The following is a 140,712-nucleotide window of genomic DNA, read 5'->3' on the forward strand; positions in this document are numbered from 1 at the left end:
GAACACACGCAATACACTTAGGTTGACTTGACGAGCCTAGCATGTACAGACATGGCCTCGGAACACGGAGAACCGAAAGGTCGAGCATGAGTCGTATAGAAGATACGATCAACATGGAGATGTTCACCGATCTTGACTAGTCCGTCTCACGTGATGATCGGACACGGCCTAGTTAACTCGGATCATGTTTCACTTAGATGACTAGAGGGATGTCTATCTGAGTGGGAGTTCATTGAATAATTTGATTATATGAACTTAATTATCATGAACTTAGTCTAAAATCTTTACAATATGTCTTGTAGATCAAATGGCCCACGTTGTCCTCAACTTCAACGCGTTCCTAGAGAAAACCAAGCTGAAAGATGATGGCAGCAACTATACGGACTGGGTCCGGAACCTGAGGATCATCCTCATAGCTGCCAAGAAAGATTATGTCCTAGAAGCACCGCTAGGTGAAGCACCAATCCCAGAGAACCAAGACGTTATGAACGCTTGGCAATCACGTGCTGATGATTACTCCCTCGTTCAGTGCGTCATCCTTTACAGCTTAGAACCGGGTCTCCAAAAGCGTTTTGAGAAACATGGAGCATATGAGATGTTCAAAGAGCTGAAAATGGTTTTCCAAGCTCATGCCCGGGTCGAGAGATATGAAGTCTCCGACAAGTTCTTCAGCTGTAAAATGGAGGAAAATAGTTCTGTTAGTGAGCACATACTCAAAATGTCTGGGTTACACAACCGCTTGTCTCAGCTGGGAGTTAATCTCCCGGATGACGCGGTCATTGACAGAATCCTTCGGTCGCTCCCACCGAGCTACAAGAGCTTTGTGATGAACTTCAATATGCAGGGGATGGAAAAGACCATTCCTGAGGTATATTCGATGCTGAAATCGGCGGAGGTGGAGATCAGAAAGGAACATCAAGTGTTGATGGTGAATAAAACCACTAAGTTCAAGAAAGGCAAGGGCAAGAAGAACTTCAAGAAGGACGGCAAGGGAGTTGCCACGCCCGGTAAGCCAGTTACTGGGAAGAAGTCGAAGAATGGACCCAAGCCTGAGACTGAGTGCTTTTATTGCAAGGGAAGTGGTCACTGGAAGCGGAACTGCCCCAAATACTTAGCGGACAAGAAGGCCGGCAACGCCAAAGGTATATGTGATATACATGTAATTGATGTGTACCTTACCAGTACTCGTAGTAGCTCCTGGGTATTTGATACCGGTGCGGTTGCTCATATTTGTAACTCAAAACAGGAACTGCGGAATAAACGGAGACTGGCGAAGGACGAGGTGATGATGCGCGTCGGGAATGGTTCCAAGGTCGATGTCATCGCCGTCGGCACGCTACCTCTGCATTTACCTACGGGATTAGTTTTAAACCTCGATAATTGTTATTTAGTGCCAGCTTTGAGCATGAACATTGTATCTGGATCTCGTTTAATTCGAGATGGCTACTCATTTAAATCCGAGAATAATGGTTGTTCTATTTATATGAGAGATATGTTTTATGGTCATGCCCCGCTGGTCAATGGTTTATTCTTGATGAATCTCGAACGTGATGTTACACATATTCATAGTGTGAATACCAAAAGATGTAAAGTTGATAACGATAGTCCCACATACTTGTGGCACTGCCGCCTTGGTCACATTGGTGTCAAGCGCATGAAGAAGCTCCATGCAGATGGACTTTTGGAGTCTCTTTATTACGAATCATTTGACACGTGCGAACCATGCCTCATGGGTAAGATGACCAAGACTCCGTTCTCCGGAACAATGGAGCGAGCAACCAACTTATTGGAAATCATACATACCGATGTGTGCGGTCCAATGAGTGTTGAGGCTCGTGGAGGATATCGTTATGTTCTCACTCTCACTGATGACTTAAGTAGATATGGGTATGTCTACCTAATGAAACACAAGTCTGAAACCTTTGAAAAGTTCAAGAAATTTCAGAGTGAGGTTGAGAATCAACGTGACAGGAAAATAAAATTCTTACGATCAGATCGTGGTGGAGAATATTTAAGTCACGAATTTGGTACGCACTTAAAGAAATGTGGAATCGTTTCACAACTCACACCGCCTGGAACACCTCAGCGAAATGGTGTGTCCGAACGTCGTAATCGCACTCTATTGGATATGGTGCGATCTATGATGTCTCTTACCGATCTACCGCTCTCATTTTGGGGCTATGCTTTAGAGACTGCCACATTCACTTTAAATAGGGCTCCGTCAAAATCCGTTGAGACGACACCGTATGAATTATGGTTTGGGAAGAAACCTAAGCTGTCGTTTCTAAAAGTTTGGGGATGCGATGCTTATGTCAAGAAACTTCAACCTGAAAAGCTCGAACCCAAGTCGGAAAAATGCGTCTTCATAGGATACCCTAAGGAAACCATTGGGTATACCTTCTACCTCAGATCCGAAGGCAAGATCTTTGTTGCCAAGAATGGGTCCTTTCTGGAGAAAGAGTTTCTCTCGAAAGAATTGAGTGGGAGGAAAGTGGAACTTGATGAGGTGATAGTCACCCCTTCCGAACCGGAAAGTAGCGCAGCGCGGGAAGATGTTCATGTGGTGCCTACACCGACTGGGGAGGAAGTTAATGATGATAATCATGAAGCTTCAGATCAAGTTACTGCTGAACTTCGTAGGTCCACAAGGACACGTTCCGCACCAGAGTGGTACGGCAACCCTGTCCTCGAAATCATGTTGTTAGACAACGGTGAACCTTCGAACTATGAAGAAGTGATGGCGGGCCCGGATTCCGACAAATGGCTAGAAGCCATGAAATCCGAGATAGGATCCATGTATGAAAACGAAGTATGGACTTTGACTGACTTGCCCGATGAGCGGCGAGCCATAGAAAATAAATGGATCTTTAAGAAGAAGACAGACGCGGATGGTAATGTGACCATCTATAAGGCTCGACTTGTCGCTAAGGGTTATCGACAAGTTCAAGGAGTTGACTACGATGAGACTTTCTCACCCGTAGCGAAGCTGAAGTCCGTCCGAATCATGTTAGCAATTGCCGCATACTATGATTATGAGATATGGCAGATGGACGTCAAAACGGCATTCCTTAACGGCTTCCTTAAGGAAGAATTGTATATGATGCAGCCGGAAGGTTTTGTCGATCCTAAGAATGCTGACAAAGTATGCAAGCTCCAGCGCTCAATCTATGGGCTGGTGCAAGCATCTCGGAGTTGGAACATTTGTTTTGATGAGATGATCAAAGCGTTTGGGTTTACACAGACTTATGGAGAAGCCTGTGTTTACAAGAAAGTGAGTGGGAGCTCTGTAGCATTTCTCTTATTATATGTGGATGACATACTATTGATGGGAAATGATATAGAATTCTTGGAAAATATAAAGGCCTATTTGAATAAGTGTTTTTCAATGAAGGACCTTGGAGAAGCTGCTTATATATTAGGCATCAAGATCTATAGAGATAGATCAAGACGCCTCATTGGTCTTTCACAGAGTATGTACCTTGACAAGATATTGAAGAAGTTCAATATGGATCAGTCCAAGAAGGGGTTCTTGCCTGTATTGCAAGGTGTGCAATTGAGCACGGCTCAATGCCCGACCACGGCAGAAGATAGAGAAAAGATGAGTGTCATCCCCTATGCCTCGGCCATAGGGTCTATTATGTATGCCATGCTGTGTACCAGACCTGATGTAAACCTTGCCGTAAGTTTGGTAGGAAGGTACCAAAGTAATCCCGGCATGGAACACTGGACAGCGGTCAAGAATATCCTGAAGTACCTGAAGAGGACTAAGGATATGTTTCTCGTTTATGGAGGTGACGAAGAGCTTGTCGTAAAGGGTTACGTCGACGCTAGCTTCGACACAGATCTGGATGACTCGAAGTCACAAACCGGATATGTGTATATTTTGAATGGAGGAGCAGTAAGCTGGTGCAGTTGCAAGCAAAGCGTCGTGGCGGGATCTACATGTGAAGCGGAGTACATGGCAGCCTCAGAGGCAGCGCAGGAAGCAGTCTGGATGAAGGAGTTCATTACCGACCTAGGGGTGATTCCCAATGCGTCGGGCCCGATGACTCTCTTCTGTGACAACACTGGAGCTATTGCCCTTGCCAAAGAGCCCAGGTTTCACAGGAAGACCAGGCAAATCAAGCATCGCTTCAACTCCATTCGTGAAAGTGTTCAAAATGGAGACATAGATATTTGTAAAGTACATACGGACCTGAATATAGCAGATCCGTTGACTAAACATCTCCCTAGAGCAAAACATGATCAACACCAGGACGCTATGGGTGTTCGATTCATCACAATGTAACTAGATTATTGACTCTAGTGCAAGTGGGAGACTGTTGGAAATATGCCCTAGAGGCAATAATAAATGGTTATTATTATATTTCTTTGTTCATGATAATTGTCTATTGTTCATGCTATAATTGTGTTATCCGGAAATCGTAATACATGTGTGAATATATAGACCACAACGTGTCCCTAGTAAGCCTCTAGTTGACTAGCTCGTTGATCAACAGATAGTCATGGTTTCCTGACTATGGACATTGGATGTCATTGATAACGGGATCACATCATTAGGAGAATGATGTGATGGAGAAGACCCAATCCTAAGCATAGCTCAAAGATCGTGTAGTTCGTTTGCTAGAGCTTTTCCAATGTCAAGTATCTTTTCCTTAGACCATGAGATCGTGCAACTCCCGGATACCGTAGGAGTGCTTTGGGTGTGCCAAACGTCACAACGTAACTGGGTGACTATAAAGGTACACTACGGGTATCTCCGAAACAGTCTATTGAGTTGGCACGGATCGAGACTGGGATTTGTCACTCCGTGTGACGGAGAGGTATCTCTGGGCCCACTCGGTAATGCATCATCATAATGAGCTCAATGTGACTAAGGAGTTAGCCACGGGATCACGCATTACGGTACGAGTAAAGAGACTTGCCGGTAACGAGATTGAACAAGGTATTGGGATACCGACGATCGAATCTCGGGCAAGTAGCATACCGATTGACAAAGGGAATTGTATACGGGATTGATTGAATCCTCGACATCGTGGTTCATCCGATGAGATCATCGTGGAACATGTGGGAGCCAACATGGGTATCTAGATCCCGCTGTTGGTTATTGACCGGAGAGGCGTCTCGGTCATGTCTGCATGTCTCCCGAACCCGTAGGGTCTACACACTTAAGGTTCGGTGACGCTAGGGTTGTAGAGATATTAGTATGCGGAAACCCGAAAGTTGTTCGGAGTCCCGGATGAGATCCCGGACGTCACGAGGAGTTCCGGAATGGTCCGGAGGTGAAGAATTATATATAGGAAGTCCAGTTTCGGCCACCGGGAAAGTTTCGGGGGTTATCGGTATTGTACCAGGACCACCGGAAGGGTCCCGGGGGTCCACCGGGTGGGGCCACCTATCCCGGAGGGCCCCATGGGCTGAAGTGGGAAGGGAACCAGCCCTTAGTGGGCTGGGGCTCCCCCCCTTGGGCCTCCCCTGCGCCTAGGGTTGGAAACCCTAGGGGTGGGGGCGCCCCACTTGGCTTGGGGGGAAGCCACCCCCCTTCCCCCTTGGCCGCCCCCCCCCATGTAGATGGGTTCCAGGGCCGGCGCCCCCCCCCCTCCAGGGGGCCTATAAATAGTGGGGGGAGGGAGGGCAGCAGCATCACAGCCCCTGGCGCCTCCCTCTCCCCTACAACACCTCTCCTTCTCGCAGAAGCTTGGCGAAGCCCTGCCGAGATCCCGCTACTTCCACCACCACGCTGTCGTGCTGCTAGATCTCCATCAACCTCTCCTTCCCCCTTGCTGGATCAAGAAGGAGGAGACGTCACTGCTCCGTACGTGTGTTGAACGCGGAGGTGCCGTCCATTCGGCACTCGGTCATCGGTGATTTGGATCACGGCGAGTACGACTCCATCAACCTCGTTCATTGGAACGCTTCCGCTCGCGATCTACAAGGGTATGTAGATGCACTCCTTTCCCCTCGTTGCTAGTATACTCCATAGATGGATCTTGGTGATGCGTAGGAAATTTTAAAATTCTGCTACGATCCCCAACAGTATTTTCTTTCGTCGTTAGATATATCGTAACGTAAAGGAGTGACGATAACAAGTAGGGAATCAACTTCAAGACTCAGGCAAGTTGCAAATTGATCATGCTTTGATCTATGTTTTCATATTATGCATATTCCTTTATATGTTAATACTATGCATGTTTTATAAAAGTTTTACAAGTATTATTACTAGCTAGAGCCATAGGTTCAAGACTTGCAACCATGCTTGGCCACGCTTGCACAAAATGGGTGGGATGAAAACCAAAATTGTTTTAAACCTTTAAACTTGCCTCTTTTGGGGCAACGTTTTGTGAAAACTTTTGGAAAACAAAACTATATACTATTTTACTTCTACTCCCTGGGCGGAATGGTATTGACGGGAGCGTCTACAAGTGATTGCGCCCATCGGGGTCTTGCAATGAATGCGCCCGACTGGGGTCTTGCACACAGGTTTTTTTGGTGGGGATTGCCGTCCAGGGGACTGAGATCTTCCAAGTACAGTTTGATATAGCTTCCAGTACAGCCGCATGCTACTATGGGATCTGGCTTAGCTTAGTACTAATGGGAAACCCTACCCCAGGACCGCCATCGGAGAGAGGCCTTCATGCCGAAGTTGCGGGCGGCTTGGTGGTATAGGGGGCTGTTACAGAAAGGCTTCGTCACAACCTCCTCCTAGTCGTACACCCAAGTGTGTAACGATAAACGGGGTTGGTTGTGTCATGTGGGGAACATGTACGACCTCTGCAGAGGGTTTAACCTAATCGATTAGCCGTGCCCCCGGTTACGGGCAATTTTGAGCAATTGAAGACTTGGACTGAAGAAGAATCTCCCCTCTCTTTTCTAAAAATCTGTTTTAAGGGTTAAAGTTGAGGAATGAGCACAGTGAATGTGTTTCACTTCAACCTTATGTATGTTTTAAACTATTTTTGGAGAATGAGCACTGGTGCGTATATCCAAGTGTCTCACTCCTACCTTTTATACTAAAAACTATTTCTATTTCAAAAGAAGTTTACAAAATTTATTATAGGAGAAAATTGGTTTTATGCAAAGGAAACCTCCACCAATACTTATCCTGCATATATAATCTGTTATACTTTCCTTTGCAACTTGCGAGTACATTCCACGTACTCATCTGCACCTGTCATGTGCAGATCTCGACAGATTAAGAGACGATAGGGTTATGGTCTACACTCAACGAGCCCAGTGGCGTTGATGGAGCCTAACTTAGTGACTACGTATAATTCCGCTGTATTATCTGCCAACTTGAGCTGTGCCTAAGGTATGATTTATATATATCTGGATCTACCGTTGTAGTAGAATGATGTATGTCTTACTGATATTCATTTTTGTTACTGTGTGTGCTAGCTATGATCCAGGGACAGCGCAGTAAGCACAGAGACTTGGATTCTACCAAATCCGGGTTGTTACAACGGCGTTCCGTTATGGTGGATGCCACGTGTCGGTCACCCTTGACGAAAGCACTTCTGTGACGCGTGATTTATCGTCATGGAAGTGGACACTTCCATGATAATTTTGGTAATGTCATGGAACACTTCTACGACAGCACAGGTATGACTGTTAAGTTCAGTTTCGATAGTTAAGTTCAGAGATGAGCGGCTGATGTATTTTACATCTAGCACATTGTGGTTATGTATTTTACGTCATGTATTGGAGATGCTATTAGAATTCCACTCAGGTTAACGTTGTTCGTTGTCTCTCTTGTCCTGCTTCAGCCTCGGCGTCGTACAACTCACCGGAGCTGCTCCAACGACGAAACCCTCCATCACAGCGGAGCAGTACCTCGGGCTCCATCTCCAGACGCCTAAGATCTTCTTCCCCTCCTCCAACAGCAAAGTCAGCCGGAGCATCCTCACCGGCCAACCCAATCACGCTGAGATCGACATGGCTTCGCCAAAGAGGTTGTACACTTGTTGCATCTCTTTTTTACTCTACATGTTATATATATTGTCCACTGAGCACACAGATTTGTTCCTTTAGTGTCTCCTTGAAAGAAAAAACGTAGGAATTTTAATTTTCACTTGTCCTCCTTTTCAAATTCCTATTCATGAAGCACAAGATTAAGAGATAGTGGCATAATAGCATTATAACCATACATTTTCTTGTGGTTTGACTTAATCTCACCATGCTTCTTTGCATCCTGTGATCTTCCAATTGTTGTGAATCAAACACCCAGATTGGCAGAAATCCTGTGTTTTTTAATTCTCTGTTTTGCACGTGCATTCCTATCCTATTCCTGTCTATTTCCTATCCCTGCATTGTTGGAATCCTCCAATTCAAACGAGCCCTTACAGAATTACTTCTCTTACAGATAGTTGTCAAAGAAAACCTTGTGTGGTTTGTCCCGCTCCTGCTGCGCCGTCGTCCACCCCAGCTCAGCTGCTCCAACGACAGAAGGGTCCAGCACAGCAGGGATCCGGCCTCCAGACTGTCTTTCGCCACCTCAGATCTTCTTCCCCGCCGCTGGCAGCCATGTAAACTGCATTACCATCATCAACCGAGCAGATGACCTCGAGGACTACACGGGTTCGCAAGAGAGGTCGCACTCTTTCGTGTCTGCTTACGTTATGCATCGCTTAATATTACATGCTACTTTATCGTCCTGTTCACCGATTAGACTCTGAGTCAGCTCCAAACTAATGGTCAAACTTGAGTTTTTAAATGGTTGTGGGGTACATATCGGGGCCGCTATCAATAGTATCTATCTACTATCTGGTTAATCTCCGGTGTCTACTATGAGTTTCATGTTGGGTGGGAAACAAACAGTAAAGAAGCCATTATCTGTATTTTTTAACTGAAGCCATTATCTGCCTGCTATTATTGGTTTTGGGTCTATCCACGGGTTGCTACCATCACTCTGGATTTCTGCATGCACTCCTTACATAATCTCACTATGTTTTATTCCTATGCATGACAGTTATTGTAAACAATGGAACTGAACATGTAGAGCAAAAGAGACGAGCCTTGCGTGGCAATAAAATTTCATGCAGACGTCGCTCCATGGTAGGCGCAAAGGCAGCCCCCCTTCCACGCATTTCGGATTGTAATCGAGAGGAAGATATCTGTTCTGAGGGGGATTCAGAAGGAGAAGACAACTCCTATTTACCCCCTGAGGTCTTCGCTCTAACTTGGCATGCTGATGTTGGTTATATCATGCATATGGTGTCTTGCATTGCTTACTTTATACATCAAATATGTCATCTGCTTAGTTTAGACATCCTTTGTGCGAATGCCATCTGTTTAGTTTATTCATTGTTTATGTGAATTATGCAACGCCATCTTGTTTAGCCAGGCATCATATATGTGAATTTTGCAATGCCATCCTGCTTAGCCAGTCATCTTATATGTAAATTATATCAGGCCATCCTTTTTTTTCGTTACATATTACATTTGTCAACAATGTTAGTACATTCAACTGCTCTTCGTGTGCATCAGCCATTTGACACGGTGATGGCAAATTCTGGAGTGAAAACAAGGTCTTCAAAGCAGACTATGCTATCTGACGAAGCGCATATCTCGCTGGTTACGGATAGCTCCTCAGAGGAGGATTTAGAGACAGATGACCAGTCCTATTCCCCCGAGGTGTATGCCTCTAACTTGGCAGGGTTATGTTGCTCATATCGTGCGTATGGTGTCTCGCATTGCTATGTCATTTGATTAGTTTAGACATGCTTTGTGTGAATGCCACCTGTTCAGTGTCTAATTACCATATATGTGAATTATGCATTGCCATCTTGTTGCAAGACATTATATATGTGAATTATACAATGCTATCTTGTTGCAAAGGCATTATATATGTGAATTATGCAATGCCATGCTGTTTAGCCAATCATCATGTATGTGAATTATATCATGCTATCATTTTTTTGTATTATGTGTTCCATTTGTCGACAACGTTTGCATATTCAACTACTCTTCCTGTGCATCAACCATTTGAAGCGGTGATGGAAGTATTGTTGGGTAACGTAGTAATTTCAAAAAAAAATCTACGCACACGCAAGATCATAGTGATGCATAGCAACGAGAGGGGAGAGTGTTGTCCACGTACCCTCGTAGACCGAAAGCGGAAGCGTTAACACAACGCGGTTGATGTAGTCGTACGTCTTCACGATCCAACCGATCAAGTACCGAACGCGCGGCACCTCCGAGTTCAGCACACGTTCAGCTCGATGACGTCCCTCGAACTCCGATCCAACCGAGTGTTGAGGGAGAGTTTCGTCAGCACGACGGCGTGGTGACGATGATGATGTTCTACCGACGCAGGGCTTCGCCTAAGCACCGCTACGATATTATCGAGGTGTAATATGGTGGAGGGGGGCACCGCACACGGCTAAGAGATCAATGATCAATTGTTGTGTCTTTGGGGTGCCCCCCTGCCCCCGTATATAAAGGAGCAAGGGGGAGGCTGCCGGCCAAGGAGGAGGGCGCGCCAAGGGGGGAGTCCTACTCCCACCGGGAGTAGGACTCCTCCTTTCCTTGTTGGAATAGGAGAAGGGAAGGGAGAAGGAGAAAGAAGGAAGGGGGCGCCCCCCCCCCCCCCTCCCTAGTCTAATTCGGACTAGTCCATGGGGAGGGGTGCGGCCACCCTTTGGGGTCTTTCTCTCCTTTCCCGTATAGCCCATTAAGGCCCAATACGAATTCCCGTAACTCTCCGGTACTCCGAAAAATACCCGAATCACTCGGAACCTCTCCGAAGTCCGAATATAGTCGTCCAATATATCGATCTTTACGTCTCGGCCATTTCGAGACTCCTCGTCATGTCCCCGATCTCATCCGGGACTCCGAACTCCTTCGGTACATCAAAACACATAAACTCATAATATAACCGTCATCGTAATGTTAAGCGTGCGGACCCTACGGGTTCGAGAACTATGTAGACATGACCGAGACACCTCTCCGGTCAATAACCAATAGCGGAACCTGGATGCTCATATTGGCTCCCACATATTCTACGAAGATCTTTATCGGTCAGACCGCATAACAACATACGTTGTTCCCTTTGTCATCGGTATGTTACTTGCCCGAGATTCGATCGTCGGTATCTCAATACCTAGTTCAATCTCGTTACCGGCAAGTCTCTTTACTCGTTCCGTAATACATCATCCCGCAACTAGCTCATTAGTTGCAATGCTTGCAAGGCTTATAGTGATGTGCATTACCGAGTGGGCCCAGACATACCTCTCCGACAATCGGAGTGACAAATCCTAATCTCAAAATACGCCAACCCAACAAGTAACTTTGGAAGCACCTGTAGAGCACCTTTATAATCACCCAGTTACGTTGTGACGTTTGGTAGCACACAAAGTGTTCCTCCGGTAAACGGGAGTTGCATAATCTCATAGTCATAGGAACATGTATAAGTCATGAAGAAAGCAATAGCAACATACTAAACGATCGAGTGCTAAGCTACGGAATGAGTCAAGTCAATCACATCATTCTCCTAATGATGTGATCCCATTAATCAAATGACAACTCATGTCAATGGCTAGGAAACATAACCATCTTTGATCAACGAGCTAGTCAAGTAGAGGCATACTAGTGACACTCTGTTTGTCTATGTATTCACACATGTATCAAGTTTCCGGTTAATACAATTCTAGCATGAATAATAAACATTTATCATGATATAAGGAAATAAATAATAACTTTATTATTGCCTCTAGGGCATATTTCCTTCAAGTATCTGGAGTGAAAACAAGGTATTCAGAGCAGACAATGCTACCTGCTGAAGCAGACATCTTGTTGGTTACAGAGAGCTCCTCAGAGGAGGATTCAGAGACTGATGACCAGTCCTATTTCCCCCCTGAGGTCTATGCTCAAACTTGGTAGGGTTATATTACCCATGTCATGCATGTTGTCTTGCATTGCTTAGTTTTTACATCATATATGGATTGCCATCTGCTTACTTGCTTACTATATAAATCATATATTTGAATTATATCATGCCATCATGTTTACATAGTACATACACGTCATCTATCTGAATTATGGCATGGCAACCCATTTAATAAAGACATCATATAGTTATATCATCTCATCCTGTTTAGTGTTTACAGTCATCATATTTTGAATTCTGGCATTCTATCCGTGAATGTATGTGAATTATGGCATGCCAACCTATTTAATAAACACATTATATAGTTATGTCATGTCATCCTGTTTACATAGTCTCATATTTTGAACTATGTCTTTCCATCTTTTTTAGTTAGCCATCATAATGTGAAATTGTGTCATGCTATCCTGTTTAGTTAGCCATCATATATGTGAAATTGTGTCATGCTATCCTGTTTGGTTAGACAACATAAATATGAATTATTTCATGCCCTTTTTTATTCCCCACTATCCATTGCACCTGTCTATCATACAATGTCTATACTTTCAATTACTTTTCTTGTTTATCAGCCATTTGAATTGGAGAGCGTGATGGCAGTATCTAAGGGAGTAACAACACGGTCTTCAGAAAAGATAGTGCTACCAGTTGATGCAGATAGAACCACGGTTGTACTTGCCCAATGACCAGATCCACCACACATAACCCAGACTCTCGCAGATTGTACCCCTACCCTGTTGGCCAGAGAAGCAGCTACACCCCTTCTAACCCCAACCCCGGCAGATAGTAACCCAGTTCCAGTTGACACAGCACCGTCTCCACCACAGAGCACCCAAACACGAGCAGTTAGTAAGGGAACTGCAATGCCCAAAGCACGAGGACCACCACTCCGAATCCCAACTCAACGCTTATAGGAGAAGAAGATTTGTTCTCAGGTCAGGTTCTGTAGCTATGGTTCATACTCCTTTGCTCTTGCATTACTGTATTTACTCATACCAACTATTTTCAAATTCAAAGGATGGAATTGAAACTCCAATGGCGCAACAGGTATGTTTTAAACCTGTTTCTTTAACTGGTTTGCTGTTGTAACCTGCTCTATGTTGATTTCAATTTCAATTGAATAAACAGTTATGTTCTCATGTCATGCACATTACAAGTGTTGTTATTGCTCTATAGTTACCCACACTTATATTTTGTCTATTCTGCTTTGTCTTGAACAAATATTATTTTAACTGTGTCTCTATCTTGATTTGGCAACAAAAACTAGAATGATATAGACCATAAAGTGACCGTGGTACATAGATATATGTTTGTTTCATGTTGTTGTCCTGTCCACTTTACTACTGAACTCATTTACCAAAATGAGTTTCATATACAACATGGTAAACATGTGATGTGTCTGCTTGTTTCTCTTTTAGAATGCGGACAAAATATTGGAGAACAGTACCGCGTTATCCAATGGTAAAGGAAGTAATGCAGATAAGGTTCAAGATAGTGAGACATCCCTGTTGCTCTCCAAGAAAGCTGATAAAAACTATCTTGATGACAGTGAGGGAACCCAAAAGTCATGTCTTGATGTAGTGTTCGAGTTACTAGCCACTACTGCTGGCACAAGCTCTTCGAACTCGCTGCCAGAATCAGTTCGTCTTCTTGAGTCTCAACTTCAAGTTGAAAGACATCGATCAAATGTGCTGCGACAGGAAGCTGAAGGACTAAGGAAGTCCCTGCAGAATTCAGATGCATATTTTCTGGTGCAACAGCAAGCGCTGGAGGATTTAAGCGCCAAACAAGAGAAAGTTAATAAGCTTGCTAAGCATCTTGCCAGCACTATGGGTACCCAGGATATTGTTTCTTGAGATCTTCTGAAGTGGTTTCAGTTCTGGATTTGTTTTGCTGCGGCGTTTATTTGCGCTGGTCGCCAACTTTGACAACCAGTGTATATGATATGCTGCTTTGTTCCCTATATTTGCAATGGTGGCGAACTTTGATGCCCAGTGGATGTAATATGTGTAATAGCCGTGATAGCCTAGCATTAGTTGCTTGCTTATTTATTTCCATGTTGTCTTGTTTATTTGTTTGCTTGTAGTCATTGCACTTCTTTTTCCACGGTTAGCTAGTGGCTGCAATAACCTATTTTTTAAAACTAGGCCACAATAACCATGGGCTAATATTTACTGTAGTGACACTGGGCCTCCTACTGGCCGTAGAAACAGTGGGCCTTCTATGGGCCGTAGAAACAATGGGCCTTCTACGGGCCGTAGAAACAATGGGCCTTTTGCGGGCCGTATCATCAATGGGCCTTATACGGGTCGTATGATCGATTGGCCAAACATACCGCATTATGGCCGTAAACGGGCTATAGTTGGAATCGTCCGTTCATGGGCCGACCATAATGGGCCATCGTTAATAGGCCGTATTTGGTGATGCTATGAAAATGGCCCAACAGACTAACGGTCCACAAACGGGCCGACTGTAACGACGGGCTGAATTTGGCCCACAAGCAGAAAATGATAGTAACGGGCCGTAAGTAACCGAATGCTGCAAATGAGCCCAAGAATAAATGGGACCTCAGAAGGCCGAAAGTTAACTTGGGCTGGAAACGGCCCAACGGAATAATGGGCTGTTAATGTGTATAAAGTGATACACTGTTCATTACGGGCCAGTTTCACCACGGGCCGTTAATGGGTGTAAAGTAATACACTGTTCATTACAGGTCAGTTTCAGCATGGGCCGCTAATGGGCCAAGAGTTACAAAGGGCCTCATATGGGCCGAAAGATGTCATGGGCTATACATGGGCGAGAAGTGAAAACGGGATGGAATCATATTGGATGGCCCAGATGACGCTACTGGGCCTAATTCGGATAGGGCGTAACGGGCCTTGGGTTAGCAGGCTGTAAATGGGCTATATGCGAACAGGCCGTTAACAGGCTTTCCATGGGCCGGCCCACCAGCTTTTGACCAAGTCAAATGGGCCGGCCTTTTCACAGGAATGGGCCACTGTTGGGCCGTGCCACGTGTCGACGTATCATAGGCGCCTTCTGTCCAGTGAGTGGATGACATCTGTCCCAACGGTGAGCCGACACGTGTTTCCTCTAGCCAATGATGATTTTACACGTGGAAAATCCCCATTGGTCGGGGCTGTTAACGGGTTATCGGATCCAAAACCTGACCCGATAGCTTAACGGCGTTCCGTTACGGTGGATGACACGTGTCGGTCACCCTTGACGAAAGCACTTCTGTGACGCGTGATTTATCATCATGGAAGTGGACACTTCCGTGATGATAATTTTGGTAATGTCATGGAACACTTCTACGACAGCACAGGTATGACTATCTTGATTCTGTCATAAATTTGTCATGGATGTACATGCATGACAAAAAACGCGACCTACTGTGACAAACACGTATCATCACGGAAGTGTATTTTTTTGTAGTGATACACCCCCACCGTATGGGTGTGGCAGGATACTACGGCGTGAAACTGATATGGGACCAGGAGGACAAAGAAGCAGTAGCGGCGGGTGGGAATCCGACCTTTAGTGAAATCAGGGGCCAACGCGCCAGAGACTACTTGCGGGCACGTGCAAAGTGTTGGGGAACGTAGCAATAATTCAAAATTTTCTACGCATCACCAAGATAAATCTATGGAGTCATCTAGCAACGAGAGAGAGGATTGCATCTACATACCCTTGTAGATCGCGAGCGGAAGCGTTCAAGAGAACGGGGTTGATGGAGTCGTACTCGTCGTGATCCAAATCACCGATGATCCTAGCGCCGAACGGACGGCACCTCCGCGTTCAACACACGTACGGAGCAGTGACGTCTCCTCCTTCTTGATCCAGCAAGGGGGAAGGAGAGGTTGATGGAGATCCAGCAGCACGACGGCGTGGTGGTGGAAGTAGCGGGATTCCAACAGGGCTTCGCCAAGCGCTGCGGGAGGAGGGAGATGTGTCACGGGAGGGAGAGGGAGGCGCCAGGGCTTGGGTTTGCTGCCCTCCCTTCCCCCCACTATATATAGGGCCAAGGGAGAGGGGGGGCGCAGCCTTGGCCCTTCCTCCAAGGAAGGGTGCGGCCAGGGAGGAGTCCATCCTCCCCAAGGCACCTAGGAGGTGCCTTCCCCCTTTAGGACTCCCCATTTACCTTATCTCTTGGTGCATGGGCCTCTTCGGGCTGGTTCCCTTGGCCCATATAGGCCAAGGCGCACACCCCACAGCCCATGTCGTCCCCCCGGGGCAGGTGGACCCCCGGACCCCTTTCGGCACTCCTGGTACAATACCGATAATGCGCGAAACTTTTCCGGCGACCAAAACAAGACTTCCCATATATAAATCTTTACCTCCGGACCATTCCAGAACTCCTCGTGACGTCCGGGATCTCATCCGGGACTCCGAACAACTTTCGGGTTACCGCATACTAATATCTCTACAACCCTAGCGTCACCGAACCTTAAGTGTGTAGACCCTAGGGGTTCGGGAGACACGCAGACATGACCGAGACGACTCTCCGGTCAATAACCAACAGCGGGATCTGGATACCCATGTTGGCTCCCACATGCTCCTCGATGATCTCATCGGATGAACCACGATGTCGAGGATTCAATCAATCTCGTATACAATTCCCTTTGTCTACCGGTATAGTACTTGCCCGAGATTCGATCGTCGGTATCCCGATACCTTGTTCAATCTCGTTACCGGCAAGTCTCTTTACTCGTTCCGTAACACATCATCCCGTGATCAAATCCTTGGTCACATTGTGCACATTATGATGATGTCCTATCGAGTGGGCCCAGAGATACCTCTCCGTTTACACGGAGTGACAAATCCCAGTCTCGATTCGTGCCAACCCAACAGACACTTTCGGAGATACTGTAGTGCACCTTTATAGCCACCCAGTTACGTTGTGACGTTTGGTACACCCAAAGCATTCCTACGGTATCCGGGAGTTGCACAATCCCATGGTCTAAGGAAATGATACTTGACATTAGAAAAGCTCTTAGCAAACGAACTACACGATCTTGTGCTAGGCTTAGGATTGGGTCTTGTCCATCACATCATTCTCCTAATGATGTGATCCCGTTATCAACGACATCCAATGTCCATGGTCAGGAAACCGTAACCATCTATTGATCAACGAGCTAGTCAACTAGAGGCTTACTAGGGACATGGTGTTGTCTATGTATCCACACATGTATCTGAGTTTCCTATCAATACAATTCTAGCATGGATAATAAACGATTATCATGAACAAGGAAATATAATAATAACCAATTTATTATTGCCTCTAGGGCATATTTCCAACAATCTCCCACTTGGACTAGAGTCAATAATCTAGTTCACATCACCATGTGATTAACACTCACAGGTCACATCACCATGTGACCAACATCCAAAGAGTTTACTAGAGTCAACAATCTAGTTCACATCACTATGTGATTAACACTCAATGAGTTCTGGTTTGATCATGTTATGCTTGTGAGAGAGGTTATTAGTCAACGGGTCTGAACCTTTCAGATCCGTGTGTGCTTTACGAATATCTATGTCATCTTGTGGATGCTACCACGAGCTACTTGGAGCCATTTCAAATAACTGCTCTACTATACGAATCCGGTTTACTACTCAGAGTCATCCGGATTAGTGTCAAAGTTCGCATCGACGTAACCCTTTACGACGAACTCCTTTTCACCTCCATAATCGAGAAAATTCCTTAGTCCACTAGATACTGAGGATAAGTTCGACCGCTGTCATGTGATCCATTCCCGGATCACTATTGTACCCCTTGACCAACTCATGGCAAGGCACACTTCATGTGTGGTACACAGCATAGCATACTGTAGACCCTACGTCTAAAGCATAGGGGACGACCTTCGTCCTTTCTCTCTCTTCTGCTGTGGTCAGGTCTTGAGTCTTACTCAATACTCACACCTTGTAACACAACCAAGAACTCCTTCTTTGCTGATCTATTTTGAACTCTTTCAAAATCATGTCAAGGTGTGCGTTCTTTGAAAGTATCATCAGGCGTCTTGATCTATCTCTATAGATCTTGATGCCCAATATGTAAGCAGCTTTATCCAGGTCTTCCTTTGAAAAACTCCTTTCAAACAACCCTTTATGCTTTCCAGAAATTCTACATCATTTCGGATCAACAATATGTTATTCACATATACTTATCAGAAATGTTGTAGCGCTCCCACTCACTTTATTGTAAATACAAGTTTCTAAGAAACTTTGTATAAACCCAAAAACTTTGATCACTCCATCAAAGCGTATATTCTGACTCCGAGATGCTTGCTCTAATCCATGGAAGGATCGCTGGAGCTAGCATACCTTTTAGCATCCTTAGGATGGACAAAACCTTTCTGATTGTATCACATACAACCTTTCCTTACGAAAACTGGTAAGGAAACTTGTTTTGACATCCATCTGCCAGATTTCATAAATGCAGCTAATGCTAACATGATTCCGACGGACTTAAGCATCGCTACGGATGAGAAAATCTCATCGTAGTCAACTCCTTGAACTTGTGAAAATACTCTTTGCCACAAGTCGAGCTTCATAGACGGTAACATTCCCGTCCATGTCCGTGTTCTTCTTAAAGATCCATTTATCTCAATGGCTTGCCGATCATCGGGCAAGTTCACCAAAGTCCATGCTTTGTTCTGATACATGGATCCTATCTCGGATTTCATGGCTTCTAACCATTTGTCGGAATATGGGCCCACCTTTGCTTCTCCATAGCTCGTAGGTTCAGTATTGTCTAACAACATGATATCTAAGACAGGATTACCGTACCACTCAGGAGTAGTACATATCCTTGTCGACCTACGAGGTTTGGTAGTGACTTGATCCGAAGTTTCATGATCACTATCATAAGCTTCCAGTTCAATTGGTGTAGGTGCCACAGGAACAACTTCCTGTGCCCTGCTACACACTAGTTGAAGTGACGGTTCAATAACCTTATCAAGTCTCCACCATCCTCCCACTCAATTCTTTCGAGAGAAACTTTTCCTCGAGAAAGGAACCGTTTCTAGAAGCAATTACTTTTGCTTCCAGATCTGAAATAGGAGGTATACCCAACTATTTTGGGTATTCTTATGAAGATGCATTTATCCACTTTGGGTTCGAGCTTATCGGCCTGAAACTTTTTCACATAAGTGTCGCAGCCCCAAACTTTTAAGAAACGACAACTTAGGTTTCTCTAAACGGTGTCGTCTCAACGGAATTGCGTGGTGCCCTATTTAAAGTGAATGCGGTTGTCTCTAATGCCTAACCCATAAACGATAGTGGTAATTCGATAAGAGACATCATGGTATGCACCATATTCAATAGGGTGCAGTTATGATGTTCGGACACACCATCACACTATAGTGTTCCAAGCGGTATTAGTCGTGAAACAATTTCCACAATTTCTTAATTGTGTGCCAAACTCGTAACTCAGATATTCATCTCTATGATCATATCACAAACATTTTATCCTCTTGTCACGACGATCTTCAACTTCACTCTGAAATTACTTGAACCTTTCAATAATTCAGACTTGTGTTTCATCAAGTAAACATACTTAGCATCTACTCAAATCATCTGTGAAGTAAGAGCATAATGATATTCACTGCATGCCTCAGCACTCATTGGACTGCACACATCAAAACGTATTACTTCCAACAAGTTGCTTTCTTGTTCCATCTTACTGAAAACGAGGCCTTTCAGTCATCTTGCCCATGTGGTATGATTTGCATGTCTCAAGTGATTCAAAATCAAGTGAGTCCAAACGATCCATCTGCATGGAGTTTCTTCATGCATATATACCAATAGACATGGTTTGCATGTCTCAATCTTTCAAAAATGAGTGAGTCCAAAGATCCATCTACATGGAGCTTCTTCATGCGTTCTATACCAATATGACTCAAATGGCAGTGCCACAAGTATGTGGTACTATCATTACTATTTTATATCTTTTGGCACGAACATGTGTATCACTACGATTGAGATTCATTTTAGGTGCAAGACCATTGAAGGTATTATTCAAATAAACAGAGTAAACATTATTCTCCTTAAATGAATAACCGTATTGCGATAAACATAATCCAATCATGTTTATGCTCAACGCAAACACCAAATAACAATTATTTAGGTTTGACACCAATCTCGATGGTAGAGGGAGCATGCGATGCTTGATCGCATCAACCTTGGAAACACTTCCAACACATATCGTCATCTCACCTTTAGCTAGTCTCCGTTTATTCCGCAGCTTTTATTTCGAGTTACTAACACTTAGCAACCGCACCGGTATCTAATACCCTGGTGCTGCTAGGAGTACTAGTAAAGTACACATTCATATAATGTATATCCAATATACTTCTGTCGACCTTGCCTGCCTTCTCATCTACCAAGTATCTAGGGTAGTTCTGCTTCAGTGACCGTTCCCCTCATTACAGAAGCACTTAGTCTCGGGTTTGGGTTCAACCTTGGGATTCTCCACTAGAGCAGCAAATGATTTGCTGTTTCATGAAGTATCCCTTTTGCCCTTGTGTCGTGGAATTAACACGTCAGATGTCCTAGGTGTAAGGACTTAGTCGTGAGGCCAACGCATCTATGTAGTAGCTTGAGAGGGGTTGATTGGGATGAGATACGCAGGGCGGATCAACGCACAAGACGAGGGTTTAGACAGCTTCGGGCCCCGGGAAACATCATCCGGTAACAACCCTACATGTTGTTTGTGGCTAGGTCTCATTATGCTTATGAGAGATTCGCCGGTAAGCCGGCTCTTTGTGTCTAGCCCTAGAGATTGTTTCTTGTTGCTCATCCCTCTTTGGGGAGCCCTGCCCCTCCTTATATAAGTTAGAGGGGCGGGTTACATGTGGAGTCCTAGTAGGACTAGGACTAGTCTATCTTCTCTTACAAGTTAATTACAAGTCCGGGTCTTGCTTCCTCGTAAAGGAAATATTCGTCATCCCTTTCTTCTTAAGCCGGCCCATCATCACATGAGCCAGCCTTCTGGGCCTTGGGCCTAGTCTTCTATCTGACCCGTCGTCGGGGCCATCCGTGAGTCGTCCGGCTCGTGAGTCATCTGACAGTGAGCCGCCAGACCCGTGAGTCGCCAGTCCTCCGGCGGGTCACGGTGAAGCGCCAAGTCCGGCCGGGTCATACTTTCGGCCGGGTCATACCACGGGGTATATCCCCGACATTAGCCCCCAGTTTAATTTGGATTTATCCATGTTAAACTAATCTGCAATATAAACACAAGAACAAATTTGACAGGTTGTGTTCCGGGTTAAATATTATTTGTAAGCCGGCACATGATCATCCTTATTTCCTTGTCATCTTCCTTCTTGATATGTATCCATAATCTCATAGCAAATCTCTTTAGCAGATATGTTCAAATTTTGCCAATGCAAAAAATCCAGATACTTCCTTTGAAAAATCCGGGTCAACAGGCCAGCTTCAGAGTCAATTTGCTGACATTGGTCTCTTGTTGAGAAATATTGTAAGAGATAATCCACTTGAGTCGGCTTTCAATGCTCTGACTTGACAAAAATATTGGTCTTCACATATTCAACTTATATTCAGTCGGCTTAAAGATATAAAACTTGCCGGTTTATGAGTACCAAAATTGCCGGGTTATAAATAGATGATGCCAAGTCATAATTGTCACCGACGCCGGTTTATGATTTTTGCAGACACCAGGTCAATCTGATTTACTCAAAACTGAGAATTTGAAGATATTTCTCCCTTATATCCATATTACCTGTAGCCCCCAAGGGCCGGTTTAATCAGCATGAATAAGCCGGGACTTATCACCATGGCTTTAAATAAAATCCAGTTGTGTAGCCCCCATGAGTCGGCTATAGTCATAGTAGTGCAGCCGGGTCATCCTAGAATTGTCTTCAGCAGAGAGCAATATACATTAGCCCCCAAGTGTCGGGTCATTATGTAATAATGAGCAGGGACTTTGTAAATATGATGATGTAAATTTGAGCAGTAACGTGTAGCCCCCAAGGGCCGGGTCATTATGCAATAATGAGCAGGGACTTTGTAAATATGATTCATTGATAATAACATCATATGATGTAATCTCCACCATGGGGCTTGAACCCACGTCCACAAGGTTAAGAGCTTTGTACTCTACCAACTGAATAGTGGATCTTTCAATATAATGGATTAAGGCTTGTGTACCTTGAATTTTCGACAGGAGCAATTGGTAGCCCCTAAGGGCCGGCTCATTTAGAATGTGATGAGTCGGGTCTTCAATAAGTTGAGCAAAAAATGACTTTGCATTAGCCCCCAAGTGCCATGGTGCATGCTGGCAGTGACATGGGACTTGCATATTTGATGTAATATCAATTTGAATAATGTAGCCCCCAAGTGCCGGGTCGTAAGCCTGCAGCGACTCGGGACTATTCCTTCCATTGTAGAATAAATCATATCCATTGATAAAATAATAGCCATTGCGCCAAAGCGACTTTGAATACCTCATCTGTTGATAAGTAAATCAGGAGTTTAAATACCCGGCGGCTCTTGGCCGATGGCGATTTAATACGCCTCCATTGTAAGCCGGAATTTTTAGAACCCGGTGGCTTATATCCTTGGAGAAAATCCAGAACGGATAATCATTTTGAAGCATCAATTTTAATGATGAGCTTGAACTTAAGCATTTGTATAAGTCACAGTTCTGCAAATCCTGCACAGAGTTTTAAACAACATACGCCCTGGCGACTTAATATCAAAAGCCAGGGCGGGTAACCACCCAAATGTAGTCTTATCCTGCACACAAGTATATCGCAAGATCCCTTGGCGGTTTACCGCAAGGCAGGTCATAATATCTCACATATAACCACTATGATATTGAATTTGTACTGCCGGTTTACATGACCTGTGTAGTAAGGGCGATAACCCAATCCTCAGAAGCCAATGCTTCCACATAGATGATGATTGTCATAAGCTGGCGATTTACCATTGAAAATCAAGCCGGGTTAAATAACAACCACTCATATACACTTTAGATATGAAAAAGAGCTTCAAATAAAATCCAAAAATTGTTTGCAAAAAGAGACTTCAAAATTTTTTAGGCTTCTGATTCGAATACGATCAGAAAACCGTCCCAAAGGGGTTAAGCTAAGATTCGAATACGATCATATAGCCCCCAGTGGCTTTGGCGTTGCCGATCAAGAGGGTACCGACAGCTATGTTCTCTTTGGTTCGAATACGACCTATGTTTGAACAGGAAGCCCCCAAATGACCTTGAGAGTTGTTTAACGACGCTGATTCGAATACGATCCACGTCGGTTCCCAAGGGGGTTGAGCTATGGTTCAAATATGACCAAGAAACTCCCCAATGAGCTCGGCAGTGTGCCAGTCAAGTGGGCATCGACAGCTATGTTCTCTTTGGTTCGAATACGACCTATGTTTGAACAGGAAGCCCCCAAGTGATCATGAGAATATTTATCGACTCTGATTCAAATACGATCAGGGTCACACCAAAAGGGTTAAGCTAAATTCGAATACGATCAGCTCCCAATGGACATTTACCTATGTTTGAGTTGTGCTTTGTAACAGACTCTTTAGTCCCTTTAATTTTTCCTTGAACCGGATTTTGAACCGGATTGGGAGCTTCAAAGCTTTGTGGCAGATAAATTTCTCTTGAACCGGATTTTAAACCGGAATCTTTATTTTGAACCGGCAATTTTCTGACAGCCTTTAAATTTTCATCAATATGGTAGCAACCTCCGGAACCGGGTTATCATTCCCTCCAACGACCCCGGGTTCCCGAGTCATGTCAGTCATGTCACTGTAGCCCCCGAGTCTCAAGATGACTCGAGGAGTTGGCTTGAGATTCTCCATATTTAACCGTGATATAAACCGGCATAACTTGTATATCATTGGTGTTGATAGCACGATGTGTATCCATAGAAGGTTGAGGTGACTGCGGCGGGTTATAAATGATCCTGTATGAGCCGTGTCAGCAACTCGGCCAATGGTTCCTTCCAACTGGTTGTTTGAAGTTCAACCAAACTGTAATGACGGCGACTTGTGCGCATGTCCATTGAGCCATCCGGTGCAGACGACGGTTGATAGTATATGATAATTACCTCCATTTTGTTGAAAGAAAACCGGGCTTCCCAAGTAGTGACTTACTCATACTCAATAATCAGCTCACGCAGACGGGTGTGGCCCGGTATGTTGATATAGACCAGGCCGCGAGAGGCGGACGGAAAAGACGACCTCAGCATCGGCTCAGACAGATGAACCGGCCGCGGTGTTGTAAACCGGTGCGGTCGGGCGAGTTAACCACGTCATTTTGATGTAGTGAACAATTGTCCTGCATCAACAATATTGCAGACCAAGACAAAGATAAACTGCTTTTTGACAAAATAATATGTACCAATAAAATATATTTTAGATGGATATCACCTGATGTGCCAGGCCGGAAATAATCCGCCATGAAATTGATGATCGCTAGGTGAAGTGGAAGTTGCTCACGGGTGAACCGACCGCGGCGTGGTAAACCGGTGTGGACGGGTGAGTCGGACGTGACCTTTATAAGCCGGCGCGGACAGTGAGTCGGCCACGGCGTTGTAAGCTGGCGCAGACACGTGAACCGGCCACGAGGGCGGACGGGTGAGTCGTCCGTGGCGCTGTAAGGCAGCGCGGACTGGCGAGTCGGCCGGCGCGTTCATGAAAACCGGACCGCGACACGCCTGTCCGTGAAGCCGCGCGACATAACACCACCCCTTTTTCTTTTAATAGTCGCCCTGCGTAAGAATATTACAGGGCAGAGTAATTGTTCTCAGAAGAATTAATATGTGCTAAAAATACTGGGAACAGATAGCACCTGATTTATTTTCCGGATAAACGCAGATGCAGGCATTAGATAATGCTGGTTAAACGTCAGACAAAAATCCACAGCCTGTCTCACTTTGACTGTTCTGATGTAGTACTTCCCCACACTCCTTTTCTTCATACATCAATTAGCAAAGGACAGCACGCAGGGGCATGGGTTAGACTGAGTGAGGCCGTGGTAGCGCCGGCTGGCTAGATAGATTAATTAATCGCCTGTCCTGGTCACTAATTAGGACCAGTAGTGCTAGCGTATATTTTCTTCCTTGATGGATGGTCTAGCAGTAGGATGATTCAAGGACTGGACAGATTGCTTGGCATAGCGACGGAGGCGGTGGCTCAGAGGCACACAGGGCGGCTCATAACAGGTAGAGGAGGCTTGTGGCACGGCTTACTCGAAGCGATTCAGGTCAGCAGTGGTTTCAGCAGGAGGCAGTGATGGCGCAACTCAGCGCGAGACTGGCGGTTTAAGCACGCGCGGGCGTGGCCACAGCGGGACGAGATGACCCGGCGGGGCAAACCACGGCAGTGGGCTGGTCCGCAGGTCAGCAGAACAGGGGCCAGCCCTCGAGACGACGTAAGTGGCTTGCAGGCTCGGTCAGTCACCACCCCATCCCGAGGCGGGCAGCGGTTCTGAGCATACGCGGCTCACGGCGACGGCCCCGTTAATGAGGCTTTGGAAGCGGGCCAGCCATAGTAGAGGCACAACAGAGGAACGGCGCGGAGAACCGTGGCGGCGGCTCAACACAGCCATAGGCGGCGACTCAGAGGCCGAAGCGAGGCGGAAGTAAACCGGCGGAGTCGAATCACGACCCAGGCGGCTCAGGGCCGACCGGGCGGTGGCGGTGACCCGAGGTGAGGCCGGTGTTGCGCAAACGGCGGGTCAACACACACGGAATCGGTGGTAGGCGACTTGGCGGGCCAGGCAGCGGTGACGGTTCTGGCGGAGGCGACAGCTCGAGTTGGGCGGAGTCGCGGGCCCGACTTAGTCCCGCCGGCGAGGGGTCCCGGGCGGCTCAGAAGCAGTACGACAGCGCAGAAGATGGCCTGGGCGGCGGCGGCTCAGGGCGCGGTTGGAGGCGGGTCGCCCAGAGAAGCGACGTGCCAGGCAGCAAGGCGGAGTCGGCCCACGGGCGCTGCGAGCCCGGAGGTGATTGGAGACCGGAGCGGCTCAGCAGAGGCGGGCGCCTCAAGGCGTTGACGCGGGCGGGGACGACGGTCGAGTCCGGGTCATGGCCGGCTTTGAAGTAGTGGCTCGGCGACGCTGCGTATGGCAGCTCAAGCAGAGCTGCAGAGGTGGCGGCAACTCGAGGCCTTGGGTCACAACGGCGAAGAGCGAACGGCACCGCGGTGGCTCAGCAAGGGTTGCTCGAGGCGGCTGAAGACGGCGGGTTGGAACCTCCAAGGCGCCTCAGCTAGCCGCAGCCAGAACAGAGACGACCGTCGGCGGCGACTGACGGAGGCGCAGAGTCCGAGTCCAATCCCCCCGTCCGTGTCCTCGTTTGGGTCGTTGGATATAGTGGCTCCAGGCCAAGCGAAGCGAGGTCGTGGCGCTCCAGGTCAGTGGTAGAGGTATTGACCATGGCTCGGCGGGTCAAAATTGTGCCACGCTTGAGGTGATTGCGACAGAGCCGTGATTGTGGTCAGCAAGAGGCGCTGGCGTTAGACAAGGGTGAGTTAGACTCGGCGTGATGCCGCTTCAGACTCGGTCAACAGAACAATCTCCTTCCCTGTAGCTAGCAATCAATTCCTTATCAATCTTCCCAAACGGTGTCCGATCCATAGTCTGATTATAACTTGATTGGGACTCGACGGCGGCTCATCGCGTCTGCTGATCTGCACTTCTGATCTGGTAAACCAGCACCGAACAAATGGAGCTCCGACCACATGATTACAGATGAAGATTTACCCAGCCGACGAAAACAGGTTGTAGTGAAAAACGATTGTGTTGGCAACTCTTGATCTGACTGTTTATTTGGACCAGCGAAGGCTGGTTTTTCTTGAACTCAATTTCGTGCTGCTAGCTCCAAAATTGACCAGCGAACTTTAACCATCAACTAGATGGCGAACATATTGATCCCTAAAGGTTTCCCTCCAAGAACTCATCACCACCGTGCGCGGGCCCCACGGTGGGCGCCAACTGTCGTGGAATTAACACGTCAGATGTCCTAGGTGTAAGGACTTAGTCGTGAGGCCAACGCATCTATGTAGTAGCTTGAGAGGGGTTGATTGGGATGAGAGACGCAGGGCGGATCAACGCACAAGACGAGGGTTTAGACAGCTTCGGGCCCCGGGAAACATCATCCGGTAACAGCCCTACATGCTGTTTGTGGCTAGGTCTCATTGTGCTTATGAGAGAGTCGCCGGTAAGCCGGCTCTTTGTGTCTAGCCCTAGAGATTGTTTCTTGTTGCTCGTCCCTCTTTGGGGAGCCCTGCCCCTCCTTATATAAGTTAGAGGGGCGGGTTACATGTGGAGTCCTAGTAGGACTAGGACTAGTCTATCTTCTCTTACAAGTTAATTACAAGTCCGGGTCTTGCTTCCTCGTAAAGGAAATATTCGTCATCCCTTTCTTCTTAAGCCGGCCCATCATCACATGAGCCAGCCTTCTGGGCCTTGGGCCTAGTCTTCTATCTGACCCGTCGTCGGGGCCATCCGTGAGTCGTCCGGCTCGTGAGTCATCTGACAGTGAGCCGCCAGACCCGTGAGTCGCCAGTCCTCCGGCGGGTCACGGTGAAGCGCCAAGTCCGGCCGGGTCATACTTCCGGCCGGGTCATACCGCGGGGTATATCCCCGACACCTTGCCCTTCTAGAAACTAGTGGTTTTACTAACCATCAACAATTGATGCTCCTTCTTGATTTCTACTTTCGTGGTGTCAAACATCACGAGTTGCTCAAGGATCATCATGTCTATCCCTGATATGTTATAGTTCACCACGAAGCTCTAATAGCTTGGTGGCAGTGACTATGGAGAACCATCACTATCTCATCTGGAAGATTAACTCCCACTCGATTCAAGCGATTGTGGTATTCAGACAATCTGAGCACATGCTCAACGATTGAGCTTTTCTCCCTTAGTCTGCAGGCTTAAGAAACTTGTCAGAGGTCTCATACCTCTTGACGTGGGCACTAGTCTGAAATCCCAATTTCAATCTTCGGAACATCTCATATGTTCTGTGACGTTTCAAAATGTCTTTGGTGCCACAATTCTAAACCGTTAGCATTATGCACTGAACTATCACGTAGTCATCAAAACGTGTATGTCAGATGTTTCGCAACATCTACAGACGACGCTGAGGTTCAGCACACCGAGCGGTGCATTAAGGACATAAGCCTTCTGTGCAGCAATGAGGACAATCCTCAGTTTACGGACCTAGTCCACATAATTGCTACTATCAACTTTCAACTAAATTTTCTCTAGGAACATATCTTAAACAGTAGAACTAAAGCGTAAGCTATGACATAATTTGCAAAGACCTTTTGACTATGTTCATGATAATTAAGTTCATCTGATTATTTTATGAACTCCCACTCAGATAGACATCCCTCTAGTCATCTAAGTGATACATGATCCGAGTCAAACTAGCCCGTGTCCGATCATCACGTGAGACGGACTAGTCATCATCGGTGAACATCTCCATGTTGATCATATCTACTATACGACTCATGTTCGACCTTTCGGTCTCTTGTGTTCCGAGGCCATGTATGTACATGCTAGGCTCGTCAAGTCAACCTAAGTGTTTCGCATGTGTTCCGAGGCCATGTCTGTACATGCTAGGCTCGTCAACACCCGTTGTATTCGAACGTTAGAATCTATCACACCCGATCATCACGTGGTGCTTCGAAACAACGAACCTTCGCAACGGTGCACAGTTAGGGGGAACACGTCTCTTGAAATTTTAGTGAGGGATCATCCTTTTTATGCTACCGTCGTTCTAAGCAAATAAGATGTAAACATGATAAACATCACATGCAAATCATAAAGTGACATGATATGGCCAATATCATCTTGCGCCTTTTGATCTCCATCTTCGAGGCGCGGCATGATCACCTTCGTCACCGGCATGACACCATGATCTCCATCATCATGATCTCCATCATCGTGTCTTTATGAAGTTGTCTCGCCAACTATTACTTCTACTACTATGGCTAACGGTTAGCAATAAAGTAAAGTAATTACATAGCGTTTTTCAGTGACACGCAGGTCATACAATAAATTAAGACAACTCCTATGGCTCCTGCCGGTTGTCATACTCATCGACATGCAAGTCGTGATTCCTATTACAAGAACATGATCAATCTCATACATCACATATATCATTCATCACATCCTTTTGGCCATATCACATCACATAGCATACCCTGCAAAAACAAGTTAGACGTCCTCTAATTGTTGTTGCATGTTTTACGTGGCTGCTATGGGATTCTAGCAAGAACGTTTCTTACCTATGCAAAAGCCACAACGTGATATGCCAATTTCTATTTACCCTTCATAAGGACCCCTTTCATCGAATCCGATCCGACTAAAGTGGGAGAGACAGACACCCGCTAGCCACCTTATGCAACTAGTGCATGTCAGTCGGTGGAACCTGTCTCACGTAAGAGTACGTGTAAGGTTGGTCTGAGCCGCTTCATCCCACGATGCCGCCGAATCAAGATAAGACTAGTAACGGCAAGTAAATTGACAAAATCGACGCCCACAACTACTTTGTGTTCTACTCGTGCATAGAAACTACGCATAGACCTAGCTCTGATACCACTGTTGGGGAACGTAGTAATAATTCAAAATTTTCTACGCATCACCAAGATCAATCTATGGAGTCATCTAGCAACGAGAGAGAGGAGTGCATCTACATACCCTTGTAGATCGCGAGCGGAAGCGTTCAAGAGAACGGGGTTGATGGAGTCGTGATCCAAATCACCGATGATCCTAGCGCCAAACGGACGGCACCTCAGCGTTCAACACACGTACGAAGCAGCGATGTCTCCTCCTTCTTGATCCAGCAAGGGGGAAGGAGAGGTTGATGGAGATCCAGCAGCACGACGGCGTGGTGGTGGAAGTAGCGGGATTCCAACAGGGCTTCGCCAAGCGCTGCGGGAGGAGGGAGATGTGTCACGGGAGGGAGAGGGAGGCGCCAGGGCTTGGGTTTGCTGCCCTCCCTTCCCCCCACTATATATAGGGCCAAGGGAGAGGGGGGGCGCAGCCTTGGCCCTTCCTCCAAGGAAGGGTGCGGCCAGGGAGGAGTCCATCCTCCCCAAGGCACCTAGGAGGTGCCTTCCCCCTTTAGGACTCTCCCTTTACCTTATATCTTGGCGCATGGGCCTCTTGGGGCTGGTTCCCTTGGCCCATATAGGACAAGGCGCACACCCCACAGCCCATGTGCCCCCCCCCCGGGGCAGGTGGACCCCTTGGTGGACCCCCGGACCCCTTTCGGCACTCCCGGTACAATACCGATAATGCGCGAAACTTTTTCGGCGACCAAAACAAGACTTCCCATATATAAATCTTTACCTCCGGACCATTCCGGAACTCCTCGTGACGTCCGGGATCTCATCCGGGACTCCGAACAACTTTCGGGTTACCACATACTAATATCTCTACAACCCTAGCGTCACCGAACCTTAAGTGTGTAGACCCTACGGGTTCGGGAGACATGCAGACATGACCGAGACGACTCTCCGGTCAATAACCAACAGCGGGATCTGGATACCCATGTTGGCTCCCACATGCTCCTCGATGATCTCATCGGATGAACCACGATGTCGAGGATTCAATCAATCCCGTATACAATTCCCTTTGTCTACCGGTATAGTACTTGCCCGAGATTCGATCGTCGGTATCCCGATACCTTGTTCAATCTCGTTACCGGCAAGTCTCTTTACTCGTTCCGTAACACATCATCCCGTGATCAACTCCTTGGTCACATTGTGCACATTATGATGATGTCCTACCGAGTGGGCCCAAAGATACCTCTCCGTTTACACGGAGTGACAAATCCCAGTCTCGATTCGTGCCAACCCAACAGACACTTTCGGAGATACCTGTAGTGCACCTTTATAGCCACCCAGTTACGTTGTGACGTTTGGTACACCCAAAGCATTCCTACGGTATCCGGGAGTTGCACAATCTCATGGTCTAAGGAAATGATACTTGACATTAGAAAAGCTCTTAGCAAACGAACTACAGGATCTTGTGCTAGGCTTAGGATTGGGTCTTGTCCATCACATCATTCTCCTAATGATGTGACCCCGTTATCAACGACATCCAATGTCCATGGTCAGGAAACCGTAACCATCTATTGATCAACGAGCTAGTCAACTAGAGGCTTACTAGGGACATGGTGTTGTCTATGTATCCACACATGTATCTGAGTTTCCTATCAATACAATTCTAGCATGGATAATAAACGATTATCATGAACATGGAAATATAATAATAACCAATTTATTATTGCCTCTAGGGCATATTTCTAACACAAAGAGGCGTGATGACGGAACTTATTACTTTGAAAACTCACGTGATGCCGAACTGTATCAAGTGATGTTACAGGCTTCCAAGATCTCTGGAAGGTTCTACAAGAACTCAAGGCCATGTGACATTCTGTCTGTTGCTCTGGAAACAAAAGAGCCCCCTGGCCGTGCAAGGGGTATAGGTGTTAATGTCCCGCACAAGAGGGCTTTCACACTCAACAAAGAAGGGAGGCTCAGCATGAAAAAAGCGAGGAGTGAATTGAAGCAGAATGCATTGTATGAAAGGTTGAGGAAGGAGATTTATCCGGCTGTTCGAAAGTATGTTGGGGAGTCAATGATGATACAGAAGACTCTAACACTGACAGATAGCCAGCAGATGGGAGGGGAGGCGAGCATGGAGGATGCTGCTTATTGCGCGACAACACTGCACAAGAGTAGCTGTGCATCAGCTGACCCCAGCGACACTGAGACTGCAGCTGCTCGTGATGATGCTATATCTGATCTATCTGGAATGAAAGACAGACTGAGGGGCGTGCTTACACATTATGAAGGTACATTAAAATATGCAACAGCTTGGGTTTGCCCACCCTTCTTGGAAGATGGCCTCTTGTTGGACAATATGCCATTGAAGCCGAGCTGTGTGAAGTGCTACGTGACTGAAGTAAAGCCTGGATTCAATGAATTTGCCCTGAAGAATGTCTAGGAGACTTCGATGAGCAAAGGACCTTGGGAGAAACATTGTTACATCACATCCAGTGGCCACGAAAGGAAATAGAGTTCATCGATGAGATCCCTGAAGCCCCGCCAAGAGCAACCACTGTCGCCCCTCAACCGGTGACGCTCTCCTTGCCACAGCAGCTCTCACGGGTTGATGCATCAACATGTGATCAGCCGGCCCGACTTTGTGGCGTACATGCCATGTCATCCTCTGCCCCAAAGCAGCCAGTGGCAAGGCTTACAACTGCTGAAGATGCACCACCGATTCAGATGCCGGCCGTTGAAGCAGCGGGGGGAGACCCAGCTGCAGCACATGCTCAGCAGACCAACCTGGTGGAACGGACTGCTAAGCAGTCTGATGCTTCGGAACCGCCTGCTAAGCATTTTGTAGGTCCAGAACCGATTGCTCATCAGTCCGTCGGTCCGCAGTCGCATGATCAGCATACCAATGCGTCAGCACTTCCTGCTCAGCAAACCAACGCGTTGGCACGGCCTCCTCAGCACACCGACAAGTTGGCACCACCTGCGCAGAAATCCGACATAGCTTCAATGCATGGTCAGCAGTCCGATACCTCTGCTCCTTCAGCCCAGCAGTCCGTCACAGCAGCACCGCCATCTCAGCGGCCCGACATAGATAAACCGTCTGCTAAGCAGTCCGTCCAAGCTTCACCATCTGCTCGGCAGTCTACCTTGCAGGCAACCAGACGTTCTGCCAGAAATGCTTCAAGTACCAAGAAGGAAGTGGCCAAAAAGGATACACCCCCGAGGAAGCGCAGCGGGAAAGTGAAGAGGAAAGAGAACGATTGCCTCTTACTTAAAGCACTCATCGCCCAGAACCAAATTAACAGCAGCTTGTTCGAATCGGGGAGTAATATTATTTCTGACGACATGGATGATGAAGAAGTACGTTTGTTGCTTGCTAAAAGTAAAGCAGACGTACTTCAAGCACGCTATTACGTCCATGGCCAGCCATTTCTTGTTGGCGAATACTTTGATGAGTGCAGCTCTAGTTGTCGCGAGTTACATGAATATTGCATGGATCTAATGTCAGAAGGTCATCATGGTTTGCTAGTCCACTACAATAGAGATCATTTCCGACACGATGTTGGTTTCATCAATGTGAGTTTCGAGGATTTACATCTCTTCTTCAACTTCAACGAGCTCGATGCCACTCTTGTTAGATGCCTGATGTTGTAAGTACTTAACAAACTCTGATCAACTTCTCCATACAAGGTTGTAAATGATAAACAGCTAACTGCATTTTATTCCTCTCAGGGGATTGAACGCCCAGAGAAGAAAAAGGGAGAGTGTGTATTTCATAGATCTTGAATTAGCAAATGGCACAACAATACATGGTAAGGACCTATGGATTGGGCCGTTAACACGGTCGTCCGTTTCTTCAAAAACACGTCCCATGCAGAATCATTTCTCTGGCCATATCATGAATGGTAAGTCAAGTAAACAACCACACATACACTGATTGTCTTTTAGATTTTGACATAATTCGTAAGTTCATGGCTTTCTTAATATGTAGCAATCACTGGATATTGGTATTCATTGTTCCAAACAAGAACATAGTTTACTACATCGATTCTCTCAGAGAGTCAACAAACGCTCATGATCTGAGCATCTTCAGCAATTCATGGATAGGTACTGAATTATGTGATGTTGAAATTAATTTGCATTCATATCTGGTTCAATAATTGATGTTGTCAAAATTCATCTTCATTTGTAGTGTGCTCGCATTGTGAAAAACTAAACTAGGAACATGTTCAAGAGGGAACTGCCTCTGCAGCACGAGATCGTTTCTCCGGTAACACATCGAAATCCGTTATTTTCGGAAAATTTATCCAACAGTCTGCAAATACCTTTTCTTACGCTAGTCAAATGTTCAAGCTTCTAAATAAACCTCTTTCTATTTTGTCCAGAGAAAAAATAATACATCTAACACCGGTTAGGTTGTTCCTAACAGGACAAATACATGACTAATTCTGTACAAAAAAATTCAGTGTCCTCCGCAAGAAGCAGGGACCAACCTTTGTGGATACTATGTTTGCAGACACATGATCTCCATCTGCAAATCTCTTGATAGTCGTGACGATCCTTGCGAATTAGTACCAGTAAGTCTATCTTAATTAATATCTTCTACTCCACTCATATGGCACATTCTGATCTTAAAAATACTGCAGCTCATCTTAAAATTGAGGACCCCTGAACCGCTTCCGGCTAGTGAATTGCTGATGATTCGGAGATTTATCAGCGACTTCTTCCTGAATCACTACATCAAATGCACTGGTGATAATGAAGATTTCAGCATGCCTTCTCCTGCAACATTGAGTAAGAGTTAGCCGCTAAACATATATTGTTTTCCATCTGATGAGGTCTTCGTATTTCGTACACTATGATTAATTATGTAATGCATATATGTGTGGACAAATCATTGAAATTTAGCTACCATATGTTCAATTGCAATTGTTGCGAAATCTGATGAATGTTCTTCCCGTGGATACTATTTGTTCAATTAAATATTATGGTGAATTTGCTTTTTGCGTACTGATTCAAAATGGGATATTTTTGTTTATTTGTTCAATTGAATATTGTTGCGAATTTGCTTTTTGCGTGTTGATTCAAAATGGGATATTTTTGTTTTTTTGTTCAATAGAATATTATGGCGAATTTGCTTTTTGCAGGCCGATTCAAAATGGGATATTTTTGTTTTAACCTGGCAATAGCTCCGCACACGGTTCAACTAACTGAGTGTGTGCGATTCACATCGGAAAACATACGTCAATCATAGCGGAACCGTCGGTGATACACAGCAGATCACAAACGATTTGCAGCACTACTACGTGTGCGTAGGGTCTCCGGAACCGTTTGTGATATCGCGTTATCGCACACGAGAACTCGGAGTAAACCGCGCCCAATGTAAAATACGATCCCAATCGTAATTTTTTCAGGAAACGTGTGGGATCCCAAACGAAAAGCACACGTCACTTTTGCGGCAACCGTCGATGATACCCAACAAATCACAAACGGTCTACAACACTTGTATGTGTGCGAAGGGGCTCTTGAACCGTTTGTGATAGGACATTATCGCAGACGGTAATTGTTGGGAAACGTGTGCGATGGAGTCTTGCATGGCAGACGGGTTACCAGAAAACTCGTGTGCGATGGGGCACAAATCGCACACAGTTCATATGTTGGCCCGTGTGTCTTACATATTGTTTCCCAAATGGTTCATTACGACAGACCGTATGGTTTCACTACGTCATTAGAAACGTTTAATCACCGATACCACACGTGCGAAAGAATTTATTGTGTGTCGCATCACACACAATTACATTTTGGAAGGCCTCTGGATCATTGCTCCATATCCCCGACGGTTTATGGGTCGTGTGGGAAGCACACCCTATCGCCCGCACTCACTTGGCGACGGTCCCAAATGCCGTCGCGGAAAGGGGTTAAAACCTGTTTGTATAGCACCGGCGCGTACCAGTGTTAGTATTTTTGCCCCAACACCAACAAAAAAATATTAAAAAATACATATCATATATGTGAAAATATCACAAAGTTGGACTAACAAGCAAAAATTCTACACGATACTAATATCTAATGACTTGGTGCTATATGAAGTAGCGCATAAGCTAAGCAATGATGCAAATAAGAAAAATACAAATAGATATTGTGAATATCAGCTAAGTGCTAATATATTTTCAAAAGTGGGGTTGATTAAAATATGTGTTTATTAATTAGACATACCCACATCTAGTATCAAGCGCAACCCTAAACTCGTAATGGTGCCATCAACAAGTGGAATGGTTGATGCAACACTACAGGAAACTGGTCGTTTGACGAGCATCTACCTCTTCGCAGACAACTTCTATAAAATTTTAGGAGAAGGTTCTGAATGTCAAGAGTTTATTCTTGCACATTGTTCATATCATGTAAAATCATTGTTTGTACTTTGTGCGGAGAAGAAATGCAACTAGTCAGCAAGATCATGGTACTTTGAAGAAGGTTTCAATGGTGGTGCGCATGCTTGCATATGGCTATCCAACCAATTCTATTGATGGTTAGATTGGAACGGTAGAGATCACTTGAACTAAGAGTTTGAACAAAATTGTGAAGTCTATCATTGAGGTATTCAGAGATGTATATCTTCGAGCTTCAAATGAAGAGGACACTGCAAGACTTCGTTAGATGGGTGCACCAAAGGGCTTCCGTGGTATGTTTGGAAGCATTGCTTGCATGCATTGGAAGTGGATGAAATGTCCTGCAACATCACATGGACAATTAAAAAAAATTAAAGATACAACCATAATTCTAGAAATTGTGAACCTTTGGATGTGGCATTCATATTGGATCGGCAGGATCTCACAATGACCTAAATGTTTTGCAAATATATCCTCAATTTCCAAGGCTTTATGTTGGAGAGACACCACCGATGAATTTCAAAGTCAATGGATGTCAATACAACATGGGCTACTATCTTGTTGATGGCATATATCCTACGTGAACTACCTTTGTGAAGACAATATCAAACCCTCAAGTTAACAAGAATATTCACTTTGTGAGGTGTCAATAAACATGTATAAAGATGTCGAGCAGGCATTTGAGGTTGTACAGGCCCGCTTTTGCCATTGTGAGTGATCCTGCACGATTTTGACACCAAAATGATTCTTGGTGCATCATGACCGTGTGTGCGCTCTTGCATAATACGATCATAGAGAACGAGTGGAAAACTATGAGAATGAGAGGAACAAACTTATATACCACATGCTTAGCCGCAGAGGGATGAAGGACGACTCCAGAAATTTCTTGAAATGCATCGGCGGATGGAAACCCGTGCAAGTCATGAACAACTCTGTGATGATATAGTTAAGCATATGTGGTCGCTTCACGGTCAATAAACTTGTCCGTAGTATGTTCTACTCCAAACTGATTTGGACCATTTGTCCTGTTTCAATTTGAATTTGAATTTCGAATCAAAATTTCATATACTATGGTTTTGAAATGATTATCAAGCATGTGTGTCTGTAATAACATTGTTTCAATTATTACATTGATACCATTTGCATACTTGTTTGATGGGAAACAGAAAGAAAAATATATTCTGGGAAAGACGTGTAGTGTAAACTGAAAAAGAAAACTCACCGAGCCATAGGGCGGGGTGCATTGAAAAAAAAAACTGACCCGAGAACTTCTCGTGCCTGTGTAAAACTACTTTTATGAGAAGTTTTGTAGAGAGGGCGAGTTTATACTCGTGTAGGTGAGCGACTTTGATTATACTGTGTTAAAAAAAATTATAGAGAGGCACGCGACAAATTTTTTTAACGGAAGGGGGCACGTAGCATCTTTATCTGCAAAATCAGGCAGACAAGTCAACGGACCGTGCCGGAATCTCTAACAGGCACCCCGTGTTCCTACACGGTCACTGCCGCGCGGGCCCGCCCGGCGCAACGTGCCGCGAGGTAGCCGGAGCCGTGCTCGCGACCCCCTGACACGTGGGCCCCGGAAAAGGAAGCGTCACGCGCACGAGGCATCAACAGACAGGGAGCGCGCCTTAAACAAGCGGGGGTTAATAACGACGGCATTAATCACATTTGATTTCCTTCCCTCTCCCCGAAAATCTTCCACCTCCCCCCTCGATCGAGCCAGCCAGCGACCTCGTCGTCGCCACCACCACCAACCAGTTCCCCCTCGCCGACGCAACCATCCCCCCGTGCGCCGAGAGCCCCGGATCAGATCCCCACCGCCCAGCCCAGCCCAGCGCTTCGCCCATTCTCGGATCCCGTCCCGGGCCGCGCGGAGCCGGCTTGACGGGGTCCAGGTGACGGCGGTGCCCCCCCCGCTCCCGCGGGCCATTGCCGCTCCGCATTGGGGCGCGCGCGCAGAGATCTGAGGCCGGCTGGGAGGCGGCGGGGATGGGGCGCCGGTGGGCCCCGGGGATCTGCGCGGTGGCGCTGCTCTGGCTCGCCGCGGCCGCAGCCGGAGATCCCGATCCCGACGAGCTCGAGCGCGCGTGAGTCCCGCCCCTCCGCCCTGTTTTTTCCCTGCCTGCTTGCTCGCTCTGTCTGTCGGTGCTGCCGATTGCGCTGCCTGTGCTGCGCTCAGGGGTGTCGAAACGGATTTGGCATGCTATTTATTTTTGTTCTTTGGATTGCGCAATGTGGCGTCGCGTCTGCTGCCAGCTCTCTCATTCTGTATATGCACGCGCGGTGTTTGCTGGAACCGTGAATGATTTTGCTGATACACGCAACGGGATGTTACGGTGTCCTGTCCGGGAGTAAGAATGGGAAAGCGCTCCGCGGTTCCTGCAATGCTAATTCTGGCTGTCCCTTCCTTCTTCAGTCCCACCTTGTTTCAGGTCATTTGCTTCTCATGTCTCCATTCATTAGATACAAAGTTAGGTGAGATGTCGAGGAATAATATGTGGTTGGTACTCCTACATCGTGACTTGTACATGGACGAGGTCATGCTAATATGTGGTTGGTACATACACTACCTGGGCAAGGTCATTTTGTTACTGATACTTGTGAATAAATAGTTGCAACCTCGGAGCAGCGCTGAAAGTTGAGCTTTGGTTTGACACTGGCTGATTTGATGAATTATGCTTGCTTCAGAGCTGATGATTGAGGAATATTTCTCCTTGTTTCGTTTACTTCTCTGCTTCCATTTTAGTGATGTGAAGCATTAGGTCCTGATATCTTGTAGTCTCCATCGGACATTGCCAGATTAGTAAAAAGGTCATTACTTTTTTCTTTTATGTGAATGACGATTCTTCTTAGATGATGATACGCTGAACACCCAGTCACCCACAATGTGTATGGTATTTAGTGAGGCACCACATCAAAGGGCTCATCGAGAGCACTGGATTGGCTACTTTCTTAGTAATTAAACCCTGAAGCAGACTACTTCATTTACGAATATGCTTGTGAACATTCAGTTGAAAATGATGAAAGACATAGCCGTGCTCATTATGTCCTAGACTTTTATCGAATGTTGAGCTTTGGTTTGACACTGGCTGATTTAATGAATTATGCTTGCTTCAGAGCTGATTAATGAATATTTCTCCTTGTTTTGTTTACTTCTCTGCTTTCAATTTAGTGATGCGAAGCATTATATCCTGATATCTTGTAGTCTCCATCGGGCATTGCTAGATTAGTAAGGTTATCATCTTTTTTCTTTTGTGTGAATGATCCTTCTTAGATGATGATACACTGAACACCCAGTCACCCACAATGTGTATGATATTGAGTGAGAAACCACACTGAAGGGTTCATTGAGAGCACTGGATAGGCTTCTTTCTTAGTAATTGAACCCTGAAGCAGACAACTTCATTTACGAATATGCTTGTGAACATTCTGTTAAAATGATGAAAGACATAGCTGTGCTCAGTATGTGCTAGGCTTCTGTCAAATTGGATACCTGTTGAGTATTAACCAGGTATGCCTGTGCAGGTTTCCGATTGTGGAGCCAGATTATGGCCACACTAAGCTCCGTCTGTCAGAACAAGGTCTTGAGGCCATTCGGAGGATCGAAAATCCTATCGCTATTGTTGGTGTAAGTTTGGATTATTATTTGGAAGATCTTATATCCTTTCTCAATTTTCATTTTTGAAAAAAGCCAAAGCACCATCTTATGTCTGCTGATTGTTTGGCCAACACAGGTCATTGGTCCATATCGATCTGGAAAGTCTTTTCTTCTGAACCAACTTCTCTCCTTATCATGTGATAAAGGTAGATGCTGCTTGGCTCCTCCTAGTATTAGCCATGGATTCAATGAAATGCATTCCAGGACTAACAATAAATAAATTAATAAACTTGATGAGGCAGGTTTTGGAGTTGGTCATATGCGGGATACTAAAACTAAAGGTGACTTTTTTGTTGCGAGATCATGTTCTTGTAGCTGTATTCTCTATTTGCTGAGGGAAGTTTATAAATTTATGACCATACCTGTTCTCTTATTGCAGGTATATGGATTTGGGGTAAACCTGTTGAGATGGATGTTGATGGCACCAAAGTATCTGTCCTTTATCTTGACACAGAAGGATTTGAGAGTGTTGGGAAGTCCAATGTATACGATGATAGGTTTGTGCTCAGATATGTGCTGTGTGCCTTTTTGTGATCTTTTTCTAGGACTGAAAATCATACTGTGTTGGAATGTTTTTCTTTGGGCAGGATATTTGCTTTGGCGACAGTCTTAAGTTCTGTGCTTATCTATAACCTTCCTGAGACGGTTCTCTCTCTCTCTCTCTCTCTCTCTCTCTCAATGTGCACATATAATTTTATTTTATCGTGACTCTGCACATTGCAGGTGCGTGAAGCTGATATATCTAGGCTCTCATTTGCTGTTGAAATAGCTGAAGAATTCTATGGAAGGTTTGTTTCCTCTTTCTGTTCTCATTTGCAATTTAATCTTTTCTAACACTGACATTTTCCCTTGAAATTTCGTTTGCTACTTGTGGCGAGCAGAGTGAAGGTAATATTCAGTTTTCTTGAATCTATATCAGTATAATAGGAATATGTATAACTATTAACAGAGCTTCTTGTTCTGAATTGCATCAGGGAGAAGAGATTGCTTTTGAGCCAGCAAAGCTTCTCTGGCTTATCCAGAGGGATTTCCTGCGTAAGTTACTTATTAAACAGTTGTTCTGTGAGTATGACGAGAAAAATAGAGCTAGTGTCTGAACCTAACAAGTATATGACTAATGGCCATTATTCTGTACAGCATGTGATAAACCCCATACAAGTATATGTCCATTTTAGCAACGTGTTAATAGGGTTCAACAAGCATAGCTTACACCAGTTTGATAGACAGAATTGACAGAACAGCAAACTATGGGCTGTTATTCATGCAACATCAGTTATTGCACCACTATGAGTAATCACATATCATTCATTTCCTTCCTGTATCCCAATACTTTGCCTGTTTATGAGATTGTGTATGTTTAATTTGGACAAACAATACATTGTACTTGACTTATTGTGAAACAGTACAATCTAAGTAGAGCTGATCAGTTGAGCCTTTTGAAATGTCCACTAAAATTTTGCGACAACATAATGACATGTTATTTAGGGTTATTTACCACTGTGGTGGTATCAATGTTTTTTATTGAAGCTGTTAGTTGTTAACATTTTGCTGCGTATTAGATGATGTTTTCGCTAGTGTTAGTCAGAATGATCACTTGAGTTATGCACTTTCCTTACCATCTGTCTCAACTATCTGATATTTTGCTTACTACTCTTGTATTATCACATAGAAATGTCCTCTGACAGTATTTAATTTTTTGAGCAGAAGGAAAATCAGTTCAGCAAATGGTCAATGAAGCCCTCCAACGGGTGCCTAATGATAATGGTTAGTCCAATTAATGATGTTTTAGCAGAGAAAATTATTACGTATAGTACAACTGACATGCTTTTTTGCTGTATCTATTTCTTCAGGGAACAAATATATTGACGAGGTACAGTTATCTGTGAGTCTACAGTGTCTTACAAAAGAAATCGAAATCCGAACTCTCATACAATTTCTTTTTCATAATGTGTTTTTAGGTCAATCAAATCAGGGATTCGTTGGCAGTTATGGGAAACAACAGCACTGCTTTTAGCTTGCCCCAGGTACATATATGCTAAATTTGACCTAGGTTCAAACTTTAGTTAAGATAGCCATTAGCTACCTTAAAGATCTTCTATTCTTGTTTATGAAGCTTATTTTCTCATATAAAACCTCCCATCAGAAAATACAAGTGAGAGCACAAATTCTTTGAATGATTGCTTGCAAAGTTTCTCTTCTGAAATGTAGTTGTAAAAAATATGCTAAAACCGTATTCCTGAACTACCTCTAAAAAAATTTTAGCTTCAACTTTTTTATAGAAGTCATTCTAAACACATCTAGAGACTTAATATTTTTCTAGAACCATTTTGTTAACTTGCCTTTATAAATGCGTAACTGGAGGGAAAATCTCATAAATTATTTCAGAACTTAACTTTTTTAATGAGTATTCATATAAGCTTGTTTTCAAATTTTTATTTTGAACATCTGTTTTCAAATTTGTCATGTAGAAGGTTATTTCAGAAGCTTAGGTCCGAAACATTTATTTAAAGTGATACTTATCAACATACTCCAACGATAGAATATTGTTCTTTTTGAACCATATGTTTAAGGCAAAGTCAATCTTGAAAATAATTTATCATGGCTTGTTTAAAAAACAAAACCGTTTCCAAGAGGGTTTCGGCAAAGCTTGCTTGGGAAAATTCAGTTTTGAGCTTTTGGTACAACTTCTAAAAACCTAGTACATTGGAAACTTGATTTTAGCAACTCTTTCTGAAATTTGTTTTTGATATCCTAGTTTTAAATCAATGGCGCTGGTTGTTATTTACAGCCTCATCTACAAAGAACAAAGCTATGCGACATGGATGACAAAGAGCTTGAGCCGTTATACGTTACAAGGCGAGAGCAATTGAAGCAGGTTGTTGGATCCATCATTAAACCTAAATTTGTGCAGGGAAAAACTCTGAATGGAAAGGAATTTGTGTCCTTTCTGCAGCAGGTAAAGATACTTGATGTGGTTGATGTTGACCTATAGCTGATAAATTAGTTTCTTAGAATAATTGTTCCTCTTATGCTTCAGATACTTGAAGCTTTGAATAAAGGAGAGATTCCATCAACCGGATCTCTTGTTGAAATTTTCAACAAGGCTATTCTTGAACGCTGTCTGAAGGTATATAAGGAAAAACTGGAGGGCTTACGTCTACCTGTACCAGTAGAGAAACTGCAGCAAATTCATGAGGTGGCGAATGGCGAAGCCAAATTGCTGTTTGATAAACAGCACTTTGGTAAGCATCATGCTGTACAGTCAATCCTCAAGCTTGAAGATGAGATTACAAAGGTTCGTTAATAGTTCTATGTTGTTCTAATGTAACGGATATTTAAATGCACGTAGTCTCCAATTGGTACTAATTGTTTTGATGCACTTCAAAATGAATTATAAAATGCTCCTTTGATATGTACTATGGTGATACAGATCTTCATGTGGATTCTCGAATCTTTTTGTTGTTTTGCATTGCTTTTTGTGCCATTTCTTACATGCCTTGTAATAAACTTCCACTCAAGATAATATATTTACATACTTACAGGGTGTACCTTGTAGGTGTACAAAAACTTCCTTCTAGCTAATGAGTATCAATCGTCCAAGCTTTGCGAAGCACGTTTTTCGGAATGTGAAGATCAAATGGATCACCTTCAAGTCTTGAAACTTCCTTCCATGGCAAAGTTCAATGCAGGCTTTTTTTACTGCAATCGGACTTTTGTAATGGAATGTGTGGGGCCTGCGAAGGAAAGATATGATCATAGGATGTCAAAGGTCTGTCTTTTATTCCAAACATACTTTGCATGACAAGTGGATACAGCAGCACCTATGCACATTTATGGTCAATTATTGAACTCTTTCTACCACTCATTCATTGCCCAGTATCATATTTCATCTCATCTAGCTATTGTGCTAGAGATTCAGGCATTTCCATATTGGTAACATTTTCTCCCATGGGTAAGGCTAATATTTGTGACCTTATATCATCACTACTGGTTCCTTGAATAGCAAAAGAACCATGCAGGCTAATGAACTAGATACATGACATTAAGTCTTGAGAAACATCCCAAAATAAAACTTATGCTTCAGCTCTTTGCATCCGTCATTTAAACTCTGACAACTGACATGTTGAATCAGCTTTTCGATATGCCATGCTTCAAAATCATGGCGCATGTTAGAGATACGACATGCAATCGAATACGATGAAGACGAAATCAAACACAGGGACACAAGGATTTAACATGGAAAACCCCTCCAACACGAAGGGGAAAAAACCACGGGTGCCAACCAACAAATCTTCTTCACTATATCGGGGGAAGCTACAAACGCCGGGGATTTACAACTGATCAACTTATCCCATGCGGCAGCTTACAATGGATACACATACTTCCAGGAAAATAACTACTTGAGTACACCTTTTTTTGCGGGAAACTACTTAAGTACACCAAGCTAGTAAGAAGCGTGTGAAGTACTTGAAAGTCTAATTTACCTTAAGAATGATTTCTCCATTTTCCCTTGGGAGCTCCTCAGGTTTTTAGGTGCATCAAATGGAGAACCATAGTTTCTATTACCGTGTCTTCTGAAGTCAAACAAGCTTAAACTATTGAAACACAGCAAATCAATGATGTTAAGTGTTGCAGAGGCTCAACAAAGATAGATGGTCAGAACATAAATTCAGAAGAAACTTCAGCAACTGACCTGCCTACATCTCCCACACCGTCTACATAAATTGTGAAGTCCGAGATGAAGTGCAGAATGTCATCACACGCTGTAAATTTATAAGAATTCACAGTTGTTACAAAACTGTAGAGGAACACATTCATTGAGCTAGTTCAGACCATTACCTTTGGTACCTCAAAAATGAGCAAGTAAGGAGTGATGAAAATGGAGACCATCTCTTCTAATAGCATTACTATGGTATACTGCATTCACAATTTAACAAGACACTTCTCAGAGCTATATAGAAAATACAAACCACATAGCCAATACAGATATATCCTGGATCTCAACCAACGATGAAAATCTAATGCCGGTGGCAGATGATATCTAGGAAGCTAACCACTTTGCTGAGTCCTGTTAATCGAAACACCAAAACTAACCTGTTTTTTTAGATATATCACTCTTTAGCTGAAAGAGATGGAAAAAGAACTTGAAAGCTCAACATTGTCATATCTATATCAGGGGAAAATGTCACTTATATGTTCACCTATTAACTAATTTAATTGTCCCATGCTAGAAAAAGAACTTTAACTATTGTTATTATTATCAAAAGCCAAAATGCTACAGAAGAGTATTGTCTTAATCACAACAGCACTATAGCTGAATTCAGGTACCTGAAACAGTGTTTCAAATTCTTTCCGAACCAGTTCATTGCTTTCTTTACCACGCCGCCGCTTCGGCATGTAATGGGTTTGCTGGACAACGAGGCACATAGCCCCTTCTGGGTCAATCGCTTGAAGTTCATCAGCCACTACTTTTCGACTTATAGCTGCTATTGTTCCAAAAACAATAGTATCCCAGAATAGATTCCTTCCGAAAATCTTCAAAAGTTATAGATGTGAAATATAGAAGGTGGATAAGATGCAAGTAACAGGAAGCCAAAAAGTGCCGACAAAGAACTTGCATGACCCTCAAGGATGGATTCACCCAGAAATCCCATAATTATAAGAGCACCAGCCAAACCACCAGAAACAAAAGATACAAATTTTGCTATGATGGAAATCAGTGGGGTTGGAAATTGCTTCAAGTAATTCAACGAATGCACAGCACTGTTGTTCATCCCCCAGGCGGGCGTCACTGAAAGGGGCCCACATGGGCTAACTTCGCTCTGCTCCAGCCCAAGCCTACCGGCGACGGCCTGAGCTCCGCTCTGCTTGTCAGAAGTTAGCCTTTATCATTATACCTGAATTTGGATCGTAACATAACAGAGCATCACAGATTCTGCAAATTGTTATGTTCTGTCTTTACTCACAAATCTACAGGCCGCTTCAATTCTTTTGAAGCTTATGATTAATATCTAACTGAACTCCAATTTGGTATTGCATGCAGATGCTCCTCAAATCTCGTGCTCTTTTCATCAAGGAGTACAATAACAAGCTCTTCAATTGGTTGGTGACCTTCGCTCTGGTCATGGTCGTGCTTGGGCGCTTTGTGATCAAGTTCTTTCTACTTGAAATTGCTGCATGGGTAATGTTTATCTTCCTGGAGACATATACAAGAATGTTCTGGTCAGCAGAATCGCTTTACTATAATCCAGCTTGGCACATAATCGTTTCATCCTGGGAAACCATCGTGTACAGTCCACTTCTCGATCTGGACAGGTAGGTCTTTCGTCCCCATGTAATGTAATAAATATATAAGAGCAAACATATATTATCTCGCAGGCTGCCTTCTTTTCTAATAATATGTCACCCTTTGTGTCCGCAGATGGGCCATCCCCATAGCCTTGTTGCTATTATTTTGGCTTTTTTACTGGCGTTGCTTTGCTAGAAGGAAACGTGGCAGCCGCTCGGTGCTGCCACTGTACAAGAACTCTCACAAGAACTCCAGTCGCCCTAGATCAGACTGATCACATACATGGGTTTGTTTCGGCAGTGGAGGTACAAAATATCACCCCCAAAAGAGGAGATAGAAGAACAAGAGGATAGTTTGCTACTGTTATGGCTGATGACGGTTGCCGTAACCCCTGTGCTGCGTCTCGGATTCGTTTTGGCTGATGAAGAGATGGGAGTTTTGGCGTCTGGTGCTTGCGCTTAGCGTTTGTTGTAACATGAATATGTTTATGTGCTTTATGTAGCCTAGGATTTTCTTACGAGGTACGGCCTCATTCATTGTTTATTGTTCGCTTTGCGAACAAACCTCATATATGAATTGGTTTTCTTAAGCCATAGTGGGCATAATTTCTGAACAGACTGTGATGGACCTTACATTTTTGCCGTAATGGGCAATGGAATCCCTTGGTTTGGGCATTTCTCCAAAGTGTACTTACGTAGTGTCATTTACAGCGTCATTTCCAATCAACTTTGCATGCGTCGGTGAACACAAAGTGTACTTTTGATGGTTCCTGCATAAAGGCAATCTCGACGATCGCCACTCCGGTGGTGGGGGGACTATTTCTCTCGGTGATTTTATGTGTTTTCTTCATTTCCTACTACTCTTTGTTCCTGCCATCTTCAGCCGCGTTTGCCAAGTTCAGGGTGCATCTCCGGCCAATGTTCAAACAGTGAAGAATTTCTAATGCCGTTTATAAATATTTTATGAAGTTGATTCAGGCTCCTGCAGTTTCTACAGGCGAAGATGTTAATAGCCAGGATCTCTCGTTCGTTCACTTTTAATGTTCGTCGAAAAAAAGAAGATAAAATATTTGAAAGCAGGCTGCCAGAAACGACGTCCATCCAAAGTACCCGGCAGCAATGAGCAATGACAACGCACAGTTTTACTATCTGCTGTGTTTCAGGAACATAGCGACGAGGACACTAGAGGTCACAGCCAAAGAACAAATAGCATAGGATTATCAACATCCACCACCAAGATATGTCCGCCCAATAATAATTTCGTGGGACTTCCTGGCCCCAAGGAGCGGGCTGCTCCTACGAGGTCGATCCAGATGAAGCCGGCCCGCCACACATCCTCTTCTGGAGGTGCTCCAGGCTCGCCACACGATGCAGCGAATCAGGTCTGCCCATCTTGCCGGTATCCATGGCCTCGTTGAGGAAATTGTCATCCTCTTGCGCAGAGGAAGCCATCTCAGGCATGTACCCGTTACCTCCGGCCTCGCTTGTCGAGAAGTAAGCGCTAAGGTCGTCTGGGACGGCCGCGTCGGAGGTGGCCTCCGATGGGGAGCCGGTGAAGGGCATGCTGAGGGATGACATGTCGGAGCCAGCAGGGAACAGAGCGCTCATGCCTGTCACCCGCTTCACCGAGTCCTCTGCCATCTTCACCTGAGAAATTTGGTGTGTAAGTATGTTCAGAGCAGACAATGGCCAACATAAAGACTATAGGATACAGTGGCAACGGATCTTTCTCTAAAAACTGGGTATCGTGCAGTCTGAGGTGGAAATGTCATTTCGAACAAGCCTAAGCGGCCGATCCAAGAGACACAGATGCATAGCACAAAAGGCATATAATAAAGGAGCATACCTTTGCTCTTAAGGTTTCAACATCTGCTTTTAATACCCTATTGTCAACAGCAGCACCATTGTATTTCTGATTAACATCAGCAAGTCGCCTTAACAGTGACGAGTTCTCAACTCTTAACTGTGATACCTGTAACGAGCCAACCACAACAAAAATTCATAAGGCGAAGATTTCAGTATCATGTGTCCATCAACAAACGACATTGTAAATTATCAGACCTGTGCTTCTAGCTCATTCAGGTGAGCTGCCTTTCTGCTTCTTGAACGCCTGGCCGATTCCCGATTGGATTGCTTCCTGGAACCAGTCAAGAAGCTAGCATAATATCCAAGAAGTGGACGCTCAATAGCGTCATAGAGAGAGACCCCAGCACAACATCAGGAGTTACACTATTCACGATAAAAAGATGCTAAAGTGCAAACCAGCATACCATGATTTACAGTTCAATAGTTTGACATTACTAAAGACCGAAATGCCGTTCTGCAATCTATACGCCTAGTGCGCTGTGCATACTTGTATCTAACTGTGGTATCATTTTCAGTCCTGTACTAAGCAGACCATTCATATCTTTTTTATTCTACTTGATACAATCACTCCATCAGTATCAGACAAGTCATCTAACGAATATGATATGGATACGTTTTTTAACCTTTACTTGTCCATTGAACAATCATAAAGCACAGAAGCAATGACCTATGTCTGTAGCCAAGATATGAACACCCATACAAATTACTCTGCTGTGTAACATGGCAAAGAGATGATGATACTGCTGGAAACTGACGGAGCTAAGCAAGTGGGAAATTCTAAAGAAAGGGCTAACTTGAGGGCATTCGTGCATGACGAGACAACAAGATGGTGCATATAATTACAAGCAGGTAAAAGTGATTACCTCCTCCGCAGTCTTTGATCAGTAGGGGCACCATTCCCAGTGATCTCATCTTCTCCTTCCATATCATCATCTTCTGACTGCTCCCGCGAAGAAGAGCTAGCAGCTTGCTTTACAAGGGCATCGGCATTTTGTACCAGATGCGGACCCGACACCCCACTTGCGCCACCAGCTAGCTTGTTTTGAACTGGAACCACATTACCTAATATGTGTCCAAAAGCCAGACATGTCATGTCAGCATCACAGAATATGCTTTTCTGCTTATGTTTCACAACATGGCATAGCATGATGCCACGGAACTATAATTTACACTACTCAGTTAAACTGTGAAGTCTATCTGCTCAAGGAAAAAACAGGATGATTTCTTTTGAGAACTCAAAACAGGATACTGAGTGTGCCCTCCTAGGTCGGGGAAAGAGAATAAACATAAACACGCTTGCCAGCAGGCAATCCAGCAAAGAAATGTTTTAACAAGATTCCAAGAAATACAATTTAACACTGTTCATTTCAAATAGAATATTTCCATTTTTATGAGAATCAGAAAAAAGATGTAACAAATCAAAGATTTAAGAACCATTAAGCAAATATGGTGCACAGTAGTTCATTCCCTACCGCAGGTTCCTAACTAGTTCAAAGATGTGACCAGAAGATAAGTACCTCCTATGGGATTAATAGTGCCTATATGCTGAACATCTGCATTTGGCAATGACGGACTAGCTGCAAAACGTTCTGGAGGCATGGCACCAGAGGCCTGCGGACGAAAATGACATGAGCTAGTATTACAAATGAGCAGAATAACAGAAATGCATTAAAAATGAAAATGACACAAGCTAGTGTTACAAATGAGCAGAATAACAGAGATGCATTAAAAATAAAAAAAAAGCACGTGAACTTACTTGTCCTTTTAAATATAATAGCAGTGTATAATAAAGCAATAAATATAGAGTTAGTTCTTAGAAGTTAGAAGCGAACACGTTATTCAGCTCCAGGTAACGCCTCCTATAGTGGGGCGGCCGACCCGGGTTCAAAGCCTGGGTCCCGCATACAAAATCCCCCTCACTGGCACGTTTAGTGCCAGCTCCCCACATGAGAGTGTTCGAGGGAGTTCCTCACCTTCCAAAAATCCCCCGGGGGCTGTCTTCCCCCCACAGATTGAGTGTTTTAGGGTTAGTTCTTTGAAAAGGCTACAGTTGGAATGACATAACAGTACGAGGAAAAGACACACAACTTAACAGCACATCTTTAGTGGGGGGAACATAAGGAGAGAAGTTCTGATTAACGAGCAAATCAAATTATTAATGTGCTGAAGTCAAAACTCAACAGCTCATATAATTCCCAAGCATAACAAAATAAGCTAATATCATTGGTCGTGCAACTGGAAACAGACAGAAGACAAATAAAGGTGACATCAGCCAACTAAAGCACAAGCACATCTGCTTTACGACAGGGATTCAAACTGAGCACCCAAACACTCACCAAAAAGTGATCGAATGGTGGCCGCATTGGACTCCCAAACAGTCAGAAATTCACAGAATCATCAAACTCGCAACACATTCTGTGATCTCTATGCTAGCCAATGCCTACACATAAGGATAAACCATTTTGTTTTTGTCTTTGTTTTTGTTATTTGGGGTACAACTACAGATGATGCACTATGAAGACAGATTTTGCCCGAACCCATCCAGATCGCAGATGCTACAATATCATAGCCAAGGCGGGACCGAAGCAGTCGTATTGTATATACCATATACAGATTCCTAGAAGGGAGCAGGCAATGCAGAGCTCTGCAGATCACATTACTAGTAGTATAAGGTAACCACAATGACCGATCTAATAAAATGGCTAAACATTTCGGAGCACGGCCTAGCATTCGAAACGCCTAATAAGATGGTAAGAGCTGACGGTCGTACCCTCCACATGGCGACGGCGGCGAGGTCCTTCTCGAGCTTCTGCTTGAGCATCGCGTTGTACTCCACCGGGTCCACCACCGCGCCCGTCGCCGCCGGCGCCGGCGCCACCGCAGCGGCGGTCCGCTTCACCTCCGCGGCCCCCACTCCGCCCCCGCTAGCACCGGCCATCGGGCCAGGGTCGGCGGCGGGGCTGTCGAGCACGGCCTCCTCGAGGAACTTCTGGAAGTACCACTCGGACGGGCACCGGTTCATCGCGCCCTCCGCGCCGCCCCCTCCGGAAGACGCGGGGCCAGCGGCCGACGCCCCCGCCGGCCGCGGCGACGGCTGGCCCCAGAAGGGGTCGGGGATCTCCTCGACGGAGAAGACGCGCTCCATGCGACCGGAATCCGCCGTCCGAACCTTCCTGATCCCGAACCGCGGCGCGGGGAGGGCGAGGCTGCGGCGGGCTGGGATTCCACGAGGCCGCGGAGGATTCGAGGGTTTGATCGGGAATTTTCCTCCCTCTCTGGTCGGTGTTGTGTTTCGCTTGGGGGGAGAGGGGAGAGACGGGTAGTGGGAGGGAGGAGGAAGAGACAGGGAGCGGGGATTGGATGGTGGCTTGGCTGGTTGGTAAAAGGGAAAAATGGTGAGTCAGCAGGCGGGCGATCACGAGCGCACGGCTCCGCGCCGGCGCACGCGGCGGTATTGCGGCGGCGCGGATTTCCTCCCCTTTTCCGTTTTTTAGATGAGAATCTGAGCTTTTGATTTTTCTTGGCTTTCCCTTTTTAGAAATAAATTGCACTCCTATTATTTCAGTTTCAAAATGGATGCTTTCCTAGAAGGCCGGTGGCGCGGGTAGCCTTGCTTATCTTATCTTTTTGATTTATTTATTTTCGGGAGAGACTTCTGGTTTGTTCATTAACTGTCAAAATAGTACAAAGAAAACAAAAAATAACAATTACATCCAGACCCGCAAACACTTAACGACGACTGCAAGCACTAGAGCGACTCAAAGGCCCGACAAGACCAGCGTAACATAGACGAACGAAAACCGAATCCACGTGGATCCACCAAAGAGAAACGCCAACCGGACACCGCGAGATCCGCCGGAGATAAACCTCCACACGTCCTCTAATGACACTAGAAGCACCACTGAGACGGGGTCAAAGCGGGAGGAACCTTATTACATCTTAAGAGAGACGTCGCTGCCTCGCCTCTCCGAGCAAGACACCATTTAACAAAACTAAAAACAACACAAAAGGGAACCCTCCAACCGGCAAAGGTCAAGATCCATCGTGCCTCCATAGCCCTAAGGATACAAGAGAGGAGGTACGGGAAACCCTGGCGGTTGGGTGCCCTGGGTACGAGCTGTTATTTTGCCGAAAAAGGCTTGCGCCCCGCTATATTAATAGAGCAACCACTCGATACAGCCAGAAGTTCGATGCTGGGGCAAACAACACAATCATGCCCAAAAGAAAAACAAGAGAAAAGCAAGAGAAAGAAATGCCGGCAGCACCGGATGAACGAGAGCTGATGCGTCCCGCAACCGCTGCGCCCACCGGAAACATCCACCACGCTCCAATGCCATCGAGTCGCCGCGAACCAAGCAACACCTTCAAGAAGGACTGCGATGACGACGACGCTGCTGCCCGGACGAATCCTAGGATTTCTCCCGGTACACGGAGGGAAGCGGGCGAGAGGTACTCCCGACGCCCTTCAAGAAGGTTGATGGCGCCCGCAGGCGTCACCGCGTCGGTGCTGGGCGGACCCGAGAGGGATTTCGCCCTACCCCTCATACCCACAACCCAGGACCAACCGGCGGCTCCACCACGCCAACCGCCCACCAACCTGCGCTACCACAGTCACGAGGACACCACCGTCGTCTCTCCACCGCAGACGCTGCGAGGCCGGCCGAACCAAACGAGACCACCGCCGATAGGGACCAGGAGCACCACAGCCATGTGGGAGGGGACAACCTCCACTGGCACAAGCCGTAGCAGACCGGACGCAGGCGCAGGAGCACGCCGGACCCCCTGCCCAGCCGGGCCCAGATCGGACCCGTTAAGCTCCTGCTGCCGCGCTGCAGCCGACGCAGCGCAGAGCCGCCGAACCCAACGACCGCATCCCGCCAGCCCAGCCGGAGGAGACCCGCCGGAGGCCAGACCAACCCGCCCTGACCCAGATCGGGCCCAAAAGGGCCCAGATCTGGGCCTGCAGGGCTCCGCCGGCCAACCCCCGCCGCCAGCCGCCAAAGGGCCGCGTCGCCGCCGAATCTGCGCCCGATCTACACCGGAGCACCGCCCGCCGAGGCGCACCGTCGCCGGAAACCGCCGCCCGAGCCGGGGAATCGCGAGGGGGAGAGGAAGAGGGCCGCCACCGCCGACCTCGCCATGGCGCCGCGCGGGAAACGCCCGGCCATGCCAGCGGCGGGAGGAGGGGTGGGAGGAGGGGGCTGGGCGGCGAGGGGAGGGAGGGCCGCCCCGGTCGCCCTGCTCGGGGGGGGGGGGGGGTACGGGGAGGGAGGGAGGGCGCGGGTCAGGATCTGGGCTCAATGATTTGCACCCACGAGCTGTTATTTTTTGGAACTCCTAACACACAATTTTAACTTAGTTTTTCTAGTTGTGCTAAGTTGTACCGGCGGAGATTTTTTTAGGTCAATTTTACCTTTCCTTTATATCAAAGAAACAGTGCATGGTGTTTGGAGCGAAATTTGAAAAATAAACCGGCTTTTATTTGAGCATTGATGTTCATCATTTCGTTTCTAAAAAAATTGACACGGTATTTTTTCTCTCATTTTTATTTAACACGGTATAGATGCAGACGCTCATATACGTACACATACATTCATCCCCATAAACACGCACACACTCCCTGCCTATTGGGGATATTACTACTGGGCGTAAACCGGCCAGGAGTGGCCGGGTTAGCCCCATAATGGTTCACTGTATCTGAAGCCCATGAAGACAAAGACGGTGACGCTTTATGAAGGCCCAGGGCCCAAAAGCCGGTTTAAGGCCTGTAGACATAAACCGGCGTTGATATGTAAACTTGTGTTGTAAGATAGAAAGAGTAGAGACCGGGCCGGACACGTTTATGAGCCGGCCTCAGGATTCTGTAAACCGACGGGCGTCAACCCATGTATATAAGGGGACGACCCGGCGGCGGTTTGTGGATAACAGACAACAACTCGAGACTCAGGCAAAGCGTATTCGCTCCCTGGTCATCGAAACCCTAGCAATTCCACAACAACTGGATTAGGCTTTTACCTTCACCGCAAGGGGCCGAACCAGTATAAACTCTCTGCGTCCCTTGTCCGCTTTAACCCCTTTAAGCTAACCCGCGCGATAGCTCCATGACTAAGTCCTTTCCTTAGGACATCTGCCGTGACAAAACCACGACAGTTGGCGCCCACCATGGGGCTATCGCACGATAGTTTCAAGTTCTTAGAGGGCAGCTTCGAAGGACTCAAGGGCTACGCTGTGGGCCGGATGACCAAGAATTGTCGTGGCAAGCTCTACATCGACGATGCAGGCTGGGGCCCCGAGGCCGGCTCAATCGAGTACGGGTACCGGGTCCCCTTTGGTGGCATACACGTCTTCATTGGCAAGATCGGCGAACCGGGCCCTGAGCTGGACATCTGCACCGACCTCGTCGAAACGGCTCAGCGTGCGAGATCTGCCCGGGTTAAGCCTGTCATGAAGCATGCCTTCGTGGGAGTCATCCACGGAGGGGAATCTGAGGATAGATCGGAATCTGGTGGTGAAAACGTCGTTTATTCCGGCGACGAGTCATCAACTGGAGAGACCGAGTCGTTATATCAGTTGCAAGATGGCCGGATTGGGGGCTGTTCCGATGGCGACAGTATTCTGGACCCCTTTGATCTGCCAAACCGGGCTGCGATCTTCATGGCCGGTACGCAACCAGCGCTCCACTCTTTGACCGCGGCAGCGATGATTTCCGGATCAGCAGCAGCGACAGCGGCCGGGGCAGGAGGCCCTGTGCAACCGTCGGCTCAGGTTCTATCTGATTTATTTGACGCTTTGGCAACGCTGATGGCGGAGGTTAACCCGGCGGATCAAGATGCACATAATGCGGAAATCGCGAAGGTGAAGGATCAGATCGCCCAGGCCAAAGCCGACTTGGCAGCTGAGGATACCAGGATGGCTGCGGAACGGGCCGCATTGGATGCACGGGCTTACCGGCTTATGCTGGATCAGAGTGCGTCAAATGATGTCCTGAAGAGGAGGTACCAATCTCGCCTGCCGCTGGTTTATGAGGCCAGGAACCTCTTTAACACCCCAGGTAGGGATGGCAATGGGTAGGGTATGTGCGGGTACAACCTTCTTCTACCCAAACCCATACCCACAGAAAATTTCTATACCCACCCATTTCAATACCCATGGGCATAAATTGGCACCCATGCCCATACCCATCGGGTATCCTATACCCAATGGGTATCCAGTGGATATAATAGTTATAGCATTTAAAATTTCAAAATGTAGAGAAATGGGTTTAAACTTCAAGTGATCATGGATGAGTAGTATATCACTAACATGAGCTACTATGGTGGGTGGCCTCTTGGAGGCATCAAGGGAGTATGAGCGGGCGGTTAGTAGAAACCCGGTACAGTGGGAGGTCGTGCTGGGAATGGGGAATCGCTGGATCGAGCGTTGGATAGGAGTCTGGTAGCAAAGAGTCAAGCTTTCAACTTTTCAACGAGTCACATAGGACGCATGAGGAGTGGCGAGCAGGTGATTACGGGCCTATGAGCTATGGAAAATTTAATGAATCGAGACTTAGGATGGGCCATAGGAGTTGGATGATGACCCCACATGTCATAGGAGTTATTTTCATTTATTAATTGTTTCTGGGTATCCATTGGGTTACCCATGGGCGCAATGTCATACCCATATCCTACCCATATATTTTGCGGGTATGGATACCTATTACCCATGGGTACAAAATCTCTTCCAGTCTTGCCCATACCCGTTGTTTTCGGGTAGGGTACCCGCGGGTACCCATACCCATGGGCAAAGCTGCCATCCCTAACCCCAGGAGCGGGGACCAGTAATCCGTCGATGGTAAACCGGGCGGAGGCACCTGGAGCGGGGGCGCCGGTTCAGCCACGATTGGTGGATCCGCCTCGCCATAATCACGTTTTGCCACAGCATGTCCCAACACCACCGGGTCATTACTCTAACCTGATGGACAACATTGTCGCTGCCGCTTCACGGCCGGCGGCCCTTCCGATCGAAGACGAGTCTCTGGTGGCAGTCGAGATTCGACGGGCTAGGGAGCTTCTTCAGACAGCTTTGGTTCAGCAGTAGGCTTATTCATATAGTCGCGAGAGGATCCATTCTAGTCCCCGCCCAAGCGGAGCTACAGCAGGCGTATGGATGAACCGGCAGTATCAAGCAATGCGCGGAACCGTGATCCGCCCGTGGCCATAACCCGGCGGGTGGTGGTGGTGATGCTCAGGATGTGGTGGATCGCGCTAGAGCTCGTCGAGAAGCCGAGTTAGCAGCACAGCATGAGGCCCGCCAACTTACTCCGGTTCGTCCAACCACATCGGTGGAACCAGGGGTTACCTCTACCTCTTTGGGAGTACCGTGTCTCGTCCCAGCACTGCGCAACGTGCGCCTGCCCAAGGATTTCAAAGGCCCACGAAAAGTGCCAAATTACACCGCCGATTTATCCCCCGAGTCATGGGTGGAAAGCTATGAGATGGCAATGGAGATGCTGGATGTGGACGATGCGGCGTGCGCTAAATAATTTACCATGATGTTGGAAGGAACGGCTCGAACTTGGTTGAAAAAGTTACCAGCTAACTCCATTGGGTCATGGGTCGAGCTGAGGGCCCGATTTATCCAGAACTTCAAGGATACGTGCAAGCAGCCCATGTCAATTGTGGACCTAGCTGCCTGTGTCCAGGAGGAAGGAGAATCAACAACCCATTGGGTGCACCGGGTTTCGGAGATTTTGCATTCATCGGACCGCATTAACGCTGACACAACAGTTTTAACGTTGGAAGGCAATTGCCGGTTCGCACCTCTGAAGCTGAAGTTGGGACGGCTCAAACGCCACTGCAATGATATGGGGACTCTCATGGCTGCTCTGGTGAAATATGCCGACTCTGATGGTACCAAGGACCCCGAGTCTGACGATGACAAGACAGGGAAGGGAAAGAAGAGCGGACATACCAAGGGGCAGTAGCACAACCCGGCAGGCCATGGAAACAACGGTAAGCGTAAAGTGGATAATAGCTTGGATTTTGTGGCTAATACCAACGCGCAGGACAAAGGCCAACGGCGTAAAGGTAAACCGCCCCAGTGCGGTGGAGGACCAAGTCCTAATCCGGACCGCCTGTCTTATCTGTTGAACCAGCCTTGCCCAAAGCACGGGACGAAGGAGAACCCGTCCACGCACCTCTGGAAAGATTGTTACATCATGCAAGAGTTCAAAAACTCTGATGTTTTTCGGTATGATCGTGGACCGGGTGGCGGTTCAGGCCCCGGATCTCATGGGCCGGGTTACGGTGGAGGTAGTTCCGGTTCAGGCTTTCACGACAACCAGAGTGGACAGGGTAATCAAGGCAATCAGGGCAACCAAGGTGGTTATAATAATCAGGGGAATCAGCAACAGCAACAGCAGCAGTCGGGTTACCAGAGCAACCCGAAGCAGTTGAATAGCGAGCAGTATCATGTCTTCACCACTAGCCTGGACAAGCGTGATCAGAAGCTTCATAAAAGGGCAGTGAATTCCGTTGAACCGGCGGTTCCCCGATACTTACGCTGGTCTGAACAGCCTATTGTGTGGAGTCGAGAGGATCATCCGTCCTGGGTTGATAATCCGGGTCATCTGGCATTGGTGGTGGCACCTCAGGTGGGAGGTTATAAGTTCACCAAAGTACTCATGGATGGGGGGAGTAGTATCAATATCCTTTATTATGAAACCTTCTGTCGCATGGGGTTAACAGATAAAAATCTTAAACCGTCCAACACGGTCTTTCATGGTGTGGTACCTGGTAAATCGGCATATCCCGTTGGTAAGATAGCTCTGGAGGTTGCTTTTGGCGACGAGCATGATTCAAGATCAGAGAAGTTGACCTTTGAGGTGGTGAAAATCAAGAGCCCATATCATGCCCTGTTTGGACGACCGGCTTATGCTAAGTTTATGGCAAGGCCCTGTTATGTTTATCTGCAGCTCAAGATGCCGGGTCATAAGGGGACTATCACAATGCACGGGAGTCGCAAGATTGCTTTGGAATGTGAAGAAGGCGATGCGGCATACGCTGAGTCGGTTTGTGCAACTGAGGAATTGAAGTTCTATAAGGACAATGTTGATCCGACAGATATGACTTCATTAAAGAAACCAACTACAGAGCATGATCCGGCCGTGAAGTTTAAATCTGCTGATGAGACTAAGCTTGTTGACTTCGTGCCCGGCGATTCGTCCAAGCAGTTTAGCATCAGCGCTAACTTGGATCTGAAATAGGAAAGCGCGCTCATCGAGTTCATCTGTGAGAATCGGGACATCTTTGCGTGGAAGCCTTCTGACATGCCAGGTGTACCGAGAGAACTCGCTGAGCATACTCTCAATGTTGATCCCAAGTATAAACCGATCAAGCAATTTCTTCGCCGGTTCAATGAAGAAAGACGCAAGGCTATTGGTGAAGAAGTAGCCAGGCTCTTGGCGGCTGGATTTATCGTTGAAGTATTTCATCCTGAGTGGCTGGCTAATCCGGTGCTGGTGCTCAAGAAGAATGGCACTTGGCGTATGTGTGTGGACTACACAGATCTCAACAAAGCCTATCCAGCAGATCCTTTTGCCCTCCCTCGTATTAATCAAATCATTGATGCTACGGCGGGTTGCGAGCGTTTGAGCTTTCTGGATGCGTATTCTGGCTACCATCAGATCAGAATGGCAGTTAAGGACCAGGAGAAGACAACCTTCATAACTCCTTTTAGAGCCTTCTGTTATGTGTCTATGCCCTTTGGGCTAAAGAGTGCCCAGGCGACCTATCAGCGGTGTGTGCAGAATTGTCTTCATGATCAGATCGGCTGCAATGTTCATGCATATGTAGATGATATTGTGGTGAAATCAAGGAAGAAGGAGACATTGATTGATGACTTGAAGGAGACCTTTGATAACCTGTGGGTTTATAAAATGATGCTTAATCCGGCCAAGTGCGTTTTTGGTGTACCGGCAGGCAAGCTCTTGGGTTTTTTGGTGTCTAACAGGGGCATTGAAGCTAATCCGGAAAAGATCAAAGCCATTACTTTTTTGGCCAAACCGAAGTGTATCAATGATGTTCAACGGCTGGCAGGACGGATTGCCGCGTTGAGCCGGTTTATCAGCCGCCTTGGCGAGAAGGCCATCCCTTTGTATCAGATGCTAAAGAAAACGGATAACTTCGTCCGGAGTAACCCCGCTAATGAAGCATTTGAGGATTTAAAGCGGCAGCTGGCTAATCCGCCGGTTCTCGCTGCTCCGGTTGACAAAGAGCCATTGTTGTTATATGTGGCAGCTAATGCCCGGGCTGTTAGCGTGGCTATTGTGGTGGAGCGCAAGGAGGCCGGAAAGGAATATCCGGTTCAACGGCCGGTTTACTATATCAGTGAGGTACTTATTGAGTCCAAGCAGAGGTACCCGCATTGGCAGAAGTTGGTGTATGGAGTTTTCATGGCAAGCCGAAAGCTTAAGCAATATTTCCAAGGTCATCCCATCACGGTGGTCAGCTCTGCTCCTTTGGGGGATATAATCCAGAACAGGGAAGCAACTGGCCGGATTGCTAAGTGGGCCATCGAGCTTGGGCCTCACGGGTTGAAATACATACACCGAACGGCGATCAAATCTCAGGCACTTGTGGATTTCATCAATGATTGGACAGAACTACAAGCGCCAGAAGAGAAGCCGGATCATACTTATTGGACTATTCATTTTGATGGGTCCAGTCAATTGGAGGGCTCGGGGGCTGGAGTCGTATTAACTTCCCCACGAGGTGATAAGTTTTGTTATGTTCTCCGTTTAATGTTCCCTTGCACTAACAATGCAGCTGAATATGAGGCCTTACTCCATGGTCTTCGGATGGCTAAGGAGATGAACCTAAGCCGAGTTAAGTGCTTCGGTGACTTGGACCTGGTGGCTCAATAAGTGTCCGGCACTTGGGATTCCAAGGACCCACTCATGGCGACATATCGTCATGAGGTGGATATTTGTTGGAAATATGCCCTAGAGGCAATAATAAATTGGTTATTATTATATTTCCTTGTTCATGATAATCGTTTATTATCCATGCTAGAATTGTATTGATAGGAAACTCAGATACATGTGTGGATACATAGACAACACCATGTCCCTAGTAAGCCTCTAGTTGACTAGCTCGTTGATCAATAGATGGTTACGGTTTCCTGACCATGGACATTGGATGTCGTTGATAACGGGATCACATCATTAGGAGAATGATGTGATGGACAAGACCCAATCCTAAGCCTAGCACAAGATCGTGCAGTTTGTTTGCTCAGAGCTTTTCTAATGTCAAGTATCATTTCCTTAGACCATGAGATTGTGCAACTCCCGGATACCGTAGGAATGCTTTGGGTGTACCAAACGTCACAACGTAACTGGGTGGCTATAAAGGTGCACTACAGGTATTTCCGAAAGTGTCTGTTGGGTTGGCACGAATCAAGACTGGGATTTGTCACTCCGTGTAAACGGAGAGGTATCTCTGGGCCCACTCGGTAGGACATCATCATAATGTGCACAATGTGACCAAGGAGTTGATCACGGGATGATGTGAGTTACGGAACGAGTAAAGAGACTTGCCGGTAACGAGATTGAACAAGGTATCGGGATACCGACGATCGAATCTCGGGCAAGTAACATACCGATAGACAAAGGGAATTGAATACGGGATTGATTGAATCCCCGACATCGTGGTTCATCCGATGAGATCATCGTGGAACATGTGGGAGCCAACATGGGTATCCAGATCCCGCTGTTGGTTATTGACCGGAGAACGTCTCGGTCATGTCTGCATGGTTCCCGAACCCGTAGGGTCTACACACTTAAGGTTCGATGACGCTAGGGTTATAGGGAAAGTATGTACGTGGTTACCGAATGTTGTTCGGAGTCCCGGATGAGATCCCGGACGTCACGAGGAGTTCCAGAATGGTCCGGAGGTAAAGATTTATATATGGGAAGTCCTGTTTTGGTCACCGGAAAAGTTTCGGGTGATATCGGTAATGTACCGGGACCACCGGGAGGGTCCCGGGGGTCTACCAGGTGGGGCCACCGGCCCCAGAGGGCTGCGTGGGCCAAGTGTGGGAGGGGACCAGCCCCAGGTGGGCTGGTGCGCCCCCCCCACAAGAGGCCCAGGGCGCAGGAAAGGGGGGAAAGGGGGAAACCCTAGTCTCAGATGGGCCTAAGGCCCATCTAGTGGGGCGCCCCCTCTCTCCACCCCTTGGCCGCCCCCCAAGCCCCATCTAGGGCTGGCCGCACCCCTTGGGGGGGGGGGAACCCTAGATGGGGGCGCAGCCCTCCCCCTCCCCTATATATATTGGGGTTTTGGGGCTGCCATACACACGAGAACGTCTCTCTTTCGGCGCAGCCCTACCCCTCTCCCTCCTCCTCCTCTCCCGCGGTGCTTGGCGAAGCCCTGCGGGATTGCCACGCTCCTCCACCACCACCACGCCGTCGTGCTGCTGCTGGATGGAGTCTTCCCCAACCTCTCCCTCTCTCCTTGCTGGATCAAGGCGTGGGAGACGTCACCGGGCTGCACGTGTGTTGAACGCGGAGGCACCGTTCTTCGGTGCTTAGATCGGAATCAACCGCGATCTGAATCGCTACGAGTACGACTCCTTCATCCGCGTTCTTGCAACGCTTCCGCATCGCGATCTACAAGGGTATGTAGATGCACTCCCCTTCCCCTCGTTGCTAGATTACTCCATAGATTGATCTTGGTGATGCGTAGAAAATTTTGAATTTCTGCTACGTTCCCCAACAATATTGTTGCAGGTCACTTCAAAGGTTATCAGGTGGATCATGTGGACCGGCGAAAGAACGAAGCGGCGGACGCTTTAAGCCGTTTGGGTTCCCAACGTAAACCGGTTCCACCTAATGTCTTCCTGGATGTGTTGCATAATCCGTCCGTCAAGCTCCCTGGAGAAGAGGATTTGGCTATTCCTGATCCGGAAGCTCAGTTGGTGGCGGCTCTTCATGTTATTCCGGATTGGACGGTTCCATATTTGGCGTATATGAACCAGGGCGAGTTACCAGAGGATGAAACTTTGGCCAGGCAGGTAATCCGGCGGTCCAAGTCCATGACTATTATCAATGGAGAGTTACATCATTGCAGTGTGACAGGGGCGTTTCAACGCTGTGTGTCTCCTGAAGAAGGCCGTGAAATTTTGCGTGAGATCCACGAAGGAGATTGTGGTCACCACGCCGGTTCAAAGTCTTTGGTGGCCAAGGCGTTTCATCACGGTTTTTATTGGTTAACAGCTCATGCTGATGCCGAGGACTTGGTCAAAAGGTGTGATGGATGTCAAAAATTCTCACGACGTGCTCATGTACCGGCTCAAGAATTGAGGATGATTCCAATCACTTGGCCGTTTGCAACTTGGGGGCTGGATATGGTTGGGCCCTTCAAGAGATCCAAGGACAAGAAGACCCACCTTTTGGTGGCGGTTGATAAGTTCAAGAAGTGGGTGGAGGCAGAGCCAGTCAGTAAGTGTGATGCAGCTACGGCGGTTCAATTCATTAAAAAGGTGATCTTCGGGTTTGGCTTTCCACACAGCATTATAACAGACAATGGTACCAATCTGTCAAAGGGTGCCATGAAGGAGTTCTGTCAACGTGAGCACATCCGGCTTGATGTATCATCAGTGGCTCACCCCCAGTCCAATGGTCAAGCGGAGAGGGCCAATCAAGAGATCTTGAGAGGCATCAATCCTTGGCTTATGGTTCCTTTGCAACGGACGCCGGGTTGTTGGGTTGAGGAGTTACCTTCTGTGTTATGGAGCATCAATACCACACCCAACAGATCGACAGGGTACACACCGTTCTTCATGGTTTATGGAGCGGAAGCGGTTCTTCCTAGTGACATCCGTCATGACTCACCTCGTGTAGCGGCATATGTTGAAGCTGACAACGAGAAGGCATGGCAGGAAGCTCTTGACTTGTTAGATGAGGAGCGTGACATGGCAGCAGCCCGTTCGGCGATTTATCAGCAAGATCTGCGTCGTTATCATAGCCGCCGGGTTAGAACCAGAACCTTTCAAGAAGGCGATTTGGTGCTTCGACTCATCCAGGATCAGACGGATATGCACAAGCTATCCCCCCCTTGGGAAGGACCCTTTGTGGTCAGCAAGAATCTGCACAATGGGTCATACTACCTAATCGATGTTCGAGAGCGCAAAGACTCACGTAAATCGGAGGAGGAGACCAACCGGTCGTGGAATATTGCTCATCTTCGGCCCTACTATACTTGAGCCATAGGCTATGCTTATGTACATATTATGACAATGTATATATTATGATCAATATAATAAATCGGAACCTCAGCTAAAGCGGGGTATCTGTTGTTTTTCTTACATCATGTGTGGTTACATGGAGCTTCTGTTTATAAAGCGGCATCTGGTTTACCCCTTGATTCAGCTTCTCAAAGCTTTATATTACATCACTTGGGGGCTTGGTCGTATCCGAACCATAGTCACACCTCTTGATCGGCTCAAAGCCAAATCAATCCGGGGCCAAAGAGAGTGTTATAAAACAACAACTCAAACATGGGCACCCACTGAGCACAGCTCAAAATGTTACTTGGGGATTCTTTGCTGTCGAAATGAACAAAGAATCTACACTTGTAATAGGCTATCAAGCCATGGCTTGGAAGCCTGGTGTATACACCTAAAACCCCAGGTTAACCTGCCTATTTAAGTAAGTCACTCCGCCCAGGTAAACCTGGTATGACCCTTCGAACTTTGACAAGTTACTCTAAAATAAAGACCCTGAACTTGTCAAGTTAAAACGATGATTGGTTAAGGATTGAGGACCATCTTAAAAGGCTTTGTGAAATGGTTTAACTCAGTGGCCTGGCAGCCCATGAAAAGCCTCGAATTTGGGGCCTAGCAGCCCATGAAAAGCCTCGACTACAAGGGTTTTTATTCGCTTTTTGCTAAGTTTTCTCTCTTTTGACAAGATTTGTGATGTTTTTAAACCGGTGTTCATCAACCCGGTTAGGCTGTCAACTCCAAGTTGTCAGTACATGATCAAATTATAATCCGGAGACTATCAACCCGGTCTGGTTTAGACTAAAAGTCACCAGTATTGAATAAACCGGTGTTTATCACAACCCGGAACGATTTTATTGTAAACCGACATCATATAATAGGAGTTACTAATGCTCCGGATTAGGGTTGTTACCCTCATTACAATAGTTGGTCAGCCAACATTATAACCTAAGGTCACAGGTATGAATTATTTTTCATATTTGATCATCTTTTTTCAGCTTCGGTTATACACCTTAGCTATATATCTGGGCATCATGACCCGTCCGGCGGTACACCGCCAGGACACTATCTACTTCTTGTGTGCAGGAATAGCTTGAGTAAATCGTTATGAGTTATGAGCATAATATGTCTTCAAGCATGGCGGATCAACAAATGTCAGGCACACATAAATATGCACGAAGGCATATCAGATCAAGTGTTTTAACTAGCCTATTACAAGGCATTTCAGTGCCCAAAAGGATAATTGTTGCACAATAAGTATTGCGGCATGTAGAAGACTAAACTGGCCTCCGGATCAGGATTCGTCACCAGCTTGGCCTGACGGCTGCGGATCATCTTGCATCGGTTCAACTCCCTCCTCTCTACCCAGTGGCTGGAAGTCAACAGTTGCCCAGTCGATCCCAGTTAGGGCTTGGAATACAGCTTCATCGCTTATAAGCGTGGACGGTTCAATGTCAGGGGCATAAGTGTGCCTACGGATTGGTGGGATAAGATTTTGCGCTTCCGGAATTGGTGCAACAACCCGTCTGTTCTTGTCATCATAACTCGCCTGATAGTACGAGAGATCCACCTCTTCAGCCAGTTGACAAGCCATTGGACGTACTTCCCGGTTTATGGCTCGGAGGTCATCATTGCCGAATTCTGATCCGTCTTCTTTCAAGCTGGGATAGCCTTTGGCCGCTTCCACTGGATCCAAGTTAGGTACCCATGCTTTTGCCCGGGTTAGGGCGGTCAGAGCGCCTGCTCTTGCAGCAGACTTTTTAAGTTCTTCTACCCGGGCAGGAAGCATAGATAACCTTTCTAAGGTTTCCTTGATTAAAGTGGGGGGAGGCTTATTGTGTGAAGCGGTGTAGATGATCCGCTGCGCACCGGTATACAACTGCTCTATCAGAGTATAGGCAGCCTTCAGCTTCTTTTGAACATCAGAGCCCAGATGGCTAATGCGAGTTCCTGCATCATTGTAAACATCAGTAAACCGGCAACACATGGGAAGATATGTTGAAAGCATAAGGAAAAGATGTTTAACGAACACAGCAACAGTCATGGCATGAATCTGCCGCTTTACACCAGTCAGTTCATCTACCATCGGTTTAAGAGCTGCTTCTGCGTCTTCGGCCCTTTTTCGCAAAGCGGATTTTTCTGTCTCCCAATCCGCCCGCTCCTTGTTGAAGCTCTCTTTCAGTTTCTCCATAGCGTCTAAAACGCTAGTCAACTCTTCCCTGGCTTTGGAGGTTTCGGCTTGCTGAGACTTGATGTTCTCTTGCAGATCAGCGGTTTGAGCTTCCTTCTTGCTCAGCTCAGCCTATAAAGAGACAGATATATAATGAGTTGACAGTACATGTTTGAAGTACCAAGGACATAACAAGTTCTGCCCTTGATACTTGGGGGCTAATGCATATTTGCTCCTTATCAGAAATTTCTACAAGTCCCAAGCACAATACATGTATTAATCTTGGCACTTGGGGGCTAATGTGTGTTTGCTCATAACTGCTGATATGCGAATTCTTCTACAGTCCCGGTTCATCTTTATAAAAGTTAAACCGTCACTTGGGGGCTACACCAGTGAAAAAAGAAATGCAGTGTTGCAAATATAAAGATTGTTACTAAGTCCCGGTTTAGATTGGTATCATAAACCGTCGCTTGGGGGCTACTGGAGTTGATACTTGAAAATGGACATAAGAGACATAGTTGTATGGTTACCTCATATCGCTCTTTCATCAGATTTACTAAACCGGCTTCATGATCACGACTGGTGTACAGACGATTCAAGAAGCCAGAGTGAATGTCTTGGGTGCTGAGATGAGTGTAGCTGGATAAATCGGTGCTCCATTTGCCCTTGCCCATAGCAGAAAGCTTGTCCTTGGCGCTATGTTTGGATAAAGCGACTGGGTTGCCAGGAGCGGTGTGGCCCACGCCGGTAACTATAACATCATCCTCTTTATCTTCAGCAGCTTTCACGGGAGTTGGCGGTTTGTCAGTGTCCTTAGCTGGGCTGGCCGGTTTATCATCAGGTCGGGCCGGGCTGGACGGATTTTCAGCATGGCTTGTGGTGTCAATTCTACTTGTTCAGTAAACAAGTCCTGGTCCTGAAGCGGCGGATCATTGAGCATGGCATTAGCATTGGTCTCTTCAGGATCTGGAGTCTTTTCCGATTCAACAGCCACGCTATCATCAGCCGATTTATTCAACCGAGCCTTATTGCTGGGTCTGGGCTTGGCACTGAGAAACATAAATATGTGGATCAGTACAGTCTATAAAAATAACACATCAGGGATAAAAACAAGTGTATAGCTCACCCAAGAACTGTTTTGAGGGGTGGAAGTTTTGTGGCTGATGACTCGCCAGAAGATGAGTGGGAAGTACCCTGATAATTTGAATCAGATGGGTTAAGAGGCTGGCGGAAACAACCCGCTTTGGGGCATGAAGTGTCAAGGGTATAAGAGACCTCTGATCGGCGTTTCTGAACCGGAGTATTTGGTAAACCGGCGGAGGTAACTACCTGGCCGCTGTGCCGGGTTGTGCGGCGAGCCTCGTGCTGCTGCGTCTTCAAAAAAAAGTTTGGGTCCAAGTAAGCAAGGGGTGAGAAAATTTTACTTTTCGGTTTGCTCGACGGATTTTTGATGTTGGCAGAGGATCTGAATCGGAGGAAAGAATGATTACCTCTACATCATCAGCATGACTGCCTTCAGAGTCGTCCTGATAATAATCATTGTCAATGAGGTGTACGAAAAATGAACCAAGAGAGTCAAGTTCTACCTCTGATTCCGGGTTACCCACATCGTCATCAGCATTTGGCTCGGAGGATGCAGTGGTCCTTTTCTTGGCAGGTTTTTTAACAACCTTGGTCTTTGGGCGAACTGGCTTGGCCGGTTTGTCTTGCGGTTTTGCTGGTTTGTCTTGTGGCTTTTTATTTCAGAACGGATCATCACCTTGTCAAAATCAGACAAACTCTCAGGAAATATGCTGAAAAGAGGTAACTTATAGTAAGGAAGTTAGATAATTCTTACAGATGGCGGTTTGTTAAAGGTACAGAAAGGACTTAGTCCGGTTTGGCTGCAGACGGCCTCCGGTTCATTTAACATTTTCTTGATAGCCTCAGTAATTTCAGCTTCTGTCAGTTGAATATTAATGTGCCGTTGAGGGTCGGTCAAACTCCCTGTATATTCACACATCAAGCCGGGGCACCAGCTTAAGGGTAGGATGCTCCAGCCGATCCAGCAACGAGCAAAATCAACACCTGTTAAACCGTTAGCCATAAAGGCTCTAAGCTTCGACTGCTGTGGGGCATAGTTGGCCCTTTCCTTTGCTGTTAACCTCTGAGGGAAAGGATGTGTATTGCTAAGGCGTTCAGGGCAGTAACCCGACAGGGGGTTTTCATCAGTTGGAGATGTATCCTTGCAATAAAACCAGGTCTGGTTCCATTCTTTGGGGTGACTGTGGAGCTTGGGATGAGGGAAAGTGACTTCCTTCCTTTTCTGAACCGCCATTCCGCCCAATTCAGTATTGGGTCCATATGTGAACTCTGTGCGACGGTTTAAGTGAAAGAAATCCCTAAACAGTTCAACTATAGGTTCCTCTTGCAGATAAGCTTCACAAAAGACTTGGAAGTGGCAGATGTTGGTCACAGAATTTGGACCGATGTCTTGAGGGCGGAGTTGAAAATTAGCCAATACATCTCGGAAGAATTTTGAACCGGGAGGGCTAAAGCCTCGGCCCAGATGGTCAACAAAAACGACTACCTCTCTATCCTTGGGTGTAGGAGGATTTTCCGGGCCAGGGGCCCTCCAGTGGATGACATCTTTTTTGGCCAAAGCGCCCGTTATGACGCATCTGTTTAACTGATCTTCCGTGACCCGGGAAGGAACCCAGTTGCATTCATAGACTTGCTTGGCCATTGCAGTGAGAAGCTGAAACATGATTATTGCCGGTTTAAAATACACAGTGAACAGCTATAAAAGCAGTACAAGGACGTAAGCATATTGTTAAACAGGGGTTTGTTGTCGGTAAACCGGAGTTTGACAATAGAGACAGTACAATGACGAATGCATTGGCGGTTCAACAGGGGACTAATGGTATCTACTGGGTCATCATTTTTCTATGAGGTTAAACCGCCTAATCTGGTATTGAAGATATATGTCTAAAGGTGCGTAAGTGAAGGAAAAACAAGTTTCACGACGAGACATGGTAATTTCAGATCTACCGTGTGTTGGAAAATCAAAATATATTCTGACCTAGTTCAAGCGTTTGAAGAGTTCAGCAAGTTAAGATGAGTTTTAAGCCCTAACAAAGAAAAAGGGAGTTTAAACCATAAGGGGGCTGGAGAAATCAGATCTAACTAGCCATTGGTATTACTGAAGAGGAACAAGGAAGAACAGTTTCAAGAACTTTGAAGAGCTATGAAGAACACCGAACCCTAATGGTAGATCTGGAGTGAGGAAAGAAGGAACTTACTGGTGCTGAGGAAGCAGCGGAGGATCGTCGCGTTTCTCTGGTACGGTCAGGTTGATGCAGCGGCCGTCGTTGAGGCAGAGGCGAAGGACGATGACGGCGGCAGAGCTTGAGGGTCGGTCGGCGCGAGGAAGAAGATGACGCGAAGAGGCACGAGGGGGAAAGTGAAAGGGACCCTTCGGCCTTATTTATAAGGTGAATGGATAAAAGGTAGGCGCGAGAATCAAGGAGCCCGAAAAAATGGGATATGTGACAGCTCTGTTGCCTCGATTGTCGGAGGACCATCAATGAAGGTGGGTTATACGCAGTTTTTAATAACAGATGACGTCATGGCGATTTTATCATGGTCCTGGAAGGTGACGTCACGGTGGTTTACAAGACTATGTGAAGGTGCTGAAGAAGATTCTTCTTAAATATTGAGGATTGACATGAACCAGTTCAAATCAATCTGGGGCCTAATGTTGGGGATATTACTACTGGGCGCAAACCGGCCAGGAGTGGCCGGGTTAGCCCCATAATGGTTCACTGTATCTGAAGCCCATGAAGACAAAGACGGTGACGCTTTATGAAGGTCCAGGGCCCAAAAGCCGGTTTAAGGTCTGTAGACATAAACCGGCGTTGATATGTAAACTTGTGTTGTAAGATAGAAAGAGTAGAGACCGGGCCGGACACGTTTATGAGCCGGCCTCGGGATTTTGTAAACCGACGGGCGTCAACCCATGTATATAAGGGGACGACCCGGTGGCGGTTTGTGGACAACAGACAACAATTCGAGACTCAGGCAAAGCGTATTCGCTCCCTGGTCATCGAAACCCTAGCAATTCCACACCAACTGGATTAGGCTTTTACCTTCACCGCAAGGGGCCGAACCAGTATAAACTCTCGGCGTCCCTTGTCCGCTTTAACCCCTTTAAGCTAACCCACGCGATGGCTCCACGACTAAGTCCTTTCCTTAGGACATCTGCCGTGACAAAACCACGACACTGCCCTTATGAGTACCTTCGAGGGAATCATTGTGTGACTGGTGAAGCCACCACAATGCCTCCATGGCTGACTGGAATGTCTCCTCCCACTAAGCGAGAATCGTTGAAAATCCTAGAATAAATCCAGAAAAATACAAACACCAGTGCTAAATCTATGACTTGAATCATGATGGGTTGATTCCATTAAAAAACCAAACCTTTTGAGCTAGGCTCAGTTCGCTTTCTCTCTCTCTCACTTTTAAAGCATATAAATATGAACCACGTAAAAGCATCTACAGCCGCAACTCTGGCTCCAAAAAAGATCTACAGCCGCAACTTGCAATTTTGGGCCATCAAGCATCCAGCCCACAGACAGTGATCGGGCAGGCCTCGGATTTGGTCATTTGCAACCATAAACCCTATATCTAAAACATCTAATACATGCAAACGCATGCATGTCGATCATGTTGGGATGGCTGGGCTGTTTAGCTAGAATTGATCAGGTGATAACACCAAATAGCCGGGTTTCAGATGTTTAGTCCCACCTCGCCGCATGAGGAGCTAGTCGACCAGCACGAGGAGCTAGTCGACCAGCTTAAACAGCCGAGTCGTCCAGAAGCAAAGCTTCAATCATCATTGCATTCTTTGTTAAGGAGATATATTGTCACTGTGAATCTTCTTTGCTTAACAAAGAAAATTCATAGTCATGGTCTATCTCCTTCACAAATGAAATATTGATGTTTGCACAACTCTTTTTGGGTGTAGCTAATAATAAAATTCGACGAACAAGATAAATTACTCTTTCATTATCGTAGGCCTATCAAGGTATATGAACGAGATGAATTTGACACTCTATGAACAACCATCAATTGATAAAGTGTAATCTAGTGTCAAGCTACCTCGTTTACATAGTGAGAATTGATCGACCTATGCAACGACAGAGAAGCTTGCCGCCATCCGCCCACGCGGCTATTTAAGCTGGTTGGCGTTCGCGGCAAGGTGGGACTAAAATTTGGGTGCAGAGATAAGAGAGGAAGGAGTTTTGGGTGGCTGCAGGTGGGACCGCTATGATCTGGAGCGGGGTGCCCAGTCACGCCCAGACGTGCATGGGCTGCCTCATATCCGCCCCCTATGTGGGCTAGATATGAGGGGTGTCGATCAGCCCGAGTGTTTGAGGCCGGTTTGAGGCATCCGTCTGGGTCAAATTTTTGTGACCGATCAGTGACCAGGCTGTTCGCCCGGGAGTTTGAGGTGGGTTTGGGGCGCTCGACTGTACTACTACAAGGTTTTCCTGGCTCCGGTGAGGGAGGGGCGATGACAGCAGCGCGCCTTCGGCTCGCTTCAGTGCTTGTAGTCGTCGCTAGGTGGTCTACGGATCTGAATGTAATTTTTATTATTTCTACTGTTCGTTGTACTACCATGATTGAAGATAAATAGATTGGAAGTTTTTTGGCAAAAAAAAATAATCAGAAATCAGTGTGGCACGGAGACTTAGCAGGCTCGCCTATCACCACATAAATGTTCTTTCATTTTCATTTTCCTACTGATTCGGGGAAAAGGAAATGGAGATGGCAGGTGCACCTCTCGTTTCAATTCAGCATATGGGTGATGGAGCTCCTGTACGTTAATGGCGACCAGTGACATGACACGCTTGACTGCAACTTGGTCCATTCTTATCTACCTTTTGCACCATTGATGTGACAAAAATGACGAGCATTGGTTCTTTCTTGATTGCTCCTTTGGCTGTTTAAAGGATATCCTTGTTTTTCCCTAATCCAGAAAGGCAAGGGCCATTTATTTCTCTCCGTCGACAAAGACTCTCCGTTTCTTTTCAAAGAAAAGAGGGCAGTCGTCCTCTTAAACGTGCTTTGTGGAATAAGATTGTGTCTTGAATTGTGGTGACATTTTCGTTGTGCAACATCTCTGTCATGTTTTTATTTATTATAAAATAGCAATATTTTACATAATTAAGGATGTGCCCTTACTAGACCCTTTTCTCCGAGCATCTACAACCGAAGCCCCCATACCCGCCACAAACGTCTGGACGGCCAGCCCAGACAGGGAAATGCTACCCAACCTGTCAAAAATGACCGACACCCCATATCCAACTCATATGTGGGGCGGATATAGGGACGTTTGGACGCGCCTGGATGCGGCCGCCACCTCAGACTAGAGGGCGGGTCCTACGCGGAAACCCATCGGTCCGACGGGCGGCTCCTCCAATTTTAGGCGAGGATGCGTTCATTGTGCCATGTGGCGCTGCTCTGACATGACGCTTGAGGGACCAAGTCCAGCTATTTAAGCTAGATGGCAAGACAACCCTAAGTCGTCTCATTCTCATTCCTCTCGTCCATGCCACCGTTGCCCCCTCCTCTCACTATTCTCATCCCTTTGGAGGCTCGCCAACGCCGACGCCACCATGGTCCGCAGTAAGATAACCTACTACAAGCTGCTCATGCTGGAGCAGCATGCGGAGATCCAGGCGGAGATGCGGGCCGGGCCCACGTCACGTGTCCCGCCGCAGCATTGCGACCAACCTGCCTCCGGATAGTCCTGACAAGGAAGCGCCGCAGCAGGTAAGTTTACGCATGTTTATCTCTTGTATCTCAGAATACAGATTTATTCTCATCCTTCATACATTTCATTTTCAGTGCATCTACTTATTCAGGACAAAGCTCCATGGCAACTTGCACCACCTTTTCCACCACAAAAAGGAAAACTTGCACCACTCTTTAAAGAAAAGGTGAACCAATGAATGGACAAAGTTTATGAGAGGTCAGATTGGGCCACTGACGTAGACCCACTCGTCACAGCTACGCCACGAAAAATAGATGAGCATTTTATAGCGGCCTGGAACATAACGTAAATCTGGGCCTCTAGTTTTGAACTTTCAGTCCTGTGGGTGAATTGCGACAACCTGTGGCCTGGCGGCATCACACGATGGATTGCAACGTGATCCATGCTCATCCCTGTATTTCAGGATGGATGTGACAACTTTGCATGATGGTGAGCACAGATTCGCTCTTGAATGCTCGCTTTAGCGTTTTTCTTTGTTTTGTTCTTAGCCTCGTCCAAAAAGGCAAAGCAAAGACCATTCATTTTGTTTCGTCGACAAAGACGCTCCCAAGGCCTCCCCTTCCCTCCGTCGCCCCTCGCACGGACGACTGAGGGGCCCCAGCCCCAGCTGCCGGTCCTCCCAGCCTCCCCTCCCTCCCCTCCGCCGTCGTTGGTGATCGAAGCTGGGCAAAGTCCGTGCATCCGACGCCGGCGGCGGAGGTACTGCCTCCTCTCTCGGGTCCTTGGGTGGCGCGGGACGCCCCATCTCGAGGGTGTGATCCTGATCTGGATCGTGGCGGCGTCGACCTGGAGCAAGGTGCCCTAATGGACAACGACGGCGTGGCGGCCAGCCAGCGTCCTAGTGGTGGCCTTCGTGGCAGGGCTGGCGCAACCCTTCCCGATCTATGGCGTAGGGCCCTGGATCAAGGAGGGCGGCCCCTGGGTTAGCGTCCCTATCTGGTGGCGCGACGGGGCGGTGGGCTGCCGGCGATCGGACCGGGTGGCCGGCGATTCACCGGTGGGTTGGTGTTGTGGCTTGCTGCCCTGACGGCCAACGGTGTTGACCTACTCCTTCCTTCAACCCATGTTGCGTGCACTCCGTCTTATCGGACATGGCCGTGCTGCTAGCCGGTTACCGGGTTGGGACGGAGCGGGAGGTGGGGATCCGGATTGGGATAATTCTCAGGTCGGCTCCTGTCGGCCACGACACTCGAGGGTGCCGTTTTTCCTCCTGGAGACATCGTTCGGGTCCGCCCCACCTTTTCCCACATCACGGTCTCTCGGGTGAAAACCCTAGGGCGGCGACGACGCTCTTGGCGTCGTCGTGAGAGCTATGCGGCGGTGGGCACCGCTTGGGTACGCCGACAGTTGCAGATGGCGTGCCCCTCTTCCTGCAGGTGGCAGTTGTTCCGGGGAAAACCCTAGATCTGGATCTCTCGGATCGGATGATGACGAAGACTTTGGTGCCGTTCTCCCTCCTGGGGGCATCGTCTTGGAGCAGTGGTTCACTGGAGAGGCCAACAGGTGAAGCGGTGTTACATCGACCGCATTGAAGATGGTGGGTCTCGGTGGCGTGGAGCAGTGGAGTCTCAGTGTTGGACGCGGTTTGATCGACGCGCTTAGGCTGGTGGCGCTGTCTGGTGTCATGGTGACGTCGACGGCAGATGGGACTTGCAGGATCTTTGCAGTGATTCCTCCTAAAGACGGGATGGCGGAAGATGGCGGCGGATCCTAGAGCATGCGCAGGCGGTGCACGTTATGGGACACCCAGTCCCGATGTTATTAAGACCACTAGATTAGATTGTATCTGTTATGCGGACATGGCACATCTGTATACTTGTAGGTGTAGCGATTTTGTTCACCTAGAAGATGGCTTCTGGTTGATCATTGTATCCATTTTTTTAGACTCTAGTGAATAATTAATAAAGATGACCATGTGCATCGATGCAGAGGCCGGGTAATCCTCCTTTTTGAAAAAATGAGACCAATATGACCGTCCTCTTATCCGTGTCTTGTTCTGGAAGAGAATTATACGTACATGGTGGTGACGTTTTTTTCACCACGTGCGTTAATTTCAATTGCAAATGTCATATTCTTTTGGGCTGATCCATTTGAAGATAGTCAAACTCAGGTGTTCTTTTTAGCGGGAAGTCAAACTCAGGTGTTAAAACCATTCTTCTCTTCCTCTTTCATTCTCTCTTCCCAGTTGAACGCGGGCGAGGAGATGAACATGGCACAGCGCATGAACGATGCGTATCCACAGGCAGTTGACTTTATCTGTTGCTATCTACTTTGATTATTTAACCAAAGCTCATCCAAATCTACAACCTGTTCATTGTTCAGTGCATGGAGAGGTAGTTGCTGCCTTGTTCGATTGTAACACTGCTCTCTCAAATTCAGATAAGTTTCATCTCTTCCATGTTGACCAGAGAGTAAAAGCTCGAAACGCAACCTTGCATTTCCAAAAGGAAGAGAAGAAAAAAAAATCTTACTCCTAATGCATTGTCTAGACGTTATACCATGTTATCACAATTAGATTTCAATCTTTTTGAACTTGAAACTATAAAACAACAATATGCTAATAGTGTCAGTTTAAATATATATTACTCGATTGTAGAGAGGATAGAACTTGGAGTAACTTCGTCGTTAATGACAGTTTTTTCGTGTTAATAAGCTATGCATCCCATATATTTTTGTTTGTCTTTTGTTATTACAGGAGGTGCATGGAGGACTCGATCGTGGGACATTTTGGTGTCAAGAAGACAGAAGGCATCCTTGTTGATAACTTCTTTTGGTCGAAAATAAGAACAGATGTGGAGAGTTATGTTGCACGATGCACGACACGCCAAAAAGCTAAGCTAAGTCATGATTAAATCCACATGCTTTGTATATGCCTCTCATTGTTCCTAGCTCTTCATGAGAAGATATATCCATGGACTTTGTATTAGGAATGCCTTGGACAAGACAAGGGTTGGATAGTGTATTTGTGATAACAGAAACGATATTTGTGGTTGCCGATAGTTTCTCTAATATGACACATTTTATATCTTGTCATAAAAGTGAAGATGCTACTCACATTGCTGATTTGTTCTTTAGAGTAGTTCGTTCACATCTTGTGCCAAATAGAATTGTTTCTAATCGTGACACCAATTTTTTAGCCACTTTCGGAGGGTGTTGTGGACAAAATTGGGGAATAAGGTTTTATTTAGTACTGCATGTCATCCTCAAGCATATGGTCAAAATGCGGTGGTTAATCGTACATTGTCTACTATATGCTCAGACTTGTCTTGAAAAAGAATTTAAAGATGTAGAAAAAATGTCTACCTCATGTAGAGTGTGCTTATAATCATTTTCATTCTACCACAAAGTTATGCCATTTTTTAGATGAGATTGCTTATGGATTTATACCTCGTGTGCCTATTGACTTATTACCTATTCCATCTTCAGAGAAGGTAAATCTTGATCATAAAGAATGCACTGAGTTAGCATTAAAGATACATGAGACAAGTAAGAAAAATATAGACACATGATTGCCAAGTATGAACTTGCTGGTAGTCAGGGCATCGTGTTTGAGCCAGGTGATTTAGTGTGATTGCATTTGAGAAATTACACAATTCAAAATTAATGTCTCGTGCGGATGGATCATTTCAGGTGGCAAAAAATAATAATTTATATAAGCTTGATCTTCCTATAGAATCTGGGGTTAGTCCCATATTTAACATTGCAGATTTAAAACAATATTTGAGTGGGAATGATGAGCTACAGTCGAGGGAGATTTTGATTCATGAGATCGGGGGAAGGGGTAAGGATATCTCTATCACAGTTACACCCCATGCTAACACCTAAAGTCGCAATCTCACAAGTACCAATGATGGAGCTCGTTCTGCCACAGTTACACCCCATGCCACACCTAAAGTCGCAATCTCACAAGTACCAATGATGGAGCTCGTACGTGCCAATTAAATGGGCACGTACTTTGTTCCTTAGTAAATAGGATTTTACTAACAAGAATATAATACTACCTCCATGCGATAATTTTCTTGTATTCAGGAACAAATGATTTGAAGGATGTACTAGAAAGGATTAGTATAGACGAAAGATGTACTCCATGTGTTTTTGTTGGCCCAGGTGTGTTAATGAGTAGAAGACATGCATGCCAATTATTAATGCAAAGAGGCGGGTCGTGGGCCCATGTGTGTTGCAGCCACGTGGTGAATGCTTAGGGCAATTCCAATGTGGATCATCAAATCGCCCGTAAATGTCCGGACTGAGGAGCCTAGTCACTTTAAGCCATCCAATAGAAGTCATCAAATTTATCCGGACCGATCCAGGCGTCCAAAACACCCAAATCAGCACCAAACTATGGGCATATAGGGTAGTCATGATGTCTAGATGTCCGTCTGGCCCACTGTTAGTTGGGCCACATCTTCCCATAGCCCATATGTCCCATTCACCTCTTTTTTCCTCGGTCCGCCTAGCCACTGTCAATTATAATCCATTGTCAGATTTGAGACTATGATTGGATGGCCGGCCAACGCCCAACCTGCCGTCCGAGAACACATTCGAACATATCTGCAGACATTTGGTGTCGTCTGATTGGTGATCCCGTCAGAGTTACCCCTAGTTGGACATTTTCTACTGCAACAAGGGAACCAAGGAAGTAGGCATCCGCATGATGAGATGTTGATCAAGTTTTCCATCAGCTAGGGGACATCGACACGTTGGCGCGCTCCTCTAATAATACATCATTAGCTTAGGTTTTAGGCGTGTTTCATTGTATTGTTTAGCTATTGAAACAATTTGTATTTATGAAATGTGTACGCCTACTCTCTTGTTAGACCCATAGTGGAATTCCAACTCGTTCATCTTTTTCGTGTGCTTAATCTATCATCCATGATTTCAGACTGCAATTCACCATAGTTCTTGTCGGTTCTTCGATTGTCCGCAGAAACTCGACCTTCGTTGCTCAGGTTGATCGTGCCTACGACAATATTATCATTAATTGGAGATTGGCTTAGCGATTCCAAATCATATCATCGGGTACGGTATAGCTTGATCGTCAAGATCAAAATCCACCAAATCGGTAGTTATCTCCCCACTCTGTCTCATCGAAGGATTGGGCCGCCGGTACATCAATTATGATTAAGAGAGTACTAGAAACCTCAACAAATAAGATTACTTGCTTTGTTGAGAACTATGAGAGTGACGTGAGAAGAAACTATGTAGAAATCGTTCCGCCTAGCTAAATGCCCTTCATGATATAATTGACAGTCGTGTGTGGCTTCTCTGACCACCAACTGCTGCCAACATTCCAGTGACCTTGATTGTTTAATACTCCATTCATTTTAAAACAAGTGCCGCTGATTTAGTACAAAGTTTAAATTTTTGGAGGAGGGAGTATTTTTTAGAGAAACTTGACTGCTTATTGAAGAACGTTGATTCTAAATAAAAAAACTAGCACCCTAAACTTCGTTAAGTGGCTGACGGGTTTTCCAAAAACCAGCTAGACGGCGCAAAAAATGTCCACATGACAATTCCGAGCTGGTCTAAAATTTACAAATATACCCCTATTATGTTTTCTGAGTTTTTTTTTTCCAAATTGTTTTCTGAATAGTTTGTGCTCACGACCAACAGCCATCGATATATGTAAATTTATGCATGTCTGTTTCTTGTATATCAGGAATTAAAAACAACAAAACTTGCACCACTGCACTCTTTAAAGTAAACCGGGGATTGTAGCACAATTTTTTAAAGAGATCGGACAGGTACACTGACATAGACTCACCTGTCACACCTACACCACAAAAAATAGAAGGAAGCACATTTTCTGGTGCCCTGAAACAGGATGAAATCTGCGCCTCTAATTTAAGTTTCAGCATATGCTCCTGTGCGCGAATTGCGACAACCTGTGGCTTGGGGACGTGACACGGTGGATTGCAACGTGATCCATGCTTATCCCTGTACTGCACCATGGATGTGATGTGACAAGTTGCATGATGGTGAGCACAGATTCGCTCTTGAACGCTCCCTTTTGCTGTTGATTGGATATCCTTTGTTCCAGCTCTCATCCAAACTAAAAAAGGCAAAGGCCAATCATTTCTTTCTGTTGATAAAGACGCAGTCGAATCGACCTGTGTGTTAAGGGCATGATTACTTGCTTGTTAATTAAGTTACTTTGGATTTAGTAGTTGCTTGTTAATTAAGCAATGTGTGGCTCATCGTTTAAGCGAATGTGCACTTTCGTCCACGTATATATACCCAAATTCACGGGCAAAGAAGATGATGGATTCGTTCATTATCCCTCTTGCCCTTCACTTTTTGCCTCTGGTACTTTTTACCCCTATCTTGTTCCGGGATTGAATTATATAGACGTACGCTCGTGAAAGTTTTTTCACCACGGGTCTTAATTTCGCATGAGATGCTATGTTTTATGTTTGTAGTGATCCAGTAGAAAATAGTCAAACTCAGGTGTTAAAACCATTCCTCTCTTCCTCTGTCATTCTGTCTTCTCAGTTGAAGGCGAGGAGATGAAGACGGGCGAGGACGATGCGTATTTGCGCAGGCAATTGACTTTCGCCGTGGCTATCTACTTCGGTTATTTAACTATTATTACAGGTCATCCAAATCTACAACCTCCATCGACAAAAAAAAGAAAAAGAAAAAGAAATCTGCAACCTGCCCATTGTTCAGTGCACAGAGATCGAGGCAGTTGCTGCCTTGTTCAGTTGTGACACCGCTCCGCTCCGCCCACAAATTCAGATAAGCTTCACCTCTTCCGTGTTGACCGTCCGGACAGCCAAACCCAGAAAGAAACCTAACCTGCTATCCCAATCTGATACGAGGCTCGGATACAGTGAATTTGATGAAAAACGGACTCAGATGGCGAAATTCAAGCCGGCCATATAAATGCACCGCGGGCTTATCCTTTAGCTCCTCTCAGGATATAAGTCCTTGCAAACCCTAGAATTCCATGCTTCAATCTGCACAAGAACACGACATTTCAGTCTCTTTTCCAGAAAAGAGAAAGCAAAGACAACTACAGTCACCATGGAACAACTCATCTCATGGAACAGCGGCGTTGATGCTCTTGACGTACTCCTCTGTTAAATAGCATAAAACTACCACTTTTCGTTCTATGGTTTCAAAAAAACTACCACATTTTTGTTTGTGACTGATAACTACCGAAACCGGCGTCGGCTGTTTTAAAAAACCCAAAACGCCCGTGGCTAAGAAATTAAACCGGCTTATGACAAGTCGGGCCCGCACCTAAACGAACCGTTTGTTTGACCGTTCCTTTGACCGTTAACTGACATGTGGGGCCCACATGTCAGTGTCCGCAAACTTTTCAAAAATGCCATCAGGCCCCTGCAAACTTTTCAAAAACGCAATCGGGTCCCTGTAAACTTTTGAAAAAAGCAATTGGGTCCCTCCCGTGGCCGTGCGCCAGCAGCCGCCGTGAGGGTCACCGGCCAGCAGCCATGGCGCCGCCGTGGAGCTCCCTTCCGTCGCGGGGCGGCGCGTGGTGCTCCCTTCTGTCGCGACCAGCAGCCATGGCGCCACCGTGGAGCTTCCTTCCACGGGCGCCAGGGGGCAGCACCGCTCACCGGCGATGGCCGTTGCGGCTGGGCGCAGAAGGCGGGCTTGCGGGCGTGGGAAGTGCAGGCCAGGAAGCTCGCGAGGCAGGAGCTCGAGCTCGAGCTTGAGCCTAGTCATGGCGGCCGGCCTCGGGAGCTCGGACCCGAGCGTTGACCACAACTACGGAGGGGATTCGAGATGGGAAAGGAGGGCGCGTGGCTGGAGCACCGGAGCAACCCCACGAGTGCGGCACCACACTCCACGGTCTCTCCCCTGCCCGCATCAGCGCCGCCACCGATGCCATGGACGCGGAGCACGGTGGCCTCGTGGGCAGCTCGTGCAGGAGCACCTCGACCTCGCTTCTGCTTCCCTCGAGCTCGCCGCGGACGGCCTGCGTCGCTGCTGGAGCGCGCGCCTCCTGCCGTCGTGGGCGAGGCCGGCCTCTGCTACGGCCGCCGGAAGGCTTGCCGGCTGGCAGAGAGAGAGAGATAAGGGAGAGAAGAAGGAGGAGGAGGAAGAGATAACTGACATGTGGGCCCCACATGTCAGTTAACGGTCAAAGGAACGGTCAAACAAACGGTTCGTTTAGGTGCGGGCCCGACTTGTCATAAACCGGTTTAATTTCTTAGCCACGGGCGTTTTGGGTTTTTTGAAACAGCCGACGCAGGTTTCGGTAGTTATCAGTCACAAACAAAAATGTGATAGTTTTTTGGAACAATAGGACGAAAAGTGGTAGTTTTATGCTATTCACTCCTCAAGATGAACCGGCACTAAGGGCATCTCCAACGACAACCTGCAAAAACCCTCCCGCATCCGTCCACGGATAGGGGAATTAGTCCACGGACGCGGATGCGGGAGGTCGACATCCCGTCGTAGCCGCATACATCCAGCCTTCTGGATTTTTTTTCCAGTCCGCACAATCAAGTAGCCGTATGCAAAGGGCACAGAAATTCAAATATCCGCATGCGGCACTAGTTAAAATTTAAAAAAGTTCGAATATTTTGCATCCCAACATTGTTGTCCCCTTTCACCGCCCACTGATACTCAATCAGATCTTCCTTGAGTTGCTCGTTAGTTGGTCGATGCCGAATTTGTTGATGCATTTGAATAAACTTCTCAAACGTAGCCGGATTTTGGTCCGGAAGTTGGATAGGATCACCTATATTCTCAAATTCCAGAGCTGCGGCAGCATCGTCACCCTCATCCTCGACGATCATGTTGTGCATGATCACACAACATGTCATCACCTCCTTCAAGGTCTCCGGATCTCATTGTTTTGTAGGTCCACGAACAACTGCAAAACGGGCCTGAAGAACTCCAAATGCCGTCTCGACATCCTTTCTAGCTGCTTCTTGTCTTTGGGCAAAGTGAGCCTTTTTCTGGCCAACTAGATTTGAGATGGTGCTGACAGAGGTAGCCCATGGAGGATAGATACTGTCAACCAGATAGTAGCCCGTGTTGTACTCATGTCCATTGACAATATAGTGGCAAGGAGGAGCTTTTCCTTCAGTCAGCCTCACAAACAACGGCGATCATTGCAGCACATTGATGTCTGTGAGACCCGGGCATGCCAAAGAAAGCGTGCCAAATCCAAATATCATGTGATGCAACTGCTTCAAGAATGATGGTGGGCTTCTTAACATGACCCTGATATTGCCCATGTAAAGCCTTCGGGCAGTTCTTCCATTTCCAATGCATGCAGTCAAGAGATCCAAGCAAACCTGACCACCCTCTTGCTTCTGAGATTGCTAGGAGCCTCCCGGTGTCTGCCACTGTTGGTTCTCTTAGGTACTGAGGTCCGAACACCTCGACCACGACAGTTGCAAACCTGATCATGGCATCTCTGCACGTGCTCTCAGACATCCGTAGGTACTCGTCCCACGAATCAGTGGCCGTGCCATATGCAAGCATCCGGAGCGCGGCAGTGCACTTCTGGTAACCAGAGAAGCCAATCATTCCCACAACGTCCTTCTTCAGGATGAAGTAGTCATCGTAGGACCGGACGACTTGGTACAAACGATCGAAGACGGTCTTGCGCATCCGAAAACCCCGGCGAAAATGGTCAGCGAAGAGTGCATCGGGGAAAAGTAGTCGGCCATCAGTGTCAAATGCCCGCGCGCCCTGTTGTGGTTGAGAACTCGATGGCCCTTGATTGAGCCCTTGAAATTGAGAACATGCTCCTCCGCATGCTCCGCGTCTTCAATGACCGCCTACATTATCGCCGTCTCATCGGAGTACTCCTCCTCGTTCGACGAGCCATCCAATGGATCAACATACTGCTCGTATATGTACTCCAAATCGGAATCCATTGCTACAAAAAAGAAGGGACAACTGTTTTCAGCTCCAGCGATTCATCGAACAGTTGTCGGGCATGGTAGATGATGGTACCTTGCGGGGCGGTCGGAGGGCAGGGGGTTGAAAGGGGCGGTCGGAGGGCAGGGGGTTGAACGAAGACGGAGGAGAAGCTACGAGGAGCCCTGCTGGATCGCTGGAGGTGACGAAGACGCAGATTTTTGGCAGGGGTGTGGCCTGGTGGCCTGGGTGGTGGAGCAACGACGACGACAAGAGAGAAAGAAGGAAGGAGAGAGAATAGGGAGGATGGAGTCGCCGGGTCCAAAGAAAGAAGGAAGGAGAGAGAATAGGGAGGATGGAGTTGCGGGGTCCGGGAAGGGTTTTGGGTGGGCCTGGGGTGTCGGATTCGTCCGTTTCGCGTGTCCGGACTCCCGCAAACCTCCCTCACTTTTTCTCTGTTTTACCGGACCACCCTGCGAGCCGATACAGGATTGTGTTGGGTGGCTTCCGCGGTCCGGACGGTTGCGGAAGGTTTATGAGTCCGCCTTAAAAATGCCCTAACTAAGGGATGAAAGCAATAAATGTTGTTCAAATCCGGGGACAAGTGTCTTCGTGACCTCCATCCTCTATGTTGGAGTTGTTAGTGTTGTAGTAGTAAGCAGCATCTGTGAAAATTCAATTGGGCTCCGTTGAGCACATGCTGGATTTTTCTTTTGAAATATCAAAATAAAAGTCCCAACAATTTTTTATGTATTTATAGTCACATCCAAATACTACCTGCAAAGTTTTAGGCAAAAATGTTAAACATTTGGACCTATGAAAAAATTTTTTTTAAACACCAAATGTTACCCTAAATTTGTTTTTTCACCGACGAAACACTACTACCCCGTTTCACTTGAAAATTGTCAAGCATAGTTGCGACACTAACACAAATATCCACACAAAAATTCAGAATAAAAAAAAATATTTGACCACTTTTTTTGCGGTACTGTTCGTCCAGGAGCAAATGCTCCCAGAGCCAAAACGCCCCTCTCGTAGCATCTGCAGCTAACCAGTGCATAGAGACCAAATCGCGCCCGAGTGGCTCTTAACATGTCGGAAAAAAAAGAACGCAAAGAACAACCCTGAGTTTATGTAAATACAGATGCAGAAAGTTTTAACCTCAGTTAAGAAAAACATTTTTTTGGTGATAAAAGAAAATCAGTCAAGTGCTGTTTGGAATTCCATAAATACAAATTCTAATGTGATATAGCACATTTTTTGACTGGATTATATTCTCTCTCTTTTTGTTGTTGTTGAAAATTCAGCTTGATTTACACTGAATAAAATAATATCCCCTGAGCGATGGGCTTTGCAGTTCGTGGACTGAGGGCCTTCAAGCCCAATGACGTGGTGAGTTGTTGTTGTTGTTAACCAACCCTAGCTAGCTGTAGGCCGGCCCAGGTCGCACGCAGACGAGCCGCCGCCGGCGCAAACTCTGTCTCCGGGGAGTGGAGCGGCGGCGCAGCGGGTGGAGGCTCGTCTTGCGGCGGCGACTTTGTGCGGTGCGTGCGGCCGCAGGACGTGACCAGGTTTTCCCCTCAGCTCGCCGCAAACTCTCCTTCCGGGGAGAAGCGGCCTCGGCGTCGGCGGCGCAGCGAGTGAGGCGACGGCGACTCCGTGCGGCCGCGGGTGCAATCCCAGGTTCGCCCCTCAGCCCATTGATCCCAACTCCCAACTCCGAAACTTATTAGGAATGTGAATGGTGACTGAGTAGATAGATTTTCGGCGACCTCGTTGCAGGTTCGTCATGTCGTCGTTCGCCGGCGTAACTGTCCTCGACGGACACAACCAGTGCCATTGCGAAATGTCGGGCGTCTACGCCAGCGCCGGTGTGGACGCCGGGTACCACCTGCTCATTGTCAAGGGCTACTCGCGTACCAAAGAGTTCTTCCCCACCGGCGAGAACATCACCTCTGGTCATTTTGTAGTAGGAGACCACGATTGGTTACTCGAGTACTACCCCAATGGCTTGGACCCGAGCTGCGCCGACTACATTTCCGTCTATCTGACCCTTCTCTATGACTCCGATGTCGACGAGGAGGAAGTGGAGGTGAAGTTCAGTTTCAGTCTCATCAACCAGGTCGAGAAGCAGATGCCAACGTACATTCGTGGAACTAAAACTTACAGCTTCTCCAGCAGCGTTCCAATGTGGGGCATCGGCAAGTTCGTGAGAAGACGCACCCTTGAGCAGTCCCCGGATCTGATATGTGATTGTTTTACCATCCGTTGCGACATCATGGTTTGCAAGGACCCCAGAAGTAAGGATGATGCCGGTGGCACCCTGCCTGACATACACCAGCATTTTAGCAATCTCCTTGATGATAAGCTTGGTGCTGATGTGGCATTTGAGGTCGGCGGTGAGACGTTCGCCGCACACCGCTGCGTGCTCGCAGCCCGATCCACAGTGTTCAGGGCACAACTCTTTGGTCCCATGAAGGAGGGCACTGCCACGTCCAGCATCATACAGATCAAAGACATGGAAGCAAAAGTGTTCAGGGCTTTGCTTAGCTTCGTCTACACAGACTCATTCCCTGAGATGTACAAGGACATCATGGAGGAGAATCACATGATAGATTTTGAGGAACAAGAACAAGCAGATGAAGATGAAATGTCAGAAGCTGTGGAACCAGGACAAGATGAGCATGAAATTTGGCTGCAGGACTTGTTGGTAGCGGCAGACCGATATGATCTCCAGCGGCTCAAGTTCATCTGTGAAAAGCGGTTATCTGAGCGGATAGGTGTGAGCTCGGTGGCGTCCACTCTTGCTCTAGCTGAGAAGCATCATTGTCGTGGATTGAAAGAGGCGTGCTTGGAGTTTATCCAAGTCCAGTCTCCCTCGCGTTTGAAGAGAGTAATGGCGACTAATGGCTGGGAGCATATAATCACGACATATCCCTCTGTTCTGAACGAGTTCATCGCCAAGCTTATTGCTTCAAGGCGGAAGTAATGCTCACTCTGCATATATATGGTACGCATATTCCTTTGACCTCAAGTGACACTAAGCTGCATATATGGGATCCTCTAGAGAGAAGGTAGTCTCTGTGTGTGTTTTGCTTTTCTCTCTTCACTGTAAGAAATTTTTCTGTATGCTGAATCTGAAGAATCCAACATATGGACAAACTATCTCTTCATAGAATGGATAGTTTATCAATTCAGGTGCAAGCATCAACATTGATCTGCATCACAGCAATGTGCAAGTTCCCCGCTAGTCTTTTAGTCCTCGTATATTTCTGTGCATTGATTGTGTCATACTTGCATTTGTTGTTTTTCTAGTAGCCTGAAAGTGTCCTTTGAAGTTGTGATTTCTAGACATCCCTGGTCTGGGTTAGCCATGAGTCCGTATTATGTGTGATTTACACGATATGCTGATGCTTGTTCTATTAGTCATTAATAATCCTGACATCCACTGTTGCATTAACATCTTTACATGAGCATCGTTTTCATGGTTGATTTCGAAATCTGCTTCTGTTTTCAGGGGAAGCAAAGCAATGGAGATACGTGCATGCACTAATACCCACCGGAGATGCTGTGACGAGATATGATCACTCCTGGTCCTGGGGCAGGGGTGTAAGCGGCGCGCTTCGTAGTTAATCTCAAGAGAAATTAGTTCTAGCTTGAGTTACACGGGTTTGTTGAAGTTGCACTAGTAGGCTGTCGCCTTAGCGGGACGCCGCTCTGCATCCTTACCCTGGAGGCAAAAGCTAGCAGAAAATCACTCACTGCTGGAACTGGTCCTGGTGAAGAAAAGAAACGAGGAGAATTGCTTGGGGCTGCTTGGCCTGAATGCCGCCGAGGGCTCCCCGTACCTCAAGGCCAAACACCAGCTGGTTCTGAAGACCACACACTAACTGGAAAATGCTTCTAGTACTATTATCTGTGTCTTATTCCGGAAATGAATTGTAGATGCTGGTAAATTATTTTTCACCACGTGTGTTAATTTCACATGAGATGCTATATGTATGTATGTACTGACCCAGTTGAAAGTAGTCAAACTCAGGTGTTAAAACCATTCTTTTCTTCCTTTTCCGTTTACCTCATGTCAATTGAACGCAAGGAGATGAAGATGGCAGAGCGCGTGGACGATGCGTATTTGCACAGGCAATTGACTTTTGTTGTGGTCATCTACTCTGGTTATTTAACAACAGGTCGTCCAAAAGCTGCTCATTGTTCAGTGCACGGAGAGGTAGTTGCTGTGATGCCTTGTTCGATTGTAACACTGCTCCCCAAATTCAGATAAGCTTCTCCTCTTCCATGTTCATGTTGACCACACAACCAAAATCCAGAAACTCAGCCTTCTATTTCTACAACTCTACCGCATGATAAGCATTCTCGGACACAGTAAAAACATTGTAAATTTATTTATTGCATCAAATGATCTTTCCTGAAAAAACAGACGGGGATATATTTCAAAAGGAAGATTGCGAAATAAATACTCCCTCTATCTGGAAATACTTGCCGGAGAAATGGTTGTATCTATAATTAAAATACGTCTAGATACATCCATCTCTCCGACAAGTATTTCTGGACGAGGGAGTACGAGGCTAGAACAAATAAGTTATCGGCATATGGTACAATGGGGAGGGGATCACACTGTAAACCCAGACTCATAGATCACACTCTTAAGTAAGAAGAACAATCTGAGGGCAATGCCATTTTCAGCCCCGTAGAAAACGAGGTGAAATGATGGGATTCAGATGGCAAAATTCAAGCCAGCCATATAAATGCACCACGGCCTTATCCTGTACCTCCTCTCAGGATAAGCCCTTCCGAATTCTAGCATTCCATGTTTCAGAAAGCAAAAGAGCACGACGTCTCACAAACTTTTATTCCTAAAGAGAGGAAAAAGGAAAAACGAACTCCTCCAAAAGGTCGGTCAGATACTCTGTCCATTTATTCGACAGAACTGAAGCATTCATATTTCAGAACCTGGAAAACGCTCTACCAACTCGCAGAAAAGAATGAACTAGAAACAAAATATCAGGATTTATCACCTCTACTCAATCAGCCTTGTGGGACCAAGCTTCCTACCATTTCCGAATTACCTTGAATCATCATTTTTTGTGTTTCTAACACATGAACATATGCCGGTTGGTTCAAGTGCTAGAATCAAATATTCAAATACGCTAGATGAACTACCAATTCCAGGCCCTTGGGTTACAAGTCATCCAACTCTACTACTAGCTCCCTAGCAAAAAAAAAAAAAAAAACTGTGCACGCTGCACGGGAAGTGTATTTTTGCTGCCTTGTTCGATTGTAACACTGTTCAGTGCACGCTGCACAGGAAGGCAGTTATTGCAAGTGAGTGCCAGTTCTTCTTTAGAATTCTTCTCAGAACATGGTTTTTGTTTTTCAGCCACCAAAGACCAAACTTCAGTCCACCCTGTCTACATTTACGGAAAATAAAAATATACAAACCTGACCTAAAAATCGTTCCGCAAAAAAAAAGCAGCTGATGAAAATCTGAACACATGCAACATACAGAAAGATTGTCTTTCCCCTTGCAGAGTTGCGGCTGGTAAACTGCAAAGGCAATATCCATCCAAGAGTTTGCAATCCTGGAACAGAGCAAAAGCTTTACACAGGTACCAGAACACTGGAAGTGATATCTGGTTCGACTAAACCCAAATGCATCATGGTGGTTTAGGAAAACATACCTTGTAGTCAGAGAGTATAATAACATCTTCAGGAAGAATTGGCCGGAAATATAGTCAACAAATCAATCAGCCCTACCTGAGCAGATGGCAAAATATAAGTAAAAGCACATATCATTGTACTAACTGAACTTTGTTGGAAACTAGCAATGAGAAAAGTGATTTGACTTTGTCAATTATTGGTACACGCTCCACCAAAGTACAAGTAGAAGTGTGCAAATAAAAGAGGACACAGAAATTGTAATAAGATGAAGATCCAATATAAGTGAATGCGAACAGTATATACCTCTAATTTCTTCTCAGGGATATGAACAATCTTGTTCCATTCAGCACCTTCCTTCCTCTGAAGCTGGGTATCAAGCTCTGGATGGCATTTTGATAACAAAGTAGTCTGCGCAGAAGCTGGCAGGCCATCTTCAGGGAGAAACCTCATCATTGGGCACCCACATATGACTAATTTCTCAAGAGATCCCACTATATTCAAGTCAGCTGGCAAGGAGCAGAAATTGTAACAATCTGCAACAACTAACTTCCGGAGAGCACCAAGATTTGTAAATCCATCCAATGAAACAAGTTCATTGCAATCTTTAATGGTTATACTTTCCAGAGCAACGAGGTGGGGGTTTTCAGAAGCAAATGACAATGATGTCATCAAATGGCAGCTATTGAGCACCAACGTCGAGAGACAAGTTAGGCCTTGCAAATACCTTGGTAGTAAGCTGCAATGAACATTGCTTTGAGCTATTTCAATATGGCAAAGAGATGGAGGAAGTAAATATGTGTCAACTGCTTCTGTACTGACCGATGACAGTAACGTTGAACAGTTGCTGATCCTGAACACCTGAAGGGAGCTAAGTCTGTGAAATCCACCCGCTGGCATTGAATCTGTACAGTTCTGCAGGTTCAACTCAGCGACATGGTTTAGTTGCTCAGTGGTTAGTTCACTCAAGAAGCTGTAGGAGCTAACTAGAAAGATCAACCGTGATGCGGTTGCAATTAGTGACTCGATTAAACAAGAAGCTGGCGGTGAATCAGGTGATATTTCGACTTCAACTCTTGGTGTTGCACTAAAGGTTGGTATTTCTCGAATCTTTGGACACCGTGATACGAGTAGCCTTTCAAGACATGGAAACAAAGAACCATCTCCGATTCCAGACCAGCCATCCCAGTTGAGCATGCCATCAAATATCATGTCTTCCAAAATTGGGAAGCCCTTTATGTCACCATTCCCATAGAATTCTTGACCAATCTGCCTGACAGCATGCATGCCTCTTAGTTCAAGATACTTGAGCAGAGGAAGCTGACCAAAAGGGGGCAACTGTACCCAACCAATGCAGTTCTCAAGAACTAAAGAACTCAATGCAGTCAGCCAATTTGCCTCAAACCAACTGGGTGACCTCGTTCCTCCATATCCAATGATCTTCAACCGATCAAGATTAGGGTGAGGTCTAAGGGCATTGAGCACATCGTTATCAATATCAGAAGTTAAAGCCCTTGCATGGATGCTCCACTCAAGTTCCAAATATTCAATATGCTCTTTGCAATCTAGGCAGGCATTAACTGCCTCTTGCTGATGTTCAACATTCTCGAGAGATCTAATTTTTAACTGTCCACTAATATTTTTCACCTCCTTCAGCTCACCTAGTCTGTAGCCACTCTCCTTCCTGACATGGAACTCCCCGTGGCCATGGAGAAGAGTTTGTCCTCCGAAACCAGATATCGTGGCGCCGCCAACATTGAGAAGGAAAGCTTTTCTTAATTTGAGCAGGTTCCTCTTCATGTTTGCAGGAAGGTTGGCGCATTCACTTTCCCGGCAGGAGTGCCCTCTTGTGACCAAGACCTCCAGGTGGTAGAGCCGAATCAATGATGTTTGCCACAGCCTCTGAGGAACCCGAAAAGCGAAATAACGCAGATGTTTAAGAACTTCCACTGATGTCGGCAACCTATCCAGGCAACAACCGCTCAAGTCCAGCACACGGATGCTTTTGGACTTCTTGAATACATCATCTGGAAGGGATAATTTTAAGCAAGACCATGTCTTCTTCCAAACAATCAAGGTGCGCAAATTTCTCAACTCTGTTTTCTTCATGCTGCCTAACAAATTTGCTGATATTGATAGATGACGAATGTTTGGTGGGATCTCCTTTTGTTTATCATTTTCCACCCTGACATACTCATCCTTCGAGACATTCCGAGCCAAGTCATTGATCAAATCATGCATGACATACTCTGTTGGGAGGTCCAACAATGACCGCTCAAAGAATGATCTTTGCACAAGTTCATTGAAGTAGCCCTTTGCCACATCCTCAATATTTGTATCAGTGTCATATGAATCCTCCCTCTGCACAAAACCCTGCGCAATCCACATTTCAGTGAGTCTTTGAGGTTCAAAACGCCAGTCCTTCGGGAAAAGGCTGCAGAAGCTAAAGCATAGCTTCAATTGGACAGGTAAGTGCTGGTAACTCAACCTGAGAACCTTCATAACATCATCAGATAAATCACTCTCCAGAACTTTCTTCCAGTGGCTGACATCCAAATCAGCATTCAATAGGCGACCGATTATCTTTGCTGCTAGAGGCAAACCATTCAATCTGCGACAAATTTGTATTCCTACTTCCCTGAGTTCTGGAAATTGTCCTGGGTATTTCTCACCAAAGGCATGGTTTCTGAATAGCAACCAGTAATCATCTCTGTCCAATCCTCCCAAACGTAAAGGGGGTGTCCTAGCATGTAGGATACTGCAAGCTTTGTCAGCTCGAGTTGTCACCAAAATCTTCGACCCTTCCAGTCCAGTATTCAAAGAAGACAGCACTTTGCTCCATAGTAATTCATTCTCCCATTTTGTTCTGTCCTCGTCATACCAAACATCGTCTAGTATGAGGAGAAATTTCTTTCCAGCTATCTTTTCACGAAGAGCATTCTGCAATTCATCAAATTCAGCAACAGTGTGATAATTTGCATCAGTTAAAGACTCCAAAATATCCCTTGTTAATCTAATCTCATCATAAGTATCAGATACAGAAACCCACATCCTGAGACCGAAGTTCATGCGTATTTGTTCATCTTCAAATGCCAACCGTGCAAGGCTAGTCTTCCCAACCCCACCAACACCTACAATGGATATAATATCAATGCTTGAGTCACCGGGTACAGGTGCATTACTGGGTCGGGGTGCATCACTGTGGCTTATCTCAAACAACATATCTCTCAGCTTATGAAGCTCATCTCTTCGACCATATATATGGTGATTTTCCTTCAAAGGGGAAGTTACACGCAGCCGTGTTACTGGCAATAACTTTGCAGTAGCATTGTCAAAATTAACTACCTTCAATAAGGTATCTGCCGTTGTCTTGACCACGCCCAATTTCTCCAAAATATCTGCTAGCTTCCCCCGGAATTCGTCGGCACCGATCAAACGTTTACCCAAGTAAATACAGGTTGAGGTCACACGACTCACCGCAGACTGGCTATCAACCTTGGACTTGAGGACCATGTACTGGAAGCCGTCCAGCACATCGACAGCGCCGTAAATGGCGTCTTTAAGTATGCTTAGCAGCCTCCTCTGGTTCCCATCCTTGATCTCCCTCTTCTCGATGACATCCACAATGGTCAGAATCTCTGTCAGGGTGATGTCAAGGCGTTCAAGGTCCTTCTCCTGATCTTTCTTCCAACTGAATTGCCCCTTTATGTAGGCCAAAGCGGTATCCTGCATCTCCCGTATGATTGGCGACAAGAACCACCCCGTAACAGTTAGTTCAGCACCCATTCTGAGAGGAGATATTATTCCTGCAAATTGCAAAATATTCGATTTCAGAGAAGAAAAGGAATTAACGAGAAAGAAATTAATGGAAAAAAATTGTGAAGAAAGAGAAGTTAAGAACCTGAGGCAAGATAAATGGTGATGAGCAGATGGCTGCAGATGGATGTGATCTTGTCTTTCAGCCAGAATTGGAAGAAGAAAGATGATTGTGCTCAGTTGGTGTGGGGAGACGGGAGAAGAAAAGTCAACTTCCAATACTACTATAGCCCAAGAGTACACTGGACCACACTATTCTTTTGGAAGCTTGGATGCATGTGTATATTCCTTGGCTGGAGACTACACCAACAGATGATCATCCAACAGCTGGATATTTTCTAATGTCATGGTCCATAGAAAAAAAATTATCTGCTCGGTTCAGGAAAGGGAAAGGTCTGAAAAGTCAATGATGTTTCTGTCCTTGCTACTCTCATCCTCCAATTGTGCCACAAACCAAGGTAATCTTATATGAAATGCTGACAAGTGGGTACAGTTAGATATTATAATAATCAAGGACATCATACATATAAACCAGGGACTGGTTCTTCCATGTTGACCATGTCCAGACAACCAAGCCAGAAAGGAACTCAACCTTTTATTTCTAAAGCTGCATGACAAGTATACAACCCCAATATGCAGCTCGGATACAGTAAAAACATCGCAATTATATTGTACCAAAGCATCTGTCCTGAAAAAAATCTAATGGCGCATAAAATGTTTGACTGCGTGTTTACTAAAACAACACATATTGCAAAAGGAAGAGTACGCAATAAATATGAGCTTGAAACAAGAAGTTATCGGCACACCGTACAGTGGGGATCAGACTGTAGCCTAGCCTGACAGACCCTGCGTCCCTCCTGAAGAGGGCAAGGAGAAGAATCTGAGGGCAGTGCCGTTTTCAGCGCATAGAAAATGAGAGGAATGGACTCAGATGGCAAAATTCAAGCGAGCCATATAAATGCACCATGGACTTATCCTGTTGCTCCTCTCAGGATAAGTCCTTCCAAATTCTAATATTCCATATTTCCGCATAAGAACACTACATCTCACAATATCTTTCCTCGAAAGAGAAATGATAAACAATTAGTATTTCACGATCGAGCTTCGTACCATTTCCAGATTACCTTGTTAATTCATATTGTGATTATAACACACAAAGTTATAATTGTTTTGAGCACTGGAATCAAATATGCTAGACAAACTACAAATTCCAGGTCCATCGAGCAGACTACCAGATGATAAACGACATGCTTACGATCTACTAATTGGCTTGTTCATGATGGAACTGCCATCTCATGGAATAGCAGCCTTGATGCTCTTGGCGTACTCTTCTATTCTTCTCAGCCCTTCTTCAGGAGAAGTGGCTTCGCCCAACTGTCTAACAATCGCACTGCCAATAATCACACCATCCGCTCCCCAGCCCGCGATCTGTATTACAAACAGAAAAGCTATCAAAACTTGCAACAAAAGATAGACCAAACACTTGACAGGGAAGTTGTGAGAGCCTATATTCACCTGCTTCGCATGCTCTGGAGTTGATATGCCAAAGCCAACAGCCACAGGTTTGTCTGTAACCTGAAAACTCAAGGAAAAAGGCTGTTATATTAACTATAAGCATTCTTTAGAGCAGATTTCTATACACAAAACTATATGCTTGCTCCAGTTTACTGTTACCAATGAGAAGAGGGTTATAGTTTCGCAAACCTGCTTGATCTCCTGAAGAAGATGCTCAACGCGTAAGTTTACATTTGAGCGTGCACCTGTAACTCCGACAGCACTCACCTGCATAACGTATGAGCTAGTTACCAAATCGAGTGTTTAATTAAAAGATATCAGGGTTGATGTACAACATGAGGTGAACATAATAGATAAAGTGACCCTTCATGTTGCTTGCAGTTTGCAAACTTACAGTTGCCTTCCTTTAATACTTTTCTGCTCAAATTCCAGGGAAGTTATAAGCCCAAGATGACAAATTATATGGTGTGTTATTAATATGCAAACACATAGACTAGTTAATAAATATTCCACACAACTTGAACTATTACTAAGCAAGGGATAAAAGCAATAAATGTTGTTTGAATCTAGTGACAAACTTTGAGCAAATAGTAGGTGTCTTCTTGACACTCACAAGATAAACGAATCCTTCTGAAGCTTTTGTGATTTCCTTCATCCTCTCTGTTGGTGTGGTTGGTGTTGTAAGTAGCACCTGCAGCCAAGTGAAAATATAAATCGATAAACGAATAAACTCAAGAAAACTCTTTCAGTTAAAAGTCCATGATATATACACAAAATATTTCTACTGCGATACCATTCTAACCAGGTAGTGTAGGTAACCGGTCAGTCATGTTTAGCACTTCAATGCATGGATATGTCATGACCATACAGTTTTAACATATAAGATAAAAGTGTATCCAGGTGATATCAAGTAAACCTGAGCACCTACTGGCCCACCTAGTGCAGCCTGATCAACCTGCCCAGGCCTGAACTGGTCCCTTGGCCTGGTTTACCCCAAATTTTAGGCCGCAGCAGGCCAAATCCACAACAATCAGGGGTACCCATATTCAAGGATCTGAAACCAGATTGCACTGAATTTCTGAATGTGGCCTAGTCAAAATTGCCTCACCAGAAGGGTCTTTTGACCTGGTCTTACTTCTCATTCCATGGACCAGCCTTGTTAAGGTTCTAGATAATTCGATGTAACCATCAACATAGAACTGGCTGAAAATGCATAGGTCTAATCTCTAGTGAGAATCTATTTTAGGACCTAAAGATGATCGATGTAGGGCACCAATAACACAAATACAAGAAAAAATTCACACGAACATTACATGACAAGATGAGAGCAAGGACTCACCAGCTCTATGTCATGCATAGTGGCCTCGCTCCTCAACAATGTTGTCTCCTCCAAAGGAAGATCAGGTACGACAAGACCTGCAGCATAGCAAGCAAATCAAATTTCTCAGAAAAAAAAGCTGATCAACAACAGCAACTACTAACAACAGCATAAATGCAGAATAGATACATCACAATCAGCATATTAGTAGTAAGAAAAGATACCATGTACACCAGCTTGCTTAATCTTAGCCATGAAGTTCCGCACTCCACTCTTTAGAATCGGGTTGTAGTATGTGAAGAGAACTATTGGACAAGAGAGCTCTGGTATAACCTCCGTGAGCATCGCCAAGACAGAACCGAGCTTGGTGCCTTTCTTAAGCGCACGGGATGCTGCAGCCTGAAAATGAAATGGCTGTGAACCCAAAAACACTTGTAGCCCAATGACAAGTACTAGTAAAGCTGATAAGCATGAAGAAAAATCGGAACATGTACCTGAATGACAGGACCATCAGCTAATGGATCCGAGTAGGGCACACCAAGCTCGATCACGTCTGAGCCGCAGGAGTCTAGGATCCTCAGCGCCTTCGACGTGGTCGCCAAATCAGGGTCACCGGCGGTGATGAATGGGATGAATGCCGTCTGAAAATTTCCAGTGTTAGCCGAACACCCTAAAATGAACACCCCTCCCCACCCCCACCACACACACAGAGAAAATATGTGCAACTGCTAGTAGTGTTTTCCGCGAAAGGCGTGCCATGTGGAAAATTCATCGAGTACATGTAACGTAACCCCACAAATTTGCATTGGCCTGTTTGTAAGAAACATGGAGAAAGGCCACCATTGTGAATTTAATATCGATGAGAGGAATAGATTCAGGCTGTTGCAGGCTTGTACACCTGAATTAGCAGCAAATTTCCTGAACCCCTTGACGTATTCCCAAAAAAGAATCAGCATCGACAACCAAGCATCTATACTTAATTCGCTACACCGACGCAGAACCCCACCCCCACCCATACACGCACACGGACGGCACAATCAAGAATGTAACGCGCGGGTCGAAGGTTGGGTTGGGGGGGGGGGGGGGGGGGGGGGGGAGGGTTGGCATAGAGAGCACCTTGCCGCGCTCCCGGAGGTTGGAGAAGGTCTCCGCGACGCTGCGCTTGCCGTCGCCCATGGTCGCGGCCGGCGGCGAACGCCCTGGCTGCTGGCTGGCTCCGCGCGACGGCGTCCCCGCAGTGAGGTGGCGTGGACTTTTTCTTTGACTGGGCTGCGCGGCGGGCCGCGTCGTAACGAAGCCGACGGAAGAATAAAAAAGCAGAGGGATGGGGGGCCTCGTTTGCATTAGCAGGCCGGGCCATGCGACCGCGCTACAGGCCGTCCCGCAGCCCACAAGGTCGCCATCTCAAAAAAAAGAAGAAGAGAAACTGTCCACACCTGGTAGCAGCTGTCGATCAAAATTTGTGTCAAAATAAAAAACATGCAGCTCTCTCGCGTTTCATTTGAGAACATGAACGTGATTTACCATCGTCGATGCATCTTTGTAAGTACATGTCAATGGTTTTATTTTTCGTTTCACTGCCAATAAAATCAAGCTTATACACAAAGCATCTGTGATGAGAGAGAGAGAGAGCAATACTAGTATACTACACACACAAGTTTTTTTTCCGATAAGGATACACAAGTTTGTTATGTGATTAACGTAACGTTTTAGCTAGCGTTTTTTGGTTGTACACAGTAGGAAATTAAGGGAAGGGGGCATCCTGTTGAATTCAGGCGGGGTGGAGAGATTAGTTTAGAAGATTACGTAAAGAGGCGGTAAGTTGCAATATTTTTCTTGTAATAAAGACGATCGAGGAGCGGATACAAGATTTTTTTCTAAGTTAATAAACTTAATTAATTGGCTAGAAGGAAAGAACCGCGTACTCCAACCGCCATCATTTGCATCATTGCATGCCATACAAGAAAAAACTAACAAATACTTCTAGCTTATTGATTCTAGATTTCTACCACCACTTGTATTATTGGAACACCAAGCCAACTTGCCATCGCAATTCCGGTTTGTCCATGTTTAGTAACCTTATCCTATATTGTACATATCACGGCATGCAGTGCATCCTTGAGACTCTTGGCATATACTTCCAGCCTCTTTAATCCTTCTCTCGGAGAATTTGCTTCACCTAGCTGCTTCACCATCGCACTGCCGATTATCACACCGTCTGCACCCCACTGAGCAACCTGCATGCATCCAGTAACAATTCGTTAGCTAATATAAAACTCTTTCGCCAAAATAATACTCCCCCCGTTCCATAAATTTTATTGTGGTTTTCGTTTAAATTTGAACTAAGACCACGACAAGAATTATGAAAATCTAAACTAAAATCACAATAAGAATATTAAACGGAGGGAGTAATCATTATCATATATACATGCGTATTAAGGTTTAGAAGAACATACGGTCTTCTCACATAGCAAAACTTGTTTATTACCTGCCTAACATGGTCAGGGGTGGATATGCCAAATCCAACAGCAACTGCTTTGTCGGTGACCTGCATACAGAAACATAGCTACATAAGTTTTCTGATGAAGGACAATCATAACATAGCTCCTGCTGGTTACTCGAAAATGAATAGATAGAGCTTCTGAGACGCGGATTTTTTTAACATGCGGCCACGCAATGCCGAAATCCCGTGCATCTGCGAGCACATCATGAGTATTTAATATAGTCCCGTGCGAAATACCTCACGCGTTAATCGCCGACGCAGTGGAATACGACACGCTATACCACGCCTCAGTGGGTCACACTCTCTTTATGTTTGTATGAATACGGGCTTGTCTGTCAGCCTTCGGCCTGCAGTTCGGGGTGTGGCATAACTGCTGTTGATGTTGGCCACACATCATTAAGCACCCCCCACCTAATTGTAAAGAAAAGAAGCACGCCCCACTTCATCACTCGTGGCTGTGTACTGCACATCTTCCTCAAGCCGTGTCCGGTGGATGAACAGAGGGAGAAGAGAGATGGTTTCAGCTGTGTACTTCACTTCATCCGTCGTTTTTTGTGTCTTTGGGGAGACAGCCTCTAACAAGAAAAATTGACATTATTTGGGGGCAAGTTCAGGATCTGGGTGCTCAAGAGGGGCGTGAGAGATGCCTGTTTACCCGATTCTGCTATTTTGCGGAGCATAACCTGATTTCAAAAATAACGATGTGCTCGTTTAAAATATACTTCACTCGTTTTAAAAAACAGATTTCACCCAATTCACTTAATTCAAACAAATATTTTCAATCATTATTCGTTTGGAACGACATATTTCACTCCTTTAATAAAAGACAGACTCCACTCGTTTCACTCGATTCAGCAGCTTTCCGCCCTGGAGCCGTTTGTACCCAGGTACACTCCGCCCACTGTTGACGACCTCCATGGCAGACACCACGCCCGGCAGGTGTTCGATCAAATATCATTGAGCTTATTTTCAAATGCTATGTCGTTTTTAGAGTACGTAGGATGGTGAGCTACTCGACCATGGAGAATGAGTTGTTGTGCGATGCATGGCTGGCCGTATCTGCGGATTTCATAGGTAGGACCAGAGGACCGCCCTTCTGGGAGCAAGTGCGTGAAAAGTTTCACGCAGGAAAGCACATTGCGCCCTACGACATGTACATCATTCAATGACGCAACATGAGGTCGTTGCCATATCACTGGCATGCTATCTTGGCCAGCGTCATCAAGTTTTGCAACTTGATTAGTCAGCTTGAGGCAAGGTGGCCATGGCACGTGGACATGGAGGAGATGGTAAGTTTTACTTCCTCTTGCTCAACTTGTTGATTGATCCATTCACTCAATGCTGGTCTACACATTATATGTAGTCCGCACGCGCCGCCGTGGTGTACCACAGGTCAGAGGGACAGCCATTTACGTGCACACATTGTTGGATGAAACTAAAGGGGAAGTATGTGTGGGAGGACATGGTCCGTTCATGAAAAACTTGTTGGACATCCGGGATCTAGTCGAATTCAAGACCTTGTTGTACTAGATTTAGTTTGCATGCTATGTGTGGATGATTTGTGCTATTTTCTATTTGAACTTTGATGAATATCTGCCGGTTTGCATGAATTTCGCCTGCTTTGTTAACATGCGGGTTGAATTGTATGTGGCTAGCGTTGGATGGCTGCCTCCCGCATCCGTGTCCGCGGACTGGTCCCCCTGTCCGCGGACGGATACGGGAGATTTTTTGTTGGAGATGCCTTACATTGTCTCAAGACACAATAAGTGTTCATGTCAGAATATTGAAGTTGGCTGATGCGCGGGGGGGGGGGGGGGGGGGGGGGGGGGGGGGCTCCTAGGTGGTACAGGCCCGACTTAATTGACGTATCACTCAATGCGGTGCTCGTTTGAATGCCTTCTGGTCCATCTGTTGGCGAGGGTGTAGATAATATGAACGCTATAACGCTTTGTATATGGTGCATGGATGTCAGTATATGTGCTAGTTGTATTAGGACTGCACAAATCACGTGGGAACGAGCGGGCCTGATACCGACCGCGTGTGACAATGTCCACTTGTGATTATTTGAATCTTCTGCCGGTAACTAGAAAAACATAATACATGCATAGGTAGACGAGAGAGAAAAAGAAGCTACCATTTCTTTGCAAATACGAATAATTTATTTACAGTTTTTCTTTACAAACCTGCTTAATCTCCCTGAGAAGATCCTTAACGCGTGGATTCACATCTGGGCGGGTCCCTGTTAATCCGTTGATACTTACCTGTGCAATGTGGTTAAAGCGTTAATTACCACATGGTCACTACATATAAACGCTAAACTTGCAACAAAGCAGTTTGAATTTTAATTATGCATCTAATTGGCACTTACAAGGTACACAAACCCTTCGGAAGCTGATGTGATCTCGTTCATCCTCTCTGCCTTTGTAGATGGTGTTGTAAGCAGCACCTGCACCCATCTCTTCATCAGCCTAGCCTGAGTACAAGTGTGCAACTTGACTATTTTCTTTTCTTTCTTTCTTTTTGAATGAGTAAAATACTTAATAACTTAAGATGTACGGAAAATCCATCTCTGCACCCGAGATCATCTGCACCCCCGCTGACAAAAAAAATCAAAACAAATACTAGAAAAATGCAAAAAATTCCAAAAAAAAAAAGTGCGGTAGACAATTTGATGCGTGAGGTTCGCTCAAATTTTCAAATCATTTGGACATCTGACGAGCTCTCAGCAAAAAAAAAACAAATTGAGGGTCTGTAAAAATGTTTATTGTTCATGTACTGTTTTGATCCGATTTGTCTTTTTTTCTGAGAGCTGCTCAGATGTCCAAATGACTTGAAATTTGGAGCGAGCCTCACGCATCGAATTGTCTACCGCACAAAATTTGTTTTGGAATATTTTGTTTTTTTTGAATTTGTTACGAATTATTTTTTAACAGGGTGCAGATGAGCCTGGACACCAAAACACCCTACTCAAGATGTACTCCTATTATTAGTTGTTCAAGATGGTTTATATGCGATTGGAGCGGATGGTTATGAAGGTTTTTACCTAATATTGATAGCAGCATAAACTTGGGATCGGTCCATCATCTTTTTCGATATAAGTATAGTGTTGGTCCTATATAACTTTGTTGTTGCCGATATATCAGTTTTTATCTTTTCTTTTTGTCATAGACTGTTGGTGATTGTTGTGTATATCTTAGCTGTATAAGATCATCATTTGTATCTGATTGCGGCTACATTTTGAGTTAATAAAACGCTCTATGAAGACCATACCAGCTCGATCTCGTTCTTCTTGGCTTCAATGCTCAGATCACTTGCCTCGGTATAAGGAAGATCGGGTACTATAAGACCTGTGACACATGTGACAAGGGTGAATTAGTAACTCCATTATAAGTAAGTTTTACTCACATGAAAAACTAATTTCATTAATACTAATGAAGAATTGATCAGTGTGATTAAGTAACTACTGAAATGCATGTGTAGTACTTCCTCCGTTCCATAATATAAGACGTTTTTTTTACACTAATATGGTTTTAAAAAACATCTTACATTATGGAACAGAGGGAGTAGTTAATTAGCGGTGATACGAAGAAGACAGCTGGTGGTTACCTCGTACACCGGCCTCTCTGGCTGCGGCGGTGAAGCTCCCCGTCCCCCGCCGCTCGATGGGGTTGAAGTAGGAGAAGATGACCACCGGGCAGGATAGCTCCGGCGTCACCTCCTTCAGCATCGCCATCACGGTGTCCGACGTCGCGCCGGCCGCGAGCGCCCGCGCCGCGGACGCCTGGATGACGGCCCCGTCGGCGTAGGGGTTGGAAAACGGCATGCCCACCTCGATGACGTCGGCGCCACAGGCGTCCAATAGCCTGAGCGCCTCCGCTGTGGTCGCCAGGTCGGGGTCGCCGGCGGTGATGTACGGGATGAACGCCGTCTGTGCGCAGTCAAAAAACTTAAGCATCTTCCCGCAAAGAAAAAAAAACTTGAGCATCGACCGATCTGTACCATGCCGTTGTCTCTGGCCCGGGACATGGCCTTCGCTACCGACAGGCCGCCGTTACCGGCGGGCACGGGCGCCGTTGCCGGGGCCAGCGCGGTTGCGCGCGCCCTGACCGCATGCCTCCCCGGCGCGGCTGGCGTGGCCATTGCCGGGTCGACTGAGGCCGCGGCGAGGGCTCTGACGAATACAGGCTTTACCGGCGGTGTGGCCATTGTGGCCGCTGTGAGGGTCGACGGAGGCGAGGAAGACGGCGAGAGGGATGCCTTGAGCGGGGCTCTGACGAATACAGGCTTTACCGGCGGTGTGGCCACTGTGGCCGCTGTGAGGCTCGACGGAGGCGAGGAAGACGGCGAGAGGGATGCCTTGAGCGCGAAAGCCATGTACGTAGACGGACGATGCTGTTAGCCTGTTACTCACTTCGGTGTATCTATATGCAAGAACAGCTGGGCGCGCTTGGACTTGATGGGATCGAAGTGTAAGATTGATGCTGCTAGCTGGGAGTGGGATCGATGACGAGAATGAGCAGAGCAGCTGGTCTGCTTGTGATTATATAGCAGTTGGGTAGAGCTCGTAATGAGTGGTTTGTTTGGCTGTCTAGGTTGTAACCGTTTTAACTGTAATGGTGTGGTGATACTTCGTTTGGTTAAGTCTAGTCTTTACGGTGCTACCAGATCTTTGCCCCATGGCAGTTGTGGTTTTTTTTTTACATAGTTCAAACGTGGACGCTCATATATACGCACATACACTCATCTTTGTAAATGCACGCACACACACCTTATTCCTATGTGCATCTCTGAGAGACTGAGCCGGCACGTCATCTTAGATTGACGAAGTCTGATCTTCGTTTTCAATGGGAATATCCTCTCGCACTGGACGTACATCACCGAAAGGTCTGAAATAAATCCAGGAAAATGCGACTATCATATGCCGAGTGCAGGACTTGAACCCTGGTGAGTTGATTCCATCACAAGGAACTTAATCATCAGAGCTAAATTCAGTTCACCACATGACACATGCGGTAAACAATCCAAACAAATACAACTTAAAAAGAGCTACGCTCAATTCGGTTGTTGTGGGTTCTCTGACATGTCCTTGAACTCGCTTTTCTCCTTTTCCCACTCTTAATCTTCAGGTTAAATGTGCTGAATAAAGTGTTTATACGAGGAAAGCGAACCAAGACAGTAACAGTTCATATACAGCAGTTGAGGAAGAAAACAGTCGACCACCTTTCCGTAGCAGACTGATTGGTCATATACAAAGCCAAACTGCCCGCGCTGGCTTTTGTCACCAAAATAGTGCTAGATCTACGGGAAGAATCCTATGATTAACCTTACGGCATGTTGTGGCGCCCAGACATGCAACAGTTTTGTCGGCGGACCATGCGGACGCTGGCACTACTGCAGATCCACGACTTTGTACGATCCAAGGTGTCTATCTAGTAAGTAAAATAAAGCGATTTTTCTTAAGCACCGGTACGTCTACACTTGGAGCATCTACGATTAGAATGGGCAAATCTGACCCGTATATATCTAGTGACGTGTCTATATCTGCTGCGCTGGAGATGCATGTGTTTAGATGCAGCACCAAAGACATCCTCATTGGGAGGAAGGCTTCCGAGGGCACGGACTACCCGAGTTTGCTCCTCCGCGAGGGCCCGAGCGACTCGAGCTTGCAAATAAACATGTTTGAGACGTATCAGTCATCAAAACGACCGCCACCGGTCTAGACGTCCGCCCAAACCCACCGTCTACTCGTCTTTTTTTCCCTCCTGGCGCCTGCATGGCCATTGTCAATCATAACCACTGTTCAAGAATTCGTTCGATTAATCAGTTAACGGGCCAGTTAATCGCTACTCGTAGGGTGGCCGAATCGAATAACACATATTCATCGTGTTAACTTGTTAGCCCGATTAATAGGCCCGTCAGACAGACCGATTAATCGTTGTTGGCCCACTAACTTGTTGGCAAACAAAGCCCAAAATTTTGCCCCATAACACCTCACATCCCCCTCTAGCTCCTCATTAGTTAGGGTTCAACAAAACAGTAGCATATTTTGGTATATTACATGGCTGAGAGTATGGGAGTATGGTGTAACACATAAAAAACTAGATATATGTTGGCAAGTTCTTATTTAATCTACGGATTAATGGTCGACCGATTAATTCAGTTAATAGGCCGATTCACCAATTAATCGCTACTCCCAAGCCGACCGAGCAACTATTAGTTACCGATTTCGTAAACAATGATCCTAACCCACAATCCATATGTGAAGGACACGTCCGGATGTGTTCCCAGACATTTGGTGATATCCATCAGGCGATCCACACTAGAGTTGCTCTTATGGTCCTCTGTGGTGCCAACTTCTCTAGGACAGCGATCTATCCAGATCGTGGTTGGCGCCGTCTTCTGGTATATACTATCAGTTTTTTAAACTATTGTTTTTACAAGCTTCTGTCTTTTAAGAAGGTTGCCCCGGCAGGATAAAGGTCCAAAGGCGCAACAAGCTATGCTTATGACGCGGCGCCCACGCATGCAGAAAAACCAAGTTGCTGATTTATTCAAGGTCTCGCATGTAAGTTCATATTCTTGTATGATGTGTGTTTGCAAATATTTTGAGATTTTTTGTAGAATGCTTCGTATTTTAGAAGGAAAACAGATCTCATTGAGAGATTCCATGCTAGTTTTCCTCCGTGAAAACGTACGTACAAGATATTTAATGGCAAAGATATATGTCTTGAGTTTCCCCCTAGAAAAAGAAGATATATGTCTTGAGTTGGAAGGGTCCATTTTTGTCATGTCACGAGGCACATCGTCCTTGGGACACTGACGGTTAGCAAGCTGGTGCACGGCTTGACTAGTCTCGACAGGGAAACTGATAGGTCCAGACACAAAAAAGTAACACATGGAAGCCCAAAGGCATCTGTTTGTGTCACGTACAGGTCAGGTGCAAGCTAATGCACCCACGCTCGCGCTCGCGCTTCCACTCGCTCCTTGCTTGGTCTCCGACGGCCATATCCCTTATCCTCGTCTTGAGCGCGAAAGGCATGTATACCTCATCCTAGTTTCTCTACAAATTCGGCAAAGGCAAAATGGTAAATAGACTTTTCCTTAGCAGTGCGTGGAGAATGTGCGTCGCGTGAATAAACACGCATCATTTCGAAAAGGAATCTGCATATGCTATTTTGAGGTATTTTGAGAACGAATCGTCGCATGGAACCGAACTGCATGTTTTCTTGGCGGTTCCTCGGGATTGTTACACTGTTAATGACCAAGATATTTTGAGATATATCTTGAAGATGTTTGGGATCATGGTGCGCCTTTTTGCGACGTCTGTTTTGTCATTCTATTGAGCCACGGCAAACATGTGTCAACCCACCATATGTTTCATGCACCGTCCTTTGACAGGGGCAAGCGATGGCTTGACTAGCCTATATGAAGAAATTCCAAGGATGACAAAGATAGTTGTACCAAGCAGGATAGAGGCGTAGGGCTCGTTGCTTCCTCCCGTTACTTTCAGGCCAGGCAAAAAGGAGCGTGAGAGAAAAATCTAGTGCTACCACCCTTCTGTATGTGGTAGAAGTACCAAAATGTTTTCATAAATTGCTAAAACATTTGTGTATATAGACACAACATGTATCTTTCATCTCACAATATTGGAACTGTAAATTCAATGCACAATTCATGATACAATAAAGGCAAGTCTGGTTGAGGACATTACATGAAACACTATTTATTGTGGGTCTTGAATTCAACACTGTTTGCTGTCAAGCTTATCTTTTTGTATCTTGAACTGTAAATTTGGTGGATGGTAAATATATGACGTGTCTATATACTCAGCTTTTTCGAAATTTTTGATTTGGTAACAGGTAGCACTATATAGTCCGCCGACGGGGGTGCGCCTTCACAAGGACATCCATCACTGAGCTTGTGCATCAGGTGTCGCATGCATGTAAACACAGATGGATAGACCAAGAAATCATAAATATATACATGGTGCTGTATTAGGAATTAAAAGTAAGCCAATTCCTTCCTCTTCGAGCAACATGTGTTCACCTATGTTGGTTTAGGGTACGGTCAGTTCACCTCGAGGATCACCCTATGAATTCGAAGTTTAATTTCCTGTGTCCTTTTAATGGGTCCAACACTAGGATTGAGCCATGTTCAACAGATCTCCGAATAACGTAACAGTTGCCTGGATTACTCGTGAATGGTCTGGAAGCCGCAATACCGGTTTGGTCCTAACAACTCCCCAATAATGTGAGCCTAAACTTGTCCTCAAGTTTGAAATCCTAGAAAGTTTTTTTATATATATAAAACCAGCAGTTTTCCAATGTAGCTTATGATGCGGTTAACTTCATCCGTTTGATGAGCCATTAAACCATCGATATGCTCATGTCTCCTTGGACACAATCATCTCCCCACCCGCAAAATTAAATATTCCATGGGTCAAAATATAAGGGTATTAGTTTTGTAGAAAGTCAAGTTTCTTTAATGTTGACCAAGTTCGGAGCAAAAATATCGACATCTACAATATTAAAGAGAAAAGTATGGAAATTCATTTCATGATGAATTTTAAAATATCGATTTGATTTGATATGTTTTTCTTTAGATTTGATCAAACTTAAAAGATTTGAATTTTTAAAAAGGTAATACATCGAATATTTAACCCAACAACACCAACAGCACAACAAATCACGCCCAACCCTTCTAATATGTACATAATTCTGAAAGTGCATCTGGTACTGAGGTTTGCCAGGGCACCGGATAAACAAGGGTGCTCGATTGCGCTGCACCACTGGTCAATAGACAGGGGAAGTACCCTGCCATGACGTTGAAGAACTGAGGCGGTCGCCCCAACTCGCCCCAATGGTGGACCCGCTGCTGAGTGCATCCTTCAGGCTCCTGGCGTATACTTCCAACCTCTTTAAACCTTCTCTCGGAGAATCAGCTTCACCCAACTGCTTTACCATCGCGCTACCGATTATCACTCCATCTGCACCCCATTGTGCAACCTGTATGCATCCCGTTGCAACCGTTAGGCAATAGAAACAGCAGCATAGTTATGATATGAGTAAAATTTAGAAGAAAAAAGAAGAACAAATGAATCTTTATATATAGGGAAAACGTCTTTTACCTGTCTAATATGGTCAGGGGTCGATATGCCAAACCCAACAGCCACTGCTTTGTTAGTGACCTGCATATACAAAAACATAACTACATAAGGTTCTTGGAGGACAGTCACAATATAGCTAGACTAGAGAAAATAATTGTTACCATTTCCTGCAAAAAAGGGACAATTTATCATTTTTTTCTACAAACCTGCTTAATCTCCTTGAGAAGATCCTTCACCCGCGGGTTCACATCTGGGCGGGCTCCTGTAACTCCGTTGATACTTACCTGTGTAATAGTATGTGATTAAGACGTTCATTACCATATCTCCTCGTCTAGTAGTATATATAAATGCTAAACTTGCAAATTGCAACGAAGCAGTTTGGATTTTAACGAAACATCTACTTGGCACTTACAAGGTAAACAAACCCTTCGGAAGCTATTGTGATCTCATTCATCATGTCTGCCTTTGTAGATGGTGTTGTGAGCAGCACCTGCACCCATCACTTCATCAGCCTCGAGTACAACTACACTGTTAATGCTTAATGACAAAAACGATTTGGATTATTTGCTATGTTTTACTTTTTCCGTTTGATGATTTGCCTTGACTTACCTCAATGATAAAAAATCTCCAAGGTGTTATTAGGAATATGAGGTCCTCGGGGTACAGTGATTTCTCATGCCGGCATGACTCCGGCCCTCTTCAGTAGTCCTGATTATAGTTTGTTAGGGGTGGCCTGCACTTGTGCCACTCACTCGGTGCCTTTCATTTTTCTTTCGACTAGCAGCTTTGCATGAGGGTTTACTCAACACTTTATATCGTTTCGGTTGTTTGTGCCTTTATCTAGGAGGGGGGGGGGGGGGGGGTGTTTTACCAGGCATACGAGGTTCTCGGGGCTCGGTGATTTCTCATGCCAGCACGGTTCCGGTCCTCTTATGTACTCTTGGTTGTAGTGTGTTAGGGGTGACCTCTCCTACTTTTCATGCTTGGTGTTGGGTTAGGGGACTTGTGCCACTAGCCCGGTGCCTTTTTATTTTTCTTTCGACCTTGTTGCAAGAGGATTTTCTCAGCATTTTATATGGGTTTGGTCGTTTGTGCCTTTATATATAAAGTGGGAGCAAGACTGTTTCGCGTGTTATTAGACATACCAGCTCGATGTCGTTCTTTATGGCTTCATTCCTAAGAACACCTGTCTCGATATAAGGAAGATCAGGTACTATAAGACCTGTAGCACATGAAGAGCGAATTAGTAATTCCATTATATTTTCAGAAGTTACAAAGTTTATAATAATGAATATTGACTTGAAAAACTATATTCCTTCCAAAAAAGTTGTAAAAGCCATATAGAGTAGCTGCATGTTACGATTTTTATGCATAAAGAACCACCTGCGTCAGCGAAGAAGACAACTGTTTACCTCGTACACCGGCCTCTCTGGCTGCAGCGGTGAAGCTCCCCGTTCCCCGCCGCGCGATTGGGTTGAAGTAAGAGAAGATGACCACCGGGCAGGACAGCTCCGGCGTCACCTCCTTCAGCATCGACATCACGGCGTCCGTTGTCACGCCGGCCGAGAGCGCCCGCGCAGCGGACGCCTGGATGACGGGGCCGTCGGCGTAGGGGTCGGAGAACGGCATGCCCACCTCTATGACGTCGGCACCGAGGGTGTCGAGGAGCCTGAGCGCCTCCGCCGTCGTGGCCAGGTCGGGATCGCCAGCGGTGATGTACGGGATGAACGCCGTCTATGTGCAGTCAAAAAACTTAAGTATCGGTCGGTCCATGCGTTGCATCGTGGTGCAAAACAAAATAAACTTGGTGCGCTGCATGTACGTACCTTGCCCTTGTGTCTGGCCTGGGACATGGCCTTCGCTACCGACATGCCGCTCTTACCGGCCGGTGCCGGGGCAAGCAAGGTCGCCGCTGCGCGGGCCCTGACCGCAAGCCTCCTCGCCGTCGGCATGACCACCGCCGGGTCGACCGAGGCCGCGGCCAGTGCCCTGGCGACGACAGGCCTCCCCGGTGTGGCCACTGCCACTGCCGCCCTGGCGCGGCTTCTCTGGGGGCTCGACAGAGGCGAGGAAGACGGCGAGAGGGACGCCTTGAGCGCTAAAGCCATCCACGTAGCTAAGGATGCTATTACTCACTTCAGTGTATCTATGCAAGAACACCTGGACACACTTGAACTTGATGGGATCGAAGTGTAGGATGCTGAGGGGTCGGTGAGTAGAATGGGGTGCTGTGCTTGTTGTTATATAGCAGCAGAAGTAGCACAGGCTAGACTGTTAGCTAGGTGGAAGCTTGGAGGAAATAGTACACACGGATCGCTTTAGTTTAATTCAGCTATGCTACACTTACTAGACATATTTTATGGAATTGTCTTATTTTTTTCCGAATAGAATTATCTTATTATTTTGATAAAGAATGAATTTTATTAACTAAAAAAATCAAGGAGATACAAACACAACGAGCACACGCCAGATCTCCTCATAGTTGGAATGCACACAACCAACACCAACACACACACAAATCACATCGGCAACTAGTAAAGTCAAGCAAAACCGAAATTACGACTAGGCGGAGAAAAAAGAAAAAAAATGTCAGGCACAAAAGGAATTGCCGAAGCAATCAAACGACAACAGCAGCATCTACCACTATCCTATCCTTGGTAACACACAAACTATGATAGAGGTTCTTCAAAAACAACGCTTCCAAGAAGGAAAACGACATGCCTACGCTATTGCCACCAGATCTAACCACGAAAGGTTAGATACTCAGATGATAGGTTTTCACCTTGAAGAGCAGGTGTGAGCATCTCCAACCAAAGGCTTCAACAAGGAAATCGTTGTCTAAACACTGCATTGCCAAGTACAACCAAGTATGACCAGACCTAGGGTTTGTAGCCCGGAAACTCAAGACCCGGTACTCGAAGAGCACCACTGAATGACAGTCACCTTGTGTTGTTGCCTCCACTTGTCGAATCGGCACCTCCATACCTTCTAGCCTAGGAAAGCCATTTTAGCCAAGAATATCTCTAGTAAGGAGGCAAGCCTCCCGAGACAACCGCCCACTTACGCAACCCCTAACATAGATGCGTAACTGGTGGGCATGATCGCATGAGCAAATTCCCACTAGTAGAAAAACGACTTTTAGTACCGCTTCGTAAGGACCTTTAGTACCGGTTCTGGAACCGGTACTAAAGAGTGGGGACTAAAGGTCCCCCCTTTAGTCCCGGTTTAACACGAACCGGGACCAAAGGCCCACCACGTGGCACGAGGCGCGCCGTGGTCTGGGGGACCTTTAGTCCTGGTTGGTAAGGATTTATTTTTATTTTTATTTTTTAAATAAAGCAAAAACAGCCAGCCTACTGGGCCGGCACGGCCTGTATACGACTAGAAACCCAATCTCTAGTTGGGCCAGGATGCAGGCCCGTACGGCCCGGTAGGCCCCACAGGGCAGAAGACTTGCAATAGGCCCACAAAGGACTACTTAGAGAGGAGCTCGACACGGTAGCCGCGGCGGGGCTTATAAACCGGTGCGAGCTCCTCTCAACTAGCGAGGTGGGACTATACATTGTGCACTGCGGGTGGCAGCGCACCACCTTTAGTACCGGTTGGTGGCTCCAACCGGTACTAAAGGGGGGGGGCTCTTTAGTACCGGTTGGAGCCACCAACCCGTACTAAAGGCCACCACCTCTTTAGTACCGGTTCGTGGCACGAACCGGTACTAAAGGTTCGCCACGAACCGGTACTAATGAGCGCCGCCCGCCTGGCCGTTGGAACCGGCATTAATGGTCACATTAGTGCCGGTTCAATACCAAACCGGGACTAATGAGTTTCACATTAGACCCTTTTTCTACTAGTGTCCCATGAAAGAACAAAATTATCTTGTGGGGTGACGCGACTTCATTTGTGTTACATATCATCGCCGTCAGAATGGAATAAGGGGGGGGGGGTGGGGGGTTGGGGATTTCCATAAGTTGGAATCCATAACCCAATCCTTGGATTTGCATTTATTTTATTTTTGAAATGAAGACAAAAGGTCTAACTCATCTTATTAATTGAGAAGACAGGATTTGCTTAATCTCTATATCTATACCTCTATCTCTACTATATTATATACTTAAAAAGAATGTAAGGTTCCATGTTTCACTTTATTTGCACCACCCCTTCGTCCAACCTCCCAACTTAGTATCTATCGGACATATTTGGTAACCCAACAAATAGCAATAAATTCATGGCCCATAAGCAAATACTACCCCCGTCCGGGTTTATTAGCCCTCTTCGTATTTTGTGTTAAACTTAGACCTTAGATTTGATTAGAAAAATATAAGTTATTTGCTATAAAAATTATATTATTAGATTGGTATTTGAAAGAAGTTTGCAATGATATTATTTTTGTTAAATTATATTTTGCTAGTTAAATATATAGTCAAACTTTGACCCAAATGTGAGGGGGCCTAATAAACATGGAAGTATCAATGAAACTCTTATATTTGGTAACACAATAAAGTAGATTAATCATGGACACATACATATTTTACCAGTTTAAGAAACAGCTGGAAAATCTATACTTTATAACCAAGATATAATCATATTTTGTCTATTTGCTTTGTTTCAAGATTTGTAGTGATCTCCATTGCTGCGTTGATGGCTAATTACAAGCATGCGAGCAATCATAAGGGTGGGGTGTTAAGAGAAGGATGGAAGAAGACAATGGAAGGAAAGCTAATAATTAATGTGGATGCTGCATTTGGAGAGGATTCGGATGATGGTGGAATAGGTGTGGTTATCAGAGACCATAGAGGTGAGTGCATTAGCTGTGCCCAGCGTCATCTTCCCCATGTTGCCGATGCAGCGGTGGTTGAAGCTTTTGCTTTCAGAGAGGGCTTGCAAATTGCACAACAAGTAGGTATGAACTCTTTCGCAATTCACACTGATTGTCTTCAAGTTGTTCAAACCATCAATGATGGAGGTTTCTCGGCTACATCAGCAAGTGCAGTTTACACGGATTGTAATATTCTTCTTGCTGGTTTTGATAATGTTCTTGTGAAACATTGTAATAGGAAGGCCAATGTAGTGGCGCATGAGCTAGCTAGAAATTCTGTGGCTATGTCTAGAACTTGTGTTTGGGACTATGATCCCCGTAGCTTTATTTTTGCGAGTTTGGTGAACGATGTAACTCTTTTATCTAATCAAGAAAGCTCGCCATGATCGCTTTCCTAAAAAAATGATTTGTCCCGTATGGCCCCCTTATTGTGTTATAAAAAATATTCGACCGCCGTGACAGCGCACGGGTACATAGCTAATAATTACAAAAAAAAAAAGGAATGTCGAAACACGTCCACACAAGGCATCACTGGGCGATCTAGCTAAACTTCCCTCAGATCCATTTTAGCCACCTGAAAATATTCGCTTGAGAAGTTAAGCCCTATTTTTTTTTGAACATCAGTACAAATGCAAGCACTCATACGTATGCGCATACACTCACCCCTATGAAAGCACACACCCTACCTCTATGAACACCTCCGAGAGACTGGGCCGGCATATCATCTTGAAATTTACGAAGTCACCGTAGGCGCCTCGTCGTCGACGGGAACGTCTCCTCCCACTGAAAGCGCATCGCCGGAAATGCTAAAATAAATCCAGGAATAATGCGAGTACCAGAACTTGAACCCTGATAGGCTGGGGATACCACTGTCTCTTTAACCATCCAATCACAGGTTGGTTCGCAGTTAAGCCCTATCTAGGAGGTGACATCTCAACGATTTGATACGTGTCTTGAGTTGGAAGGCTCCGTTTTTGTCACGTCACGAGGCATAAATATCGTCCTTGGGACACTGACGGTACATGGCTTGATAGTCTAGACAGGAAACTGATTGATACGGACACAAAAAGTAACACATTCATGTGTGAAGCCGATAAGAAGAATCTGTTTGTTTCATTCTGCGTTGTACTGCGTCCAGTTGGGCAGACAGATCAGTTGTAGGCCGATTCACCAAGCTGCACCCCACGCTCGCGCGTGCTTCCATACTTCTTTTTTTAGGAAAAACTTTCAATCTATTCATCTTCAATCATGATCCTTGGTCTTCGGCCGGGCATCCTTATCGTCGTCTTTTGAGCGCGAAAGGCATATATGGCTCGCCTCAATTTTTTCCCTACAAACCTAGACAAAATTTAAATTGTTTGATTTCAGAATAAAAAACATACGCCTTCTTTTCAAACATGAAGGGAGTTGAGGAACCCAGTGGTGGAGCCAGCCTGCTTCGACCTTTAATCCTTTAGCCTGGGCTTGAACTGCAAAAACATTTACTTACAGAGGTAGTACTAACTAAACTTTTCACTAGCAGTGCATGCAGAGCGTGTGTCGCGTGGATAAGCACTCAACGAGAAGGAATCTGCAGGTGCTGAATAGAATTCCAAGAAGAACAAAAAAACACAAAATAACAATCATACATTCGCAAACCTCAAAAGGCGCCACAAAATTTGCATTTCACTTTCACGAGGAAGAAAGTGAGAAGGGGCTATAGACGTTGATGTTTGTCCGAAAAAGTAAAAATAGGGGCTGTAGAAGTTGATGTTTTGTTGGTGGTTCATTGGGATTGTTGCAGTGTTAACGGCGAAGATATTTCAATTTATTTCTTGAAGAGGTTTGGGACAATGGTGCGGCTTTTCGCCATGGCGCTAGCACTATGTCGAGCCACGTTAAATATGTGTGAAACCATATGTTCCATGCCCCGTCCTTTGACAGGGGTAAGAGATGGCTTGACTAGTATGTGTCAAGAAATTTCAAGGATGACAAAGATGTTACCAAGTAGGGTAGGGGCGTAGGGCTCGTCGCTTCCGCCCATTACTTTTGAGCTGGGCAAAAAGAAGCGTGAGAGAAAAAACCTAGTGCCATCACCCTTCTATATGTTATCGTTATACTAGTTGTACCACCACAAAAATGGTTTTATAAATTTCTGAAACAATTGAGCATGTAGAGACAACATGTACCTATCATCTCACACATTGTTAACTTCATGTTCAATACCCGCAGAAAAATAAATCAAGATAGTTATAAATGATGACACAAACAAGTGTAAATTTGAATTTTTGAAAGACAACAAGCACGCTAGACCGAGAGAGATAACCGAAAACATTAAAGTAGGCTACTTAGGCTAGCAAAACATTTACACTAAACAACAAAATCTATGCCTCTTTAGATTTGGATATTTGACATTGTACTACAGCGACTACTTAATATTAGTGATCTAGGGTACAAAATGAGTTCAATAGTGTACCTTATGACTGGTTAACTGTTCACACTGCTTAACACCGGGTTGATTCTTTTGAGCTCGTGTCCAATAAGCAATTGGTTCTATACAAAACACAACTAAAAATTATAATAACCTCATGATGCTTCGGACTTTTACGGGCCTAGATTTTGAGAAATGACAAAAAGAAGAAAATACATTATTAAAAGAGAATGTGGGATCATCTCCCCGAGCTTAAATTAAGAAAGCACGGGCCACTCGTTATCATTATGGTTAAAATCCCTTATTATTGGTGATGACCTTTGCTTCACTCATAGTTTGAGGGTGCATAAGAACCGTTATGTCTTTTGATTTTCTATTTTACTAGTATCACAAAAGGTCTTTTGTAGTCAACCTACGTATCACAATTAAGACAACAAATAGGTTTAAGAGTGTATCATTTTCTAGTTGTAATTAGAGTGCTGTATCTAAGGTGCTCAAGAGTTGTTCCAAATCAAAATAATGAATTCCCGCTCAAGGTAGGAGTACCCAACTACAATGTATTTATTGAAGCAAGTAATAGGTTAGAAGATTTTACCAAAATTCGAAGTGAAGGTCCTGGACTGAAACAAGACAGGGTTGCACATACCGTTGTACAATTGGCACCACACCGTAAACACCACCCCACAAGGTTCCATACCCCTGTAGAAAAAAACAAAAAAAACAAGTAATTCAATGTACAAACAAGATTTAGTTTAAGGGTGTAAGCTTCAGTGTATCTATGCAAGAACACCTGGACACCCTTGAACTTGATGGGATCGAAGTGTAGGATGCTGAGGGGTCGATGAGTAGAATGGGGTGCTGTGCTTGTGGTTATACAGCAGCAGCAGTGCAGCACAAGCTAGACTGGTAGCTGGGTGGAAGCTTGAAGGAGATAGTACACACAGATCAATTTAGTTTAAGAGTGTAGCTACGTCTCAGTCGACTGAGACTTAACCACTCAGTCAAGTGATATAGTATATAAGGAGAAAAAAGAAAAAACGGAAAATAATTTTTTTGCACGAATCTCCATGCAAGATCAAATGAATATAACATCGACTGAGACTTAGCAAAACTGTTAGTTTAATTCAGCCATGCTACACTTACGGGATATATTTTATGGAATTATCTTATTATTTTGAGAAAGAGTGAATTTTATTAACTCAAAATAAAGAATCAAGACGATACTAGGTAAAATTATATTCTCCTCTTGCCGTGAGCTGTTCTCCCGTAGAGACCCACTAGAAGCAGAGTTATTATGCGCTTGAATGGAAGGGATATCTATTGCCATTACAAGATCGGAGCTACCCATTTGTGTGGAACTAGAATCACTATCGGCAGTAAACATGCTAAAGGAGAAGGAGGTGGACAGATCAGTATTTGCGTCACTAATTGCTGAAATCAAATATCTTCTGTCTCTTCGTAATATTTTGTATTACTCACATCAACCGAAGCCAGAACTTGGTCAGCGATATTTTGGCTAGGTATACTAGAACTGAAAATAGAACCATCGTTAGGTTAGGCTTCGGTCTACCTGAGGTAGTTAATCTTTGTAATGCGGACTGTAATAATGCCACGATTTGAGTAATACAAGTTTTACCCCCCAAAAAATAACAACATGAACACATAGCAGGCTTCTGCATAGTTTGGATGCACACAACCAACACCAACACACACAAATAAATCACAAGGGCAACTAGTAAAGTCACACAAAATCGAAGCTAAGCCTAGGCGGAGAAAAAAGATAAAAAAAAAGCAAGCACAAGAAGAGTTGCTAAGAAATCAAACGGCACACAACAACAAACAATAACTTCTACCATTATCTTCACAACACACAGACTATGATAGAGATTCTTCAAAATCAATGCCTCTAAGAAGGGAAATGATGTGTCACCGGATCTAACCACGAAAGGTTAGATTATAGGTTTTCACCTTGAAGAGCAGGTGCGGGCAATCTCAAAGCAAAGTCTTCAACAAGGAACCCTATTGTTTATACCATTATGTATACAAATTATAGGTTTTCGCCTTGAAGAGCAGGTTTATACCATTATTTATACCATTATTCAAGAAGGAACTTCTACCATTATTTAGATGCATTTTTAACTCCCTATTGTTTATACAGATACAGTTTTAGGAGTCATAGGTGGTTGAAAGAACATGCGGTGCCCCCATGTTTGGTTTTGGTAATTGATGACAATCTCTATGGACTAATGGTTGCCTTGAGTTATATTTGAAGGGTTTGTCCATAGGCTTTTCTTGGAGTCCATTTGTTGGTTTCAAGGAGAGTTTTTGATGACCAAGGTGCTATTAAGGAATTATCCAAATATTGGTCTTGTGAGTGTTGAGCTTATTGCAAGCATGTCTTGAAGAAGAAGATTGTGTGATCATTCATGTTTACCTTCAAGACATCATACAAATAAAGATAGTTGGAAAGAGTCAAGGTTGATCAAGGCTAAGTCAAGAGTGAGTCAAGTTGATCAAAACACAAAGCGTACAAGATGTACCGAGGGATCAAGTGATCCCATGGTATGATAAGCATTGTCCATTACGCTTTGTGCACTAACCCATGGTATTCGTGAGAGTTCTTTGTGGGGTTAGGTTGCGGTGTGGAAGTTCAAGTGGAGCAACACGAAGAGATCAAATGCTTGAAGCTTGCCGTCCATTGTGGTGACAATGGATTTATGAAGATGTGCAGAAGAGTGCCTCACCCATAGTGGAGTATGGGGGAGCAATCCACTAGTCTTCACCGAGCCAACGCAATCAAGAAAGGTGGTCCAACTTGAGGGCGTCAAGATCGTCATCATCCAGCTCAAGTGGACTATGCGCAAGGCAAAGGTTTGCCCTTGATAGGTTTTCTATTTTACCGGTCTCATGGTAGTTGTGGGAGACCGGGTTATAGGATCGATTGCCGTACTATCAAGGGGGGCTCTCGATGAGTAGCTTGATCGTATCGTTCGTAGAGAGCTTAAACCATTGCATCCTTGCATCATCTTTTTTGGTTCTTGTTTGGTTCTTCTCCTTGTGAGATTTGGAGCTTATGGTCATTTTCATGACAAGCTCGAGTTCATCGAAAACGGAGTTCACATGCATCTTCTATGATGTTTTCGATGTTGGAGGTTATGCCGGTTCTTCTCGGTTGGAGGTTTCACTCTTCGAAGTGGCATAAGGATGGCGCCAGCGGTAGTACCGCTGGGCCGGAGCGGCAGTACCGCGTATCACCACAAGCGGTAGTACCGCTGCCCCACAGCGGTAGTACCGCCCATGGCCATAAGCGGTAGTACGACTCCGGTTCCGCGCTGGTACCGCCTCGACTCGAGACGTGGTTTTCTCGTGTCGGGTTCAGCGGCAGTAGAAGCGGTAGTACCGCTCGTGTGCGGTAGTACCGCGGCTACCACCGCCCCTAGTGCCGCTCAATGGTCCTCCTCCCTGTTCCTTCTCCCTGTGCTCATGGTAGGCGCGGTGCGCGGTCCCAGCGGTAGTACCGCTGGGCCAAGCGGCAGTACCGCTGCGGCCAACGGTAGTACCGCTGGTTCCAGCGGTAGTGCCGCTCATACGGCTCTGCCTCGCCCTCTGTTTTGCTCCTCTCTCTGTGTTCTACTGCCCGGGCGGTAGTACCGCTCCCCTGAGCGGTAGTACTGCTCGTGCGCGGACTGAGCACTTAACGGTTGGATTCGGGAGCCCTTATAAAAGGGGGTCTTCTTCCCCATTCAACCTTATCCATTGAGTTCGTGTTCTTCCCCCATTGTTGACCTTCTTCAAGCTTGCTAACTCTCAATCCCTCCATGGATTCTTGCTAGTTTTTGAGGGAAAAGAGAGAGGAGATCTAGATCCACATTTCCACCAATCACTTTCTCCTCTTTGTGAGGGGAACCCCTTGGATCTAGATCTTGAAGTTCTTGATGTTCTCCTTCTTGTTCTTCCTCTCATTTTCCTCCCTAGCATTAGTTGCTTTGGTGGGATTTGAGAGAGAAGGACTTGGGCACTCCGTGTGCCCTTGCCATTGCATTTAGTGCATCGGTTTGAGTTCTCCACGTGATACGTGGAAGTTACAAGTTGAGAAGCTTATTACTCTTGGGTGCTTGGTACCCTTGAGCTTGTTCCTCTTGGGTGCTTGGGCGCCCTAGACGGTTGGTGGGGTTCGGAGCTCAATCATTGTGGTGTAAAGCTCCGGGCAAGCGTCGGGGTCTCCAATTAGGTTGTGGAGATCGCCCCGAGCAATTTGACGGGTACCGGTGACCGCCCCCAAGGGTTGCCAAAGTGTACAGGTTCGGTGACCGTCCCCAAGGGTTGCCATTTGTACGGGTTCGGTGACCGCCCTCAAGGGCCCCTTAGTGGAATCACGGCATCTTGCATTGTGCGAGGGCGTGAGGAGATTACGGTGGCCCTAGTGGCTTCTTGGGGAGCATTGTGCCTCCACACCTCTCCAAACGGAGATTAGCATCCGCAAGGGTGTGAACTTCGGGATACATCGTCGTCTCCGCGTGCCTCGGTTATCTCTTACCCGAGCTCTTTACTTATGCACTTTACTTTGTGATAGCCATATTGTTTCTTGTCATATACCTTGCTATCACTTAGTTGTCTATCTTGCTTAGCATAAGTTGTTGGTGCACATAGGTGAGCCTAGTTGTTGTAGGTTTTGTGCATGACAAATTAACCGCTAGGTTTATTCCGCATTTGTTCAAGCCTAAACCGTAATTATTTTAAAGCGCCTATTCACCCCCCTCTAGGCGACATCCTCGATCTTTCAGTTGTATATAGGAACCCTTCAAAATATTAATTGCAAAGTGTATGTCCTATTTAGGTTGGTCGTAACGAGGAGTATCATATATTAGTATCACATAGTACATTATTTATTGCCATGCATTACACATAATAGTATATCATTTATTGTGATATGGCATCATGATATGATACTCAACCTTCTCTTTCTTCATTTAATTCCATGCCACCTCATCAAAATTGCATGGTTGGCATTCACGATACTAGTTATGATACTCCCATTACGACCAGCCTTAGCATGTACATAACCACATGCCGATTTCTTGCAAAAAACACAAAAGATATCAATGGGCCATTAGTAAATAAAAGCATCATTTCAATGGTTGTTGAGACCAAGCCATTTAGCACTTAGAATCCTGCTACATGTCCTAGGGCAACGCGCGGGGTATCCACCTATAGTTAGTTGAGAAGAGAAGATTTGTCCAATAACTAATTTCAGAAAACAAACATCATGAATCAACCTGTGGTTGGATGGTTAGGAGGACAGTGGTATCCCCAACCAACTAGAGTTCAAGTCCTCGGCTTGACATTGGTGCTCGCATAGGCTTCCGGCGATGTGCGTTCAGTGAAAGGAGACGTTCCCGTCGACTGTGAGGTGTTTGTGGTGTCTTCGTAAAATCTCAATATACTATGTCAGCTCAGCCTCTCGAAGGCTCATAGGGGTAGGATGTGCGTGCATGCGTTCGTAGGAGTGAGTGTATGCTCCTGTATGTGAGCGACTTCGATTGTACGATGTTAAAAAAACATCATGCATGCGGGCGTTCGTAGAGTGAGTGTATGCTCCTGTATATGAGCGACTTCGATTGTACGATGTTAAAAAAACGTCGAAACACGTTTACAGAAGGCACCACTAGCCGATCTAGTTAACTTTCCTCAGAATCTCATATCCCTACCTCCTAAAAGTATTTGTTTGAGAAGTTAATCCTTATTTAGGACGTGACATCTTGACGATTTCTGGTGGTGAGAGCATCTACAACCGGACCACTCAAACCCGTCTCAAACGCTCGGGCAGGCCGCCCGGTCGCTGCCCGGTCACGAAATTTGGACCCAGACGGGCCCCTCAAACGCCGGGCTGACCGGCACCCCTCATATCCAGCCCAAATTTGGGGCGGATATGGGGGCGCCCGGGCGCGCCCGCCAGGTCGGACCCGACCCATGCTGGCCCCCCCAACCCCACTTATATTCATCCCCATCCTCTCGCCGGACCAAACCCTAGCCACTTCACTCCCCTCCCCTCCACTCCCCTCCGCCATCCGAGCTCACCTCCGGCGGTTTGCGACCTTCTCCACCATGGCAGGCAGCAGACCGGACTCCGACCAGTCCGGATCCGTCGACTGGGGTGTCGTCCCGTGTGGGTTGGAGGAGGCAATGACAGTCCGCATTGCACTCCGCCTCTCCCGGGAGGACAGTGCCCGCCCGACGGATGGATCCGTCCGCCGCGACGCCATAGCGGCAACTCACCTGACGCTCGGGTCCTCTAGTGCTGGACCCTCGCGGTCCCGGCCGGAACACCTCTCCTTCCCCATCACCGATCGGGCAGAGTACGAGTCCTTCCGGGAACGGGCGGCCTGCTATGGGAAGGAGAGGCTAAGGGCCGCCGAGGCCCGTCTCGCGGTGGAAATGGTGGCGGCGGAGGCGGCCGAAGCGGCGGCGCGGGCGACCGCAGAGGAGAAAGTCATCCGCGCCCGCATTGTGAAGAAACGACAGCGGAGGAACACGCGCGCTCTCCCCCGTGAGCAGAATCGGGCGGTCCATGCCATGGCCGGACTGCCACCGAAGAAGGAGAAGGAGGACATCGACGGCGAGGATAGCTGCAGCGACGAGCAGATCCGGCTCGATCCGTACCGCGTCTTCAACCGGTACTTCCGCGAGAAGGACGGCTAGGGTGCCGGGAAGGGCAAGGGCAGCCATGGATGAACTCCACCATAGCCAAACATGTCAAATTTTGATAGTCCGGTGGCATGTGTTAGTGTAGTGTGATGGATTAGCCGGACGATGCGTGTCATCGATGTAGTTGCATGAGTTTGTATAGATTTGAGATATGGTAATTGAGGTGTCCGGATGTGGATTACATTTTTTAAGGAGTGCCCGATCAATGCCCGCGGACATGCCCGGACGCATTCGCGGGCGTTTGAGGGGCCGGATTTGCCAAGTCCTGGATGCTCTGAGTCGGCCGAGCGATGTACAAGATATTTGATGGCAAAGATGTGTCTTGAGTTGGAAGGGTCCGTTTTTGTCATGCCACGAGGCATATCGTCCTTGGGACACTGACAGTGCATTCTTGACTAGTCGAATTGGTACGGACACAAAAAGTAACACATGAAGTGTGAAGCCGATAGAAGGCATCTGTTTGTTTCATTCTGCATTGTAGTACGTCCAGTTGTCAGACAGGTCAAGTGCAAGCTGATGCACCAAGCTGCACCCATGATCGCGCGCGCTTCCACCCGCTCCTCGCTTGGCCTCCGGCCGGCATCCCTTGTGGTCGTCTTTTGAGCACGAAAGGCATGTATGGCTCGCTGCATTTTTCTTTCCTACAAACCTAGCCAAAATTTAAATTGTTTCTTCAAGACTTCTTTTTAAACACGAAGGGAGTACAGGAACCCAGTGGCGAGCCAGCCCGCTTCGATCTTGAGCCTGGGCAAAATAGTAAATGAACTTTTCATTAGCAGTGCGTGGACAACGTGCGTCGCGTGGATAAACACGCAACGGGAAGGAATCTGCAGGTACTGAATATAATTCCAAGAAGAAACTAAAATAACAATCATATATTCGCAAACCTCAAGAGGTGCCACCAAATTTGCATTCGGTTTCAGGAGGGAAAAAGTGAAAAGGGGCCATAGACGTTGATGTCTGTCCTAAAAAATGAAAAGGGGCCTATAGATGTTGATCTTTTGTTGGCGGTTCCTCGGGATTGTTAGTGTTAATGGCGAATATATTTTGATATATTTCTTGAAGATGTTTGGGATAATGGTGCGGCTTTTCGCCATGTCGCTCCTGTTCTACCGAGCCATGCTAAACATGCATGAAACCATATGTTTCTTTCATGCACCGTCCTTTGACAGAGGCAAGGGATGGCTTGACTAGCATGTGTGAAGAAATTTCAAGGACTACAAAGACGGTACCAAGTAGGGTAGGGGCATAGGGCTTGTCGCTTCCACCCATTACTTTCGAGCGAGGCAAATTGGAGTGTGAGAGAAAAAACTAGTGCTACCACCCTTCTAGATGTTATCGTTATAGTAGTTGTAGTACCACTAAAATGTTTTTATAAATTTCTGAAAGAATTGTGTCTGTAGAGACAACATGTACCTATCATCTCACACGTTGTTAACTTTAGGTTCAATACCCGCAAACAAAGTCAAGATAGTTCTAAATGATGACACAAACAAGTGTAAATTTGAATTTCTGGAAGACGACACACACGCTAGACCGAGAGAGCTAAGCCGGAAACTTTAAAACTAGGCTAGTAAAACATTTACATTAAACAACAAAATATATACCTATTTAGAGTTAGATATTTGGTGTTGTACTATAGCAACTACTTAACATTAGTGATCAAGGGTACAAAATGAGTTCAATGGTGTACCTTATGACCGGTGAACTATTCACACTGCTTAACACCGGGTTGACTCTTTTGAACTCATGTCTAATAGCAATAGGTTCTATACAAAACACAACTAAAAATTAAAATAACCTCATGAAGCTTAAGACATTTACGTGCCTAAGTTTAGAGAAATGATAAAAAAATGCAACTATTAAAAGAGAGTGTCGGAGCATCTCCCCGAGCTTAAATTAAGAAAACTTGGACCACTTATTATCACTAGGTAAAAAATAAAATCCCTTCTTATAGGTGACGACCTTTGCTTCACTGATAGTCTGAGGGTGCATAAGAATCGTTATGTCTTTTGATTTTCTATTTTACTAGTCTCACAAAAGGTCTTTTGTAGTCAACCTAAGCATCACAATTAAGTAGACAAATGGGTTTAAGAGTGTATCATTTTATAGCTTTAATTAGAGTGCTTGTATCTAAGGTGCTCAAGAGTTGTTTGTAATCAAAATAAAGAATTCCCGCTCAAGGCAGGAGTACCCAACTATAGTGTATTTACTAGAGCAAGTAATAGGTTGGAAGATTTTACCAAAACTCGACCCGAAAGTCTTGGACTGAAACAGAGTTGTACACACCGTTGTACAATTGGCACCACACCATAAACACCACCCCACAAGGTTCCATACACATGTAGAGAACACATAAAAACAAGTAATTCAGTGTACAAACAAGATTTGTATTCCAGAACTTGTGTGCTTCTCTTTTTTTTTTACTTTATCTGACTAGGAGGCTCAATGGTCGAGTCGGGTCACGGCGGCTCTTCTACGAATGAGGGACTCTGTGTCATGGTACTTCTCATGCCATCAATCTGAGTGCTAGAAGGACTCCTCAGTTCCAAATTAGAACTCCCTCCTTGGAGATTTTGCCCTCTGTCCTTGAGTAGATTCAAGTGAGAGTTGGGAGGTCTTATATATAAGCTAGGGGTGCTTGACAAATTTAAAGGATACATATGGAGGTGTTAGGTGGGAAGGATAGTGGAGATAATCTTGGGTCCACTAGTCCCCCAAGACCAGTTAGAGATGGGGTCTATGATCCAAGATGAGACACCACTCACATCACTTCACCATGATGGGTTTTGGCGGCCAATTCTTTACTTGAACTCCTTTAATTTTGTGTTTTCCCACCATATACTGGGCTTTTCCTATTAGCTATTTCGCTTTGAATCATTTACCTCCATGATTTGGTTGGAATTTTTTTGAGTTATCTTCATCTTGATATTTTGTTCATGTAGGACCCCGTGAGACCACTAGGTAGACTTGGCTATTCCTACGACATCTAAATAGATGCTAGTATGGCCTCAGGTGGTCATACTGCAACCCAGGTTGTCCTATGAAAATGAATTGCTTATGCGTCCAAGGCTGGAACGAGCATTAGTACGACCTCCAAGGTCGTCATCTCATATAGCATACTCGAACTACATAATTTGACAAATTTGTTGGTACTTTCTCCTTATGCCCTCCTTGTGACACTCCATGTGGTACTTGCTCCGATATGCTCGGACTTGTTCTTCAGGGTGAAAACCTAGAATATGGACTTTGGGGGTTGGATCTGGTGACGACGACGCTTCAACATCGCTCCCTTCTTGAAGGTGTTGCTGTTGAAGAACATCGTTGACCTTGTGATGTCAAAAAATGATTGGTGCGGATAAGGTCATTGCTGTATACTTGTAGTTTGTCGACCACTATTTTGATCTCCTTAGGGATTTTTCCCTCTCGCTTTGGCATAGCTTTGGTCTTATATGGCTTTGCTCTTTGCCAGCATGTTTTTGATGTGTGTGTTGATGTTGGTTGTGTGCATCCTAGCTATGCAGAGGCTGGGTGTGTACTCATGGTGTCTGTATCCATTTGATGCTTCATTTTGAGTCAATAAAATCCACCATTTATCGAAAAATGTGACACTTCTACAACAGAAAAATAGGGAGTAAAGCAACAATGTGCATGGTGTGATAAATGAATCAACCAATTGTAAGATTAGGGTCATGAAAACATAACTATGTAGCAATGCTAATATATATAATGCAACCAAATTTAGAAAGACACAAAGCTAATAAAGACCCTTTGCTTGACATCTGGGTTGCTTACCTAGAAGCGCTTCTGTAAATTTATCAAGTTAGGCTTGGATGCTTCATTCATCCGCAGGATCAAAGGGGTATCAACCCGAGATGCTTTGATTTTTACTTTCGACTCGCGGTGTGAAGCGCCCAAAAACTAGAGATCAAGGACATATTCTCTTTCTATGCATCTGCATGTCATAAGAGAACAAAAGCATCACTTTTTGATGAGTACCAACGCACCAGTGTCCAACAGTGATGCATGTAATGTTAGTAGTTGCAATGTTGATGTGAGAATCGCCTCTGTGTTTGAAAGAGAAAGTATACCGCTCCAGGTCTTAGCGACCCTGGGCTTTTCGGTTCTGAGTAAGTTGGGATTGCAATGGCTAGGTCTAAGTTGTGCTTCCCGCATCTCATAGCAGTTCTTATGCACCCTCGAACAATTATCACGGCCTTCGTGCCATGGATCGGATCTTTAAACACCGATGCATAGTAGCAATGGACAGAAACTTGGCCATTGTCGGACTTCTTAAACGGCGTCAAATGATACTTGAACTGCCCGTTTTGAACAAAAATGTTTTGTGAGAATTCTCTGGGTTCCCACGGCTAACTATCAATTGAATCTGTTTAACAAAAGCAAACTAAGAAAACATTTTCAGTGTACCTACTTAAATATAACGAGAATGAAGCTGGAGCCAACACCCCTCGCTTTGCACGAGAAAGGCTTAAGCGTATTTGCAAGTTGATTTTCTAAAATGTTGCTTTTCTAAAACTTCTTTAACTATAAATTTGTTTGTGATATTTTTTATCATGTGGATTATGACGCTCACAAAGCAGTACTGCCTTCGGTACTTTTTACTCCGTGTATTAGATTTTTGTTAAGTCAAATATTTCAAAGTTTGACCAAATTTATATTAAAAAATATCAACATCTACAATACCAATTATATATACTACTCTCTTCGTCCCATAATGTAAGACGTTTTTGACACTACATTAGAGTCTAGAGTCAAAAAAAGTCTTATATTATGGGACGGAGGGAGTATGAAACTACATTTATCAATATGGGACGGAGGGAATATATGTTTGGTTAAACAAAGATACTTTGACTTTAGAACTTATATGTACACTAAAAATGACGGGAGGGAGTAGTTTGACAAGTACAGTTTTAAACAGACATTAGGAGACATGTTTAATCCGACGCTACCTAATCGATCACATATCGATCCAACGGTCGTAACCCCACCCGCACCACTACACGGCTACAGCAGCACCAGCTCTCCCCAAATCCACCTCCAAGCCGTGCGCCGCCGCCGTTCTCTTCTAGGTTTCCGGCGGTGAGCTGCTGAGACCGAGGAGCGTGCCCCCGGGGCTCAGCCGTTGCCGCCTGAGATGGCGGGGGCGCTCGCGGGAGCCGGGATCGTGTGGCAGACGCCGGCCAACCCGCCCGAGGCGCAGGACTACATCTTCCGCAACGGTAGCCGCTGCGGCGCAGCCTCGCCCCGTCCCACCCCCTCTGAGTTTCCAACCCTAAGCCCTCCCCGAATTGACCATTGAAGAACGGCTCCCTTCTCCTCGCAGGGCGGCGCTACGTGAGGCCCTATTACTTCGAGTTCATCTCCCATGTAACCAGACCTTCTCTTCGCCCACCTATTTAGTTTTACTTGTTAATTTATATATTGTTGGCTTCCAGTTTCAATTGCTTAGGGCGTATGTGCAGCAGTCGTGGATTTTGCTGTTCCACTCAAAATAATGGAACTACACAGCCATTCACAACTCTGAATGTTTTAGCCTTATCTTCTAGTATTTTGTTCCAGTCATATAGAATAACATTAGGGATTTGCTTGCTACAGTTGGTCTTACCAAATATTGTTTGGACCAAATTCTGAATTTGGTTTGCAGGCGAAGAACAGATGGGCTGGGAAGACCATTGTAGATCTCTTCACGGATGAATTCAAGGGGCGCCCCCGTGAATACTATGTAGGCGTGCAATACTCTCTTTTAATACTATCTGCATCACACCATGCCTTGCTCGTATGCTCAAGCATAAGATCCGTCTGCTTTAGTTGTAGAAATACATTTACCAGAAGTCTAGAACCCTGCTTCTGAATATATGTGTAGTTGATTCCGCATTCCACTATCTTGAACTGCATAGTGTCTTTTAATGATTTAACGCTTGTACATTGAATGTAAGCAGCTTTATTGGCAATATCGTCATTTCTGTATCTGAAATAAAAGCTGAAATTGCTAGGTTCATGCAGTGAAGTGTGGGAGGCTTCAGGTGGATGAGCAAATGGTTCATGCAGACTATATTGTGAAATCATCACAAAAGATAAGCCATTTCTTGCACAGGTGTGTAAGGTTTTTAAGTTTCATTTTTATTATTGCTTTGTACTGGACCATTTAGCAAAAGTGATTACTCCCTCGGTTCAGTAAACACATGTTATTTGGAAAATACATGCAGTTAAACTGCTCTAACTCTAACCACTAACATAGAGATTCTATATAAAAAAAATCTTGTGTAGTATGCATAATTTGTTAGTCAAAGCCAATTGCTGTGACCATTCGATTTGTATGGAGATATATGCCAGTAAGTGGATTTATATTTACTTATTCTATAACAATGCATAGGTTTTCAGCTTGTATGCAAACTTACCAAGTGGTGGTCAAAGTTGTTTGTTGGAGATCCTGGCGGTGTCCTAAATGGCATATATTCACAGAGCAGTATTGTGGCTGAGAATTATTTTTTCTACCTACAAACAAGTGTTCCAAAATTGGGTGCAACATAAGTTATTACTGCACATGATATTGTCTTACATGAACCACAAAAAATCCAAATAAAACAGTTTACCAACTAATGGATATATTGGTCAATGTCACATTTATCTTTTTTTTCTTCATTCATGCTATTATTTAGCTAAACTAAATTAAGAAAGAGTTGTACTCTGGGTAGTAGTAATGGCATTTATTATTGGCTTTTAAGACAATAGTGATTGCCAATTTATGCTTCCTTTGGCTTCTAACAACTGAAGCTATTTATTCTTGCTTTAAACATAAATATTTCTCATTTAAAATTTTGAGTTGGTATATTTTCCTGAAGGTGGTTACTCTTTCAGGCACGAGCCACCAGTCTTGGGTGGTAATATTGTAATCCTTCAGAATGAAGTTGATGTTGTAACTGTTTGCAAACCAGCATCTGTTCCAGTAAGCCTATAATTGTAATATTCGAGAAAGATGTTATACTATGTGATGCATGATAAAAAATACTATGCAGCTTTCCTCTTTTAACAAATTTCATGAAATTGCATGTATAATATAATACTATTATAGTTATTGGAACTTCTTGATCAGAATTACATGAACAGCTGAACTATAACCAATTAGGTTCTGTCAAGTCTGCAAGTTACACAAGCTTTGCTCTTAAAGTTTATTTTATTGGATTTATTTTCCGCCAGAGGGGCTTCTTTGGAATTACAAGGACATATTTTGTAGTAATTATTGTATGGTACATTGTTGTAGCTGCTGATCACCAGAACCATGATTCAGAAAAAAGAGGAAAATCAATCACTATAACCCTTCTATAATATGAAAATAATTTAGGTCTGTCGTGTTTGAATTTATGAATTCATGGTGAAGTCTGAGATTTGTTTTGATAAAGAGTTAGCCATAACATATTCAGTTGATGAGATTTTTGTATGTTCAAGATGAACGCGGCTTTTGAGAACTAGAATGCTAATTCTGTCTGTTCAGCTATATTTAGCTTCTGTCACTTATTGGTACGTACATAAGGGAAGTGTTTTTATTGTGTAGGTTCATCCCTGTGGACAGTACCGCAAAAACACCGTAGTAGGCATTATGGAGGCAGAGCATGGATTGACACCCCTGTTTCGTATCCTTTGCTTCAGTTATGCCATCATTGGGTAATGGCTTCCATTATACACCCTCAAACTACTCTTTAGGAGAAAGTCCTTTTTATTCCCTCAAACTATTTATTGTGCTCACATTAACCCTGTCAACTAAATTTGGGATCACTGAATGTCACCCCCTTCCTCTGGGGTTCCATGCGAATAGCGGTTTGTAATGCTCGAACGCCATGTATAGGGAACTTATGCAGCAAAGAGGATCATTCATCACTGTCTTATCCCCTCTTGGTCATGTACTCCTTCGGGCGTGACTGGAAAACAGAGACAGTCCATGGCGCCTCTCACTCTCATGTTACGGTCTCGAAGATGTGAGTTCTACACTGTGTGAGCTGGTTCCTGCCCACGTGCCTGCCCGCTGCGCGAGACTCCATGCCAGCACCTCAGACCTCCACCATGCAAGCTACGCGGCCGTGCCCTGCCGGCTGTTTTAGTGCCTCTATGGACCCCACCAAACTCTGTGAGGTCTTAGACTCCACGTTCCCCTTCTGTGATCCTTAACCGCATGAGTCATGAGCAATGCTGTGACATTTCGATCTCCCACTGACTCCTCTGTTACGAATTGACAGAGGACTGATTCTTTAGCGTGGGTTGGGGGATAGGAGCGAGTTAGGAAGAGAAAAGGGACAGAAGATTGGATTAGAAATCACCCACAGGGGTACATTTTGCAAATAACATGGAAGCAACATCGTTGGGATTGCTTCAATTTCTGGCTCTACTGCTGCAGTGCTTTAGTTTCTCAATTTATTGAGGGCCTTGCCTTATCGTCATATGTGTCTAGGAATTCAGAGCGGGGATGGGATAGCTCGATCTCACCGGTTGTGCAAGGTCGCCTCTCACAGCATCAGACTTATTGCCATGTGCCTGCGCAACTGCTCCACCACAAGCACCTGCTCAAGGATCCACAACAAGATTAATTCATGACCTTAGCTGGACCTGAAGCTTCACGCGATGTCTCAGTTAAGGAGGCGAAGCATGAGGCGGAGCCAACCTGAAGCCACATCAGCGCGTATCTGTCTATCCCTGAGCCACGCCAGCATTAATCCCTGAGTAGAGGTTTAAGTCAATGCAAAGTTATAAATCAGGGGCGTTATCCGTGCAAAATTTTATTCACGGGGGTGAAGCGAGCACGACAAAATAGACTTTCTTCTTTTGTTTCTTCCTTGTGCTGTAACTGTGTACTTCTACTGCTATTTATGGATGTCCTAAAATTCCTTGACCACCTCTATTATTGTTTCAGCTGTGCATCGGTTAGACCGGTTAGTTTCAGGTCTCCTTATATTCGCTAAAAGTGCTGAACGAGCAGAATGTTTCAGGCAACAGGTGCTAGCACTAACCTTATTTTATCACTCCACACCTGTTCATTGTGCAGTCTACAGTCAGCATATCATCCTGTTTATCATGTGTGTCTGCACTTACCATACATTCTGCCCTTTGAGATATTTTATCTTATTATGCAATTTGTTCATTTTAATTATTGTTACCACAGATAGAAGCTAATTTGCTGCAGAAAGAATATGTAGCCAAAGTTGTTGGTGTATTTCCTGAAGGCGAGGTAATAATGTTTGTTTACTGTGACAGTTGTATGGTGTATCTTTGGATCCATGAACAGAAGCTGTTTCTGTTGTAAAATAAGTTGAATAGATTTTTATGGTTTGTTTACTTTAAAAGGATTTCTTGCAGTTTCATTCCGAGGTTTATGTTATTTCAGTTCTTCAGATTCCGCTTGTTACTATGCAAAAGCTTTTAGAATATCTTCTGATCTCTTGTGACCGAATTGCGTAGCTTCGCAGTTAAACTATATAAACATTTCAAGAAAAGTAAACTCCACTTTGTGGAGCCATTAGCTTCATAGCTGAACACTAAGTCTGAAATGTTATGCCGGCGGCAGAGAGTTCAGACTTCCTAAGAGCAAACCAAATCCATTCACTTGGAATGGAACTTCCTAGTCTTTAGCAAATATTTATGTATAAAATAAAATCTATGCCCACCGGGTCTGGAATGTCTTTAGCAAATATTTATTTATAAATAAAAGCTATAACCACCAGGCTGGGAATGTCTCAGTGACAAATTCTGTAAAACAGAAGAAACCTTCAGATGTTATTTTATTTTGTGTCATCCATTTTTATTTAAATGGATTTCTTTGCAGCAAACTGTTGATGCTAATGTAAACTTCAATGCAAGGGAAGGAAGGAGCACTGTTGAGGTCTGTAAAGTATTGTGAATTGTTTTTGTCCAAAAGTACATATGCTGAGTTTGGTTTTTCAACCACAGGTATCTAATGGTCCTGGTAAAGCCCTCCCAAGTGGAAAACAAGCATGCACCAAGTTTCAGAGGATTTGCACTGATGGGAACCACAGCATTGTCTTGTGCAAACCTGTCACTGGCCGAACTCACCAGGTACCTAATCCTGTTTTACCTTCTATGAATGCATGTGTGTCTGCTTACGTTCACACAGGTGAAACATCCTGGTAATAAACATTAAAGGCCTAGCTTCTGAATCATCCGGCCACTGTGAAAGATTTGGACACTGTGCAATGCTTGTGTGTACAATGAAGGGGCCTGGAACTGCCAGAAGTTGGTTCATTCTATCGTGCACGAACCTAGGCTTTGGAAGATGACCGGAGCCAAGGTGTTGCGCCGGTTGCCGCTACACCTGAGTCCTCCTAACGGTTGCCTGAACCTGTTATATCATTGTACTATATGAATCATACTTAAACACCTGTTAGACAAGGCCTCCATGATGAACCTGGCAATCATAGTTTCCATTTGAACGATCAATGCCTCCTTTCCATGATCCATAGCTCTTGTTTTCTTGTTTAAGAGGCTTCATACTGGATACATTACTTCTGAAAGAAAGAATCTTAATCATGCCGCCTATCTCTATATTTTTGTTATGTCTTGCTGATACATTTTTTCTGTTGCCCAAAACTTTGAAAAATGCAGATACGGGTGCATCTAAAACACCTTGGTTACCCAATAGCTAATGATGAGCTCTATGTTTCGGGGGATTTTTGTCCGCGTTCATCAAAGGGAACGAGTATCCATAGGGAAACCTCACTAGCGTGCTCATTGCCATCATCAGACCCTGACAACAGTGCTGAAGCCGATTTGAAATTTGGTATTGATCCAATGTGCACGAATTGTCCAAATCTTGCTCCTGTCGGGTGAGTTCCTAAAGCTACAAGTTCACTTGATCATAAAGGGCAGGCTCGAACTAAACAAACATTTACGAGATCTGTATGTAGTAGGCTAGTTGCTTTTGAATTCTTCGGGCGTTACTTATAAATCCTTTGTTCATTTGGCAGTTATGATGGCGACGAGGAGGGACTATGGCTGCACTGTGTGCGATATACTGGTCCCGATTGGTGCTACGAATGCCCATATCCTGAGTGGGCATCCCTTGACAATGTTTCAGGGAAGAAAATGAAGCCTGATGTACCACCAGAAAATTAAGTCGAGAAAGCAAACGGCATCTTGATGGTAGCCCGCCAACTAGCGTGGCTGAAATTTTGGATGCTTATGATCACTTTGATGCCCATGGTACTATTGTCTTGTCACTTATGGATGTAACTCTTTCTAAAGATGTATGTGGTTCATGTGGTATATCCTAGTTAAGTTTCCTCTTAGATAATTTAGTCAGGTTGGTTTTATAGCAACATTTCTCTATGTTGGGTTTACATAACATAATATCCATCTACCCCGCAAAAAGACAAACATAATATCCATCTGAAAATTTTACCAGTGTAGTCTTACAATATAGATTTCACTTGATGGTTTGCAAATGGTGTGATCATGGCACTTCATCGTTATGTTCTTTCTCAAGAGCTCAAACACGAGTGGAGGCGGGCTGGAGGTGAATTGGAAAGGCTGGGGGAGGCAGCCTACGCTAGGACTTTTGCTGCCCCTTGATAAGATCGGATGGCTTATGTCGATTTACTACGCAATCGGACAGCCGAGAATCCCCAAAAGCCTGAGAAGCCCCCTGATACCTCCACCAATTGCACCTTTAGATGGACAGAGTGCTGATAAACAAACTCTGCCACCACAACATAGCAAATAATTGACTAGTGTTCTTGCCACACAAAAAGAGTACTCTTCTATTCCAAAGAATAATAAGACGCACGTGCATTTCCAAATTCAACTTTGAGACGACGCTGCATGTCTCCCATTTCCGTGCCAGAGAGCTCCAGCAGCACGACGGGGAACACACCGAAGCTGTATGTGTGTTGGGGGGAGGCAGTAAAATTGCATAGGAATCAATCATCATGACTTCCTAAAGTTTGGTTCATGATGGATGAAGCTCCAGAAGTTGAGTTTGAGAGGAAAAGAGAAAGATATGATATTCTTCCAGGTGATGTTGTCTATGACTCCTTGTACAATGCTCACAGCACGGATATATATGATTTTTGCTGTGAGAGTTCGAAGGATTTAAGGTTGCTGCATATTAAAACTTGCCCAGAAGTAGGATGTCAATGACATTATTGCATTATCTCGAAGCTGCAGCAACCTTAAAAGCATCTCACTTTGGCTCAACCTGCAGCGCTACTCTAGCGATGCCAGCTATTGTGAAATCAGGACGTCAGTTATTGATGACAACCTTTACGCTCTAGCCCTCAGCTATCCTATGCTTCTGACTGTACGCCTCAGGTTTACAGGATGTCCCCGTGACTATCCATTAGAAATAGGATTCACACAACATGGATTTCTGGTACTCATTCAGTCCTGCCCAATTTGTGTTCTCGTGCTAAACAAAGCCAACTTCTTTGATGACGAGGGGATGAAGGCCCTCTCATTCTCACCACATCTGGAGACACTCAAGCATATATCGTGTCATGCGGTAACTGATGCTGGGATGCGCTTCATTGCGCACACCCCATGCTTGAGTAATCTCATGCTTCGGGTGTGTCATAACGTTACTGATGTTGGAGTGGCTAAACTGGGACATGCACATTAGTTAAGAGTCTTTGGTCATTCAGTATTGTGGTAAGGTCTCTCTGCAAGCTACACAGGGTGTTACTAAGTCGGTTCACTACTCTAGGGACTTTTCAGATGCCTTGAAGAAGAAACTTGATTTGCTTGGTGACTGTTGATGAAGTGGTCTCCAAAATTTTCAATATGAATTTGCTGCTGAAGCCATTAAGTTTGAGGTAACAACTTGCAAAACAATGTTATATTATGGGACGGAGGGAGTAGGAAGCATAATTGTGGATGTTTAGATTCCAAAATGACCTGAAGTTGAGGAAGAAGTGAAACTTGAGCGACTACTGAAGGCATATAACATAGTTGTGTGCTATTTACGTTACAGGCAGTCACCATTTGAGGGATGAGATCCATGTGTTTGCTTGGTTCATGTGAGATTCATGTGTTTGCTTGATTCAAGTGTTTGTTCGAATTTCAAGTAAAACCACGACAAGTATTTTGGAACGGAGGGAGTAGTACCTTACTTAGTTTCAACCATTGGTTGGCAGGACTGACATGGAACAAATATCATACAACCTTCTTATTTCTTCATGCCTAATACAAACTTATTAACAGAAAGGGTGAGTACAGATGGTACAAGAACTAGCAAATACCCCAATAACCTTTTTTTTTATCAGAAAAGTAGATACCAATTCACCTTAGAACTCAACTAGGCCAGTGCAATCACACACATGCGAACTATAGGATGTACAGCCGAGGCCGTATAGAGAACACATATGTGTGAGACAACAAGAAAATAATGGGCTAAAATGAGCGGTTAGCTATCTTAAACCAACAATCAACAAGATGCTAAAATGTATTACTCCCTCAGTCCTAAATTACTTGTATTAGATTTGTGTAGGTATGGATGTATATCTAGACAAATTTAAGACAAGTAATTTGAGACAGAGGTTGTAGAATAGTTACACCCCATTGCAACGAACGGTCAATTTCTAGTTGACATAAAAAAATACTCTGCTTCGACACTCATATATATTTGAAAAGCAAGCTAGCTGCGAACCAGCCTGTGGTTGGATGGTTAGAGGGACAGTGGTATCTCTAGCCCACCAGGGTTCAAGTCCTGGTGCTCGCATTATTCCTAGATTTATTTCAGGATTTCCGGCGATGCCTTTCAGTGGGAGGAGACGTTCCCGTTGACGACGAGGCACCTACGTGTCTTCGTAAATTTCAATATGACATCCCGGCTCAGTCTCTCGGAGGTGCTCATAGGGGTAGGGTGTGCGTGTGTGCGTTCATAGGGGTGAGTGTATGCACGTATATATGAGCGCTTGCGTCTCTACTGATGTTAAAAAAAGAAAAGAAAAGCAAGCTAGCTAGTGGACCGAATTAACTAATAGCCCTTTTTTTATATGTACATGTGGCAATCCAATTAATTAAGCATGTTTCTAATATCTTTTTTTAGAATCTGTATCTATATACTGTACAACACATCCTTAAGAGCATATCTAGCAGACCCCGTATAATACCGACCCGCAAAACGCGTATACAGTTTGCGGAAAAACGGCTTTGCGGGCCAGCGCGGGCAGCAACAGAGTCAGACCCCGCAGTTATGATATCAGTAATTTGCATTTCAATTTCCGGCAGGAAAACACATTTCTTTACTTTTTTATTTTCTTCAAGGGCATTGGATACATAATAATTCACAAATCTTTTCTAGAACAGCAATACCAAAGAAAACAAGAACCACAATTAGGCATTTTAGAATATATCCAACTTCCATAACTGCTCCCACTAGTTGAACCAACATCTTCTCCGTGCATTCGTTGTTGATCTGCGGATTCTTGATCTTGCATTCTTCACTCTTCTTCTTTGGTTCTAAAGAAGTAGACGTTGCTTTCCCTCTAGTTTCTTCTTTAATTGCACATGCAGCCACATCATTAGCCTCAATTCTACTAAGGAGTGCACAAACATCTATTAAGTTTCTTTCTATCAATAAATCAATGTATTCTCCTTCCCAAAACCAAAATGAGCATCCATCTTCCTACACACATGACGATCTCCATAAGCTATCGAAATTGAACCGAATAGGTTGACAAAAGCTGAATGGAAAGAACAACATACCCCGTCGTTTTCGCATTTGAAGAATACCCATCCGGGGTGGTTCGGCATGCTAGAAGTCAGCCGCAGCACTGTTCGCATGCAGTCGACGCACTGTATGAGCGGCATCAGCGAGCCGCTGCGCGAGCGCCGAGCCCGGGCGACGGCCGGCTGAATCCTTGCCGGCAAACCGACGACGGCGGCTACAGGACGAACCAGTACCTGCATGCGGCGCTGGGGCTTTGCCGGGGCTGCGCGGGGTGCTCCCCGACCAATCCATGGCTTGGCACAACCACCGGTGGCCAGAAACGCCAAATCCAGCCACCGCGACGAACATCCACCGATCTGCAACTTTCCGGCCCGTCGACGCAGGAGGAAGTGGCGGAGGGCAAGCTTGGGCGTGTGGCAGCCCTCCGGCTAGTTTGGTCGGAATCATAGGCGGCGGCCCAACGGCGGGGGCTGGGGAAAAGCGTGGGGCGAGGGGGAGAGGGGCGGCGGTGGGTGCGGAAAAGCGCAGGTTGAAATGTCCTCCCCGCCAACCGCTACCACTATATACAGGGCGCCGATGGGACGGGGGGGGGGGGGGGGGGAGAAACCCGCGTTTTCACGGGTTGGGATGGGAATTATGCCGCGCCTCGCAAAAATTTTTATGGATCGAACGCGTTTGCGTGGTCTGATCGGGCACGATTTTCTGCACGGACCCATATTCTGACGGCTATTTTATGGATCGGGGCATTATACAGGATCTGCTAGAGACGCTCTAAGAACTATGGCATATTCTTCTAGCCTCTTCAATCCTTCTTTTGGAGAAGCCGCTTCACCCAGTTGCTGGGCCATCGCACTGCCAATGATCACTGCATCTATCTGTGTTTATTTATTAAATTTTAATTAGCTTGTTGGAGTTCAGTAAAAAAATACAGTACTAATTCATGGTGAATCTCTATCCATAAATAGGTTTGTTTTACCCGTCTAACATGATCAGGTGTCGGTATGCCAAAGCCAGCAGCCACAGGTTTGTTGATGACCTGTTTAATTTCCTTAAGAAGATCCTTGACACGCGAGTCCACGGTTGCTCCATTTAAAAAAAAAAGACCAGGAACTCCATTGACACTTAGTACCTGCTTGATTAGATTACAGAGTAAAGATTTTAATAATCAGGCCAGCATGAGAAAGACAAACTTGCAGGGAACAATTTGGACAAATTTACCCATCCATTTGGCTTACAGTACAAGGTAAACAAACCCCTTTGAAGCTTTCGTGATTTTCTTCATCCTCTCTACATGTGTGACTGGTGTCGTAATTAGCACATAAGTTCAAACAAAAAAAAATGTTGATTGCTGGTACTAGAAATCCAGCTCTGTGTCAGATATACTCGTAATGTATATATTAGTGGAGCGAGAGCACATACAAGCTCTAGGTTGTTCTTGATGGCTTCATTCCTGAATGGACATGTCTCGGCATAAGGAAGATCAGACACTATAAGACCTGGTGGAACGGATATTATAGACCGGGGCAGCTCCGGAGTAGTAGGAGGACCTTGCACACCGGCATGTTTGAGAGCGGCGGGAAAGTTGGCCCCCGCCGCACGATGGGGCCCAGGTACGAGACGAGCACCACCGGGCAGGACAGCTCCGGCGTCACCTTGCCTCCTTCAGCATCGCCAGCACGGCATCGATCCTCGTCCCGCTGGCCAGCACTCGCGCTGCAGAGGCCTGGATGACTGGCCCGTCCACGTAGGGGGTCCGGGAAGGGCATGCCGAGCTCGATGACGTCGGCGCCGCAGGCGTCAAGGAGCCTGAGCGTCTCCGCTGTTGTCGCCAGGCCGGGATCGCCGGCGGTGATGTACGGGATGAACGCCGTCTGCTGGCATACATACGCAAGCGCAACAATTGATTGATGTGCCTTGCAGCCCTTGCCTTAGATTAATCCCAACGCGATTGCGCGACGGATGGATGTACTACCTTGTCCTGCTCCTTGATCTTGGACAGGGTCTGCCTCACGACCAGTCTCCGCCAGTCGGCGACGGGCACGAACGCCGCTGGGACGCGCGGCGGCGCTCTGAGCACCGAAGCCGGGTCGAACGAGGCCGGCGCCGGCGCCACGGCGACCACAAGCCTCCCCGGCGCGGACACCGCCACAGCCGACGAAGCAAGCCGCCTCGAGTGGCTCAGCGCATGAGCCGTGGACGACGCCTTGAAGCTTCACCCCTACGAGGAATAAAACCCTAACCTATGTACCAATCTGAGCCGAGGCATGGGGGAGGTGAATCCACAGGATCCTCAACGGGGATCGATCGAATCCACGAGTTTACAATTCGTCATGAAGGCCTAAATGTAACCATCGATTCTTTTTCTGTTAACCAGGAAAGAAATAGTGTCTGTCTCCCTCCTCCCTCCCTCGGCGTTATGTTCGAAGTATCACCAGCCACATATCATTTGTGGTTGTTCGCAGGTCATAGACATGGCAGTAGCAGTCAGCTTTGGCATACCGGACCCCAAAACATGTTAGCCAGGTAAATAACACACCGGAAGATTGACCAAAAAGTTATAATATTGATTTGGAAAATCATAATAAAATAATTACATTGCTGACATCCACTTATAGTGGACATAGATTGCCGAATGGGGTGCAAATGGAGTGATCATTGGTAGTGCAATTGTGAAACAGTTGGGTGAAGCGGCTTCTCCAAGAGAAAGGTTGAAGAGGCTAGAAGGCTTCGCCGGGAGCCTCAAGGATGCAATGCAATGATCTGCAGCACACAAGCATAGTTCATTATCTAGATCACCATGATATGTGGAAATAAAGGCACCGAATTGTTTTAGTTTTCTGGTCAAGTATGAAAGGGTAGAAGCAAGATAGTTGCCTACTATTTTTTGTACGGCAAGAACAAGGACGACCCGATCATGACATGCAACGCCACATTACACCAACGTCACATCGTCTTACTAGTACGGTGACCTATAGGCCAGACAAGGAGGAGTAGGGCAACCTACATGCCATAATAATTAGATTTTGATGTTAAATTAATGTACAACCTTTCATTTGAGAAATTGGCATGAGCAGTCTCATGCACCAGTCAAACCAAGTGCATTCTAGATGAGCATATGAAATAGCCAGATCATGTACATGCAAAAATAGAATCACTAATATTTTATATTGTTTGATTATTATAGTAACGATGATATTCTAAATACAAAAACAAATCATGCATATGATGTCAAATTAGTACTGAGCGCAGTTTACAGAAACATTTGTCACACACTACAAGTTTCTATAGATATGCTTACCTATAGTAATACACTATAAAATACTCCCTCCACCCCATAATATAAGACGTTATTACATCCAATAGTTTAGAAACATCTACCATGATATAATGATACTTATATATATGAACACAAGCACATACATGGAGTGCTCATAAAGAATTTTCTTACATGGTATAATTAAAATTTAACAAAGACAAAGTTTCCATGGATATACATTACAATTGCATAATAATTCACACCATACTACTATTTACCAACAATACTACGCGGTTAATTATAATAGAAAAAAAATTAGACCCATCAAAACTATATTATGGTACTTTTGGTAAGAAACTAGAATATGTACAATTAAGTTAAGTAAGTATAAAAACTTACCATAAAATAATTAATGTATTTGCCCAAGGTCCCCACGAGCCCTTGGCAGACACGAAGCAACTCATCTGTACCCTCCAGCGCGGTGAGATTGTGGATGCTGTTCACGCTATGTCCCAACAAAGATTTCGTCCCAACAAAGATTTCATGGCACGATATGCGAATTACTTTGGACATGCCATGCCGACCACCAACGCTTCTCCTACCCCAGCTGTGCATCCTTCTCCTCCTCCTCCTCCTTCATTCCAGTAGGGTGATCCCAAGATAGAGTTGTGCAACCTCTGGGCAGTGGGAGATGCCGCTTTGAGGGGTAATGCAACTTTGCACACGGCGAAGCGGAGATGAACCATGTTGACCGACCGGTGAACTACAAGACTGTCGGTATGTCCCTACGTGGCCCTCCGGTCGCCGATGCCATTTCAAGCACTAGAGAGGTTGCACAAGTACTTTTGCTCTATTTGTTCTTTTAGCATTGTGATAGATGTTTGTTTCCCCTGCTTCTTTGTGTTTTATTTCTTTTCTCTTAGAAGTTGTTTGTCCAAAAGAATCAGTGGAAAGTTGAGCCAGATCATTAAATACATCTCAAAACCTTCACATACTCAAGTTCGTCCAACACATGCATGGTTCCGAAATATCAAAATTACATCCACCATCCACTTCTTCCTGATGTAAAGAATGCTTAAAGTGATTAACAAACAAAACATCGCTCGAACATAAGGGACCATGATGATATGCCAAACAACCTAGTTCATCCTCTTGTTGAGCTAGTTGATGTTGTTCTCGTGGTTGCCCGTGTCACCACCCTCAACGTAGTGGTTCCTCTTCCTCTTGAGCCCCCCTGGCGGCACCTTCAACTTGAGTGGCCAGAGGAACTTATTCGCCTCCTTCAAGTGCAGGCCGACCGAGGGTCAAGATCTTTGTGGACAAGGTCCCTTAAAGAAGATCGTGTTGAGCTTTCCAACACCCTGATGAGACCAACAAAATGGTTAGAATATCATATACCAGAGTTGCGTTTGGAAATACAAAGTAAAGAGATCAAATGAGGGCAATCAACTGCTAACATCCTCGATGACTTTGTTGTTAGTCAGAGTAATCCTTTGCTTGTTGAGCTTGCCATAAACCTCGCTTGTACATCAACTCCCCTAACGCTCCTTAGGTTTGGCTAGCTAGCTACAAACGTAACGATTTTATACAATTAGCTACAAATGGAACATCACATGAGAATCTTGCAATACCCAATATACCTTTGACTAGTTATCCTCATGATGCAAAAAATCTCATGGCCTATAATTTGCTTCACAACTAATTCAGCTTAAGAAATATATGGCGTGATTATGTTTCAGACCACTCTTTTCACAAAGTGTTCAACCCCCTAGGATTCAAGAATGGCTAAAGACATATTTAGTCAAAGTTATGACCAAAATGATATTATAGGCACTGTACATTTGTTTAGCCAAGAGGCCATGACAGCAATAATGCAATCATTTCACCTTGCCAGTACCTACAGAACCAAAATGTAGACATACAACATACCCATGTGAAACATATGGCTCGACCCTGCGTAGCATGTTGATGGTGGCTTTGTTGACTCTAGCTTGAGGAACGCTCCATTGAAGATCTGCGAAAGTAAGAGCATCTCCAGCCGTGCCCCCAACACGCCCCCCCAGCCGATTTTTTCGCGTCAGCGCCCAAAAATCGGCCCAGTCGCGCCCCTAGGAGCCCGTTTTCGCCGGTTTGGGCCGAATTGGCGCCGACAGACCCATGCCGAACCCGACGCGCTGGGGGGCGCCCGGGGGCGCCGGGGCAAGCGATTTTGGCGCGAATGAGGATGGGCCCGTCGAGTCAGCGAGACGCCGCTTCGTCATCCCCATCTCCTCGGTTCCCGCGGGAATCAATGCCAAGGCTGGCCAAGGCTGCCGCGCTGCCGCGCCGGTCAGCCTCCATTGATGCCTCACGGGCGGCGCAGTGAAGGCGCCACCGACGCGCGTCCCGTGTAAGTGCATCTAGTGCCCCTTAGTGATTTTGGTGTATTGAAGACTTATAGGTTAAGGAACTGATGCGTTTGTGAGTATACACAGGTCTATAAGTCTATGAGGAGTTTGATATTTACAGAGAAAGTCGACCCCTAAAAATGAATGTCTTCAACCGAAGACTTTGAAAGTGAAGAAATTGGTGTGTCCGTGAAGACTTGATATTCATGCGAGGAACTTGAAGCGCGAAGACTTTTGTTTTCGTAGTTTCATTTTCTCTTTCTTGAGTCATAGGAAACACCGTACTGTTAAAGGGGTCGAGGAAAAACTAAGGAAAAGTTTTCAAGTGATGCTCATCTCAAAATCCTGCACCTACCAATCCTTTCGAGTGAAGCCATTGGAAATCTTATACAGTTCAGTCAAATTCTTCAGTGACAGAGACAAAGTTCTTTTGTTCTCTGAGGAATTTGTTCTGACTGAGGAGTTAGGAATTCGCTAGTGCGGATTGCCTACAAGTGAGGAACATGATAGCCCTGAGGAATTTGATAGATCAAATATTCGACCGTTGCTGTGCTATGCGCCAGCTGTCCCAAAATATCTACCCACCTAACGGTCATATCATTGAAGGGCCTTTATGTCTTATCATGTCGGACTGCTCCCTAGGCTATAAATAGCCGCCCCCCTACAACCACTAGCTGGTTGGCTGCTCCGAGAGAAACTGACACTTGTCATTGAGAGCATCCCATCCTCCGAGGACTTTGAGCGAAAATCATCAAGTGAGGAAAACCCAAACCCAAACACCT

The 140,712-nt window shown here is 45.6% G+C and overlaps 11 protein-coding genes across 14 annotated transcripts; 3 read left to right on the forward strand and 8 right to left on the reverse strand.

Annotated features, from left to right (window-relative positions):
• The first annotated feature begins 37,468 nt into the window (after positions 1–37,468).
• Positions 37,469–46,451, forward strand: LOC109758450 (uncharacterized). The gene is made up of 17 exons (XM_020317307.4): positions 37,469–37,917; positions 39,356–39,458; positions 39,565–39,634; positions 39,731–39,769; positions 39,868–39,985; positions 40,076–40,133; positions 40,212–40,276; positions 40,370–40,376; positions 40,463–40,523; positions 41,193–41,252; positions 41,339–41,358; positions 41,447–41,512; positions 42,277–42,444; positions 42,526–42,783; positions 43,045–43,257; positions 45,532–45,803; positions 45,910–46,451. Exons 1-17 carry the CDS (start codon positions 37,820–37,822, stop codon positions 46,049–46,051), a joined length of 1,818 nt encoding a protein of 605 aa, XP_020172896.1. The 5' UTR covers positions 37,469–37,819; the 3' UTR covers positions 46,052–46,451.
• LOC109758452 (autophagy-related protein 9-like) lies at positions 43,717–45,458 on the reverse strand. Its single transcript, XM_020317308.3, has 5 exons — positions 45,107–45,458; positions 44,817–45,023; positions 44,323–44,405; positions 44,182–44,247; positions 43,717–44,083 (listed from the first exon to the last, which is right to left on the reverse strand). The coding sequence occupies exons 1-5, from the start codon at positions 45,260–45,262 to the stop codon at positions 43,969–43,971; spliced, it is 627 nt and encodes a 208-aa protein (XP_020172897.1). The 5' UTR covers positions 45,263–45,458; the 3' UTR covers positions 43,717–43,968.
• Positions 46,452–46,896: 445 nt separating the features above from the next.
• On the reverse strand, positions 46,897–51,146 carry LOC109758449 (bZIP transcription factor RISBZ2). The gene is made up of 6 exons (XM_020317306.4): positions 50,413–51,146; positions 49,160–49,253; positions 48,506–48,704; positions 47,838–47,913; positions 47,623–47,748; positions 46,897–47,423 (listed from the first exon to the last, which is right to left on the reverse strand). The coding sequence occupies exons 1-6, from the start codon at positions 50,785–50,787 to the stop codon at positions 47,073–47,075; spliced, it is 1,221 nt and encodes a 406-aa protein (XP_020172895.1). The 5' UTR covers positions 50,788–51,146; the 3' UTR covers positions 46,897–47,072.
• Positions 51,147–80,947: 29,801 nt separating this feature from the next.
• On the reverse strand, positions 80,948–81,481 carry LOC141023093 (uncharacterized). The gene has a single exon (XM_073499404.1). It carries the CDS (start codon positions 81,479–81,481, stop codon positions 80,948–80,950), a length of 534 nt encoding a protein of 177 aa, XP_073355505.1.
• A 1,647-nt stretch (positions 81,482–83,128) lies between these two features.
• LOC109758468 (BTB/POZ and MATH domain-containing protein 3) lies at positions 83,129–85,784 on the forward strand. The gene is made up of 3 exons (XM_020317326.4): positions 83,129–83,416; positions 83,516–84,743; positions 85,251–85,784. Exon 2 carries the CDS (start codon positions 83,523–83,525, stop codon positions 84,720–84,722), a length of 1,200 nt encoding a protein of 399 aa, XP_020172915.1. The 5' UTR covers positions 83,129–83,416; positions 83,516–83,522; the 3' UTR covers positions 84,723–84,743; positions 85,251–85,784.
• A 1,283-nt stretch (positions 85,785–87,067) lies between these two features.
• Positions 87,068–91,547, reverse strand: LOC109758464 (putative disease resistance RPP13-like protein 1). 3 transcript variants are annotated; one of them, XR_002231794.3, is made up of 5 exons: positions 91,308–91,547; positions 87,713–91,212; positions 87,430–87,505; positions 87,255–87,330; positions 87,068–87,159 (listed from the first exon to the last, which is right to left on the reverse strand). XR_002231794.3 is itself a non-coding variant. In XM_020317320.3 (4 exons), the coding sequence occupies exons 2-3, from the start codon at positions 91,190–91,192 to the stop codon at positions 87,458–87,460; spliced, it is 3,528 nt and encodes a 1,175-aa protein (XP_020172909.1). In that variant the 5' UTR covers positions 91,193–91,212; positions 91,308–91,547; the 3' UTR covers positions 87,068–87,330; positions 87,430–87,457. The 3 variants fall into 3 exon arrangements, 2 of the variants coding, with proteins under 2 accessions (XP_020172909.1, XP_020172911.1); XM_020317320.3 differs by having other exon boundaries at positions 87,068–87,330; XM_020317322.3 differs by lacking the exons at positions 87,068–87,159; positions 87,255–87,330; positions 87,430–87,505 and having other exon boundaries at positions 87,822–88,145; positions 88,229–91,212.
• Positions 91,548–92,311: 764 nt separating this feature from the next.
• On the reverse strand, positions 92,312–95,348 carry LOC109758458 (tryptophan synthase alpha chain). The gene is made up of 8 exons (XM_020317314.3): positions 95,172–95,348; positions 94,550–94,696; positions 94,280–94,454; positions 94,077–94,153; positions 93,351–93,428; positions 92,927–93,004; positions 92,738–92,797; positions 92,312–92,650 (listed from the first exon to the last, which is right to left on the reverse strand). The coding sequence occupies exons 1-8, from the start codon at positions 95,229–95,231 to the stop codon at positions 92,516–92,518; spliced, it is 810 nt and encodes a 269-aa protein (XP_020172903.1). The 5' UTR covers positions 95,232–95,348; the 3' UTR covers positions 92,312–92,515.
• Positions 95,349–95,878: 530 nt separating this feature from the next.
• On the reverse strand, positions 95,879–101,055 carry LOC109758461 (tryptophan synthase alpha chain). 2 transcript variants are annotated; one of them, XM_020317318.4, is made up of 7 exons: positions 100,558–101,055; positions 100,165–100,486; positions 99,829–99,905; positions 98,927–99,004; positions 98,742–98,819; positions 96,544–96,603; positions 95,879–96,292 (listed from the first exon to the last, which is right to left on the reverse strand). In XM_020317318.4, the coding sequence occupies exons 1-7, from the start codon at positions 100,930–100,932 to the stop codon at positions 96,140–96,142; spliced, it is 1,143 nt and encodes a 380-aa protein (XP_020172907.3). In that variant the 5' UTR covers positions 100,933–101,055; the 3' UTR covers positions 95,879–96,139. The 2 variants fall into 2 exon arrangements, with proteins under 2 accessions (XP_020172907.3, XP_020172906.3); XM_020317317.4 differs by having other exon boundaries at positions 98,927–99,031.
• Positions 101,056–105,140: 4,085 nt separating this feature from the next.
• On the reverse strand, positions 105,141–107,876 carry LOC109758467 (tryptophan synthase alpha chain). Its single transcript, XM_020317325.4, has 7 exons — positions 107,491–107,876; positions 107,077–107,398; positions 106,810–106,886; positions 106,077–106,154; positions 105,871–105,948; positions 105,686–105,745; positions 105,141–105,563 (listed from the first exon to the last, which is right to left on the reverse strand). Exons 1-7 carry the CDS (start codon positions 107,770–107,772, stop codon positions 105,351–105,353), a joined length of 1,110 nt encoding a protein of 369 aa, XP_020172914.1. The 5' UTR covers positions 107,773–107,876; the 3' UTR covers positions 105,141–105,350.
• Positions 107,877–124,557: 16,681 nt separating this feature from the next.
• Positions 124,558–131,022, forward strand: LOC109758459 (RNA pseudouridine synthase 7). The gene is made up of 12 exons (XM_020317315.4): positions 124,558–124,835; positions 124,940–124,983; positions 125,261–125,338; positions 125,610–125,710; positions 126,475–126,562; positions 127,169–127,247; positions 128,519–128,601; positions 128,768–128,833; positions 129,428–129,484; positions 129,553–129,678; positions 130,225–130,445; positions 130,587–131,022. Exons 1-12 carry the CDS (start codon positions 124,751–124,753, stop codon positions 130,732–130,734), a joined length of 1,176 nt encoding a protein of 391 aa, XP_020172904.1. The 5' UTR covers positions 124,558–124,750; the 3' UTR covers positions 130,735–131,022.
• A 4,011-nt stretch (positions 131,023–135,033) lies between these two features.
• LOC109758453 (indole-3-glycerol phosphate lyase, chloroplastic-like) lies at positions 135,034–138,183 on the reverse strand. Its single transcript, XM_073499405.1, has 5 exons — positions 138,146–138,183; positions 136,260–136,497; positions 135,835–136,161; positions 135,264–135,416; positions 135,034–135,162 (listed from the first exon to the last, which is right to left on the reverse strand). The coding sequence occupies exons 1-5, from the start codon at positions 138,181–138,183 to the stop codon at positions 135,034–135,036; spliced, it is 885 nt and encodes a 294-aa protein (XP_073355506.1).
• Between the last annotated feature and the right edge of the window lie 2,529 nt (positions 138,184–140,712).

This window comes from Aegilops tauschii, chromosome 5 (assembly GCF_002575655.3).
Source record: "Aegilops tauschii subsp. strangulata cultivar AL8/78 chromosome 5, Aet v6.0, whole genome shotgun sequence".
Taxonomy (NCBI): Eukaryota; Viridiplantae; Streptophyta; class Magnoliopsida; order Poales; family Poaceae; genus Aegilops; species Aegilops tauschii.

What these genes read in the sequence shown, in the direction of transcription:
- LOC141023093 (XM_073499404.1), bottom strand. Translation starts at nt 81,481, where the DNA reads ATGCGCAAGACCGTCTTCGATCGTTTGTACCAAGTCGTCCGGTCCTAC.
- LOC109758453 (XM_073499405.1), bottom strand. Translation starts at nt 138,183, where the DNA reads ATGAAGGAGGAGGAGGAGGAGAAGGATGCACAGCTGGG. An exon ending in GAGAAGGATGCACAGCTGGG is followed by an intron (nt 136,498 to 138,145) that starts GTAGGAGAAGCG and finishes GTAGGGGTGAAG; the next exon opens with CTTCAAGGCGTCGTCCACGG. An exon ending in AGATCAAGGAGCAGGACAAG is followed by an intron (nt 136,162 to 136,259) that starts GTAGTACATCCA and finishes TATGTATGCCAG; the next exon opens with CAGACGGCGTTCATCCCGTA.
- LOC109758458 (XM_020317314.3), bottom strand. Translation starts at nt 95,231, where the DNA reads ATGGGCGACGGCAAGCGCAGCGTCGCGGAGACCTTCTCCAACCTCCGG. An exon ending in ACCTCCGGGAGCGCGGCAAG is followed by an intron (nt 94,697 to 95,171) that starts GTGCTCTCTATG and finishes GGAAATTTTCAG; the next exon opens with ACGGCATTCATCCCATTCAT. An exon ending in CAGAAGGATTCGTTTATCTT is followed by an intron (nt 93,005 to 93,350) that starts GTGAGTGTCAAG and finishes TACGTTATGCAG; the next exon opens with GTGAGTGCTGTCGGAGTTAC.
- LOC109758461 (XM_020317317.4), bottom strand. Translation starts at nt 100,932, where the DNA reads ATGGCTTTCGCGCTCAAGGCATCCCTCTCGCCGTCTTCCTCGCCTCCG. An exon ending in CAGAGAGGCCGGTGTACGAG is followed by an intron (nt 99,906 to 100,164) that starts GTAACCACCAGC and finishes CATGTGTCACAG; the next exon opens with GTCTTATAGTACCCGATCTT. An exon ending in AGAAGAACGAGATCGAGCTG is followed by an intron (nt 99,032 to 99,828) that starts GTATGGTCTTCA and finishes ACTTGTACTCAG; the next exon opens with GCTAGGCTGATGAAGAGATG.
- LOC109758449 (XM_020317306.4), bottom strand. Translation starts at nt 50,787, where the DNA reads ATGGAGCGCGTCTTCTCCGTCGAGGAGATCCCCGACCCCTTCTGGGGC. An exon ending in CACTATTAATCCCATAGGAG is followed by an intron (nt 48,705 to 49,159) that starts GTACTTATCTTC and finishes GACACATATTAG; the next exon opens with GTAATGTGGTTCCAGTTCAA. An exon ending in TTGAAACCTTAAGAGCAAAG is followed by an intron (nt 47,424 to 47,622) that starts GTATGCTCCTTT and finishes CAAATTTCTCAG; the next exon opens with GTGAAGATGGCAGAGGACTC.
- LOC109758467 (XM_020317325.4), bottom strand. Translation starts at nt 107,772, where the DNA reads ATGGCTTTAGCGCTCAAGGCGTCCCTCTCGCCGTCTTCCTCGCCTCTG. An exon ending in CAGAGAGGCCGGTGTACGAG is followed by an intron (nt 106,887 to 107,076) that starts GTAAACAGTTGT and finishes CATGTGCTACAG; the next exon opens with GTCTTATAGTACCTGATCTT. An exon ending in CCGAAGGGTTTGTTTACCTT is followed by an intron (nt 105,949 to 106,076) that starts GTAAGTGCCAAG and finishes ACTATTACACAG; the next exon opens with GTAAGTATCAACGGAGTTAC.
- LOC109758452 (XM_020317308.3), bottom strand. Translation starts at nt 45,262, where the DNA reads ATGAACAACAGTGCTGTGCATTCGTTGAATTACTTGAAGCAATTTCCA. An exon ending in AATCCATCCTTGAGGGTCAT is followed by an intron (nt 45,024 to 45,106) that starts GCAAGTTCTTTG and finishes TAACTTTTGAAG; the next exon opens with ATTTTCGGAAGGAATCTATT. An exon ending in AATTTGAAACACTGTTTCAG is followed by an intron (nt 44,406 to 44,816) that starts GTACCTGAATTC and finishes TTGTGAATGCAG; the next exon opens with TATACCATAGTAATGCTATT.
- LOC109758459 (XM_020317315.4), top strand. Translation starts at nt 124,751, where the DNA reads ATGGCGGGGGCGCTCGCGGGAGCCGGGATCGTGTGGCAGACGCCGGCC. An exon ending in TGGATTGACACCCCTGTTTC is followed by an intron (nt 127,248 to 128,518) that starts GTATCCTTTGCT and finishes TTATTGTTTCAG; the next exon opens with CTGTGCATCGGTTAGACCGG. An exon ending in TCACTGGCCGAACTCACCAG is followed by an intron (nt 129,679 to 130,224) that starts GTACCTAATCCT and finishes TGAAAAATGCAG; the next exon opens with ATACGGGTGCATCTAAAACA.
- LOC109758464 (XM_020317320.3), bottom strand. Translation starts at nt 91,192, where the DNA reads ATGGGTGCTGAACTAACTGTTACGGGGTGGTTCTTGTCGCCAATCATA. An exon ending in TCCCTGAGAAGAAATTAGAG is followed by an intron (nt 87,506 to 87,712) that starts GTATATACTGTT and finishes CCATCTGCTCAG; the next exon opens with GTAGGGCTGATTGATTTGTT.
- LOC109758468 (XM_020317326.4), top strand. Translation starts at nt 83,523, where the DNA reads ATGTCGTCGTTCGCCGGCGTAACTGTCCTCGACGGACACAACCAGTGC.
- LOC109758450 (XM_020317307.4), top strand. Translation starts at nt 37,820, where the DNA reads ATGGGGCGCCGGTGGGCCCCGGGGATCTGCGCGGTGGCGCTGCTCTGG. An exon ending in ATCCTATCGCTATTGTTGGT is followed by an intron (nt 39,459 to 39,564) that starts GTAAGTTTGGAT and finishes TGGCCAACACAG; the next exon opens with GTCATTGGTCCATATCGATC. An exon ending in TTGAAGATGAGATTACAAAG is followed by an intron (nt 42,784 to 43,044) that starts GTTCGTTAATAG and finishes TGTACCTTGTAG; the next exon opens with GTGTACAAAAACTTCCTTCT.